The sequence below is a fragment of the Pocillopora damicornis genome, chromosome 4 (genome assembly GCF_964200805.1).
Source record: "Pocillopora damicornis chromosome 4, jaPocDami1.2, whole genome shotgun sequence".
NCBI classification, from domain to species: Eukaryota; Metazoa; Cnidaria; class Anthozoa; order Scleractinia; family Pocilloporidae; genus Pocillopora; species Pocillopora damicornis.
This window is the reverse complement of record NC_142673.1, coordinates 14,148,475-14,256,112: the sequence shown is the minus strand read 5'-3', so window position 1 is coordinate 14,256,112 and position 107,638 is coordinate 14,148,475. Positions and strand designations below refer to the sequence as shown.

General features: G+C 37.6%; 6 protein-coding genes and 2 long non-coding RNA genes across 28 annotated transcripts in view; 6 read left to right on the top strand and 2 right to left on the bottom strand.

Moving 5' to 3' along the window:
* LOC113670998 (uncharacterized) overlaps window positions 1-2,430 on the bottom strand; it is a 33,028-nt gene extending 30,598 nt beyond the window's left edge. For 12 of the 13 annotated variants that reach the window (XR_016185938.1, XR_016185942.1, XR_016185946.1 and 9 more), the window contains exon 1: window positions 1-2,387. This exon is cut by the window's left edge and continues 174 nt beyond it. Coding sequence is in view for 4 of the 13 variants with exons in the window: in XM_089204334.1 (XP_089060460.1) it covers window positions 1-293 (293 nt within the window). In the remaining 9 variants the exon portion in view is untranslated. The other variant, XM_089204333.1, reaches the window with a different exon arrangement.
* Window positions 2,431-2,685: 255 nt separating this feature from the next.
* LOC149046916 (uncharacterized) lies at window positions 2,686-7,109 on the top strand. Of its 2 annotated transcripts, XR_016185976.1 has the most exons (3): window positions 2,686-2,893; window positions 3,196-4,969; window positions 5,426-7,109. It is a non-coding gene; the product is annotated as an uncharacterized LOC149046916 (long non-coding RNA). The 2 variants fall into 2 exon arrangements; XR_016185975.1 differs by having other exon boundaries at window positions 2,686-4,969.
* A 4,491-nt stretch (window positions 7,110-11,600) lies between these two features.
* LOC113670995 (ZP domain-containing protein) lies at window positions 11,601-17,034 on the top strand. Of its 2 annotated transcripts, none has more exons than XR_016185947.1 (6): window positions 11,601-13,262; window positions 13,383-13,736; window positions 14,064-14,283; window positions 14,518-14,670; window positions 14,902-15,368; window positions 15,481-17,034. XR_016185947.1 is itself a non-coding variant. In XM_089204349.1 (6 exons), exons 1-6 carry the CDS (start codon window positions 13,190-13,192, stop codon window positions 15,723-15,725), a joined length of 1,176 nt encoding a protein of 391 aa, XP_089060475.1. In that variant the 5' UTR covers window positions 11,609-13,189; the 3' UTR covers window positions 15,726-17,034. The 2 variants fall into 2 exon arrangements, 1 of the variants encoding a protein (XP_089060475.1); XM_089204349.1 differs by having other exon boundaries at window positions 11,609-13,262; window positions 14,902-15,032.
* A 1,194-nt stretch (window positions 17,035-18,228) lies between these two features.
* Window positions 18,229-38,454, top strand: LOC149046915 (uncharacterized). 2 transcript variants are annotated; one of them, XM_089204315.1, is made up of 29 exons: window positions 18,229-18,430; window positions 20,241-20,509; window positions 20,918-21,197; window positions 21,536-21,822; window positions 21,967-22,119; window positions 22,478-22,521; window positions 22,862-22,962; window positions 23,248-23,572; window positions 24,181-24,255; window positions 24,838-24,882; window positions 25,341-25,388; window positions 25,534-25,914; window positions 26,637-26,684; window positions 26,987-27,031; window positions 27,171-27,548; window positions 28,174-28,206; window positions 28,618-28,659; window positions 29,076-29,444; window positions 30,286-30,318; window positions 30,674-30,709; window positions 31,282-31,635; window positions 31,966-32,061; window positions 32,824-33,027; window positions 33,608-33,730; window positions 34,158-34,505; window positions 34,686-34,911; window positions 35,387-35,539; window positions 37,029-37,168; window positions 37,639-38,454. In XM_089204315.1, the coding sequence occupies exons 1-29, from the start codon at window positions 18,302-18,304 to the stop codon at window positions 37,869-37,871; spliced, it is 4,998 nt and encodes a 1,665-aa protein (XP_089060441.1). In that variant the 5' UTR covers window positions 18,229-18,301; the 3' UTR covers window positions 37,872-38,454. The 2 variants fall into 2 exon arrangements, with proteins under 2 accessions (XP_089060441.1, XP_089060442.1); XM_089204316.1 differs by lacking the exon at window positions 18,229-18,430 and adding an exon at window positions 19,788-19,974.
* An 11,412-nt stretch (window positions 38,455-49,866) lies between these two features.
* LOC149046914 (ZP domain-containing protein-like) lies at window positions 49,867-55,022 on the top strand. Of its 2 annotated transcripts, XM_089204352.1 has the most exons (7): window positions 49,867-50,131; window positions 50,513-50,609; window positions 51,643-51,996; window positions 52,328-52,547; window positions 52,798-52,950; window positions 53,182-53,312; window positions 53,766-55,022. In XM_089204352.1, exons 3-7 carry the CDS (start codon window positions 51,678-51,680, stop codon window positions 53,972-53,974), a joined length of 1,032 nt encoding a protein of 343 aa, XP_089060478.1. In that variant the 5' UTR covers window positions 49,867-50,131; window positions 50,513-50,609; window positions 51,643-51,677; the 3' UTR covers window positions 53,975-55,022. The 2 variants fall into 2 exon arrangements, with proteins under 2 accessions (XP_089060478.1, XP_089060477.1); XM_089204351.1 differs by lacking the exons at window positions 49,867-50,131; window positions 50,513-50,609 and adding an exon at window positions 51,099-51,529.
* Window positions 55,023-56,203: 1,181 nt separating this feature from the next.
* LOC113670970 (uncharacterized) lies at window positions 56,204-76,738 on the top strand. 5 transcript variants are annotated; one of them, XM_089204321.1, is made up of 27 exons: window positions 56,267-56,435; window positions 57,327-57,451; window positions 58,488-58,646; window positions 60,405-60,673; window positions 61,083-61,362; window positions 61,710-61,996; window positions 62,140-62,292; window positions 62,670-62,713; window positions 63,061-63,161; window positions 63,454-63,778; window positions 64,387-64,461; window positions 66,076-66,120; window positions 66,278-66,367; window positions 66,635-67,003; window positions 67,639-67,671; window positions 68,127-68,162; window positions 69,177-69,209; window positions 69,554-69,589; window positions 70,896-71,249; window positions 71,568-71,666; window positions 72,377-72,580; window positions 73,121-73,243; window positions 73,648-73,995; window positions 74,176-74,401; window positions 74,909-75,061; window positions 75,231-75,370; window positions 75,853-76,738. In XM_089204321.1, exons 3-27 carry the CDS (start codon window positions 58,518-58,520, stop codon window positions 76,083-76,085), a joined length of 4,185 nt encoding a protein of 1,394 aa, XP_089060447.1. In that variant the 5' UTR covers window positions 56,267-56,435; window positions 57,327-57,451; window positions 58,488-58,517; the 3' UTR covers window positions 76,086-76,738. The 5 variants fall into 5 exon arrangements, with proteins under 5 accessions (XP_089060445.1, XP_089060448.1, XP_089060447.1 ...); XM_089204318.1 differs by having other exon boundaries at window positions 56,758-58,646; XM_089204323.1 differs by having other exon boundaries at window positions 56,268-56,435; window positions 56,758-58,646; window positions 66,320-66,367.
* Window positions 76,739-84,222: 7,484 nt separating this feature from the next.
* On the top strand, window positions 84,223-105,161 carry LOC113670996 (uncharacterized). Its single transcript, XM_089204314.1, has 29 exons — window positions 84,223-84,390; window positions 86,927-87,195; window positions 87,604-87,883; window positions 88,213-88,499; window positions 88,644-88,796; window positions 89,163-89,206; window positions 89,548-89,648; window positions 89,932-90,256; window positions 90,846-90,920; window positions 93,125-93,169; window positions 93,387-93,434; window positions 93,583-93,963; window positions 94,652-94,699; window positions 94,958-95,002; window positions 95,127-95,504; window positions 96,013-96,045; window positions 96,401-96,442; window positions 96,896-97,264; window positions 98,072-98,104; window positions 98,446-98,481; window positions 99,134-99,487; window positions 99,821-99,916; window positions 100,641-100,844; window positions 101,404-101,526; window positions 101,798-102,145; window positions 102,328-102,553; window positions 103,058-103,210; window positions 103,802-103,941; window positions 104,431-105,161. The coding sequence occupies exons 1-29, from the start codon at window positions 84,262-84,264 to the stop codon at window positions 104,661-104,663; spliced, it is 4,998 nt and encodes a 1,665-aa protein (XP_089060440.1). The 5' UTR covers window positions 84,223-84,261; the 3' UTR covers window positions 104,664-105,161.
* On the bottom strand, window positions 86,476-87,662 carry LOC149046913 (uncharacterized). The gene is made up of 2 exons (XR_016185977.1): window positions 87,311-87,662; window positions 86,476-87,178 (listed from the first exon to the last, which is right to left on the bottom strand). It is a non-coding gene; the product is annotated as an uncharacterized LOC149046913 (long non-coding RNA).
* Window positions 105,162-107,638: the final 2,477 nt, after the last annotated feature.

Genomic DNA, 107,638 nt, shown 5'->3' with positions numbered 1-107,638 from the left:
GCGTAAAGAGGGACGACTACGGACAACAATACTGTTGCCAAAAGGTGCCAAGATTTTCGTCGGCCGAGTTTCTTTGAAAGAAAAGGTAGCTCAACCCTATCAGCAAGGTAACCAGAAATTGATGCGAAGAACGCATCAACTAATTGCGCAACGAAAAATATAACTCCAACATCTGCAGCTGACAGTTCCACTACTTCCATCAAAAACAGGAGAGCAAATGAAGCATTATGATGCCGGCAGAGGTCTATGAATATATTTCCTACTGCGCAAAATATTCGTTCTCTTCTTCGCATCTTAACATGCAACGAGCTGTACGCAATCCACCCGAAAACGGTGCAGTTTGGTTGGATACAGATTAAGTCACGTAGTTATTTCGAATCTTGTACCAAATGACTTAACCATGTCCATAAAAGCATCCCTTGATTATAAATTCCTACGTAATTGGCCTCTTGGAACGTCTAGGAATGTGTTAATTCGAACAAAAACCTTCCAAAAAAATTATACGAAAAAAAAACTTGCACTCGACCTTGAACTCTTAGACAACACTGTTTTAAAAACATGCCCACCGGCAAGCAATGTATTCTTTGCAGATCATACATGCACGTTTATGATATGTTGACCTGAATCCACTCCCGGAAATTTGCGCTGAAAATTAAAATTTTATCTTAAATGTGGTTGTGTGCACAGAAAATTGGTACCTATTACTCGTTCGAAGCTTTCCGAAAGCTTTTGATCAAGGCAAAAAGATTATCTGAACAAAGTTGTGAATTGGCTTTTAAATGTATAGTTAGAAAGTTCATTTGTATTTTTTGCAGTCACATACATGCAAAATGGATAAAGTAAAAATTCGTATTCCAAAAATTTGCTTCTTCTATGGCCACAACGATTATCCCGAGGAGTGAAATTCGGATAAGGTATTATTAATTTGCCCACTAACCAACATAATAACGGAGGTGCAAAGGAAAGAAGATCATTCTGAATGAATTGTGCTGCGCATATAGGTTAGATTAGTACGATTGGTCCCATGTAGATGCTCCAGCATTTTTTGAATATCAACTGCAAAAGTCTCGCTCATTTACTGGCTAAGAAATTCTGAAGGACAGAAATTCAAAGTGCCAGAGGGCTCTGGAATTGAAAGTTGTCGACACATCTTACATGGTAGGAAAAAAATGGATCATGATTCAATAGTTATGGAGTCAAGTGTTTTTTTTTCTTCCATCATGATTAAAAATATATATTCATATCACGTTCACTGAAGTAGTTTGATGACTGCACAAGTACAATACATATTACCTCAATCGATGTTTTGCCTGTATAATGAAGCACAACGAGCTGAAATGCATAAATCGCAAGAGTCCAGAGTTTCTTAAAAGTATTGACCATACAGTATTATTTTTCTTGGCATGTTTCCCAGTCTGGCAAGTGCGGAAGGAGAACACTCAGTAAACCTTTTTTCGGGACGCTTACAACTTTCTCTGCAATCAAGTCAGATATTATCCAACTCTGTTTGAGAAATATAAGTCTCGATTGGTATACCCTCCGGCAATTTATATGTACTTTCTGGTTCATTCCTCTGTGATAATTATTAGTATGCTTCAGTTTTGAAAATCCGTACTCTTCTTTAAAATTGCTGCTGAAAATAAAGTAAGTCCATATTCTGCAAAGGAGATTTGTTCAATCAAAAGCCGTTGGCAATAGTCCTCGTCTCTTAAAACCGCCCGTGGTTAAAACGTACCGTATAGTTCATTTGAAGATGCTAAAAGAAAAATTCCAACGAGAGGAAACCAGACTCTTGGATCTACTCAAGCTTTGAATCCATTTATTTCACTCGTACTGGAAGCTTTATCAAAGATATCTTAATAACCAGCTCCTGAAAAGTCTTGAAAACAAGGCATAATCAATTCACGTTTTAATTAATCGGTCTGTTTGTGGCTGCATAATATTGTATCGTGATAGAGGTATTAACTCATAAGGCGCCTTTGTTTTAAACCTTGCTCACAAAAATAAACCAGTAATTTTTAACATTTAGAAAAATCTACATATAGAAAAATCAACATATAGAGAAAGATCATTTTCGGCTTCACTAAAAAATTAAATGATTAAATGTTTCCTAAATGAATGAATTTTAGCACACTAATTATACACTGTGTTTATCAGTACGAGGGAAAGGAATAGAAAAGGACAAGAAGATTTAAATTGTTCTCACACCGGTATCAGAGCACTTTCCATACGGATTACTATACCGTGGAATGTTTGAAGGCCACCGGTTTGGCTTGCTAAACCTTTCCTGAACTTTTCCACTCTAGCATAATTGTTCGAAATGAAATACCTACGATTCAAAGTCTGTTAGCCGAAATTGCGTGCGTAATCTTCAACGCGCGTCATATAAACTGCCTGATAATGGTTTTAGACTCCCTAGCCTTGTTGACGTCTTGCCATAAAAAGATCTATTGATTAATTGCTTCTTAGTAGAGAAAAAAAACATCAAATAACCCGACTTTTGCACAGTCATGGCGTTGGAGACATCATAAAAGTAAAATTAAGTACGCTTCTAACATGCCATCCAGATAACGTCGTTAGTCTAAGAAGACTAAGGGTATGAGTGGAAAAATAGGCGGTAAGTTCCTAAGCCAGGACAACAAAAAAATCAACACGCGTCATATAAACTGAATGATAATGGTTTTAGACTCCCTAGCCTTGTTGACGTCTTGCCATAAAAAGATCTATTGATTAATTGCTTCTTAGTAGAGAAAAAAAACATCAAATAACCCGACTTTTGCACAGTCATGGCGTTTGAGACATCATAAAAGTAAAATTAAGTACGCTTCTAACATGCCATCCAGATAACGTCGTTAGTCTAGGAAGACTAAGGGTATGAGTGGAAAAATAGGCGGTAAGTTCTTAAGCCAGGACAACAAAAAAATCATCATTAAATTGTGAGTTTAAAAGTAAATTTTAAAATCCGTTTGAAAAAGAAAGTGAGGGAAATTAAGGGCGATTCATTCCTTAGCAAATAGCAGTGTTTCTGTGAGGAATAGCAGTAAATAGCTGGTCATAGAATCTTGTGCATGGCGCGAACATGTAATGATAATAGCCAGCCGGAAGATAAGTAGAAGGCAAAAAAAATCAAAGAATACTTTAATTAAGCCCAACAAACAAGAGTAAGGTTTACTTATACAAGCCTGGATCTCTCAGCCAGTCTTCGATTCCTCGTAGACGTTTGGTCTCAGATTAACAAGTTTCCAGTGGAACAGGAGGACCAAGCAGTTTGAGGTTATCTTCCGCAGCTGATGGCTCATTTCTGGTGCGCGCGAGCGTCCGAATCGATGGAAAGTACAAGTTCTTCACGCAGGCGTTGATTACATCAGTATGTGAAAACTCCAGATAATCTGCGAACAGCTTTGCAAATACTTCTATGAACAATTTGAATCATGGGGGAACTTTCATATATCATTTTGTTCATGTAATCGAATTGCTAGTTAAAACTTCATTGCTCGAATGATAGGTCCCTTAGAATGGTCGAGCACTCGCTTCTAAGTGGTAAAGGAAGAACTATACAAACAGGGAGTTCTATTTTGCACGCATGTTTGAGCTCTAAAAGTGTGCAAAAAAGACTGCACAAGTCATTAGCCAACAAAGCCCCACGTACAGTTCTCGTTTTGCCGTGCTGGCTCTTTCAATCAAACTTACGACAAGGACTTGTTCCTCATTACAAGACGCTCCATCTTGTCAGGTGAATAGTAACAATCAAAAAGACAGCACGAATTTTGGAACGGTAAGAGAAAAGTGTTTACTGTGAGGAGCAATTACCTCCTCACAGTAAATACTTTTACTGTAAATTCAATAAATCTTTTATTTGTCGAATATACTGTAGATGTATATTTGAGAAATATAAGATTTTTCGAATATATATCTACAGGTAAGAAAATTCTGTCAATAAATAGTGACTTTTGGAGAGTAGCACGCCAGCTTTGACGAAAATCGTCAATGCTTAATTATAGGGTTGTAAACTTGGTTAATATCTAAAGTACTCAGACAGCGTACCTTTCGAAAAACAGGGGACTTATTTGTTTGCCATTCCCCGCTGAATGTTTGACGGCCGGTCTTTGACGAAACTTTTAGGCTTCTCATTGAGACTACAGGCTTTTGTTTGTTTTTAATATATTTTTCTTGCGTGAATATGCAAGTATTAGACTTTTTGCTAAGCATTAGGTTGTTTAAATGAAAGTGCGAACATTCTGTCTGAACGATGTTTACATCAAGTCTAGTTCTTTTAGAACTAGACTGCATAAACGCGTAACTGTATCTTCATCTTTCAGTTGCAGGAGATTTGAATTACACCCGAAAATGAGACAGCGGCAACGGATACTGAACACAATGGGAAATGTTTTCAACGACATCTTTCGCCACATCCTCTCCTCATTTGAAATGTTCTTCTTCAAGAAAGTCATTAAACTTTTAGCCTCCAAACAGGAATGATCATGCTTGCAGAATAGATATATGATAGAATACCGAGACCATACGAACGAGAGCGAGCCGATGGTTTCTAATAACAATGGAGAAGAAAAGCTATCACATCTATGTAAGAAAAGGAAACAAAGGAATATAGACGTACCTCCACCAAATACCACAAAACCCGGTTTCTCAAATTTAGGACTTAAATATGACGGAAGTAAAGTTAAGAAAAACGAACTCATCATGGACGAAGAGTCAAGACCAAATGGAGACGACTCCTCTAGATAACGTGAGGCGTAGGGTATTGAACCAAGACATAGTCACAATGACAAACTGTTATTAAACTGTTGTTAAGGAAGAGGCGCTGGATTCAGTTGACGATGTCAAGAGCTCATCAACTCTAGCCCATCATACCAATGTACCCTTCCGTTCTATTTCATCATCGTTCGAAGCAACTGAAATAAAACACGCCAAGTCACTAAAGGCGTGGATGAAAGATTCAAAATTGTATAAGGTAAGCTGTTTCAGTTTTCGTCTTATTGAGTTATTTGTGCAAGATTTCTGTTCGCACTTACCTGACAATGAGCATAAAGGGAGAAGCCTAAACCCCATCATACTATCCTTGGGTAGTCTTGCTAGTGATCGGAAGGGGGAAGGAAGAAGTTGTCTACCCCTTCCCGGAGTACTTACAGGTTATAATATAAGTCCAGTTGTACTTCGAATATGTGAGTAAGAGAGGAACGGGGAAGGCCAAGAAATTCCTTCTGTCAACTACACCTTCTAAGAATCATCTTCCATCAGCTCAGCGAAAAACTTCCTGCTAAGCGTTATTTTCTCGGTTTTCCCTAAAAAGTCTGAAATCAACAAAAATGGTATAACGGGAAACATACCACTGGTAACCCATAGGGACCTCATGTGAGCCTCAACACGCATTTACAAGTAGTTATCTTTTTGTTTGAATACTATTCAGGTTGCTGTCATCTATACTTGTTCAAGACTGCTGCAAACCACAGTTTATCTCATCGAAAGACTAAACTTTCGTAAGGCGAGCATGAAGTATTAGATCTGTGGACAATTTCTCCTGCTGTAAAAGGTTTGGTTAAAGAAGGGGTCTGAAGACAAATTTAAACGAAATTGGAAGGTGGTCGTGATCCTCTTGTATGTTGTCATATCTTTTCCCTCTATACAGAGTAAAGGGAGATAAGCTGACCAAAAAAGGAGGAGAAAGGCAAAACAGGTGTTCCTAAAATAACCAGGGACAGACATTGATCGGACCGTACAGAGAACATCGCCAAAAATTTCATGTACACGAACCACTTATTCAAAGAATTTTAAAATTCAAACCGTTGCTTTCACTGGACATTGCACTTTTCATGCAAATTTGTATTCTGTCGCGCGTTGAATATCATTGTGATTTCTGTTCTTAATCACCAGAAAGCCATTGCATACTTTCCATTGATACTTCTGATTAGTTCCGCCGTTGCCAGTGTAATTTGTTACAAGCTTTACAGGAAATTTGGAAGCATGGTGATATAACAAGAGCATAGTTTATTTTTGTCAAAGAACTCAGCTACCATCGTCTGATCATCAAATTGTTTCGTTCCGCACTGAACCAAAGGCAGTTCTACAGATTTTCTTTTTGCCTGATCAAATGGTCGAATGGATTAGTGTCACGAGTAAGCGGGTTCTAAAGAATTCATCGGTTTCGCTTCTAATAATAAACATCCAAAAATTTCAACATGCTCATTGGCTGAGAACACTTATATTAATCCAAACAGTGCAGAAAGTGGCAATTGAGTGCAAGAAGTTGAAATTGGTGCAGAAAATTGAATTAATTTTAGGTAATCAACTTACGCGCCAGAGGCAATTTTATGAAGTGGCATGTCTATTATGTACGTGATGGCATTGGCTTTTATCACTGAATTGATTCATGAACATAAGGTGGTTGCTTAAGTTAAAAAAAATAAAAGCTTGGTTGAATTAACGAAGCGGCCCACACACTTGGTTCTTATTTGAGTCATAGTAGCAAGAAAGGGTACATAGTAACGTCCTTCTCCTTGTTTATGCGGACCTTTCGATCCAGAGTTCACACCATTCCACAAATCATCGAGCCACTTTGTCTTACTTTACGATACCACAGATCTTTCCATACGCATGAAATTATCTTAATTTTCTTAGAAGTATTAGGGCAAGAAGATTTTAAAAAACTTTCAACTTAACATGAAAGAAAAAAGGCCTTTTTCTAATTATAAACCATTCACCCACAAGCCAACCAGGCAGCGAACATACCAACCGAACAAGCGACTAGCAGGTGAAAAACCAACTTAGTGTCGTAATACTTGAAGCATAAATAATGCGCACATTAAATGTATCTCATGTAATGGTGATTTCACCAAACACTAGATTATCATGAATACTTTTGCAGGAAAGCAGTGGATCGGTTATTTCAATCATAACCATGATTGCTTGACTCTCAAACGGCTGCCTTATGATGGTCGTACAGGAATTTTACCCAAAAGAAAGGTAGAAAAACTAGAAAATTTTTTCCATCGTGAAATAACAGTAAGGTACGAAGTAAGGTAGAAGATTGTAGAAGGTTCACTGTAGTGCATTATAATCATCATCAATAACAGGGTATCGATAAAAATACGAAACGGCTGTTGTTGTTGTTGACTGGTGTTCCCAACAATTGCACAGGTTTCATCTTATAATTATAACTTTAACTGGTTTGAATGCATTTGCCGACTGGTTTCTCAAAAAGCCGACAATTAAAATTAAGAGTAGCGCTAGCCAGTCTTTCTCTCCTTCTTCTGGACTGAGCTAAGATTTTTCAAAGGAAGAGGCGTTCTCAGTTACAAATTTCCGAGCACTTCAAAAGAGGTGGCTTAAACCACTCATCTTCCTTGTGTATCAACAAGTTCGTATTCATGCGAAGTCATGGTGAAGGACGGCGAATGAAAGAGATTTATGCCATACAGATTCTTAGGATTCGCGCGTTTTTGCAATATGTAAGTAAATTATTTGTATGTGGTACCCACGGACCCTTACCTAGCTACGCCTCTGTTCTTGCGCCCATCCTTCTGGTTGCTAAAACTTAGGGTTCTTTTTTTAATTCCGAGATAAGGTTGGTGCTGCATGGTCTTTTTGAGGCACAGGGGTCAAAAATGACGCAAATTTCTGCGTGTGTTTTGCATCAGATTCAGTCAAATACGCATCAAGGAAAACTCTGAATACCTCGGGGAAGTCTGTAAGTTTTACAGTACATGCATTGTTCGCTCCCAAAGTAATCACAAAGCTAGATGGCACGAACTCGTAGCTTATTATCTACGCTACATGTTTAATGGTATTTACAATCAATCAATCTGTTAACTTAACCGTAATAATTTATCTCAAAGTATCGAATCAAACGAAGCAATCAGCAGATTGTACGACAGGTCTTCGTGATGGTGCCTCGCACGTTGACTGCGACTAGAACCTGTCTGGTTCTATTCTTCCAGCCTTCAACGTTGTTCTGCAAAGGTGTATACGTTTGAGGTGGATAATTTGGCTGTAGCTAATTAACAGAAACAAATTTCCACGGATTTACATGTAAATCTTCGTGGGAATGCTACTCAGTGATCTATTTTTTTTTAAATACTACTTTTGATACTGATCTCCTTCATATACGACAGGTCTAATTGCTAGTCTTTTGAATACATTCCATCAACATGTGAAAGAGTTTATGGAATTTTCACTCAAAGATGATACCAGGAAGGCTGATTTATGAGATTATAAAAGAAATGATCCTGTCCACAGTTTATGAAATAGGTCCACTGTTTCTCCTTTTTAGCCTCACAAATGGACGTTGAAGTAGAAGTCAAGTGTTAACCCTTGTGAAATCAAGGATGTCAAAAGAAACATCCTACAATTATGCATTGGGGACACAAAGCTGTAATCTCACTCATTTGTATAGTAGGAGGTTTTCGGTTTAATAATTTACATTGAAAGATTATTTTAAGTTAGTAACTTGTATTGCAAGGGGTTTTTAGTTTGCTTCGTCTTGAATCAAAAATGATCTTGGGAATTTTAACCATCAACCAGCTTCGAAAATTCGCATATTTTATTATCATAAATGTGCGTGGCTCAAGACACCTGAATAAGTTTAAAAACACTTTAAATTGTCAATCAGACGTCTTAAAAGAGGGTCACTGAGCTCGGATGACGAGCGGTTCGCCGTTTACTGTAGGGCAATAAAACGACTGAATTCTCTGAGTTGAAGAGTATTCTGCAGTTAAATTACAACCCATCTCCTTAACATAAATGGTGCTGTCTTGCAAAAAAATTACCACAAAAATAGCAAGTAACTTGAGGAAACTCACATGAAACTACGGAAAAGAAAAGCCGGCAAGCTGTGATAAGGATTATCAAACCCTTTCAAAACTGGTTTACTTGACTCAGTGCTATTACAGTATTCATTAAGCCTTTATCATAGAAGTGGACAATGTTTTCTAACAACCTCCATATTGTTAATAGTCATTCTACTTTTTTTGCCAAATAACTTGTCTAGCTTGTTCCTATAATGTGAGAGAAGACAATAATTTTTTTTTTGCCACACTTACTTAATTCTTCAAATTACCGTAAAGTTATGGAGGGTACCTTGACTTTAAGTTTGTTTTCTAGACATGAGTAAACAGCTCATCCCATAACTTTACTTCAAGTATTATTCTTAATACCACAAATTAAAGGTGACCCTGAGAAATAGTCTACAGGAAAGGGTTTTAAATAATAAGTTCAGGGTTTCTGGACAAAAGTTAACATTGCTAAGGAACTAGAACAGGTGTGAGAGAGTTTCAAGACCACCTACTTTCTCAAACAGCTGTGATCTGCTTGACATCCTAATGCAACCAAGACACAAGCCAGTTTTCAAACAATGACATCTCTTTTGTTTGAGTTTTCAATTAAGGACTATGATTGGATTCTATAAAGAGTGAAGGCTATGTTTATGTCATCGTCTAAACCCTTCTTAGCCAGAGGAATGAAACAAAATTTGACGGAATAATGTGGATATAACCTGACAAACATACAACTTTAGGTTTGGTCATTTTAAAGTGAAGAAAATGAGGCTAACTTAAAATCAGCAAATGCTACCAGCTCACTTCACCTAAAAGTAGGATGGAAGAAACGAAGTAACCATGTAAGACTTACGGTACACTACAAATAATTGACTATAAGTAAATAACTAGTAAACTGCTTTGAATTTATGGTAAATTGATTAGTTAGTTAAATTAGTTAATGTTTCTGCAAGTTATCCTGGTTCCCACAGACCACCTTGTCCATTTCAACCCTTTCCAGCCTGACGTAAGTATGCATATTCTCCATACTGTTCTCTGTACTTATCCTGAGGTGCTGAAAAGGAGAATTTGTTTGATGATAAAGAGCTTCTTTAGTTGGTGATCATTTCCTCAATTCCTGTGACCTTAATGTTTAACTCAGGGAAATATTGTAAGGAGAGTTTGATGCTAGTCACTCTCAGGGGTGAAAGAGTTTATAAATAATACAACAGATTCTACCTTGCGTATGAGGCGGCATCTGTTGCCGATCACTTCCTTGCAACCCCTTAAGTCTTACTGTATATCTTCGATTATTTTCAGCAGTAAAGAATGGAATCTTATTTGAAAGAGCACAATATCTCTGCACGAAAGAAAAAAAAAAGGAATTTTTAATTATCCTGAAAGCTAATATTATTTTCTCAAATAAAAAAAAAATTACAAAATTTTCGAAAAGCGAACTTGAAATGTAATTCTGTAAGAGCACTCTATAACTTGGGGAATTTTTGGTACTTTGCTTGGTTTATTCTGTGGTAGGTCAACAGTAACAGTGATCGTAGGACTTCTATTGAAATCAGAGGTAGTTCAACCAGGGATTTTGGTTCATAAAAGTGGACTGAAATGTGCTGAGAGATGAATAGAAATAGAAGAAAATAGATTAATTAGGAGAGATGCCCCGCTAATTAGAGCGAAACAAGCCGAGGTTAAAAAAAAAAGGGCAAATGGCTAGTTTGGAATTCTTGGAGACCACACAACACCGAAGATCCATCAGACGAAAGAAAATGTCTACCAAACAACAGAGGGAATAATGAGAACAACGAGAATGATCAGTTTCATCCGCGTATCCGTAAGAAACGAAAGAAAGGAACCGTCTACGTTTCGGAAGAAGTAAATTCGGTTTCTCGAGTTTGGAGTATATATTTTACGGATGGAAAGAGGTGACCATCGAAGACAAAACGAGAAAAGAATAAGATTCAACAAAGAACTCTGTTTGCTCTGCTATATCCGAAAGGCTCAGAAAAAGAAAGATGAAGAGAGATATAAAGATAAACGGAACGTTTACAAAAACCTGACATTACTCGTACTCTGTAACGTCACTCTTTTGCAAGAAAATGTATAATGAATTTTTATTGGTTAATCCCTCTTGCCGATTCTTTCGTGAAATTTGATTGGCTAGAATAGGTAATTTATTTTCATAACTAACGAAAAAGGTGGTGATCAGAATGCTCTCATGTAGAACTTTTCAGACAACAGCGATCTAAGTCGAGGTTTTTAGGCAAGTTTGCGCGACTCTTGGGATAGAGACATTTCAAGAGAATAGCAGAAAGCCATACTTATGTTCTTCGAAGGTAACGATGTCTCCGTTTCGTTACCAACTGGCTATGGAAAATCTTTAATATATCAAACAGCGCCAATGATCAATCGCCTCTGTTCTGAAGAAGAAACCGGTCACAATAATTGTTTATTGTGCCGCCTGTTAAAGCTCTCGTGAAAGGCCAGGTGTACTATCTCAATGGAATTGGGCCAAGAGGATTGTCCGCCTTCAACTTTCGGTCTCTTTGCGAACATTGCTACGAAGCTATTAAATTAAAGCTAGTTGTTTATCGCAGCGATTCTTTCGAGTCGCTCTTTCTTCGCGTTTGCAGTGTAACTATCTCTTAAAGAAATCAATAAAAACTTTGAGATTCTGCAGCAAATGATCCAACTTTTTTCAGCTATCGTGGCAATGTTTACTGAGGCAAGCAGAAACCGCGTGGACGTTGAAATCCAGTTTCGTAAGAGTAACGCTGATCGAGTGACGTCACCTTGCGGGGGGAGGGGAGGGTACGGCTATGCGTGCGCTATTTTACTGAATCAACAAAAAAAATAGTCTCGTTTAAAAGGTTTCTTTGCGCCAAGGGGCTGAGCATGTTGATGGTATGATAAGTCTATCGACAGCGAAAGGTGCCCTGGTTGTATGAAGTCGGCATTGGCGTGCTTGCACAGCAGGGACTCCGCATTTTCTGGTTTATTATATTTGCTAAGTTAAAAATGTGATATGTTGAATAATTAATGCCGCGCATTAGACTTGATGACGACACAGTACTTAGAGAAGGTAAGATTTTTGATGATGGAATATGATTAACATCATTTACCCTAGGAAATGGAGACAACATTGAAAAAGCTAACACGAGATGGTAACATACTGGGCGAAACACCTATGTTGACGTTCTTTCACAGAAGCAGTGACCTGTAAAACTTGTCATATGCATGGCTTGTTGTATTCATTTTTACTAAATGTATTTGGTTACTCAGAAAGCCTTGTTTCCTAGAAAGGTTCCCCGTCGTCATACCGCGTTGGCATACTCACTCGGCTGGAGGCCAGCAAGTTCCTGTTCCGTTATAATTGCTTTAAAACGGCCTCGTTTATAACAAGCAATGCCAGATGGTAAACGTTGCTGCAAGGTTAACATTATTTTGCTTTCAGTTTGAGAAGAAAACGTAGTGGAAATGGCTTCTACGCGTAATCGTCTGAAGGCCTGTCTCCTTCTTTCCCTTATTTTTCTAAAGGAAATAACACCTCATATCCTTCTTTGATGTGGGGTGTTTTGTCCTGTAATAAAAACAGTATAATCCACCTAAAAGCTAAGTTTTCAATTGTTATCCTCGGTGATTGGTGCTGTTCTTTCATGTACATGTATTTGTAAAAAGCTTGACGGCCGTCTGCTTTATTTGCATAGTGGCGTGATTGTTCACAGCACTTGTCATTCGACTCACAAAGGATTGTCTTCACGCTCAACGGAGCAGGCTTGTGATTGATAACAAGTTATTGACTCCATTCGTTTGATCACGTTTTTGTTTTTTTGGAATATTTTTTGCTGAAAAGTCTCTACACAAACTTTGTGACACTAAAATTGTTGTCTGTGATTGAAACAGTTTCTTTGTTGGTTTGTTTAGTTTTCCTTCCCCAAATGAAACCAAAGTCCCCTCTCGTGCACTATTCAAAAATATTTTGGTGAGGAAAACATGTCGAAACTCCAGAAAATGATTTGCCTTTTCAGTTCACGGAAAGTTATACCTTTTTTTAAGGTTAAGGTCAGGTTTGTCCTCGCATGTGACCGAAAACTGTAAAAGGAGAGCGTGGCTGAGTCGACAGCCCATTCAAAAACATGGCTACCCTTGCATTGTCTATATGGTGCCACATAGAGGCATAGTTCAGTGGGCAGGAACAATAGCTGTTTTTAATCCAGTACTTAAAAAATCAACTTTGAAATTCAATGAGTAATTAGTTTTCAATTGCGCGCCAACTATTTTAATTGTGAAAGCCACCAGAGCTTAATTACATTTCTCGAAAGGTTCAAAGGTAGGGCAATTGATAGATTGTTAGGCAGTTCAGTTTAAACTTGGTACATCTTGGTGTGATAATCAACGAAAGTTTGGAATGTAAAATGGCATCCAGGATCTTGGCTGTCTTTTTCCTCACTTGTATACAAAAAAGCATGGTACAGGGTGGAAGCAAAGGTACTCGCGCTTATAAATTACTAGCAAGTAAATACAAAGCGCTCGCATTGACAATTCGTCGAAATTTATATTCATTTGGGCCTAAATTCCTAATTTTGCATTTCTTGAACATCACTTTAGAACCTGGCGTAACTGTTACATGCCGTGCCCATGAGATGGAGGTCACATTTGATAAGGGTATATTCACTACACTTGAAGCGGGGAACATGTCCTTGGATGCCCCTGCGTGTTCAGCCTCTGACAGCCCGCAGTTTATTTCCATAAGCACAGCCCTAAATGAATGCGGCACAAAATTCTACGAAACTGAAGACACTATTGTGTTCTCCAATGTTGTTCAGAAAGATGCCGAGCTAGTGAACGGCCAGATTACACGGGAACACGACTTTGAATTCCCGTTTAATTGCAGCTATTCCAAAACGAAGTTTCTCAGCCTGCAATTTGTCCCCGAGGGAAGGCTTGATGTTCCCGGTATAGGTAAGTAGATGCGTAACTAATTGATAGTTTATCACCAATTCTGTTGATTCTGTGGCTTAATCAGTACTTCCAGCATTTCAGAGTCGAATTCAAATGATCAGTTTTACTGCTCTTGTAATCATTAAGCATCCTAGGTAAGTAGCACGCTTTACCTTGATCGCTTTTTAAATGTCAGGGTTTCGTTGCCCTTGGTAAAAAGACGGGGAATTCAGTACTTGCATATTACTCGACCGAAAGATACTTCCATATTATGTGCTAGAAATTTAATTGTCTCTGGGTAAACTAATGCAAATGACTTATCTCTTTGACGATGAAATATCATTTCAGAGGGATTCGGTGACTTCAACTTTACATTTGATGTCTATACAAGTTCTTCCTATTCAACACCCCACTCCGCTTACCCCGTCGAGGTGACACTCAATGAATACATCTACCTGGGGTACAAGGTGGAGTCCAGTGCTAACCTTGGGGTGATGGCCCTAAACTGTTTGGCTACGAAAAGTTCAGTTTATTATTCTTCACCGCAATATCCCATTATAGAAGATGGGTACGTGTCATGTTAAGGAGTTACCTAATTGTTTATTTTTTAAACTTTTAGTCATGCTAGCTCTTCGAACGTAAACGGCATCAATAATCCATCATCCTCAATTTCCTAATTCGGTAGTTTGATAATGATTGTTAATTTCTTCGCATAGTATGATCAAAATAAGATAATTTCATTATTTTGCCAACACAATTTTATTTTTTCGTGACTTACGCAATTTTGTTTTCGCATCAAAAGGTGTGCAATGGACACGACACTGAGTCACGACTACAACTCAAGCAGAAATTGGCAAACATTTGCACTGAGAGCATTCAGGTTCTTTAATGACTATGAGTCGTATTATATCCACTGTGAGCTGTTAGCCTGTCTTGAGGAATCTATATCATCTAGGTAAGTTCAACTGCGGTCGATTAGGCACAGGAAAAGTATTTCAAAATCAAAGTCCAAAGTCAACCAGAATAAGCTCCTTTCATGTCGAGGAGTTTTAGAACAAGATGATAATATTTTCCTGTTTTAAGATAATTTAAGATTTTTATTTAAGATGCTTGTGCATTACCCCAGTTTCAACTCTCAATGATAACAGTGCAAGGAAATAAATATTTATAATTTGATGACTTGAAGGTGCCAACAAGGATGCGTACCGTCAGCTAATAGGAAGAAACGAGGACTGGAAGAGGACACAGCCGGTCCATACATCATCAAAAGAGGGCCAATCAAAATCGTCCAAGAAAAAAGCCAAAACGGAAAAGGAGGTGAATCACTTTCATGTACCAAGTTAAATAGAACTAAAAAAAGGGTGTGTATATAGACAAGAGTAAAGAGAAACGTTCTCCACGTTACGAAGTAAAAGGCAGTCCTAGAACAAAGATTTACAAACTTAAGGAGATACTTAAGAATTCGATAAGAGTGAAAGTATTAAGTTTGACAACAACATTCTTTTCCGAAGCAAGTTGTAAAGTAAATCATACTTAAGTGGTTATAAAACACCAATGAGATTGCAGGGTTCTGAGAGGCTGAGAAATTAAAGGTTATACTCCACTATATACGAATACACTTAGGAGCCTGTAACCTTTGCAAGACCATCTGTGGTAAGCAATAAAAAAGCATACAAGATATTCATTGTCATTTCTTGTGGACGTGAGATCTTAACGCATTATGCAGATTTGTTTACAATACTATTTTTTTTTTTCGTTTTTATAGACACAGGGAAACAATCAGCAGCTGTAATCGGAGGCGTAACTGCCGCTGGCGGAATTGGTCTGGTTGCAGTTATAGCTCTGGCTGTTGTCTTAGTCAAATATCGCGTTTTACGGCTCATGACAAACAAAAACAAGGTCAGAGACATGTACAGTGACACCACCCAAGATGAACAAACGATTCGAAGAAATTTTTACATCCGAGACGATGACACGGTGGAGAGGAATGCCGAGAGTCAAAACTCTTAGCTCAAACATTGTCACTCAAGTCAGAAGCCTATAGAATATTTCTGACCACAAGTCATTTCCAAGTTTTGACTTGTGACAACACTAATCAGTTTGCGCCAAATTTTTGTTGTAAAAGAAGGTTCAGTACACAATGTTCATTTTTTTCTTAGCGGCGTCATTTACGTACAGAAATGAGTATTACCTTGTTATTGACATTTTATCACGGAAGCGCTTATTTACCATTTGATCGAGACCAGATTTTCCTGGCAGTCAATGTTTATCCATTATCTTAAAGAACCTCTATAATACCTAAAATTTAACCCACCAAGGTAAAAGAAAAGAAGAAGAAGGAAACCCAAAGTTTGCATTTATGAAACTAGCGTCGAATTGACAAAAAGCTCGAGAAATGAAATAAAGGTTTGAAAAGGTTATGGCAAAAAAGCAATTCAATGAGTCAATTAGAAATAGCGGAGTTACTACAAGAACCGTGAAATCACAAGGTTGAAAAATATGCAAAGGTGCTTTTTGTGTTTTCTATTTCTGTTTGCAACCCTGAGTCTGCACTCATAAGTTTAGATTGTATGGGAGAGTGCATGGTTGTCGATATTTACGAAGAAGCTTTCAACGCAATTGAAGTCAATTACCATTTAGAAGGTTTCGTGATAAAGTCTTGTGGTCAGGACAATTAGAGAAATATCAGGTCACAAGTCAAGTTTGAAACGCTGTTAAGTGTTGATAAAAATACTTACTGAATCAATAACACAAAGGAAATCAATAATCTTCAAGAATTTTGTTTGTCAAGATCAATCAGCTGTGTACTGATTTCCATGCAAACTCGATGTGGGGGTACTCTACAACTTCGCAGTACTGATCAGGTAACCTCCACTTTCAAGTATTATTGATTATATTGACTTCGGCTTCCTCAATCACATCCAAAAGACTACATTACGAAAATAGCTTCAATGCAACCGAACTTGAAGCGTACTGAAATACGAAATGTTTGACTAAAAAGTGAAATAAATTTACATGAACTTTTGAAGAACGTTTTGTGTTGTACGCTGGGTACAAATGATGTTTCAAATAGATAGTCTAATTCTCCTAAATTAACCAAGGAAATGTGTAAAGTAATGGGCAATACTCTTCAATGTTGTATCAAGTTTAAATGTTGATGTATCATGATGACTTGACATGAAGATATGAAGGTATTAAGGTGAGCAGATATGAAGATATGAAGGTGAACAGTCAAAAATGTAAAGAACGCACATTAAGGTCACTTTGCATAGCAAGGTTAAAATTTATTAAATCAAAAAGCACACAATTTATTTATCTCATTACAACTGCCTGACTATGCGAGTCTATCTTCAGTCTTTTCCTTTCGAAAAGTGGGGTATCAAAAACAGCTCATCAGAATCGTGATAAGTGGAGCGAAAAAAGAAGTTTAAGGTGTGGGGTCACGGTCTGATGGTTTAGACTTACACCTAGTGATTTCATTAGTTTTCTCGATCGAGCTATGCATTGCTAGGGACCCTTTTCCCCTGATTTCTTCCACTCCAATGCCTATCTTTAGATAAAGCGCTGGACATGACTCAATAAAAATGTCTAATTACAACAGGCACTTGTCTCATGTAGATACATTGTCTTACAGTATGCACCAGGTGCAGTTAGTTTTCATATTCCAAAAATATAAATATTAGAGAACAAGTTAGCTATATGTTTTATAGGATTTAAAAATTCTGGAAATATGACGGTCACAAAACCCTTGAGTTATGCTTAGCTGAAATTAAAACGCGCCTTCTGAAGGTAATTAATATGAATTTTCGAACTGTGGCAACAATGTTGTCACACACTAGGCATGTAATTAATGCTCATGCCATGCGAAGAAAAGAAGTGATTGATATGCATCTGCATCAAGCTACCTTTACTGCATTCTCTTTGGTTGTGAAATATATGTCTCATAAGCTTTCCCTTCACTCGTTTGAACTGAAGTAAAATGTGATTTGTAATAGCCGGGTAATTTGTTGTTATGAAAGAAATGACTCGGCTCGGTAGGTACCAGACCTACTCTGAGGTTTCATGCTAAGGTAACCGAATTCATTCAAAGTGTACTGAAGTAGTTAATAAGCCCACGTTTAGAAGGTGATTTCTTAGCTTTTGCCTTAAACTATTTTACTTTGATAACATGACAAAACATTAAATGAATAAACAATTGCATCCCTATTTTATCAAGAAAAGGTAATGTATGTATTGCATGGCTTCGAAGTCTTTGATTACCTTGGATACGCCCGAGTAATCTTGATTGATTGATTAATAAGCCCACGTTTGGTAAGTGATTTCTTAGCTTATGCCTTAAACTACTTTACTTTCATAACATGACAAAACATAAAATGAATAAGCAATTGCATCCCTACTTTATCAAGAAAAGGTAATGTATGTATTGAATGGCTTCGAGGCATTTGATTACCTTGGATACGCCCGAGTAATCTTGATTGACATGATTTAGCTTAAGCTTACGTCTAGCGTGCCAAGTGAAATTGATTTAGCAGTTATATTATATCTTTTTTTCGGAGTGGGTCAATCGAAACGGAAGGCTACCCAAGATGACACCTTATACGTCCACGCACCTTCTTTGCTTACTGGTGTTCGTACAATGGTCATTTTTAGTGGAAGGGTCTCACTTCAGACATGCCGTCTTGAGCTTTGTTCCAGCTGATGCTGATAACAACACGGTATGGCCCTTAATTGCACGCTACCGAGATTATTTTAGAGATTTGTTGTCTACCGTTTTTGCATGTCGAATATAAAACCTTGGTGATACAAGTTGAAGTTCAATTTGATGAACTTGCTTTTACATGAGTAAGGCTCGTTTTTCTCTTCTTCAGATTGTAAATGAGACATTACAAATACATAATTGCAAATGAACGTTTTCTCCGAAGCATTTATTGAGATGAGGTGAAGAAATTTCACCACAAGCATAAATAGACAGCCTGTTCAGAGCAACTGGCTATCGCCCTGTTTCTACCTACTAAGACCTACTAAGACTTTGAGACTTAAAGCTCTAGAAATCTTGTTCTTCAGATTTTTAGAACTCGTGGAAACACTTCACCAAACAGTACTGTAAAAATTTTGTCTGTTAAGAGACCAAACTTTGCATCAAAGCTCATTAAAAAGTAAAGCACATTACAGACAAGCATATCCCTCTTCTCCAAGTGGCGGTAATCACCCTTCTAATCATGGCTCCTCCGTTTACTTCTGAAGAAGGCATGCCCCAGGTCGGAACATTTAACAAGGCTGACTTCAGGTTATCACTGGACAAATTTGGACTTTACATATCTTTGTATTGAAGGAAATTTACTTTCTGCATTGAGTCATATATTGGTATTTGGTTTAAACGGCATTCGAATGCATCGAACCAGCTCGCATACACGTTTGTATTTCGTCATCCCCTGATCTTTTTACGGATCTCAATGCGCTTTGTTAATTAAGATGGATGCTACATATTTCTGAACTACCGTGATCTGCTCTCTGGTTGTTCGTTCACATTCATAGCTTTCTTCACACGCCTACGCAAGGGAATTATCATAAAGCCATCATTTGGCTTAATTTTCAACACCTGTTTGCCATTGAGCGCGAGGAGTTAATCCTGCTCTTTTTCATTGCAACTGCTTGAATTATATAAAAGTGTTTTTGTTTTTACTTTTTTAAGCACGATGTACCCAACCAAGAAGGAATCACGCTATATCTTATCTGACGCAACCAACCGTGGCCATTTCTTGGAAAGACTGCGGTTTTTGTAATTTTTTTTTCATTTTCATAATTTACCTCCAGACGCCAAAGCGTTCTAAACCACATCCTCCCACTTTTGGTTAACATTCCAGTTTTTCCGTCTTAGTGGTTGACTTTCTTTTTTACCGTAGGCACAGTTCAAACTTTCAACGACAAAGAGTCTGGCGAGGGCAATTGTGTGTATATGAAGCACATTTGAAGACTTGTCTTTTGAAAAAAGTCATGTAACCGGAAGGATATTTGAAGAATGAAACCACCACCTTCATCAAAATGCAGCGATGACACAAATTCATCGACACTTTCCGTTTTCAGGAAAGAAAACAATTAACAATTGCTATAGAGTTAAAATAATGACACGTCTTCACAAAATTTGTACAGGGACTAACGGCTATAGAAACCTTTAGGACATGGAGAACGAAATACAAGGTTGCCTTCTTGAACCTAAACTGCTTCACTCACGGGTGTAGTGGCAGTTTAAGTCTGTTTGGTATGGCTATATAGGGGAAATACTGTTCCTTAATTTTATCTTTATGCGTTACGTTCCATCGATATCACGGTTTTATTTGTTTTTTTTTTTTAACTTGACAATGGGCTATGACCATCTAACATGATAAGTCATTATGAAATAACGTTAGCATAAAATAGCTTGCCATTTACGTGTGCACGTGATTCTATCAAATATAATTATACTCGTTACTTAAAGGTCTTAGGGAAGACCGAAACTTGTGTGATATCTTTCTATTTACTTTCCAGGTACGGTTTACCTTCCGTCTGGCTCTTCGAAGGTCATATTATTCATATTACTGTGATGAGAACACGATTAACGTAGGAGGAATTATTGGATCTGGAGATTCTTGGACAGCTAAGTGCAGCGATCCATTCAGTGCAGTGTGTTCACCGAGCTATTATATCGCGGACACTCGTTTTCGTTGTACTGACTTTAGTCGCAATGAAGACTGGTCGATGGGGGAAAATAACTTCACCTACACTTTTCCTTCTGGCAATCTGGAGTGGAATGTGAGGTGGGTCAATATGTGAATTAAGAGAAAACGAAACACATGAGAACTGACTTTTTGAGAATGTTTCACTTTTAAGGCTGCGGAAAGCCTCGAACAAACAAGAGTCGTTTATAATGACCAAAATTATCTTTCAACATTGGGGTGGTTTTTCAAATATTATAACGGCTAAAAGCCGTTACCAAGTTGTTGTTGTGACCCACAATTATCTTCTTCTATCCATCACTTTAATATTCAGTCCCTTGATTGCTCCTCTCTTCAATTTCTGTTATCTATTTGGTAAGTGCGCTGACTAGTGTATAAGGCTTTCACATATTCAGGTTTGTTGATGTGGTGGCCTGTCTTCCCAAATCAAGATAACTTTCAGCAGTCTCAGTGTATTTCAAAAACATCCCTTTCTTGTCTCGTCGACAGATACCAAAGTTGCTGTTGGATTTCCAATCTTGTGCGATATGCTGACTCACAATGGTCGGTATCTACCAAAATAAGTCTCTCTAGACGATCTGATAGCGGCAAAATCAACTCATCCCCAGTCTCCAAGAGCCCAGCTATTGTGCGGTTTCGACAGGGCTGTCAGAAGTCTCTTACAATTCCAGTTGAAGATCCGGATGGCGATTTTGTGAAATGTCGTTGGGCAACTAGCGCCGAGTCCTCCATACCAAGTGATAGTTTTCCTTACGGTGAACTTGATGAGGTATATTTATACAATCTAATTATGTTTTTCCCTTGTTTTATAAAAACATGTGAAAATTTTCAACCTTGTAAATTAGGATGATCAAAACTTAAGACCTAAAAGACTCTTACATTACTTCCATGACAAAAACATGGATAAGGTTTCATAGAGAAAAAAGAAATTTAGTCTGGTTTATTGTTGATGAGTGGCATCAACACGTGAAAGAAAGAAGGATCAACAAGCACACTGTGATTTTCTTGTTAATCCTGGTGAGATCTCAATATGGCACCTTGAAGTAGGATAATCTTAACTTGCTTGATATATCTAAATAAGGTAATCTTTCATACTTCGCTTTGCAGAAAAAATGCATTTTAACTTACAGAGGTGGACTTGGAGCATCGGGCACATACGTAGTAACCTTAACTTTGGAAGACTTTCCAGCTGGAACCACAAACTTCAACAACATCAGACCATTCAGTGCTGTGCCACTGCAGTTTCTTGTCATAATAGGCATTGGGTCTGGTTCATGTCAAGACATACCTGTTTTTACTGCTTCCACACCTCAAAATGGTGAATGCTCAGAGATTCAGATTGGGTCGGCATACAAAGCAGTCATTGAGGTGCGGCTTCCAAACGTCAGTAAACAGTAAGTATTCAAGTTTGCAATTTTAGGGCATCTGAGTTTCCCTTTTACATCCCTGAACTGTTTATACTAAAACATATCCAAAGGCACATTACTTGTCTTTTTTATGTTTGCTGTTAACCTAGACTCTTTTCTCAATGTTCTAAGTATTGTTGAGATAACCACAAGCTCTCCACTTGGAATGCAACTGACACCATTAAGCTCCCATGGAGGCATCTTCTTCAGGAATGTCACGTGGTATCCGAGTCAGAACCAAATTGGGCAGCAGTTGTTCTGCTTTCAAGCTTTGGATTCAGACGGGTAAGATGTTCTCGTATGTTATGTAAAAATTTTGAACCTGGAATCAGGATTTTGATGAACTGAAGTTAGATTTATTTTTTTTTTCAAGTTTTAATCAGAATTAATGGTCACTGTTCACGACAAAGCCTAACATTACTGGTGTTTCACTGGAATGTTAGATGTTCATGTCGGCAGTATTCTTAACTCAAAATGCACCAGAGCAACTCTATGCTAATACAAGATACATGTGCATACACAGTTCTATGCCAAGTTAACTTTAGAACGCGTCGTTATTAATTTATGGGAGTATGAAACAAGTTCATGTTGTATAAATCGACGTGTATTTATATTAATGATTCGTGTCGTTTACAATTTACAGATTACAAAGTGAATGGCGGTGTGTCACGATCCTTGTGGGGCTAAGTAAGTAATTTTGTATCCTCTTGAACATTTCAGTTAATTGAGACATATGGATAAATTGAGCTTTGTTAATTTCTCTTTCCCTCTGTTTAATCCTTAATACTGTTAAGGAGTTGGCAGGTTCATTTGTTTTTGATGCAGACTGGAACCACACAAACAAACACACATGATAGTAAAAATAACGAATAATGATAAATGATAAAAAGGCAATAATAACAATGACATCATAATACACAAATATTGACATAAAAAGCATATCCATTAAGTCAATTAGTTATTCATCTGTGATTGAATTACAATGTATCATTTAGATATTAATTCAATATAAATACACTTTTTTTAGGTAATACGCCTCATGTTATTTTGGGTACACGATGGCCAATAAATCCTATAAGTGAGATTGGAACAGGACTAATATGGTGGAGTATTCATTTTAACAGAGTGGTAATCAACGCTTTTCTTTACCTTTCAAAGAATTACTTGTATGTAGATCCTTTATTAGCATTCTGATAAATTTTCACGCCTTTAAGGGATAGCAATAACGTTAATTAATGACGAGGTAATGTTACTCGGATATAACACCAGATTTCCGTTACCAGGAAATTAAAAAAAAAAATCACAATCATGTTTTGGAAGAACTAGCTTTCAGATCTTAGGAATTCAAAAGGTTAGGGAAACATAATTAATTAGAATATACTTGAATTTACGATTGAGCTTGATTATTTGCAGATAAAGAAGCCTCGTAGCTCAGCATTCATCCGATTGGTTCTGCAGTCAAATGGTTTTACCGTCTTCAAAGTAAATGCCCTCTCTGGTTACGTTATTGTCGACAGTAACCGCACAGTACTTCATTTTGCCACCCCTAAGGCTGCACTGAGCATGACCGGTTCATATGCCATCTTGATAGATCCCGGTGCAGTAGTTGGGCAGGGCTGCTCGTATGATGGTCCACCAACACCTGGTATAACCTCACTCATAGACTGGGCCTTCCACATAGATGGTTTCTGCTCTTTTGGTTATGCTCCGGTTTCTCCAAGTTTTCAAAGGTGTGAGGGTACGTCCGGTTTGTAGTATTAAGTGAACAAGTACCCGGTATCTTTCCCCTACAGTAGTCCGGTATGGGTTATGAGGGTGCCATCATCCATGCTCTAATCTCAACCGATGCAGTAAAAGCCATCTGTTAATAGTATAAACTTTAGTACCAGCCCTGTAAATATATAGGGAGAGTGATTGTTTTCAGCCTAAATGGATTTTATAATAATTATCTTGAAATATTATGTGCATGAAGGGTAAACTGTCGGAATTGACTTAATGAAATATGTGCTACCCGTTTCCAGATGATTGTTTTAGAATGAAATTGGTCGCCATTATGATGCATCATCGTATGACATCCTAGTTTTTAAAGTTGCAAAGCTCAGTCTCCATTCTTTCTTTTAATATTCTACCATCCTTTGGGCAGAAATTCTGATGTCTGCTGTTTGAGTGCGAAAACTAGTTAAAAAACAAACATTCCATGAGACCAAGTAGAGCCTCAAAATAGAAATTATATTAATTCAAATAGAGTAAACCATTTCAATATTTTAAAGGTAAGCATAGACTCAAGTTTAAAGGTTTTTTTTTAACGAGAGTCTATCCATATGAAAATTTCTTTTCTGTTTGCAGATATAGACGAATGCGGCGGACATCATCGGTCAAAACGTTCTCCTTGGTGGTACAATGTGTTTTCCCAAAATTCAGGTAGATATATCCACTGGTGTCATAACTTTTGTGATGCTTCCTCATGCTAATCATAATAATGATGGAAAATGAGGCCTCTCTCGTAACGTTTCGATTATCATTCATTTATGTGGGTCATGAGAAGAAGCAAGCTTATCCTGTCAGTTCTGGGAACATGACCCATCTCAAAATCGTGACTAAGTTGAAGATAAAATCTCACCTATACATGCGCAAAACTAGATCATCATCCTCTTCCAGTAGAACCTAGCATACTGTGGCAGTAGTTTCTAGAGAGCTGATTTCTCGGGAGTCCTCCCCGAGGGGCTAATACTGGTATTTCCTTTACTATTTCCACCACTTCTTCAATTGTGGAAATGGAGCAGGTAAGAAAGATAGGGAAACTGCGGTCGGACTGAAAAAACAGGCACTTAAGAGATTTCGTTACGCACAGATCTAATTAAATTTGACTCATACACGGAAAGGACAAAGTCAGAGAGGCAGATTGACTAAAAGCATACAACTGTTAATAACATCTGTCTCGGCATAATTCCTGGTCGAAGTCAACTTCGAAGCTTTTACATGATTATCATTTTACTTTTACAGGTAGCAAATCTGCCTCATCTGCTACCAATATATCACCTTCTCCAGGTATTTTATTGTTTTGTTTTTCATTTTGTCTTTTTTGTAAACGCTGTTGTTGGATTTCATTATATCATAAATGTATATAAAAATTCTCTTTAAGAAAATGTACATGTGTACAAGCTCATCTGTCCCCCTTTTCCCTCCTCCTTTCCACCTTTCTATCTTTAAAAATACCAGGTTGACGACCATACAGAACAGAACGACCATAGCCATATTCTTCTTTTCTTTTTTTCATAAAAATAAGTATTTGAGTGCGGATTAAAGTTTACTGAATTTCGAATTGTTGTTTATTTTGTCTTTTTTGTAAAAGCTGTTGTTGGATTTCATTATATTATACATGATATAAATTCTCTAAGAACATGTACATGCATCTTCCGGCAGCGTTCAAAACAACCCAAGAGATATTCTATTCAACCATAGGAGTAATAAAAGTCTTTCTTTTTATTTCCCCTTTTTGAATGAAGCAACTTCCATATCTTCAACGGCGTCAGCCATGCTACCGGCTCTTCCAGGTAAGACTAGGAGTTTTAGATTGCTTCTACCGTGAAACCTTATCGACCTCGGTCGAGAGGAAAGTTAAAATTAAAATCATGTACATGAAAATAGAGAAATGAAGATAACATTACATTAATCATGTTTCAATTTTGTCTGTTTCAGGATCCTGTCTTTACAACTTAGGAGGCCATTACGGATATTTCAACAGCCCAAATTACCCATCTAAGTACGACCACCATCTTTATTGTGTTTGGGTTCTTACTGTACCAAATGGCTACTACATATACCTCCGCTTTGATCATTTCCATCTGGAGGGTGGTTCTGGAAGTTGCCCTTTCGACTACGTGCAGATATATGACGGGACGTCTTACCAAAGCCTCACAATAAGACGCTGCTACTATCAAAACTCTTGGTGTGTTTACAGTCACAGCAACGTCCTTTATGTGTATTTTGTGACGGATCATTCTGTATCCTACTCTGGTTTCACTGCTTATTATGAGAGAGTCCATGAAACATATTATATCTGCCCGCATCCAAATGCAAGTAAGGATATGACCAGAAAGGTTTTCCAATAGTAATCGATTTTCATTTAATTCTGCTTGCTATTTATTCCATTTATTTTGCTAGAAAATATTTACAATATTTATAATATCTATAAGTGAATATGTACAATTTTTTCTCTTATTTCTGGCGAGGAAGCTCATTTCGACCCAAGACTTAAAAAGATTTTCCCTCCAAGACTTAAAATACAGTCATCATGTGTAGACTATTATTAACTGAAGATAATTAAGATAAAAAGGACAATAGAGAAAAAAAGCAAAAAAGTGATTCGTCAAAAAAATACACAAACAAACGCACCCAAAGAGCAAGCAAGCACACGCGCTTAGAACGTGTTCCGGAAAAAAAAAAAAAAAAAAAAAAATATATATATATATATATATATATATATATATATATATTTGAAGAGAATCAGGAACAAAGAAATGCTTGTTGATTTTAAAGGCTTTCTCCATTAAATTCTCTTCATCGATAGCATGAAACGGGCTTTTGACTGTACACAGCAAGTGCCACGCAACGAGAACGTTGGTCAGATAAAGACACGGACTACACAAAATCAGGCTTACATAAATAGGTTATGCAGAGCTCTTTTGGAAGAAATTAAGGGGTAAAGGGCTTGCACACCCTTTCTTGTGGATCCTGACTTCGTACCTATACAGTTTTTCAGTAGATGACCTTTAGCCACCATGATTATTTTCTTCCCACAGCTCACCATTTACCGTCAAGTATTTTCACTGGTATATCTCCTACACCAGGTACTTTTTTTTCTTATCCAATTATTTACTTTATCGTTAATATTTCATATTGTTTCAATTTGTGAGTTATCGATTGAAATTATTTTCAACAAGTTTACATGTTGCGGGAATGCAACATAATCTCGTGTACATCCTATTTGCCCTTCAGAGCTAAGGTGTTAGTACTTCCTTTTTCCCCAGATTTAACTAACATACATCCTTTTTTTTTTGTTTATTCCTTTTCAAGTTACATGTACTTAACAAATTAATTAAAAATTACTAACATATCCTATTTTTTGATCATGCCTTTCTTGTCTTCACAGCATCGATATCACCAATTTCAACAACCATGCTACCACCTGCCTCTGGTAAGAATGTATGACATTTTTAGTATTTGGTAAATAATCCTAAATTCCCGGAGATATGTTTAATGTCTAGATAAAAATTGATAGTCGAACTCATGTTGATTTTTTTCATGTTGATTTTTTTCACGCTTGATTTTTTAAGGATCCTGTCTCTACAATCTATATGGACCACATGGAAATTTTAGTAGTCCAAATTACCCACAAAACTACGGCCACAATCTCCATTGCACTTGGCTTATCACGACATCACCAGGTTCTTACATTTTCCTCCGCTTTGATCATTTCCATCTGGAGGGTTATCATGGAAGTTGCCCTTTCGACTACGTACGAATATATGATGGAAATTCTTATCAAAGCCTAACAATGAGACGCTGCGATTATCAAGATTCCTGGTGTGTTTACAGCCACAGCAACGTCCTTTACGTACACTTCCAAACAGACGGTTCAGTTTCCTACCCTGGCTTCACTGCCTTTTATGAAAAAGTCTCTAAGAGATACGCAGTCTGCAAAGTCAATTCGAGTAAGGCTACGTTTAGTCTTGCATTTATCCGCATGTCTGATGGTGACCTTTCAAAAAATTATGCAAAGCAATACCGATAGACACACACGCAAGTAAAACAGGAATAAAGACAGGTAGGCAGGCAGACTGACTGAGAGACAGACAGACAGACAGACGATTCGCTCTGACGAAGAGCAAATACTTGAAATGTCAGCTTTAGAAACTCTTTCCAGTGGCCACTCTACATTATCAACCCATCTGATAAAACCAAACTATCTTGTTATATTTCCCCACCGACGCAGCACCGCAGTTTCTTTAAAAACTCACCCCTTTAAATAAACAGATAGTCAGGAAAGAGATAAGACAACAGACTGGTAAGTAGACATACGGAGAGAAAGATACAGAACGGGAAGAAATCTAGCGTATGAGGTTACTGGTATTTGCCATATGTCTCCCTGTTCAAAAAATTGTGATGACGGTTGTTGTGTCTGACAAAAAATTTTTCAAAATTATGTGATGAGGAGATTACAGTACATTCAGGACAAAAGCATATGTACATATTTTTTTGTAAGTAATAAACAAGCTTTCGAAAAACATTCCGGAAGTGGTAAACGTGGTAACAATACCTTTCTATTTCTTTTCACAGGTATCTCACAGGGCATAACGCCTACTTCAGCCGGTATTTTTTGTTTTATTCTTGTTCTACGACTACAACAACCACTTCTGCAACTACCATGACCGCTACTATCCGCTACTACTATTACTGTTACTAATACTACGACTACTTCTTCTACTAGTTTCACTGCAAAGCAAGGAATTTGTTTTTATAACGAATCAAATGTAAAAATAAAAACCATCGAACAAACAACAGCAAAAGATAACAATCTTTACCAAAGGGGTTAGGGTTGGCGAACACAACTAAACAAAGAATCTGCGAACTAAATATTTTTACCTGCTAGAATCGTCGTGTGGGAAATTTCCCGATTTTTTTCATTCATCTAAAAACATTTAGACTCAGTGATGACGTTACTTTTGATAATGAATTCGATGAATGCGAGATGAGGCCTCACCAATTTTGTTTTCCCCACAGCTCCATGGGCATCCGCTAGCGCAGCTCCTTCATTTGCTTCAGGTTGTATTTCAACCCTTTTCAATCCCATCTACCATCAAATGAATATGTATTTGGAGAAAAAAAAATAGTTTTTGTAATATCAATTTATGGTTTTATAAGGTAAATCGGAATAGACCTCAGTTTCTTTGAATATGTAGACCGTAAGGGATTTTCATTGGCTTAAGAGAATTGATTAAAAGTTTATGCGATTGGTTGGACACTTTTACCAAAATGACTCGTTATATTATTATTATTCAGCAGTTTGCAGAGTTCAACGAACAGTGATGCACAACTGACTTGCTTTAAAGCTTTTTGTGTGATAACGACTTTTAGGGCTTTTAACATCGTCAGGCCAGGTTAAAATTAGTAATGCACCTTATTTTTGATGTTGCCGTCCCTTTTCTCTTTATCAATTTGTTTTCCTCTTTTGCATTCAGAATGCAATTATCACTCACACCTAACAGAGGCAGAAAGAAGGATGGTTTACTATAACGGCTACAACGGATATTTCCAATGTGATAACTTCTTACCGTTTGGATGGTATCGATTTGGCGGTGCGGCTGGAACAGAGATGCCCACGTCCTGCGTAGGAAAAAATCGATGTGGCACCCATGCACCGGGTTGGTTGAATGGCTCGCACCCGCGGGCAGCTGATGGAATTGTCCATGCTACGGTGTGTTTCCATTGGAATTCTGATTGTTGCTTGTGGTCTGCCAACATCCGTGTTCGTAACTGCAGCGGTTTCTACGTGTACGAGCTTGTGCCCCCGCCAGCTTGTTACCTTCGTTATTGTGGTAATGGTGGAGGTAAGACAAACTGGCTTAAAATTAATGTAGAAAAACAACAGAGAGAAAGACAGACAATTGCAAGAGACCCACAAATACCAGGCAGACAGACAAATAGTTCAGAGAAAAACATACAGGCAAACAGCAAAAACATTCAAATGAACAAACAGGGACAAACGAAAAACAGACAAATGGACGGACTGACCACGAACTGACACACAAAAAAGAAAGTAACGCCGTGACAGAACGTAGAATAGAGACAAAAAGGAGGTTTGTAGAGACAGAGAGAATAACGTATAACCCTTTAACTCCATGAGTGATCAAGACATAATTTCTCCTTACATTATCAGTACAATATCAATCAGACAAGTGACAAAAATAAAGAAAAATATCAATTGGGGGATTATAAGTTGATCGAATACCAAATTCTCCAAACTAATATCACAAGAACTGTAAGGCATACAATGTGGAGAATAACTTATGAGATCTTGGGAGTTAAAGGTATAACGAGTGAGTTTATAGGAGATACCCTATATGCATTTATCTCCACACTAGTAAGAAGTCGGCTTGTTACGCAAAGTTTAATAAATCATCCAGCCAATCAATGAATCAATCAATCAGCTTTTTTACCCTTTACGGTGGCTAATTTACGTTTTCAACCCAGTTGTTAACACTAAATTACCAATTAATCCCTCAATTGCTGAATAAATGAGGCTTGCATCTCTCCGAGCACTTAAATCATTGAAGATACCTCGCAGACTTTATTCGTTTATGAGGAAACGCAAGTTACATCTAAATTAAAGGTACTATGATTTTGATAGACATAACGATGTCAATGAATTTTCATTTATTTTGTTTTCAGCTCTTCACTCAACTAGTATCGCACCTACACCCTGTGAGTATCTTTTCCTTTAAAATGAATTTAGCTTCAGATGTTCTGCTCAGATCAATTTTTTGTGATTTCTTCGTAAACAGGAGGAACTGAAATGCACGTGTAAGATTAAACCGAAGACGCTCTACCATTTCTAAAAAATTCTTTATTCCTCTCTGATTAAATTACTGAAGAAATGGTTGTCTTAAGAATATTGGATGAAAGATCCACAAACTATATCTTATGCCTAAGCCTAAAAATGCAACAGGTTTTTTCAGCCTTTCTCAACGTGATTATGCGTTTTTTTTAAAATAATACTTTGTGGTTATGAATTTCAACACTTATTACCGTCATTCTTCTTCATTCTTGCTTTTTAAAGCCCAGTCTTTTGCCGCCGTTACCCCGTCTATTCCTGGTAAGTGACGCGTGATAGAAATCAAAGCATACCCTTCTAACATTTTAAGAGAAGGTGTTAATTTGGATGCTGCATGGTATGAATTTCAATTTTGTTTAAGTGGAACCAGCTGCAAAGCTCTCGGTTTAGATGTAAACGATTCCGCTGACTATTAAATAAATGTAAAAGATGATGTTACTCAGTGAATGACACATCATACTCGGAGAGAAAGAACTCTGAGTGCTCCGAATAGGAGTCGAACCTACGACCTTCCGATCAGCACTTCGGATGCTCGACCATACACTGAGACTTGGGAGACTCGTGATAGGCCGTGAAAAGCCGTTTTGCACAGTCATGATGTAAATAAAGATGGTAAATTAATTTGAAACTTCGCTATATAGGCGAAAGATGAGTCAATGCATTTTTCAGGGCCTCACATCCATGCCTTATCTGATGTGAGGATACTTTGCTAGTACGAACTTTCCAGTCAGCGTGGATACAAATAAATGATCACTGTAAAACATGCACCAAAGAACCATTGAAGTTCAAAGTAGTAGATTTCTGTTTTGGTATATTTAAATTCTCTTTTACAGGAAACTGTTTCAATCATCTCAACCAACCTTGGGGTATTTTTGAGAGTCCAGGCAAACCAGGTTGTTACCCCAACAACAAGTACTGCGCCTGGCTGCTCGAAGCTCCTGTTGGTCAGTACATTGATCTTCTATTCTATTCTTTCCATTTGGAATACGGAGCTTCTTACTGCCCGTGGGATTATGTCGAGATTCTTGACGGTAACTCATTGCACAGTCCTATTCTTGTCAAGGCGTGCGGCCAGTTGGCATGGTGGAGATTGTACAGTAGTGGAAGGTTCCTTATGGTGCTGTTCAAATCAGACAGTATCATCGGGATGCCTGGATTCTCTGCTTATTACCAAGCTTCATATAACAGTAAGAGGAATAAATCAATTTCTTCAAAACGTTTCTTAAATTACAATGTTTAGATGAAAGTTTCATGGCGTAAAGGAAATGTTTTAATGGCTTCAGGTAAAGTCAATTCGAATGAAAACTTTAAAGCAAGTTTAAGACGGTTTTCGAGGTCACTCAAGTCGTACCTTCCAAGTAGTAAATTGTTTTTATGCGCATTTTCGTTATAGGTTTTAAATACTTTAATACATATAACTTACGACTGACTCTTAGAATCGTAAACAACATGGTGCACTTACTGTTAGAAGCTTTTTTCCTTAACATATACAAATTCAAGCTCTTCCTCATACGCAGGATACAACATTTCATTACCAAGTCAAGTGTCAATCACAAGCCCAGTGCAGTGTTCTCCTACGCAGACACAGACTGCCACTCCTGTCGCGTCAAATGGTAAGTGAACAAAACGTGTGCTCTTAACAAACGCAGTCTTTTAATGATTTTCACTTATCTGTCCGGAGTTTACCATATCTTTCTGAAGAACTTTCTCACCCAAACGTAATTTCTTTTTAAACCTTCCGTTTGTCACATAGTGATCATGTTTCGAAAAAATTATGTAAAGAACGCAGCGGTAAATTATCAGCATATATTAACTTTGCCATTGATTTCTAAAATATGCTAAGAAATAACCTAAATCTAAAAGCAATTAACAGTAATACAATACAAGGTAAACGAAAATTGAATGGAGAAAGGACAGCAACAACGTAATGACTGTTAGAATACGTGTTCAAAACGAAAACTCGAGAATAAGCCGACATGGAGACACTAGCAGAAAACCAACAAATTTGGCGTGAAAACTTTTAAAGCTTTAACTCCCAGAAGTGATAATTATGTAATTTCTCTCTATAATATCCATACATCATCCAGCAAATAGGTAATGGGAATACTCAATCTTATCAGGAAGCAGTTATTATATTGATCTAACACCAAAGTCTGTATAGCAAGTAGAGGGGAGAATTAACAACCAGATCATAGTTGTAACTTGTTATAATTGAAGCCGCTGAAAGACCATGCAATAAGTACAAAAATTTACAATTGAAATTTTGAATTAATTATTTATGCTGAAAGAATAAACCGGATACACCAAATACACCAACGGACTAAGTGAGTGAGGATAAAAATAACAGTAGAAGAACTGTCTATTTTTGTTTACAGTGCACGGAATCCAACCGACACCTGCTTCTGCAATGACATCGACTTTCTATGCTGCTTCAAGTGTAAATGTCCAGCCAGATCCTTCCCAGTTCCAGTTTCGTCTACCGGCGCAATGCGAACAAAGTTGTCACAACACGTTAGGAAGTTACACTTGCTCTTGCGTTAGTGGATACCAACTGGCCGCGGACGGGAAATCGTGCTCAGGTAAAATTGATTCTACGAAAATAAGTTTTGAGACTTTTTGTTTTTGATACATTCTTATAGTCTCGCTATAAATTTTCGTAGAACAGAAAAATACAAAAACGCTCTCTTTGACGGGTACCTGATTGAGATAACAGATTGTGTTTTTGATGTTCAGCTTAAATCCCAATTTATCGTTTGACGCGCGCCGGCCGTTTTAAACTTTACAAAGGTTACCGACCGATGAGCCCTTTACACCCATACATCAGAATGCATTTTCTCCATACTGTTCTACACACATTTCTTGATGTGTTGACTAGGAGAATTTGTGTGACTTCTTTAGTTGGTGATCATTTCCTTTATTCTTATTACCTTTACGTATGATTTAGGGATGATAATGTAAGGAACAATATGAAATGTTATTCATTCCTAAGGTTAACGATATAGACCTCAGAATGCCCTAGTTGCTCTCCTCCTCTCGTGCGCGCTTTCCGTTCCCCTTAAGTGCCCATGGTAAGTTTAGCTTACTATTTAAATGTTTGATGTGGCTGTGTGTTTCTCTTCAATTAATTTTTATAACTTATTTTTTTTCCCTTTCTCGCAGACGTTGATGAATGTTTGATCAATAATGGTGGCTGCAGCCACCATTGTTACAATATCCCTGGATCATATTATTGTGGCTGTCCGGAAGGAACCAGTATGGGTGCTAACAATTTGACTTGTGTTGGTAAGGAATGCTAAGCTAAGCTTTTCTGCATATGATCACTGAAGGAAAATTCTGCTTCTGTTAAGAATGGGAATAAACAACGATCACCAAGGAAAGACGACTGACCGTTCCTTTAAGTGTATCATAAGTGTATATTTTTTCGGGGAAAGTATGATTTTTTTATCCAATGCAACAGAAGGCTTGACAAGATTGTTAGCAGCACTAATCAGTCTTAGGACACTTTTTCGGAGCCGGACTTTATTTTGTTACCCCTACTGTCCAAAAGATACACGTATTCGCTCAATTGGAAGGAAAGTAGAAAAATATTGTGGATGCGTGGTAATTTTTTGTGACTCAACTATCTCAAAGTTATTATGGATTAAGCACGAGTAGTTGAGACATTTAAATCCTGCTTAATTTAAGGCTATTGCTTTTAATTTCATCCTAGAACCTGGTGTGTCTGTTAACTGCAGTGACATTATAACGGTTGCCTTAGAAAAGAAGACATTTCCATTTTTTGACGTTGCCCGACTACACTTGAGGTACTCATCATGTAAAGCCACACAGAATGACACCCATCTGCTAATCAGCACTCCTTTGAATGGTTGCGGAACACTGGTCAACGAGACTGAAGATGATCTGATCTTCTGGAATGAAATCCGAACGGAGGTGGTCCTTATCGACAATGTCATAACTAGATCACATGACGTCAAAATTCCATTTTATTGTAGTTATTCGAGAAGGAAATGGGTCAACCTGGGTTTCAAGCCTCAGCATCTACACTTTGGAACAGAAGGTAAATAAACCTTTCCAGCCCTCGTTCTGATCACTGCAAATCATCAACATGTATCTTTAGCTGAGGTACTTTCCTCCTGAGGAAGACGCCATCCTTTCATCACTAGAGTGGAAGGCAGATTTGTTTCAAACTTTAACACGTTTATGTGCTGAATGACTCTTATCTTTTTCCGTTTTCCAGCTGGGTATGGAAACTTTACCTTTAAAATTGACTTTTACAAGAGTTCGTCATTTTCCACACCCTATACTGAGCAGGACTACCCGCTGAGCGTGCCAGTCAATCAGTATTTGTATGTGAGATACAGTGTGGAATCCAGTGCTGATCTGGCGATAATGGCTGTGACATGTAGGGCCACTAAAACTGGAAGCTTGTACTCCTGGCCACAATACTCTATTATACTGAATGGGTATGTATGTTACTCAAACATATTAGTAGGAATGATCTTCCTGGAAAAAATACGCAAGTTTCAGTCAAGTAGTCGTTATTTCATATCACCTAGATTTCTTTCTATAAAGACATCTGTATGCTTAAGGTTCGTAGTCCCCTGTGCTGCGAAAGCTAAATGCAAAGTATGGAGGTGGTCGGTGTTACTGAAGGACAACTTCCAACGTTTTACTGACTCTAACGGATGGACTTGGACCATATAGGTCATCATCACATTATTATTCCGGAGAAAACCTAATAGTACAAAAACAAAATCCTTTTTACATTTCCTTACCAAATATTCAAGCTTTTGAAAAGCTAAAATTACCAAGAAAGTTCTATAAAGAGTTTATCAGTGGCTGCATGAATTAGAAAGAAACAGACCGAGGTTACAATGAGCAAAATATCCCACTGGTGCGCGTGAATTATAACTTACTTCTTACTTTCATTACCTACAGTTGTCCGCGAGACACAACCATGGAATACAACTTTGATCCCCAAAGGAATTACCAGCAGTTTAAAATCAGAGCATTCAGATTCTTTAACGACTACGATCAGGTGTACATTCACTGCGAAGTTTTGGCCTGTCATAAATACTCTTCAAACTCCAGGTGAATTAACAAACTCGTACAGCCATACTAAAAGCATTCTCTTGATTGAGTGTCATTGAGATGAAGTCTGTACTCGAGCCTACTGACCCGTTCAGCCGGGGTTTATCCCAGTTTCCCTATAGCATGAAGCGACTAGAAATAATACTGCTTCCCCGTGGATGTGATGCATCGCAAGGTTACCCCACAGCATTTCATTAGGCCTCCCTGAAAATTCGTGGGTACCCATTTATAATGACTTTTCGAGCGTTAGCCCTTCGTCAGAGCGATGGACGAAGGGCGAATGTTCGAAATGTCAGCTTTTAAACTCTTTACAGCGGCCAATTTACGTTATCAACTCAGTTGATAATACTAAATTACCCTATTATACTCTCCCATCGACGCAGCACCACAGTCTCTTTATAAATTTACCTCCTTTATCCATCTACACTTCTGGGTGGAAAGAGGCAGTGTGAGAGTAAAGTGTCTTGTCTAAGAACACAACACATTGACCCAGCTGGGTCTCGAACCAAGATCTCTCGACCACGAGTCCAGTGCACAAACACAACACATTGACGCGGCCAGGTCTCGCGCCAGGACCTCTCGAACCGGAGTCAGTGCACTGATTATTAGGTCATTATGTCTCCCACATTAGTGTGGTTAACAAACCTGTTGATCCTTTAGCTCCCATGTGTGACCAAGACAGAATTGTTCACTATGGTATCAATACAATGTCAAGCAGACAAGTGATAACAATAAAGAAAAATACCTATGAGGGCATGATTAGTTGATCTACTACCAAATTCTCTAAACAAACATAGTGAGAATAATATGGCAGACAGTAAGGAGAATAAGTAATGGTATCTTGAGAGTGAAGGTAAATCGAAGTGATCACAGGGCCCAATCTGAAAAAGTTACATAATAACGGCCCGTAAATAGAGACACATCACAAGTCAGTTAGAACTGGTTTAGCTCAAGTACTTTATTTTTTCCCTTCGATACTCAACTGGAATTGCTTCGTTAACGTTTGCAATTGGCTACCTTTACTAGTACAAAATGCATATCAAACTGAAGATGCCACAGCCTCTCCCTTACCGACCTACATCATTGCAGGACAACATCAAAACAATCAGTGACACCAACAAATAGCCAAGGAACCTCACCATCACTTAACATTATTCTTTAATGAGACAGGAAATATTGTTATTCATCGCTGCAATCCGGCGATACAATTGAGATCCTTACTATGAAGAGTGACACGAACGATTAATTATTGTTCTATAAAACTCAAATTGAATAGTTTAATTAAGATTATGAAGCAAAAGTAAACATTTTATCGAACTAGACCAATTTGTCCCAGCAACACTGTAGGCAAGAAGATGCCGAATAAACATTTATCACTGACAAACATCACAGCCACCCTTGAGAAATTTGAGTGCAATATCATTTCGTCACTCACAATATAACAAAGGCGTTAGAAGCTAATTCAAATCTTCTTCAACAACCTTGACAGGTGCACCCAAAGTTGTTTAGGCAGTAAGAAGAGAAAGCGGAGGGATGTTACCCGTGACGAAACAGAACATGAAGAGAGTACTACCAAAGTCACTCTTACACGAGGACCACTGATCATTCAACAGGACGAAGAACCAGGAGGCAAGTTCACATATAATGTGAAAAGATAAGGGATTGAAATAGAAAAGGTTTTCTCAAATACTGCAGAGCTTATGTTAAACATGTCAACAACGCTGTCTTGCCTAAATTTCAAATTTTCCTAGTTTGTCACTGGTTCAGAAATAATAATGATGACACAAAACACAACTTAAAAAAGGAAATTCAGGTCCTAATATGTAAGTCGCATTTTCACTTTCTCTATTGTCAAAAAGAAAAATATTAGTATTGAAGGATTTTGAAAATAGGTAAACTAAGGCGATTTTAGATCAAGTTGACAGTTGATTTTAGTTTCTTGCTTATAAATATTAAGTTGTTTCCCTCTCTCTTTTCTTCAACTAATTTCATTAACAGAAATAAGAAAAATGAGATTGAGTTATATTTTCAATTTGAAATGTTTCCCTATCTTCGGTCTTCATTTGAGCTGTGATTCCTCTCCTGCACTCAAATTTCAGAAACTGGTCAAAACAAGCAAACTGCGCTGATAGGTGGCGTAGCAGGCGCTGGAGGATTTGCTCTGGTTGCAGTTGCTGCATTGGCTGTTTTATTTGTCAAGTACCGCATTGCACGACGGTTCATAAACAGAAACAAGGTTGGAGACCTGTACACAACCCAAGATGAACAGCTAAGCAGAAGAAATGCTTACGTTCAGCCTGAAGACATGGTCGAACAAGAAGACTCCTTCTAAATAAAAGCTATTCTTCCGAGTCCAGCTGCTCAAAGGACAGAGAACGCTATCAAACGGATAAAATCACTATCCAGTGGAAAAGTATGTATAAACCGTACTGCGCAATCCACCGGTTAGGAATTTATCCAATAAGAAAGCGTTATCCACCCTTTGAACAACCAAAGCCTGCATTGCTTACTTGCCTCCACATCAAGCAGCAATTACATATGTAGTTCAAGAAATGTCTTACGGCAGTTACGAGTGCTTTCATTGCAACCTCTGATAAAAATAAACATTCTAATCTAACTCCTGAGCAATTTTGCCTAAAATTTACGCAACTCTTTTGTTAGCCTACAATTTTACAGTGTGCAGTCTCTTAAAGACTGCAGGCCTAACTTTGAATAGATCGCTTTCAAATACATATCTAGAGAATGTTTTCAAGAATATGTAATCAAGAATATGTACCTTAATTAATAACCTTTTATTGTTTTTAGCCAAGCTGGTTATCGTTTCTCTTTTTCAAACCTCCCTTTTCATTCGAATTTTTGTGTTTATCAGTTTTAGTCGCTTTGAAATATCGAAAAAATTAAATGAGTGCACTTTATCTCTTGACTCTCGAGTGTAACGAAAAGCTAAACTACGTCAACGAGGAGACAGTATTTCAAAAAATCCCAAAGATGGAAGATCACACTGATCCACCTTGAACAGGTAAGGTCAATAGCTGTTATCCGAAATGCTGTCTCACTGTCCTGAATCCTTCCTATCGTGTCTGTTGTGATTGGAAGTTAGTTGCTGACAGTGTGGATAAAACAATTCTATTTTGACGGTAGACGGCGACATCTCAGACCTTTGACGGTTCAAGATTCAGGATAACGAAGAGAAACGAAGAGACTCAGCCTTTGTTCCTCAGTTGAGTCTACATTTTGGCGAATATTCAGAGAAACCAAATTCAATTCCCAGAAATTCCTAAGAATTGCACCTTTCTTGCATTCCTTTTCTCAGGATTCCAAGTTCTCACAAAACTGGAGTCTTCCTTTTCCAGAAATTCCCAGTAATTCCAAGCTTTTAAAATCAGAGCTTACTTGAATGGTTGGGAATTTTTGAGAATTCCCAGAAAACTTGGAATTCAGTTCGCAAGGGGAATAGGCTCTCTTGTCGGTATCATTAATTTGCTAATCGCTCCTTTTGCCAACAATTGATGAGGTTAGGCTGTCAGGGAAAAGGAACTGAGGATTCAAGTGGGCAGTGACTTTTTCCAAACCTGGAAACTTAAATCATCATGAAAAGCCATAATTGTGCCTGGTAACATTCTTATTCTAGTAAACTAGTTTCATAAGAGGAATACAATATTTTATTACAAAAATTTGATGTATAGGCTGTGTACAAAACTTTAATTTGACCATACTTTTGTAGCCAATACCTATCCCTACACATGATAAAATGGTAGAAGGATCAAAGGAAAAAATGTGCCATACATCTGCAAGATTTCATGTAATTATTTTCATTACATGGATACTAACTGACATTAGGAGATCTAAGAATATTCAAAAGAATATGAACTTTGGTTGTACATGTATTTACCAAGTGCTTAACTTTCCAAATTAGTCACCTAATTGTTACAATCAAGTTCACTCTTTTTAAAGGCTATCTTCAAGTTGATCATCCTGTTACATGTGAAAAATCAAATGTTACTCACATACTCAAATAATTACCTGAATCAAAAGTTATAGTTTTTTAATATAGCCTGCTTCCTTTAATTGTGCTCCAGGTATAGTAAATGCGATTGAAGAGAAATGAAGAAAGTTCTTAAAACATGCTATGTTAAATGAAACTTTGTCATTCAATGTTAACTGTGACCACAACAAAAATGTCTGTGAAGCTACAATAACAATTACCTTTCTGTGTAAACAAACCATAATGAAGCATGATATGAAAAATTTAATCTCACCCAGTTTGAATGTAGAATCAAAAACTAATTAACCTTCTGGTGAAAAGGAAAAGCCTCAATGTGTATTTCCTGCTTCAATCATTCTAAATATCAAAAAACAATCACACCACCACTTTAGTGAAATTTTTTTGGACAATGTGTACTTTTTCTTATAGTTAGCTGCTTTTAGTATCTATCTTTTACCAGCTGAGATCTGAGAAGAATCAAGTCCACATTGGTGATTTAACACATTGTTAGCAAACCCTACAATTTATTAGATTTTATTTGATCAAAAAAATGAAGGACAGTAGAGGAAATTTAGCTGGCACAATTCAAGTTTCCCTTCTTAAGTATTTTGTGATCTTTTTTCTATCATGTGGTAAAGTTCACATTTTCCCTCATTTCACTGTCTTCTGTTTATTTGTTTATTTGCTGTCCTAACAATCTTAACCATTGCTGCCAACAAATGCAAGGAGCATGTAAAATGTATACAGTTATTAGAGACATCATGTAATCAGTGTTATAAATGTAGAGTAATGCTTGAATATGTGATTGCAGTTGAAGTTCAGTGCCTTCAGTAGCTTTTTTGGCCATAAAGATCAACAAAGAACAACAGAAATACCAAAAAATATTTATAGAGACACCTCTGTAATGAGTGAAGCATGTCAAGCATTAAGGTATGATTCTCAATTTGCTTTTCATAAATTGCAAACAGCTTATTTCTAGCAGCTTAGAAAACCTCTGTATCTCTGCTTTCAAAAAAAGGCATTTCCCATGAAAATTTAAACAATAAAGACATATCAAGGTACCAGCAACAGGTTTTTCCATTGTTGTTTCATAAGATCATAATCTCATCAAATTTTTTTACTATTGTAATCACAAGTATATTTTATCATTACAATATGATATTTTAAGACACATATGTAGTCATATGTACGAGAAACACAGCAAATAGATATAACATAATACTCCAGTAAAGTGTTCTTACATATAGTGAAGTTTCAAACTCAATGAAAATAAGTTGTCTTCATGATTCAGATTTTAGTTGAAGAAATGTGTAATACCTCTTTAAAAGGATGAAAAGGGAATGCCATTTATTAATTTTAAAATAGTAAATGCCAAAAACTTAAAGATGTAAATTAAAAAAAAAAAGTAATTAAAATATGGCTTATCTATTTACTGAGATTTTAATCATTAGCTGGTATATGGAGATCTAAAAAAGGCTTTGTGAAAAAAACCAGGGCATTGAAATTAAAGATTCATGAGAAGCATATGACATTAACTTATTTGCTGATGTTCTCACCTGAATTCAATCAAGAAAGAGAACTCTGCAACACTTCTATTTCATCTTCTCACACTTGAATTCGGGTTGGGGAGGAAATTAAAGGAGTGGATATACGTTACATAAAAAGGAAACATATTACAATAAAATGAAGCCGAAGCATATTACCTACATGTCTATCTTATGAATACAGCTATAAAAGGTATTTTTTGTGCTCTTATCTACATATGTAAACCGGATGCAATATAAGGTCGCAAAAGCAGTTTTATTCTAACCTTCCTCCTTGAAGGGTGCCTTGTTTATTAAATTTATCAAGTTGCTTTTGGAGCTACAAAGTAATAAAATAATCAACGGGTTATGCCAGTTGGCCAATTTATCAAGGGTCAACTAAGTATAGTTTCCTAAAATCGTATGGAGAGTTTAAAGTGTGCTTCATTTGTGCTACATATACGGGTTAATCGTTCAGATTGATTTATTGTCTCTTATTCTTCCTAAAGTGGTATCCTTCTTTTATAAAAATGAGGGTAAGAGACGATTTGTAATCGCATTCAAAATTGATTGGCTTGTGTTACTTTTCACCTCTGCCACGAACACAACTTACGTGTAAGTGAGTTTCGAGTCTTTGTTTCCTCGACAACTTTCGGCCACAAATCGTGCATTTGTAATACGATAGATTCTTGTCGATTATTTCTACATAGAGTGAGCTCACATCATTATTTATATCACCATCAGAACATGGATCCAAGGTATCCATCATCCAGAGGTATGCAACCAGTCTCAGAGGTCAGAATGACGTTGTGCACTTCTCTAGAGACTGCAATCGGTAAAGCCAGCGAATTCACTTTGCTAGCCAATGACAAGTCCTATAAGGTCCACGTGATCATGTCCGTGATCGGAAACAAAGAAGACTCGATTTGGCGCTCATCTTTGAATGTACTTTTCATCGGTTGATCGCACGTGTGTTAAGTTATTTCTTTTCTCAACTGTTTTGCTTAATATAACATTTCTAAAGATAGGTTTTATTGTGGCTCAATGGGAAAACGAGAACACCGTGAGTGTTGTAAATGAAAAGAAAGTCGTTGGCGCCGTGGAGTTAAAAGAAGGGACAACAGTTGACACATTGACTGGTACAAACAAAGGTCGAGTGGCCATTTATAAAGCTACGATTTTGAAAGTTTGTGGTGAGTAAAAATTGCGATATTCGTTACGTGATCAAAATCTTATCAAAGAATAGATTTAACGGCTTGAATTAAGCTTACATAACGCTCGGCGCAACTGAAACTAGAATAATTCTGAGAATCGAATCGTGCACTTGCATGCCACAGTTTCTTAAGCTTATGCTTTACAATAAAATAAATATATAAGTAAGGTTTCAAGATTACTTTAGTCACGTTTGGGAACATTCAAGATTCATAATACAAACTGTGATTAAACAAACCCTATTACATAAGAAAGCCCTCCTTGGTAAAAAACAAAATAATATGTTCAGCCCTTTTTAGTAATATCTATGGGAACTCCAATATAAAAGTCATTCAATACAACAGAGATTTCCCAATCCCAGTGCACTTTGTTAAGTTGAGATTTCAATGAATGCCCTTTTTCCTTTATAGCTATCTAAGGCCTTCTCTTAGCTTTTAATATATATTTATATAAATATATATTTTTTCAAATTCAGATGTCATGGAATCCAGATACAAAATGGTCAAGCTTCTTGTAGACAACCCCTTTCAAAGCCAACAAGGAAAGCTGTGAGCCCAGGAAAAAAAAGACAAACAGCAGCTAAGTCTGCAGTTTAGGATAACTTCATTCTAATTTATTGTTACAGATTAAAAATCAATTCTATTTAACTGTAATTAACCCCTTCACTCCCAAGAGTGCTAGGTCGAAATTTGAGAAGACATCTTTGAATTTCAATGTGCAGAATCAACAAAACAAAGAGTAAAACATGAAAGTGCTGCTTGACAGCTTACATTACAGAAGAGTTTTATCCAAATAAGTTACAACCACATAAAATCAAGTCAAAGCCTGTCTCTGGGAGCAAAAGGGTTAAATACCATTTGTATCATCACCCAAAATTAAATGATTCATTTTAAGACTATTTTTAAATAGATGGTATTTATTGCAATATATAATTCAAGATGTTGTCCTTGATGGAAAAGAATCAACAGATTTTATTCACAATCTGTGTCAAACCAAATTTAACGATCGATTAGGACTACTTTACATGAATAGCTGTAATTGAGGATTAGTTCTTAAGAAGTTTTCAAGAAAAGAGAAATAAATCAAATCCCATCCTAATATTACTACATGTTGATGTTAATAAAAATATTTTACACGCAAACCTTAATTAAGCTTGTAAATAAATTTCATTGAACACTTGAATTTTAGATAGGATTTTTTCATTTTTGGTACTTTTTTTTTATATATGAAGCCTCAAGTTTTTGCTTAAAATTCCCAGTAATTCTTAAACATTCCTAGAAATTCCTAGGAATTTTTTAGATTTACAGCTTTTCAGGGAAAGTTATTAGTGCTCTGAGTTGGAATTCCAAGTCCTGTTGGCTAAAATTTGGAATTTCTGGGAGTTTCTGGGTTTTTAGAACCAGAGTTGTTATTGTGAAAATTCAAACCTCTCAAATTCCCAGGAATTCCTAGGAATTTCCAAAATCCATTTTGCAAGGGTAACCATCAACCAGCTGTGAAAAATTTCGCATATTAAAATTTCAACATCTTAATAAGTTTAAAACACCTCAACACTTCAATCAGACATCTTAAAAGAGGGTCACAGAGTTTAGCGTAGGACAATGAAAAGACTGAATTCTCTGAGTTGTAATTTAACTGCAGAATACTCTGCTTCTCCTTGACATAAATGGTGCTGTCTTGCAAAAAAATAATCACAAAAGTAGCAAGTAACTTAAGAGGAAAACTCAAATGGAACTATGGAATAGAAAAGCCAGTTAGCTGTGATAAGGGTAACCAAACCCTTTCAAAACTAGTACTTTTGGTAAATTTAAGTCTTCATATCCAAACAATCAAGCAGAGCAACTGAAGAGTAACTGAAGTATAATTAACAGTGGAAGATGAGGTAACATAAACTGGTCTTGAAGAGGGAGCAGTTTAGTAGCCAACCATAAAGATGTTTACTTGACTCAGTGCTATTACAGGATTCATTGAGCCTTTTGAACAGAAGTGGATAATGTTTTCTAACAACCTCCACATTGTCAAGAGTCATTTATCTTTTTCTTTTGCCAAATAACTTGTCTAGCTTGTTTCTATGATATCAAAGAAGTAAATAACTTTTTTTGTCACATTTACTTAATTCTTCAAATTACCATAAAGTGTATAGAGGTTACCTTACCTTTAAGTTTGTTTAATAAAAATGAATAAACAGCTCATCTCATCACTTTTCTTCAAGTATTATTCTTAATACCACAAATTAAAGGTGACCCTGAGAAATAGTCAACAGGAGAGGGTTTTAAATGATTTTAATTTATGGGTCTCTGACCAAAAGTTAACATTTTTGGAGGAACTAGAACAGGTGTGAGAGAGGTTCAAGACCACCTACTTTCTCAAACAGTTGTGGTATGCTTGATATCCTAATGCAACCAAGACCCAAGCCAGTTTTCAAATAATGACATCTTTGAGTTTTCAATTAAGGACTGATTGGATTCTATGTAAGAGTGAAGGCTATGTTTATGTCATTGTCTAAACCCTTCTCAGCTGAAAGAATGAAACAAAATTTGACTGAATTTTGTGGACATATGCTGACAAATATACTACTTTAGATTTGGTCACTTTGAAGTGGAGACAATGAGACTAACATTACTATTAGAGACTAATCAGCAAATGCCACCAACTCACTTCACCTAAGTGCAGGATGGAAGAAATGAAGTGACCATGTAAGACTTACTGTATGCTAAAAATAATTGACTATAAGTAAATAACTAGTAAACTACTTTGAATTTATGGTCAATTAGTTGGCCTCATTTTTGGTAATGTTTCTGCAAGTTGTCCTGGTTCCCACAGACCTCCTTGTCCATTTCAACCCTTTCCAACCTGACATCAGTATGCATATTCTCCATACTGTTCTCTGTACTTATCCTAAGGTGCTCAAAAGGGGAATTTTTTTTGATGATCAAGAACTTCTTTAGTTGGTGCTCATTTCCTTAATTCCTGTGACCTTAATGTATAATTTAGGGAATATCGTAAGGAGAGCGGTAATGTAAGTCACTCTCAGGAGTTAAAGAGTTCATAAATAATACAGTAGATTCTTCCTTGAGGCTGCATCTGTTGCTGATCACTTCCTTACAACCCTTTTAAGTCTTATTCAAAACATGTCATACTGAAAATATGTTTTGACTTGTATCTCTTCAATTGTTTTCAGCAGTAAAGAATGGAATCTCATTTGAAAGAGCACAATATATCTTCTCACGAAAGAAAAAGAATTGATTTTTGTACAATCCTGAAAGCTAATTTTATTTTCTCAAATAATTTAATCAATAACGTTGAAAAAAATCACAAAATTTTCGAAAAGCGAACTCCAACAACTTGGAGAATTTTTGGTTCTTTGCTTGTTTTATAGCTCCAAATATCTCGAGTTGAATACAGAGTTTCTGCCAGTTTTTCCACGCGAGTACGAAAGCACTCCTTTACATACATAGCATTACAATTCCATCAATGGAAACCAAAAATTAACAATCGTCTCCTCGCGTCGAAAATCGGTTCTAAACAAGCTTTATTCATGAGTTATCCTGCCTCGTACTAACAGAAAGCATAAGGAACATGCTAATGTAAAGTTGACGAGTTTCTTGACCACAACATGGAGATAAAAGATTATTTAGGTGCATTCTGTACCTACACTTTATTTAATTAAAAACAGTTAATATTACGAGCTTGCACGTTGCTAACTGCAAACAAGCCTTCGCTTACCTCAATTACCCCATGGAATTCCACGCTAGCTGTCCACATCAATCTTTAGAATACTGAGAAAACGTTTTGGAAGGTCGTTCTTCTTGAGAATCGTCTTTAGGAGCTCTCGAAGTCTCAGAGATTTACTTCAATGGCTGGTCAATCATCAACCCCTAAGGCTTTGTCTCCATTCGAGTGATATAATTCGTGTATGTAATTGTGAGTGTCTTAACCCATGTTTCCTCGATGACAGCCTCCTGCAAAGTGCTTTTCGGTTTAAACTAAAACCAAAGTGTTCAAATATTCATCACCCTCAAGCACCCTCGAGAGCTAAGAAGAACTCAACAGTAATACAAAAAAATTCCCAAAGCGCGGAAAAACGCGGATGACCAAGTCGTGACTGGTATTCGTTTTGTATCTGATTGGTTTAAAGGGTAGCGCGAGTTTTATGGACCAATCACTGAGTGAAGTTAAGAAAAACCAATGCCATCTTAGATTATTTACGAAGCTCAATTGACAATTACCTGCATTATTTTGGGAGATACGGTATCAACGGTATTTGACCTTCCCACAAGAATAAGTGCTTGGCAAAAAAGTTATTAAACAACTACAGTAGGTCAAAAAGTTGACCATGATTACGGGTTCTCCATTACGTTTCAACTCGTTTCGGGAACAGGGAGAATTCTTTGCATAATTATTTCGCCACATATTTTGGTTATCGTGGGACTTCTATTGAAATCAGAAGTAATTCAACCAGGGATTTTGGTTCATAAAAGTAGACTGAAATGTCCTGAGATGAATAGAAATAATAGAAAATAGCTTAGGATAGATGCCCCGCCAATTAGAGTGAAAACAAGCACAAGGTTAAAAAAGCAGAGAAGGGAAAAATGGCTATTTTAGAATTGTTGGAGACCACTCAACAGACACCAAAGATCCATCAGACGAAAGAAAATGTCTACAAAACAACAGAGGGGAGAGAATGTGGAACTGACAAGAACGAGGACAAACAACGAGAATGATCAGTTTCAACTGCGTATTCGTAAGAAGCGAAAGGAAGGAATCGTCTACGTTTCGGATGAAGTAAATTTCGGTTACTCGAATTTGGAGTACAGTGTATACTGTATATATCTTACGGATGGTAAGAGGTGACCGACGAAGATCTAAGGGATTCTTTGACTTTCTGCGCTCCGGACTCGCCTTTCCCGCCGTTGCGAAGACAAAACAAAAAAAGAATAAGATCCAACAAAGATCTCTGTCATATCTGAAAGACTCAGAAAAAGATAGATGGAGAGCGATGTAATGATAGACATAACGTCTACGAAAACCTGACACTAATCGTATTCTGTGACGTCACTCTTTCGCAGGGAAATGCATAATGAATATTTATTGTTAACCCCTCTTGCCGACTCTTTCGTGAATTCTGATGGGCTAGATTAGATAATTTATTTTCATCTCTAACGAACAAGGTAGGGATCTGAATGCTTTCATGTTCAAATTTTCAGACAACAGCGATTTAAGACGAGGTTTTTAGGCAAGTTTGCACGACTTTTGGGATAGAGACATTTCAAGAAGAACAGTAGAAAGCCAAACATGTGTTTTTCAAAGGTAACGATGTCTTCGTTTCGTTCAGCTTGCTATGGAAATTTTTTAATATATCAAACAGCATCAGTGATCGATCGCCTCTCTTCTCTGGAAGAAACCGGTCATTATAGGTGACCCTCCACGGGTTTTCAAGGAATAAGGTGAACGCACGCATACGGCACGTTCTAACACGCTCGCACGCTGATGGCATGACACGCTTACCGTGCAGATATGCACATAAAAACAATTGATTTTGGAAAGCGTGCATGTTCGTATTCATTGTTCATATCTCTCTACCGCGGTAGAGCTTTGTTTCTATAACACGCTAGATTTTTTTTGTGACACGCTAAGTTCATTTGTTTCCTTAACACGCTAGCTTATCTTGTACAACCCAGCTTACTTTGTTACTTGTGTTTGTCAGCTTCTTAATTGTGAGAATGGTGTTTGTAAAGTATATTACTTACAGAGTATAAGCGAAAATGAATAAGATCTTCTTTTCTTTTCTAAAGTTGTTATAAAAAAGGAAATGTCCACGGCAAATCACGGCCCTTTCCCTCAAGATCTTCACATGGAATTCAGTGAGCACGACGTGTTTCACAAGGTCCAGAGGAGCCCAGTTTGAACACGTGAATTACCTTTTTAAAACCTAAATATTACCTTGGAAAATTTAAGTCCTTATCGGTTCACGTAGTTAATAAGCCTAGTACCGAATCTTTGTGAATCCTTCACCAAAAGATTTGCGACCCGAGGCGGTCGCTGTTCGTCACTCTGTGCAAATCGGCATGTTTTGAAAAACACTGAAATGGCACAATTAGTGTATCATTTCCCGTTGAAAAAAAAATTGTGTCGGTTAATTGAAAAGAGTCTGGCCATTGTCAACAAAACCGCGTTCTAAGTTATTTTGATTTTGGCTAATCTTAGCAAATAAACATCGCTAATTATGAAGAGAGTAAAGAAGGCATAAATCGCAGACTAGAAAATCATTTATCTACCCAAAATGATGCTTTTGCAAACAGGTTAGGTGACGATGGTCAAAGGCATCTATAACGCTTTAAGTTTGGCAAATAGACTGTCAGTTAATAGAAAAAAAAATTATATCAGATATTTAATTATTTTATAAACTCGGTCAAATAGAAAAAAAAGATAAGGTTCCCGTGGTGAGCAGGAATCGGACCCCGCACCGCCAGAGAGTGCAAACGCTACCATTGCATTACACGGACTAACAAGTTTAACAATACAGATAGATAATGCCTCGGAGACTAGCAGAACAGACAAACACGATGGGAACACAGTTTACCCTCAACGAAGTAGCCATTTGCTTTGCATCATACAAGTTCGCTCTTTTTATTTTAAAAAGGTTGTGCTAGCTACCTTCAAAAGTTCATGAACGATTTCAAGCGCAGAGGACTTTGCTCGTTCGGCCCGTGTTTTGCAAGCTGTTTTGAGAAAATGAGAAATTCGAAAATGATGGAAAAAACTAAAATACAGTTTTAAATGATTGATAGCAAGTCGGGATGTTCCTTTATGTTTGGCGATGTAGCGTTCGAAGTTGCACTGGATATGGAATATCGTATCGGCTAGGCGTATCGGTGAACTAAAAAGCCTTACAGCGTAGGATGTACTTCTCGTACAAATCGAAAGAAACTTCAACTTTAAGAGGCGTGTTATAACATTGGCACGGTCACTGTGTTATATCGGGCAAAGTTCAAGCAATATCTTAACGTACTTCTTTGTTTCTACCGGCAAGACAATGGTTGCGAGGTTGAGGTAAGTAACTGACACGCAACTAGCGTGTTAAAAGCTAGTTCTTTTGTTTTGGCGTGCAAACGTGCGAGCGTGCCGTGCGCATGCGTTCACCTTAGTCCCTGAAATCCCGTGGAGGGTCATATATTTATTGTGCTGCCGGTTAAAGCTCTCGTAAAAGGCCAGGAGCACTATCTTAATGGACTTGACCAAGAGGATTGTCTGCCGCTTCAACTTTCGGTCTCTTTGCGAACGGTGCTGCGATGCTATTAAATTAAAGCTAGTTGTTTATTGCAGCGATTCTTTCAATTCGCTCTTTCTTCACGCTTTCAGCGTAACTATCTCTTAAAGAAATCTATAAATACCTTGAGATTCTGCGGCAAATGATCTAACTTTTTTCGACGACCGTGGCACTGTTTACAAATGCAAGTAGAAACCGCGTGTACGTTGAAATCTAGTTTCGTAAGGGCGATGCTGATTGAGTGAAGTCACAGAACATGATTAGACTGATTCAGGTTTTCGTAGACGTTCCCTCGCTTTCGTAACACCTAGCGGGGGGGTGGGAGGGTACGGCTACGCGTAGGCTATTTTATAAATGAAAAGCAAAAGAGAAAATAGTCTTGTTTAAAAGGTTGCTTTGCGCCAAAGGGGCTGAGCATGATAGGCTGAGGAGTCTATCAACAGCGAAAGGTGCCCTGGTTATGTGAAGTCTGCATTGGCGTGCTTGCACAGCAGGGTCTCCGCATTTTCTGGTTCATTCTGTTTGCTTAGTTAAAAATGTGATGTGCTGAATAATTAACGCCGCGTATTAGACTTGATGGCGATATAGAGTACTTAGAGAAGGTAAGATTTTTGAAGATGGAATAACATTTACATCATTTACCCAATAAAATGGAGACAACATTGAAGAAGCTAATACGAGATGGTAACATATTGGGCGAAATACCTATGTTGACATTCTCTCACAAAAGCAGTGACCTGTAAAAATTGTCATATGCATGGCTTGTTGTATTCCTTTTTCCTTAATTTATTCGATTACTCAGAAAGACTTGTTTCCTAGAAAGGTTCCCGGTTATTATGCCGCGTTGGCATACTCACTCGACTGGAGGCCTGCAATTTCCTGTTCCGTCATAATTGCTTTAACAATGGCCTCTATTACTACAAATAATGCCAGATGGTAAAATCCATGAAGATGCTGCAAGGTTAACATTATTTTGCTTTCAGTTGGAGAAGAAAACGCAGTGGAAATGGCTTCTACGCGAAATCGCCTGAGGGCCTGTCACCTTCTTTCCCTTATTTCTCAAGAGGAACCTTGTATAAAGTGAGGCGTTTTGTTCTGTAATAAAAACAGTATAATCCACCTAAAAACTAAGTTTTTACGTATTATCCTCGGTGACTGGTGTTGCTCTTTTATGCACATGCATATTTAAAAAGCTTGATGGCCGTCTGCTTTATTTGCATATTGGCGTGATTGTTCACAGCACTTGTCATTTGACTCACAAAGGATTGTCTTCACGCTCAACGGAGCAGGCTTGTAATTGATAACAAGTTATTGACTCCATTCGTTTGATCATCTTTTTGTTTTATGGAATTTTTATTCTGAAGAGTCTTTACACAAATTTTGTGACACTGAGGTTGTTGTCAGTGATTGCAACAGTTCTCTCTTGGTTTGTTTAGTTTTCCTTCCCCAAATGAAACCAAAGTCCCCTCTCGTGCACTATGCAAAAATATCTCTGTGACGAAAACATGTCGAAGCTCCAAAAAATGATTTAGCCTTTTCAGTTCACGAAAATTTATATATTTTTTAAGATAAAGGCGAGTTCTGTCCTAGCATGTTACCAAAAACTGTAAACTGAGAGCATGGCTGAGTCGACAGTCCATTAAAAAACATGGCTACCCTTGCATTGTCTATATGGTGCCACATAGAGGCATAGTTCAGTAGGCAGGAATAATAGCTGTTTTTAATCCAGTACTTAAAAAATCAACTTTAAAATTTAATGAGTAATTAGTTTTCAGTGGCGCGCTAACTATTTTTATTGTGAAAGGCACCAGAACTTAATTACATTTCTCGAAAGTTTCCAAAGTAGGGCAATTGCTAGATTGTTGGGCGGTTCAGTTTAAACTTGGTACATCTTGGTGTGATAATCAACGAAAGTTTGGAATGTAAAATGGCATCCAGGATCTTGGCTGTCCTTTTCCTTTCTTGTATACAAAAAAGCATGGTACAGGGCGGAAGCAAAGGTACTTGCGCCAACTAGCAAGTGAATACAAAGCGCACGCGATGTCAATTCGTCTAAATTTATATTCATTTCGGCCTAAATTCCTAATTTTACTTTTCTTGAACATCACTGTAGAACCTGGCGTAACTGTTACATGCCGTGCCCATGAGATGGAAGTCACATTTGAGAAGAGAATATTCACCACACTTGAAGCGAGGAATATGTCCTTGGATGCCACTGCGTGTTCAGCCTCTGACAGCCCACAGTTTATTTCCATAAGCACAGCCCTAAATGAATGCGGCACAAAATTCTACGAAACTGGAGACACCATCGTGTTCTCCAATGTTGTTCACAAAGATGCCGAGCTAGTGAACGGCCAGATTACACGGGAACATGATTTTGAATTCCCGTTTAATTGCAGCTATTCCAAAACGAAGTTTCTCAGCCTGCAATTTGTCCCCGAGGGAAGGCTTGATGTCCCCGGTGTAGGTACGTAAATGCATCACCAATTAACAGTTCATCACCATGCAATTCTGTTGATTCTGTGGCTTAATCACTACTTCTAGCATTTCAGAGTCGATTTCAAATTATCAGTTTTACTGCGCTTGTAATCATTAAGCATCCTAGGAAAGTAGTAAGCTTTACCTTGATCGCTTTTTACATGTCAGAGTTTCGTTTCCCTTGGTAAAAAGACGGGGAATGTAGTACTTGAATATGACTCGACAGACAGATACTTCCATATTGTCTGCTAGAAATTTAATCATCTCTGGGTAAACTAATGCAAATGACTTATCTGTTTGACAATAAAATATCATTTCAGAGGGATTCGGTGACTTCAACTTTACATTCGATGTCTACACAAGTTCTTCCTATTCAACGCCCCACTCCGCTTACCCCGTCGAGGTGACACTCAATGAATATATCTACCTGGGGTACAAGGTGGAGTCCAGTGCTAACCTTGGGGTGATGGCTCTTAACTGTTTGGCTACGAAAAGTTCAGTTTATTATTCTTCACCGCAATATCCCATTATACAAGATGGGTATGTGTCATGTTAAGGAGTTACCTAATTGTTTATTTTTTAAACTTTTAGTCTTGCTAGCTCTTCGAACGTAAACGGCATCAATAATCTATCATCCTTGTTCCTTCCTGGACCTCAAATTCCTCTTTCGGTAGTTTGATAATGATTGTTAACTTCTTAGCATAATATGATCAAAATAAGATAATTTCATCATTTTGCCAAAACAATTTTGTTTTTCGTCGCTAACGCAATTTTGTTTTCGTATCAAAAGGTGTGCAATGGACACGACACTGAGTCACGACTACAACTCCAGCAGAAATTGGCAAACATTTGCACTGAGAGCATTCAGGTTCTTCAATGACTATGACTCGTTTTATATCCACTGTGAACTGTTAGCCTGTCTTGAGGAGTCTATATCATCTAGGTAAGTTCAACTGCGGTCGATTATGCACAGGAAAAGTATTTCAAAACCAAAGTCCAAAGTCAACCGGAATAAGCTCCTTTCATGTTGAGGAGGTTTTGGAACAAGATGATAATATTTTGCTTTTTTAAGACAATTTAAGATTTTTATTAAAGATGCATGCGCATTACCCAGTTTTAAATCTCAATGATAACAGTGCAATGAAATAAATATTCGTAATTTGATGACTTGAAGGTGCCAACAGGGATGCGTACCGTCAGCTAATAGGAAGAAACGAGGACTGGAAGAGGACACAGCCGGTCCATACATCATCAAAAGAGGGCCAATCAAAATCGTCCGAGGGAAAAGCCAAAACGAAAATGGAGGTGACTCAGTTTCATGTACCAAGTTAAATAGAACTAAAAAAAAAAGGGTTTGTATATGGACAAGAGTAAAGGGAAATGTTCTCCACGTCATGAAGTAAAAGGCAGTCCTAATACAAAGATTTACAAACTTAAGGAGATACTTAAAAATTCGATAAGTGCGAAAGTATTGAGTTTGACAACAACATTATTTTCCGAAGGAAGTTGTAAAATAAATCATACCTAAGTGGTTATGAAACACCAATTAGATTGCAGGTTTCTCAGAGGCTGAGAAATTAAGGGTTATATTCTATTTTAATTGTACGAATACACTTGGAAGTCTGTACTCCTCGCAAGACCATCAGTGGTAAGCATAAAAAAAGCATAAAAGTCATTCATTGTCATAGCCTGTGGACGTGATATCTTAACACATTAAGCAATTTTGTTTACAACTCTATTTTTTTTTCGTTTTTATAGACACAGGAAAACAATCAGCAGCTGTAATCGGAGGCGCAACTGCCGCTGGCGGAGTTGGTCTGGTTGGAGTCATAGCTCTGGCTGCTGTTTTTATCAAATATCGCATTTTACGGCTCATGACAAACAAAAACAAGGTCAGAGACATGTACAATGACACCACCCAAGACGATGACATAGTGGAGAGGGATGCCGAGAGTCAAAACTCTTAGCTTATACACTACTACTCAAGTCAGAAGCCGATAGAATATTTCTGACTATACATCATTACCAAGTTTTGATTTGTGACAACACTAATCAATTTGCGCCAAATTTCTAATGTGAAGGAAGGTTTAGTACACAGAGTTCGTTTTGTTTTCTTATCGGCGTCATTTACGAAGAGAAATGAGTGTTACCGTATCATTGACATTTTATCCCGGAAGTGCATGTTTAGCATTTATTCGAGACCAGATTTTCTTGGCAATCAATGTGTATCCATTATCTTAAAGAACCTTTATAATAACTAAAATCTAATATACTAAGATAGGAGAAAAGAAGAAGAAGAAGGAAACCCAAAGTTTGCATGTACGAAACTAGCGTCGAATTTACAGAAAGCTCGAGAAATAAAATAAAGATTTGAAAAGGTCATAGAAAAAAATAAATTCAATGAGTCAATTAGAAATAGCGGAATTATTAATAGAATCATGAAATCACTGGGTTGATAAATAATGCAAAGGTAGTTTTCATGTTTTCTATTTCTGTTTGCTGCTCTGACTCTGCACTCGGATTGAAAATAAGTTTAGATTGCATGGGAGAGTGCATGGTTGTCGATATTTATGAAGACGCTTTCAACGCAATAGTAGTCAATTACCATTTAGTAGGTTTCGTGATAAAGTCTTGTTTCCAAGACAATTAGAGAAATATCAGGTCACAAGTCAAGTTTGGAACGCTGTTCGGTGTTTATAAAAATACTCACTGAATCAATAACACAAAGGAAATCAATCATCTACAAGAATGCTGCTTGTCAAGTCGAATCAGCTGTGTCCATTCCGAGATTCGATGTGGAGTACTCTGAATACAGTAATGATCACTCTACAACTTAGCAGCACTGATCGTGTAACCTCCACTTTCAAGCATTATTGATTATATCAGTTTCAGCTTCCTCAATCACATCAAAAAGATTACACTGCGAAAGTAGCTTCAATGCAACTGAACTTGACGCATACTGAAATACGAAATACTTGACTAAAAAAGTGAAATAAATTTAGATGAACTTTTGAAGAATGTTGTGCATTGTACGTTGGGTACATGTGATGTTTTCAAAAAAGAGTCTAATTCTCCTAAATTAACCAAGAAAATGTGCAAAGTGGTAGGCACTACTCTTCAATGTTGTATCAAGTTTAAATGTTAATGTATCATGACGACTTGATATGAAGATATGAGGATGAACAGTCAAAATGCAAACAACGCAGATTGAGGTCACTTTGCATGGCAAGGTCGAAATTTATTAAATCAAAAAGCACTCAAGTTGCATTTCTCATTACAACTGCCTGACTAGGCGAGTTTATCTTTAGTCTTTTCCTTTTCAAAAGTGGGGTATTAAAAACAGCTCATTATAAAATAATTTTAAGGTATGGAGTGTCTGATGGGTTAGATTTACACCTAGTGATTTTATTAGTTTTCTCGATCGAGCTGTGCTCTGCTAGATAAAGCGTTGGACGTGACGTTCGACATGACTTAATAAAAGTGTTTAACCACAGCAGGCGCTCGTCTCAAGTAGATACATTGCCTTGCAGTATAGACCAGGTGCAGTTAGTTCTTCGCATTCCAAAAATATACATTTTGAGGGAAAAAGTTAGCATATGTTTTTTAGGATTTGAAGACTGAAGTATGACAGTCATAAAACTCTTGAGTTATGCCTAGCTGAAATTAAAACGTGCTTCCTGAAGCTAATTAATATGAATTTTCGAGCTGGGGCGACAATGTTCTCACGCACTAAGCATGTAATTAATGCCCACGCCATGAGAAAAAAGAAGTGATTACTTTGCATGTGCGGCAAACAACCTTTATTGCATTCTCTTGGGTTGGGAAATATATTTATCATAAGCTTTCTCTTCACTCATGTTTGAACAGAAGTAAAAAATGAGCTGTATAACCACATAATGTGTTGTTATGAAAGAAATGATTTGGCTCGGTATCTACTCAACCTCCTGTGAGGTTTCATGCCGAAATAACTGAGCTCATTCAAAGTGTGCCGAATTAATTAGATAAGCCTTCGTTTCATAAGTGATTTCTTAGCTTGTACCTTAAACTACTATACTTTAACAAAATGAAAAAACATTAAATGAATAAACAAATGCATCCCTATTTTATCAAGAAAAGGTAATGGTGTATTGAATAGCTTCGAGACTTTTGATTACCTTGGATACGCCCGAGTAATCTTAATCGACATGATTTAACTTAGGCTCATACCTGGCGTGCCTGATGAAATGGATTTAGTTGTTATATAATTTTTCCTTTTTTTTTTTTTTGGAGTGGGTCAGTCGGAACGGAAAGCTACCCAAGATGACTCCTTATACTTTCACGCACCTTCTTTGCTTACTTGTGTTCGTGCAATGGTCGTTTTTAGTAGAAGGGTCTCACTTCAGACATGCCCTCATGAGCTTTGCTCCGACTGATGCTGATAACAACACGGTATGGTCCTTAATTGCACGCTACTGAGCTAATTTCAGAGATTTGTTGTCTACCGTTTTTGCATGTCGTATATAAAACCTTGGTGGTAGAAGTTGAAATTCAATTTGATGAACTTGCCTTTAAATGTGTAAGGCTGGTTTTTTTTCTTCAGTTTGTAAATGAGACATTGCAAACGCATAATTGCAAATGAACGTTTTCTCCGAAGCATTTACAGACTGCTCAGAGCGACTGGCTGTCGCCTTGTTTAGACCTTTTAAGAACTTAAAATTTAAAGCTCTTAAAACACTTCACCAAACAGTACTGTAAACTTTTGTTTCTCAAGAGACCAAACTATGCGTCAAGGCACATTAAAAAGGAAAGCACATTACAGAAAAGCATATTCCTCTTCTCCGTGTGGCGGTAATAACCTTTGAAGAAGGCATGCCTCAGGTCGGAACATTTAACAAAACTGACTTATGGCTAGGTTATCGATAGACAAGTTTGGACTTTACGAATCTTGGTATTGAAGGAAATTTGCTTCCTGCACTGATTCAAACTTCAATGGGCGTATTTTTCTTTTTTGATAAATATCATTAGTATGTTACACTATTGCTATATTTTATGATTTGGTTTTAATGGCATACGAATGCCGGAAACAGTTAGCATATACGTTTGTATTTTGCTATCCCCCGATCTTTTTACGGCTCTCGATGGGCTTTTTTTTTTTATTGAGACGGGTGCTACATATTTCTGAACTACCGTGATCTACTCTCTTGCAGTGAGTCAGTAGACATTTCTACATGTATTTTTAGACTTGTGTTTTGGAAAGAAAAAACCGCTTTTGTACGCCTATGTTAATCAAAATTATTTTCCTAATTTTTGTTTTGTTTTGTTTTGTTTTTTTTTTGCTAGAGTGTCTGTGCGCAACAAGCCTTAGCAGTAATTGCTTTAATTGGTTTTTGTCCATCTGCTGAATCACCTCTTTTGAAGAGTGCGGCACAATTCAGTGACTTGTAAACTTTACAATCTCTTAGCGAGTAAGGAGCAGCATGTTATTGAGATTTAGACTGTTTATTTTTCTATTCCTGCTTTGATTTTTTTTTCACTTTGAAGAGATACTTGGCCAAGATGAAATCGCGTTCGTTCTGCCTTTGACTCAACCAGCTGTGCCCCAAAAATATAAATTTTTTAGGGAACAAGTTAGTTACGTGTTTTCTAGGATTTCAAGACTCTGGAAAATGACGAAAACTCCTGAGTTATGCTTAGTTGAAATTCAAACGTGCTTTCTGAGGCTAATAAATATGACTTTTCAAACTGTGACAACAATGTTCCCACCTACTAGGCATGTAATTAATGCCTACGCCATGAAAAGAAAAGAAGTGATTGCTATGCATGTGCGCCAAACAACCTTTATTGTATTCTCTTGGGTTGCGAAATATATATATCATAAGCTTTCTTCACTCATGTTTGAACAGAAGTAAAATATGAGTTGTAATAACCACCTAATGTGTTGTTATGCAAGAAATGACTTGGCTCGGTAGTTACCAGACCTACTCTGAGGTTTCATGCTAAGGTAACTAAATTCATTCCAAGTGTATTGAAGTAGTTAACCCTTTAGCTCCCATAGGTGACCAAGACAGAATTTCTCCTTACAATTTCAATAAAGTATCAAGCAGACTGGTGATGAGAATGAAAAAATATTTGTTAGAGGATTAAAAGTTGATTCAATACCAAATTCTCCGAACTAACATTACAAGAACGATAAGGCAGACAGTAAGAAGAATTACTAATGAGATCTTAGGAGTTAAAGTGTTAATGAGCCCAAATTTGGTAAATGATTTTGATTGTGCCTTAAACTGCTATACTTTGATAACATGACAAAACATTAAATGAATAAACAATTGCATCCCTACTTTATCAAGAAAAAGTAATGTATGTATTGAATGGCTTCGAGGCCTTTGATTACCTTGGATACGCCTGAGTAATCTTAATTGACATGCTATAACTTAAGCTCATGCCTAGCGTGCCTGGTGAAATTAGTTTAGCAGATATATCACAATTTCTTTTTTGGAGTGGGTCAATCGAAACGGAAGGCTACCCAAGATGACACCTTATACTTTCACGCACCTTCTTTGCTTACTGGTGTTCGTGCAGTGGTTGTTTTTAGTGGAAGGGTCTCACTTCAGACATGCCGTCATGAGCTTTGTTCCGACTGATGCTGATAACAACACGGTATGGTCCTTAATTGTAAGCTACTGAGCTAATTTCAGATATTTGTTTTCTACCGTTTTTGCCTGTAGTATATAAAACCTTGGTGGTACATTGCATTGAGTCCAACTTCAGTGGGCGTATTTTTCTTTTTTGATAAGTATCAGTAGTATGTTGCTCTATTGCTATATTTTGCGATTTGGTTTCAATGGTATTCAAATGCTTCGAACCAGTTCGCATATACGTTTTTATTTTGTCATCCCCTGATCTTTTCACGGCTCTCGATGCGCCTTGTTAATTTAGATGGATGCTTCATACTTCTGAACTACCGTGATCTGCTCTCTTTCACTGAGACAGTATACATGATTGACGCTCTTTCCTAAGTTTCTTGTTATGACCATTGATGAAATTTGGAAGCGATTGACCCTTTGGTGGCTTTGTATTTTTAGACTTGAAAAGAAAAGAAAAAACTGCCTTTGTACGCCATTGTTAATCAAAATTAGTTTTTTTTTTTTTTTTTTGCTAGAGTGTGTGTGCGCAGCAAGTCTTAACAGAAGGTGCTTAAATAGTTTTTTTTTCGTCTGTTGGATCACCTCTCAGTGAAGTGTACGGCACAATTCAGCGATTTTTTAACCTTGCAATCTTTTAGCAGCCTGTTATTGAGCTTCAAATGGTGCATTTTTGTATTCCTGCTTTGATTTCTTTTCTTCACGTTGGAGAGATACTTAGCAAAGAGGAAATCGAGTTCGTTCTTCTTTTGGCTCAGCCAGCTGTGTCTTTGGTTGTTCGTTCATATTCATGAGTTTCTTCACACGCCTACGCAAGAGAATTATCATCCAGCCATGATTTGGCTTAATTTTCAACGGCCGTTTGCCATTAAGGGCGACGGAGTCAATCCTGCTATTTTTCATTGTATCTGCTTGAATTACATAAAAGTGTTTTTTTCTTTTACTTTTTTTAAGCACGTTATACTAAGCAAATAAGGAATCACGTTCTATCTTATTTGACGCAACCAACTGTGGCCATTTCTTGGAAACACTGCGATTTTTGTAATCATTTATTCATATTCACGCCCAAGCGTACTGAACTTCATCCGCCCAATTTTGGTTAACATTCCAGTTTTTTCGTTTTAGCGGTTGACTTTTTTTTTTACCGTAGGCACTGATTTCAAACTTTCTACAGCAAAGAGTCTGACGAGGGCAACTGTGTTTAGTTACTCAGATATGTGTATATGAAGCACATTGAAGGACTGTCTTTTGAGAAAATTCATTTAACCGGAAGGGTATTTGAAGAATGAAACCGCCCCCTTCATCAAAATGCAGCAATGACGCAAATTCACTGACACTTTAAGAAAAGAAAACATATAACAATTGCTATAGAGTTAAAATAATGAGACATCTTCACAAAATTTGTACAGGGTGTAGCGGCTAAAGAAACCTTCAGAACATGGAGAAGGACATACAGGGTTGCCTTCTTGGACCTGAACTGCTTCACCCACGGGTGTAGTGGCAGTTAAGATGTCTGTTTGGCATAGCTATATGAGGGAAATACTGTTCCTTAATTTTTTTTTTATCATTGCGTTCCATCGATATCACTATTTTTTTTTTTTAACTTGGCAATGGGCCATGACCATCTAACATGATGAAGCCATTTTGAAATATAGTTAGGGTAAAATATTTTCCGTTTACGTGTGCATGGGATTCTATCAAATTTAATTGTACTCGTTACTTAAAGGTCTCAGAGAAGACCGAAATTTTGTATATCTTTTTATTTACTTTCCAGGTACGGTTTACCTTCCGTCTGGCTCTTCGAAGGTCATTTAGGTCATATTACTGTGATGAGAACACAATTAACGTAGGAGGAATTATTGGATCTGGAGGTTCTTGGAAAGCTAAGTGCAGCGATCCTTTCAGTGCAGTGTGTTCACTGAACTATTATATAGCGGACACTCGCTTTCGTTGTACTGACTTTAGTCGCAATGAAGACTGGTCAATGGGGGAAAATAACTTCACCTACACTTTTCCGTCTGGAAATCTGGAGTGGGATGTGAGGTGGGTCAATATGTGAATTAAGAGAAAAAGAAACTCGGAAAACTGACTTTTTTAGAATGTTTCACTTTTAAGGCAGCAGAAAGCCTCGAACAAGCAAGAGCCGTTTATAATGACCAAAATTATCTTTCAACATTGGGGTGATCTTTCGAATATGGTAACGGCTGAAGGCCATCACCAAGTAGTAGTTATGACCCGGAATTCTCTTCTTCTTTCCATCGCTTCAATACTCAGTCACTCGATTACTCCTTTCTTCTATTCCAGTTAACTTTTTGGTAAGTTCGCTGACTCGCGTTAAAGACTTTCACATGTTCAGGTTCGTTCATGTGATGCCGCCCGTCTTCCCAAATCAAGTTAACTTTTAGCAGTCTCAGTGTATTTAAAAAATATCCCCTTCTTGCTTTGTCGACAGATACCAAAGTTGCTGTTGGATTTCCAATCTTGTGCGATATGCTAATTCACAATGGTCGGTATCTACCAAAATAAGTCTCTATAGACGATCTGATAGCGGCAAAATCAACTCATCCCCAGTCTCTAAGAGCCCAGCTATTGCACGGTTTCAACAGGGCTGTCAGAGGTCACTTATAATTCCAGTTGAAGATCCAGATGGCGATTTTGTGAAATGTCGTTGGGCAACTAGCGCCGAGTCTTCCATACCAAGTGATAGTTTTCCTTACGGTGAACTTGATGAGGTATATTTATACACTCTTATTATGTTTTTTCCCCTTGTTTTATAAAAATATGAGAAAATTTTAAACCTTGTAAATTAGAACGATCGCCAATAAAAACCCTAAAAGAATCTTCCATTGCTTCCATGACAAAAATATGGAAAAAAAATAACGTTCTATAGGGGAGAAAGAATTTAGTCCTGCTTATTCTTGATGAATGGCATCAACACGTGAAAGAAAGAAGGATGAAAAACTATGCTGCGATTTTCTTGTTAATCCTGGTGAGATCTTAACATGGCACCTAGAGGTAGGATAATCTTAACTTGCCCGATGTATCTAATAAAGGTGTTCTTTCTTACTCCGCTTTGCAGAAAAACTGCATTCTAACTTACAGAGGTGGACTTGGAGCATCGGGCACATATGTAGTAACCTTAACTTTGGAAGACTTTCCAGCTGGAACCACAAACTTCAATAACATCAGACCATTCAGTGCTGTGCCACTGCAGTTTCTTGTCATAATAGGAGCTGGGTCTGGTTCTTGCCAGGACACACCTGTTTTCACTGCTTCCACACCTCAAAATGGTGAATGCTCAGAGATTCAGATTGGGTCGGTATACAAAGCAGTCATTGAGGTGCGGCTTCCAAACGTTAGTAAACAGTAAGTATTCAAGGTTACAAGTTTAGAGCATCTGAGTTTGCCTTTTACATCCATGAACTGTTTATACTAAAACATATCCAAAGATACATTATTTGTCATGTTATGTTCGCTGTTAACCTAGACTCTTTTCTTAATGTTCTTAGTATTGTCGAGATAACCACAAGCTCTCCACTTGGAATGCAACTGACACCATTAAGCTTCAATGGAGGCATCTTCTTCAGGAATGTCACGTGGTATCCGAGTCAGAACCAAATTGGGCAGCAGTTGTTCTGCTTTCAAGCTTTGGATTCAGACGGGTAAGATGGTCTCGTATGTTGTAAAAAAGATTTTGTACCTGGAATTTGGATTGTGATGAACTGAAGTTAGATCTATTTTTTTTTTCAAGTTTTAAAAAGAATTAATGATCACTGTTCACGACAAAGCATAACACTGTTGTTGTTTCATTGGAATGTTAGATGTTCATGTCTGCAGTATTCTTAACTAAAAATGCACCAGAGCAACATTATGCTAATACAACAAACATGTGCTGGAGTACCGGTACGAGCAAAAACAGATATGTGCCAATTCAACTTTAGAGCACGTCGTTAGTAATTTACAGGAGTATGAACAAAATTCATGTTGTGTAAATCGGCGTGTATTTATATTAATGATTCGTGTCACTTACAATTTACAGATTACAAAGTGAATGGCGTTGTATTACGATCCTTGTGGGGCTAAGTAAGTAATTTTATACCCTCTGGAACATTTCAATTTATTGAGACATTAGGATAAATTGAGCTTTGTTAATTTCTCTTTCCCTCTGTTTAATCTTTAATATTGTTAAGGAGTTGGTAGGTTCATTTGTTTTTAATGCTGACTAGAACTACACAAACAAACACACATGATGGTAAAAATAACGATTAATATAATCTATGTTAATAATAAAAAGGCAATGATCACCTAACATCACAATAAACAAAAATTGTCATAAAAGCATATCCATTGAGTCAGTTAGTGATTCATCTACGATTGAATTACGATGTACCATTTAGTTATTGATGCAATATATATACACTTATTTTTAGGTAATACACCTCATGTTATTTTGGGTACACAAAGGCCAATTAGTCCCATAAGTGAGATTGGGACAGGACTAACATGGTGGAGTATTCATTTTAACAGAGTGGTAATTAATCCTCTATTCTTTACCTTTCAAAGAGTTACTTGTATGTAGGCCCTTATTAGTATTTTGATAAATTTCACGCCTTCAAGGGATACCAGTCACGTTAATTAATGACGAGGGAATATTACCCTGATATAACACCAGATTCCCGTTACCAGGAAATAATTAAAAACAAATTTACAATCATCTTTTGGAAGAACTAGCTTTCAGACCTTGGGAATTCAAAAGGTTAGGGAAACATATATAAATAAAGTAGAATATACTTGAATTTACGATTGAGGTTTATTTTTTGCAGATAAAGAAGCCTAGAAGCTCAGCATTCATCCGATTGGTTCTGCAGTCAAATGGTTTTACTGTCTTCAAAGTGAATGCCCTCTCTGGTTACGTTATTATCGACAGTAACCGCACAGTACTGCATTTTGCCACTCCTAAGGCTGCACTGAGCATGAATGGTTCATATGCAATCTTGATAGATCCCGGTGCAGTAGTTGGGCAGGGCTGCTCGAATGATGGTCCACCAACACCTGGTATAACCTCACCCATAGACTGGGCCTTCCCCGTAGATGGTGTCTGCCCTCTTGGGTATGCTCTGGTTTCTCCAAGTTTTCAAAAGTGTGAGGGTACGTCCGGTGTTGTAGTATTTAGTGAACAAGTACCCGATATCTTTGCCTTACATTGGTCCGGTATGGGTTATGAGGGTGCATCAACCATGCTCCAATCTCAACCGATGCAGTAAAAGCCATCTGTTAATAGGACAAACTTTAGAACAAGGCCTTTAAATATATAGTGAGAATGATTGTTTTCGGCCTAAATGGGTTTTGTTAGAATTTTCTTAAAATTCTTACGTGCATGAAGGATACGCTGTTGGAATTGACTTAATGAAATAAGTGCTACCCCTTTCCAGACGACTTTTTAGAATGAAATTGCTCTCCATTATGATGATCATCGTGTGATATCCTAATTTTTAAAGTCGCAAAACTCAGTCTCGATGTTCACTTTTAATATTCCACCATTCTTTGCGCAGAAATTCTGATGTCTGCTGTTTGAGTGTGAAAAATAGATAAAAAACAAACATTTAATGAGATCAAGAAGTGCCTCAAAATAGAAATTATATTAGTTCAAATAGTGTAAACCATTTCAATATTTTAAATGTAAGCATAAACTCAAGTTTAGATGTATTTTTTTTAGAGAGAGTCTATCCATATGAAAATTTCTTTTCTGTTTGCAGATATAGACGAATGCGGCGGACATCATCGATCAAAACGTTCTTATTGGTGGTTCAACGTGTTTTCCCAAAATTCGGGTATATAAATCTACTGGTACCATAATTTTTGTGATGCTTCCTCACGCTAATCATAATAGTAATGGAAAATAAGGCCTCTCGCATAATGTTTCGATTATCATTCATTTATGTGGATCATCAGGAGAAGCGGACTTACCCTGTCAGTTCTAGGAACATGATCTATCTTAAAATCGTGGCTGAGTTGAAAACAAAATTTCATCTGTACATGCGCAAAACTAGATCATCATCCTCTTCCAGTAGAACCTGGCATACTGCTGCAGTGGTTTCTAAGGAGCTGATTTCTCGGAATTCCTCTTTTAGGGGCTGGTGTGAAATGGTTCTCCATTCGTTTGTCTTTGACCTCCTCTTCAAATCCACCAAAGATAGCCCAGAACAAAATTTTTTTGTCATCTTTTCGCTAAGTTTACATGCTCATCTGCTCCCCTTTTCCCTTCTCCTTTCCACCCTTCTACCTTCACAAATACCAAATTGACGAACAGAACGACCATAGTCATATTTTTCTTTTCTTGTTTTCATGAAACCAAGTAGTTGAGTGCGGATTAAAGTTTACTGGTTTTCGGATCGTTAGCACGATGTGCAACTTCTCAATTTTGTATTCTCTCGATGATCTTCACATTCCAAAAATTTGCTATTATTGTACAATCCCCGGCAAAACGACTAAAAATCACACAATTTCAGTTTCATCATTTCCTTTGTTTCAGTTTGGATCTCTCTGAAACTCATTGTCATGGTCAATATAGCTGAAGACTTCGACAGAATTTAGAACCTTGACTTTACAGAGGGTCTCGATGGGGATAACCGATAGCTGTAAAACGGCCTAAAAAAAAGTACCCGTTAGGTGTAAAAATTGACAGATTTTAACCGTTAGTCGTAAACAATGTTCACCGTTAAAAACAAATTTATTGTACAGAAATGAAATGATATTAACCGTACGCGTTAGCTGTAAAATCGCCAAAATTTTAACCATTAGCCGTAAAAGCCATCACCCCTTTAGTGTATCACTAACTCAATAAAATGTTACTCAGAGGTGACAGTCGATGTGTCAAACGCTTTCTTCCCTGAGCAAAGGGGTCATATCGATTAAATGATAATTCCTCCTGGGAACTTCTTGTGGTGTTTATTTCCATTTACAGACGTCTATTCGAGCACAAAAACTACTTTAAATGGTATATATCTTGTTTCTGTCCTTACCATTACCACTAACCCCTACTTATACAACTGCCACTTTCACTAACATCACAACCACCTTGCCGCTATACTGTTATCACTACTATGACCACCTCCAGTACCACTTCTTCTACCACTAATTTTACTAATTTTACTACCACGACCACCACAACTAGCGCTAGTATTTCCTTTACTATTCCCCCCACTTCCTCTGCTGCTGAAGGTAAGACAGATAGAGAAACTGCGGTAAGACTTTCAAAACAGGCACTTAAAAGGATTTAGTTACAAACAGATCTAATTAAATTCGACTTATACATGGGAAGGACATGATCAGAGAGGCAGATTGACAAAAATCACACAACTGAATGTTACTAACATTTGTCTCAGCATAATTCCTGGTCGAAGTAAACTTCCAAGCTTTTACGCGATTATCATTTCCTTCTACAGGTAACAAATCTACCTCGTCTGCTACCAAGATATCACCTTCTCCAGGTATTTCATTATTTTCTTTTTAATTTTGTCTTTTTTGTGAATGCCGTTGTTGGATTTCATTATATTATAAATGTTTTCAAAATTCTCTTTAAGAAATTGTACATACGTCTTCCGGCAGCGTTCAAAAGAGCCCAATATATTTTCTATTCAACCATAGGAGTAATAAAAGTATTTTCTTATATCTCCTTTTTGGATGAAGCAACTGCCACATCTTCAATGGCGTCAGTCATGCTACCGGCTCTTCCAGGTAAGGCTAAGAGTCTTAGATTGCTTCTACCGTGAAACCTTACCGACCTTGGTCGGATGGAAAGTGAAAACTAAAACTAAATTTCGGCTTTTTGCAGAGTTCAACAAACAGCGATGCACAATTGACTTGCTTTAAAGCTTTTTGTGTGATAACGACTTTTAAGGCTTTGAACATCGTTTGGCCATGTTAAAAATTAGTAGTGCACCCTATTTTTGATGTTGTTGTCCCTTTTCTCTTTATCAATGTGTTTTCCTCTTTTGCATTCAGAATGCTATAATTACTCATACCTGACAGAGGTAGAAAGAAGCATGGGTTACTATAACGGCTATTACAGATATCTCCGATGTGACAACTTCTTACCGTTCGGATGGTATCGATTTGGTGGTGCAGCGGGAACAGAGATGCCTACGTCCTGTGTAGGAAAAAATCGATGTGGCACCCATGCACCGGGTTGGTTGAATGGCTCGCACCCGCGAGCAACTGATGGAATTGTCCGTGCTAAAGTGTGTTTCCATTGGAGTTATGATTGTTGCTTGTGGTCTGCCAACATTCGTGTTCGTAACTGTAGTGGTTTCTACGTGTACGAGCTTGGGCCCACGCCATATTGTTACCTTCGTTATTGTGGTAATAGTGGAGGTAAGAAAAATAACAGACAGAAAGAGAGATAGTTGCAAGAGACACACAAATATCAGGCAGACAGACGAATGGTTGAGAGAGAAACGTAAGAACAGAAAACACGTTCAAATGGACAAACAGGGACAAATGGACGGACTGGCCACAGACTGACACACAAAAAGGAACGTAAAGGCAAACAAAGCGTAGGATAGAGACTACAAGGAGGGTTAGAGAATCTAAACGTATAACGAGAGAGTTCATTGGAGATAGCCGATGTGCCTTTATCCGCTCAATACAAGTAAGAAGTAGGATTGTTGCGAAAACATTTCTCTGTTCAAGTGGTAAAGTTATTCGCCTGCATTTAAAAAGGAAGGCTAGAAATCCCAGTCAGTCATTCAACCAATCAATGAATCGGTCAATTAATCCGTCAATACCTGAATAAATTAAGCTTGCATCTCTCCGAGCAGTTAAATCACTGAAGAAACCTCGAAGATTATATTCGTTTATGAGGAAATGTAAGTTACATTTAAATTAAAGGCACTATGCTTGTGGTTGACAAAATGATGCCATCAAAAATATAATTCAATTTTGTTCGATAGAAATGAGATTGTTCCATGCACACATTTTCAATGAATGTTCATTTATTTTGTTTTCAGCTCTTAACTCAACTAATATCACACATACACTTTGTGAGTACCTTTTCCTTTAACATAAATTTAGTTTCAGTTTTTGGCTCTTACTTGGTGTAGAAGACACAGTATACGTCACAATAGAATTTCATCACAACCAGAAATAAGAAAACAATGAAACAATAGTGTGACGTAAGTCCAGTTTTTCTACTCCGATTGATTTTTTTTAATTTCTCTTTAAACAGGAGGAACTGAAATGCATGTGTAAGATTAATTCGAATACCCTCTACTATTTCTAGATTTCTTTATTCCTCCATGATTAAATTACTAAAGAAATATTGGTCTTAAGAAAATTGGATGAACAATCCACGAAATATTTCTCATGTCTAAGCCTAAAAATGCAACAGGTTTGTCAGCCTTTCTCAATGTAATTATGCATTTTTAAGAATAATACTTAGTGGTTATGAAATTCAATACTTAGCACCGTCATTCATATCTATTCTTGCTTTTTAAAGCCCAGTCTATTGCCGCTGTTACCCCGGCTATTCCTGGTAAGTGACGAGTGGTAGAAATCAAAGCATGTCCTTATAACATTTTAAGTGAAGGTCTTAATTTGGATGCAGCATGGTATGAATTTCTATTTAGTTTAATTGGAGCCAGCTACATAGCTCTCGGTTCAGATTTAAACGATTCCGCCGACTAATAAATCAACATAAAAGATGGTGTTACTTAGTGAATGAGACAGCATAATCGGAGAAAAAGAACTCAGAGTGCTCCGAATAGGAGTCGAACGTACTTCGGATGCTCTACCATACATTGAGACCTGGTAGACTCGTGATTGGCTAAGCCGTTTAATAAGGTCGATGGTGCCAGACGTCTTGCATAATGCAAGAATAGGAATGTAGGATGTGATGCTTTTGCGCAATGATGATGTAAATGAAGATGGTAAATTAATTTGAAACTTGGTTATGTAAGTGAAAGATGAGTCAATGCTTCTTTCAGGGCCTTACATCTATGCCTTATATAATATGAGGATCCTTTGCTAGCGTGAACTTTCCAGACAATTATCCAGTCAACGTGAATACAAATAAATGGTCACTGTAAAACATGGACCAAACGCTATCTTCCTAATGAGTTACACTTATCTATCCAGATATTTGCCGTATAGTCGGAACAGTTTGCTCGCCCAAATGTAATTTCTTTTTAAACCTTCAGTTTGTCAAGTAATTATCAAATTTCGAAAAGTAGTAAAGTTATTAGCCTGCATTAAAAGAGGAAGGCTAGAAATCCCAGTCAATCATTTAACCAATCCATGAATCGGTCGATTAATCCGTCAATAGCTGAATAAATTAAGCTTGCATCTCTCCGAGCAGTTAATTCATTGAAGAAACCTTGCAGATTGTATTCGTTTATGAGGAAATGTAAGTTACATTTAAATTAAAGGTACCATGTTTGTGGTTGACAGAATGATGCCATCAAAAATATAATTCAGTTTTTTTCGATAGAATTGAAATTGTTCTATGCACGCACCCTTTTCAATGAATGTTCATTTATTTTGTTTTCAGCTCTTCACTCAACTAATATCGCAACTACACCCTGTGAGTACCTTTTACTTTAACATAGACTAGTTTCAGCTGTTCCACTCCAACTGATTTTTGTGGTTTTCCGTACAGAGGAGGAACTGATATGCATGTGTAAGATTAATTCGAATATGCTCTACTATTTCTAGATGTCTGTATTCTTCAATTATTAAATTACTAAAGAAATAATAGTCTTAAGAAAATTGGATGAACAATCCACGAAATATTTCTCATGTCTAAGCCTGAAAATGCAACAGGTTTGTCAGCCTTTCTCAATGTAATTATGCATTTTTAAGAATACTTAGTGGTTATGAAATTCAATACTTAGCACCGTCATTCATATCTATTCTTGCTTTTTAAAGCCCAGTCTATTGCCGCTGTTACCCCGGCTATTCCTGGTAAGTGACGAGTGGTAGAAATCAAAGCATGTCCTTATAACATTTTAAGTGAAGGTCTTAATTTGGATGCGGCATGGTATGAGTTTCTATGTAGTTTAATAGGAGCCAGCTACATAGCTCTCAGTTCAGATTTAAACGATTCCGCCGACTAATAAATCAACATAAAAGATGGTGTTACTCAGTGAATGAGATAGCATAATCGGCGAAAACGAACTCCGAGCGCTCCGAATAGAAGTCGAACGTACGACCTTCCGATCAGTACTTCGGATGCTCTACCATACATTGAGACTTGGGCGACTCGTGATGGGCTAAGCCGTTTAACTAGGTCGATGGTGGCAAACTTTTTGCATAATACAAGAATAGGAATGCAGGATGTGATGCTTTTGCGCAATGATGATGTAAGTGAAGATGGTAAATTAATTTGAAACTTGGTTATGTAAGTGAAAGATGAGTCAATACTTCTTTCAGGGCCTTAGGGCTGGGTCGCATTACAGACAATTTTCCCGAAAATTGCTTACTCTAGGGACTAAACTCTGTCGACACATCTGTTTTCAATGCGACCCCTCATTTGTGATTTTTCAAAAATTTCAAATTCAGGAAAAAACATTAGAGACGCCGGTGTGCTTGGGTGGGGCTGACCAATTTTTCCAAATCTCGAAAAACCAAAGGAGCACGGCGCTAAAGCTTTCAACAGTTTAAAAGAATGACTCCCAATATAGACGGCAAGGTTACGAACGTGAAAAAGAGCGCGAAATTTCATTATTCACACTGACGTTTTCATTGCGTGCAGTTCGAAGCTACAGCATGGACAGGCGAGATTTTCCCTTTCCTTACGGCCATCAAATGCCAAGAAGTGAGCAATATTTCTTCCTTCAGGACTTGAGCAACACACCCTCAATTTGGCCTGTTGTGAGCGCCGAACAAAGAAAACCAGAGAGTCCTTGCTTCCTTGTTCGGCCGCGTGGCAAGCGTCGTGACTGACCACAATTTCACCGCTCAAATTTCCTTTGTGCGATCGACGCTTGCATTTTCACTTGCTGAAATGCGACCGTATAGGCTCAATCTTATTTTCATATCCGGTCTAATGCAATTTAGTTTTCCAGCCGAAAATTGGTCTATAATGCGACCCAGCCCTTACATCTGCGCCTTATATAATATGAGAATCCTTTACTAGTGTGAACTTTCCAGACAACTATCCAATCAGCGTGAATACAAATAAACGATAGCTGTAAAACATGGACCAAAGAATCCATTTAAATTCAAAGTAGTAGTTTTTGTTTTGATATATTTAAATTCTCTCTTACAGGAAATTGTTCCCATCACCTCAACCAACATAAGGGTTACTTTGAGAGTCCAGGCTATCCAAGTTGTTACCCGAACAACAAGTACTGCGCCTGGCTGCTCGAAGCTCCTGTTGGTCAATACATCGAGCTACGTTTCTATTCTTTCCATTTGGAATACGGATCTTCTAGCTGCCCGTGGGATTATGTCGAAATTTTTGACGGTAACTCACTGCACAGTCCTAGTCTTGTCAAGGCGTGCGGCCAGTTGGCATGGTGGAGATTGTACAGTAGTGGGAGGTTCCTCATGGTGCTGTTCAATTCGGACGGTATCATCGGGATGCCTGGATTTTCTGCTTATTACCGAGCTTCATATTACAGTAAGAGGAATAAATCAATTTATTTAAAACCTTTCTTAAATAACAATATTTAGATGAAAGTAACGTGGTGTAAATGAAATATTTTAAGGGCTCCAGGTAAAGTCAATTTGAATTAAAAATCTAAAGCAAAATGCAAGTTTAGACGGTCGGTCGAGTCGCACCTTCCAAGTACTAAATTGTTTTGTGCTTAAAGAGTTTTAAATACTTTAATAGAAATAACCTACGACTGACTCTTAGAATCATTAACAACATATTTCACTTACTGTGAGCAGTTTTTTTCCTTACCATATACGAATTAAAGCTCTTCCTCATACGCAGGATACAACATTTCATTACCAAGCCAACAAGTGTCAATAACAAGCCCAGTGCAGTGTTTTCCTACGCAGACACAAACTGCCACTCCTGTCACGTCAAATGGTAAGTGAACGAAGCCTGTGCTCTTAACGAACGCCGTTTTTTAATGATTTGCACTTATCTATCCAGAGTCTGCCATATTTTTCTGAACAAATTTCTCGCCCAAACGTAATTTCTTTTTAAACCTTCAGTTTGTCACATAATGATCATGTTTCGAAAAAATTCTGTTACGAACGCACCGGTAAATTATTAGCATACATTTACTTTGCCATTGATTTCTAAAATACGCCAAGAAATAGCTTAAATCTAACAGTAATTTACAGTGATACAATACATGACGAAAATTGAACGGAGAAAGGACAGAAAGAACGTAATGACAGTTAGAATCGGTGCACAAAACGAAAACTCGTGAATAAACCGACATTTGGCGTGAAAACTCCCAGAAGTGATTATTATGTAACTTCTCCCTATAATATCCATACATTATCCAGCAAACAGGTTATGAGAATACTCAAACTTATCAGGTGGAAGTTGTTATCTTAATCTAACACCTAATTCTGTTTAGCAACTAAAGGGGAGTTAACAACCAGACTGGAACTCTAGCTATAACTAAAACAGCTGAAAGATCATGCAACAAGTACAAAAATTTACAATTAAAGTTTTGAATTAATTATTTACGCTAAGAGACTTAATCGGATACACCGAATACATCCACGGACTAAGTGACTGAGGATAGAATTAACAGTAAAAGAGCTGTCTACGCTTGTTTTTAGTGCACGGAATCCAACCGACACGTGCTTCTGCAATGAGAACGACCTTCTATGCTGCTTCAAGTGTAAACGTCCAGCCAGATCCTTCCCAGTTCCGGTTTCATTTACCGGCACAATGCGAACAACGTTGTCACAACACGTTAGGAAGTTACACCTGCTCTTGCGTTAGTGGATACCAACTGGCCGCAAACGGGAAATCGTGCTTAGGTAAAATTTATTCTAAGAAAATAAGTTTTAAGACGTTTTGTTTTTGATACATTCTCATAGTAGAACAAAAACAAAACAAAACAAAACTTTTTTCGACGCGTGTGCGATTGAAATAACAGATCGTTATGTTTTTCGTGTTCAGCTTTAATCCCAATTTGTCATTTGACGCGTGCTAACCGTTTTATACTTCACAAAGGTTCTCGATCAATGAGCCCTCTACACCCATACATCAATGTGCAAATTCTCCATACTCTTCTATCTTCTACAAGGAGAATTTGTGGAACTTCTTTAGTTGGTGATCATTTCCTTTATTCTCATGTCTTTATGTGGAATTCACGGGTGATATTATAGGGAGAAATTAAACGCTATTCATTCTTAGCGTTCACCATATAGACCTCAGAATGCCCAAGTTACTCTCCTCGTCTCGTGCTCGCTTTCCGTTCTCCTTAAGTACCCATGGTAAGGTTATCTTACAATTTTAATGTTTGAGGTGGCTGTGTGTTTCTCTTCAATTTTATAGCTTTTTTCCCTTTTGCGCAGACGTTGATGAATGTTCGATCAATAATGGTGGTTGCAGCCATCATTGTTACAATATCCCTGGATCATTTTATTGCGGCTGTCCGGAAGGAACCAGTATGGGTGCTAACAATTTGACTTGTGTTGGTAAGGAATGCTAAGCTAAACTTTCTGCATATAACTACTGAGGGAAAATTCTACCTATGTTAAGAATGGGAATAAACAACGATCAACAATGAAAGACGACTGACCGTTCCTGTAATGCATGTATATTTTTTCGGGAAAAATAAGATTTTTTTATCCAATGCAACAGCAGGCTTGACAAGATTTCAACTGCACCAATATGTCTTAGGAATTTATTTTGTTATCCCTTCTGTCCAAAATATACACATGTGTTCGCTCATTTGGATGGAAAGCAGGAAAACATTGTGGATGCGTGGTACTTTTTTGTGACTTAACAAACTCAAAGTTATTATTGATTAGGCACGAGTAGTTGGGACACATTAAAATCCTGCTAAATTTAAGGCTATTGCTTGTTAATTTCATCTTAGAACCTGGTGTGTCTGTTAACTGCAGTGACATTATAACGGTTGCCTTAGAAAAGAAGACATTTCCATTTTTTGACGTTGCCCGACTACACTTGAGGTACTCCTCGTGTAAAGCCACACAGAATGACACCCATCTGCTGATCACCACTCCTTTGAACGGTTGCGGAACACTGTTGAACGAGACTGAAGATGATCTTATCTTCTGGAATGAAATTCGAACGGAGGTGATCCTTATCGACAATGTCATAACTAGATCACATGACGTCAAAATTCCATTTTATTGTAGTTATTCGAGAAGGAAATGGGTCAACCTGGGTTTCAAGCCTCAGCATCTACACTTTGGAACAGAAGGTAAATGAAACTTTCCAGCTCTCGTTCTGATCACTCCAAATCAGCAACATGTATCTTTTGCCAAGGGGTGCTTTCCTCCTAAGGAAGATGCCATCCCTTTATCTCTAGAGTGGAATGCAGATTTGTTTTAAAATTTAACACGTTTATGTGCTAAATGACTTTATCTTTTCCGCTTTCCAGCTGGGTATGGAAACTTCACCTTTAAAATTGACTTTTACAAGAGTTCGTCATTTGCCACACCCTATACTGAGCAGGACTACCCTCTGAGCGTGGCTGTCAATCAGTACTTGTATGTGAGATACAGTGTAGAATCCAGTGCTGATCTGGTGATAATGGCTGTGACATGTAGGGCCACTAAAACTGGAAGCTTGTACTCCTGGCCACAATACTCTATTATACTGAACGGGTATGTATGGCACTCGAACATATTAGTGTGAATGGTCTGCCTGGAAAAATACGCAAGTTTCAGTCAATTTAATCAACGATTCACTATTTCATATCATCTAGATTTCTTTCTATATATGACATCTATATGCTTTAAAAGTTTTGTAGTCCCCTGTGCTGCGAATGCTTAAGTTTTGGTGCAAAGTATAGAGGAGGTCGGTGTTACTAAAAAACAACTCCGAATGTTTTACTGATTCTAAGAAGTAATGAACGGGTGGACTTGGACCATATAGTTCATCATCACATCGTGTTTCTGGGGAAAGGTGTTATATCACAAAAACAAAATCCTTTTTACATTTCCTTACCAAATATTAAAGCTTTTGAAAGCTAAAATTACCCAGAGCATTCTTAGGGAAGTTTTTTTTAATGGCAGCATGCATTACAAAGAAACAAACTGAGGTGACAATGAGCAAAATGTTCTACATGTGCGCATGAATTTCAACTTACTTCTTACTTTCACTACCAACAGATGTCCGCAAGATACCAGCATGGAATACAACTTTGATCCCCAAAGGAATTACCAGCAGTTTAAAATCAGAGCGTTCAGGTTCTTTAACGACTACCAGCAGGTGTACATTCACTGCGAAGTTTTGGCCTGTCATAAATACTCTTCAAACTCCAGGTGAGTTACTGGTACAGAAACACTTAGGCAAGGAGATGCCGAATAAACATTTATCACTTACGAATATCAAAACCATCATTGAGAAATTTGAGTGCAATATGATTTCATCACTCACAATATAACAAAGGTGTTCGAAGCTCATTCAAATCTTCCTCAACAACTTTGACAGGTGCACCCAAAGTTGTTTAGGTAGTAAGAAGAGAAAGCGGAGGGATGTTACCCGTGACGAAACAGAACATGAAGAGAGTACTACCAAAGTCACTCTTACACGAGGACCACTGATATTTCAACAGGACGAAGAACCAGCAGGCAAGTTCACATATAATGTGAAAAGATAAGGGCTATTGAAATAGATAAGGTTTTCTCAAATACTGCAAAGCTTGTGTTAAACATGTCATTAACGCTGTCTTGCCTAAATTTCAAATTTACGTAGTTTGTCACTGATTTAAAAATAGTAATGATGATGAGGAAAGCTTTCAAAACACGACTTAAAAAAGGAAATTCAGGTCCTAATATGTAAGTCGCATTTTCACTTTCTCTATTGTCAAAAATAAAAATATGAGTATTGAAGGACTTGGAAAATAGGTAAGCTAAGGCGATTTTAAATCAAGTCAACAGTTGATTTTAGTTTCTTGCTTATAGATATTAAGTTATTTCCTTCTCTATTTTCCACAACTAATTTCAATAACAGAAATAAGGCAAATTAGATTGAGTCATTTTTTAATTTTAAATGCCTTCCTTTCTTCGGTCTTCGCTTGAGCTTTGATTCCTCTCCTGCATTCAAATTTCAGAAACAGGTCAAAACAAGCAAACTGCGCTGATTGGTGGCGTAGCAGGCGCTGGAGGATTTGCTCTGGTTGCAGTTGCTGCATTGGCTGTTTTATTTGTCAAGTACCGCATTGCACGACGGTTCATGAACAGAAACAAGGTTGGAGACCAGTACGCAACCCAAGATGAACAACTGAGCAGAAGAAATGCCTACGTTCAGCCTGAAGATATGGTCGAACAAGAAGACTCCTTCTAAATATAAACTTTTTTCAGGGCTCACTTGCTCAAAGGACAGATAACGCTATCCGACGGACAAATCACTATCCAGTGGAGAAGTGTGTTTAAACCGTACTGCGCTATCCACTTGATAGGGATTTATCCAGTAAGAAAACGTTATCCACCCTTTGAACAACCGAAGCCTGCATTGTTTACTTATTTCCTTATCAAGCAGCAAATACAAATGTAGTTCAAGAAATTTCTTTCGGCAGTTACGAGGTTTGAGTGCTTTCATTGCAACCTCTGATAAAAATAAACCTTCTCATCTAATTCCTGAGCAATTTAGCCTCAGGCTTACGTAACTTTTTTGTTAACCTACACCTTTAAAGCGTGCAGTCTCTCACAGACTGCAGGCCTTACTATGAATAGATCGCTTTTAATTATACACAGAGAGAATGTTTTAAAGAATATGTAAGCTAAAACTGTATAGATCTTTGAGCTGTACCTTAATTTAAGAACCTTTCATTGTTGAAAGGTAACTTTTAGAGAGCAAAAAAAATTGAATAGGGAAAGTTGTTTTTCACAAAGCTGGTTATCATTTCTCATTTTCAAACCTGCCTTTTCATTCGCATTTTTGTGTTCATTAGTTTTAGTCGCTTTAAAATATCGAAAAAATTAAATGAATGCACTTCACATCTTGACTCTCGAATGTAACCAAAAGCCAAAATAAGTCAACACAAGACAATGTTTCAACCACTTTGAAACAATCCCAGAGATTGAAAGAACACACTAATCCGCTTTGAACAGTAAAGGTCAGTAGCTGTTATTCCAAATGCCGTCTTACTACCCCGAATCCTTCCCATTGTGTCTACTGTGAGCGGAAGTTAGCTGCTGAGAGTGTGGATAAAAGAACTCTATTTTGACGATAGAGAGGTAAATCTTAGACCTCTGAAGGTTCAAAATTCAAAATAACAAAGAGAAACGAAGATTCTTAGCCTTTGTTCTTCATTAAAGTCTACATTTTGGCAAATATTTAAAGAAACCAAATTTTATCTAACATCAAAATTTAGCGCGTAAACTGTGCCCCTTAGAGTGCACACATAACAAAAAAATAATAATTTCCATTTTCCTTTTTGCCAGGCACTCGCCTCGCTGTGTGAAATTTAATTTCACGGGTACTCTGTGATTGATATACGTTTTAGTGCACGTGTCACGCAATCGGGTTACACTTCCGCTCCCAAAGGTCTAGTAAGTTTTCAATTAATTTTGGGGTTATAGTCGATATCACTTACCACTATGTCATTCACGTCTTCGAGACCAAAGATGGAATCCTGGATTGAAGCTGTTATGATTCTTTTGCCTTTGATTTTACCTTCGTTTGGTAGTGAAGGTAATGCTCTAAATCAATTCTGAACGTTAGATCACTTTCCTGCGATTTCTAACAAAGCAAATCATTTGAACTTAATTGATGTTAAGGATGTCTCAATGGTACTTTTGGTCGTGAGGACGCAACTGAGCGCTGCTCAATCAGATCAAAATTACTTGTGTTTGACGATCGATGTTTTGGACACCTTTCAACGAAAAGTGAACTCATTGATTCTTCATTTTATCAGAGAGCGACCAAGAGCTGTATATTGCTTTCCTAAATAATACCGAACGTTGATCCCTGATACTGATTAACAATGCTATTGCATTCGAAAATTGTAAACAACAATTATTTGCGCTAACGATGTGTTTACCAGCGTGCTTGTGAGCTCAAATAACCAGGGGTTCCTACGATCAGGGGTTCTTACAATCAGGGGTTCTTACAATCAGGGGCTCTTACAATCAGGGGTTCTTACGATCAGGGGTCTTACAACCAGGGGTTCTTAGGATCAGGGGTTCTTACAATCTGGGGTTCAAATCAACGTGTCTTACATGACGAGTCTGTGCCCAGATGTTGATATTGATCGTAAAATCTTACGATCAGGAGTGTGTGTTGATCGCAAATTCTCACATCCAGTGCGTATCCTCTACTCAGATGTTAAAATTGACTTTACGAGATCATATTCATATTAAACCCGTGCTATGATGTTCATTACGATCGTAAAATCTTACATCTGGGGGTCGGCGCGCAGATGTGGACATCGATCGTGAATTTTCTTTACATCCAGGGGTCTTATATTCAGGGGTTCTTACAATCAGGGGTTTTGCAATCAGGGGTTCTTACAATCAGTGGCCTTACAATCAGGGGTCTTGCAATCAGGGGTTCTTACAATCAGGAGTTCTTACAATCAGGAGTTCTTACAATCAGGAGTTCTTACAATCAGGAGTTCTTACAATCAGGAGTTCTTACAATCAGGGGTTTACATCAGTGTATCTTACATGACACGTCTGTGCCTAGTAATTGATAATGATCGTTGTTCCTTACATTCAGGGGTTCAAATGAACATGTCTTACATGACAGGCCTGTGGGGTTCTTACAATCAGCTGCAAGGGTTCTAACGATCAGGGGTTCTTACAATCAGGGGTTCAAATGAATGTGTATTACATGACGAGTCTGTACCCAGATGTTGATATTGATCGTAAAATCCTACCATCAGAAGTCCGTGTTGATCGTACACTTTTACATTTAGTGCGTATCGTGTGCTCAGGTGTTGATATTGACCTTACAATGTCACATCCATGTTAAACCCGTGTCCTAATGTTTATATCGATTGTAAAATCTGACATCTGGGGTCTGCGCGCAGATGTCGATATCGATCGTGAATGCTTTGTTACATCTAGAGGTCTTAGATTTGTATCTTACATCCAGGGGTTTTTAATTGTACCTCTGAAGAGTAGCTATATAACAATGGCGAGTTATATGAGGGGGTATTTTGTTAAAATTGTACGGTAGTTTTATATAAGGGTCTGTTCCCAGCTACTGATATTGATCCGCTCAAATTGCCAGAACCCCATTTAATTACACGATCAGAGCTCGGACGCGTCTTGAAAAATATGATGACTATTAGTTTCAAAGATTGATTCTTCAGTTTCCAGCATAAGGAAGAAAAATTGTCGTATCGCAAGCATGTTCATCATAACTCGCCTCGAGATGTTGAGGAAAGAGAAAGCGGCTCCACATTTTGCGAGACAAACCATTTCCTGAAGTTCGAATGAGTCGAGTTGAAAGCATGAAAACATAGCGCTGAATAGTACCGCGACCAAACAATGAAATTCACTCCTCACGCAGTTGTATTAACATCATTTTACCTGAGAATAATTACAACTAAAACTCATGAAATAGAGTCACTCGAGCAGTCCTTCTCGCAGAGACCAATAGATTCTACAAGAACAGCCTGTACGAAGTGTCATTTGCGGGCCGGCCATACGCGCGCAAATTGCGTGAATGAATGCTGTACTTCAGCGCGCCTATGTGGAGAGGAGAAACGACAGATCAAAGACTTAAAGACTGATCTCCAGCTTTTGAAATCAAAACACAAAAGGTTAAAGGAGGAACGTGATAGTTTGCTTGAAAACATGCAGTCCAGTAAGCGTACATATTCTCAACGTATCCTCACATGTTTAATTAACAGCGGCAAGGAGAAGTATATTTCTTATCTGAGTGAAAAAGCTGACGCTTGCAAGACCCCTGATTGAAGCCCCCCCTCTAATCGCTCTGACGAAGGGCTAACGCTCGAAATGTCAGCTTTTTTACCCTTTATGGTGGCTAATTTACGTTTTCAACCCAGTTGTTAACACTAAATTACCTGCTATACTCTCCCACCGACGCAGCACCACAGTTTCTTTAGAAACTTACCCCTTTATTCTCATCTGAGTGGCCGAGAGTTAATGAACTGGATAGCAATCAACACAGACGTTAAAAAAATCGAGAATATTTGCCATGGGGCTGTTCTTAGGCCAAACGACGATCTCCAAGAACTAATTCGAAAACACGATTCACAAGAGAAGCTCTCGTCGTTGACACCGGGCTCAAATAGCAGACCCAATGTGGTGAAAGAGCTCTAAGCGAAGAAAGGGGTGACCTTTCCGGGAACTGATCCCTTATGCCCGCCTCCGAGGTATTCGATACCTGTGACTCAGACAACAGAGGAGGAGGACTATTAAATTAATTTGGCTCTGCGTGAAAGTCAACGAAGCACTCCGCGCTATAGTCATGGTGATCAGTTGCCTTCTTCCCATGGAAGATCGATTTCCGAAACTCCAGACTTCAGATTTTCTGAAGACGACATGTCTGCGAATGCCCCTTGTCAAGGACAAAGTAGCACATATACTAGCACTAGCAATTCGTATGAAGAAAATGCGTTGTCAATTTCCTTATACAGTCACAGTGATCAGTTATCTTTTCCCCATGCCAGATCGATTACGCGAGCCCGAGCTCTAGACTTTAATTTTAGTGAAGACTACACGGCTGCAAATGTGCCTTGCCATGGCCCGAGTATTGCCTACGCTAGTACTAGCGATGCGTCAAAGAAAATGCGTTGTCTCTTCTTGCAAGTGCAGCGAATTTGCTGTCTGATAATTCAACGGAGTATTAAATAAGTTGACAGTTATTTTGACTCAGAAAACAGGAGACAGTCGTCTGACATTCAGGCCCTGAGAATTTTAAATCTCAGCCGTTGTTTAAGTTACATGTAATTGCATGTTTGTTCTAAAAGAAATTGTTCTCGAAATCCAAAATAGCAAAGGAAATCACGCGCAATCTAAAAACCCGCTTCATCGAAAACTTAACGCGAAACGGATCCACAGTACTCATGAAATTGATGTAGCTTTCGCAATAAGCGATGTTTTCAGGGGTGAATTTTTCGCACGCTGGTCTAATGATCCTTTTCCAAGTCATTTTCCCCTCAGGTAAGCGGTCTCGGACGGCTCGGCCTATGGCAGAAATAATGGTAATGGCACTAAACTGCAAGGCTACCAATGGTTCAGGTTTTCACTCATGATCAGAATGCAGCATTATTCGGGATGGATGGGTAAAATTCAATGCAGCTTACATGGTTTTAAATAACCAAATACTAAAAAATAGGAACTGTTACAACTTTTTGGATGTTCCAGGAATGGATTACCACATGTGTAAAGCAGTACTTAACCCTTGAACTCCAATTAGTGATCAAGACATGATTTTTCCTCACCATGTCAATACAACATCAAGCCAACAAGAAATAAGAATAAAAAAATATCAACAAGAGGATTATTAGTTGATCCAATACCAAATTCTCTTAATTAAGCTCAGAGTGTATTGATACCTTCCCCTTTTTGGGCTTACCATATGCTCTTACTGAATTCAATAGTACCAAAAAAAATGGAAAACATATGGGTACAGGTATGAGACAAGGGGAGGGTTTCTCCATGACAAGTTATATCTCTTGCACTGCAATGAGGGTTTTATATATTTTACAATCTAATCAAAGAGATTAAGCCTTTTTCAAAACGAATTTTCTCAGCCTACACTTTGTTCCCGAGCGAAGGATTGATGTACCCGGTTTAGATACATAAATAAATCACCAATTAACCGTTTATCACCACTTCTGTTGATTCTGTGGCTTAATCACTACTTCTAGCATTTCAGAATCGAATTCAAATGATCGATTTTACTGCGCTTGTAATCATTAAGCATCCTAGGTAGGTAGCACGCTTTACCTTGATGGCGTACTACATGTTACAGTTTCGTTGCCCGTGGTAAAAAGACAGGGAATGCAGTACTTGCATATGACTTGACCAACGGATACTTTCATATTACCTGCTATAAATTAAAGTATCTCTCGGTAAACTAATGCAAAAGACCTACTAATCAATTTGCGCCAAAGTTTTATGAAGAAGAAAGTTTAGTACACGGCGTTCGTTTTTTTTATCGCGTCATCTACGTAGAGAAATGAGTGTTACTGTATTATTCACATTTTATCTCGGAGGCGCTTATTTAGCATTTATTCAAGACCAGATTTTCTTGGCAACCATTGTTTATCCGTTATCTTAAAGAACCTTCAAACACTTTTGCTATTCATTACGAGAAAATACGCATTCATTTGCGTTAAGGGCGAACAATTGCGTGAAAATACAATCCTTAGAGACAAAAAACCATCATTTGCACGTAAATCAGATTCATCGACGATTTTTGCATTTTAATCAACATTCAATAACAATTTTAGGCATTCTTGGGCGTCATTCGTCATACAAAAGAGGAAAATATACTTTCATTTGCGCTAGCATTCAAGTCATTTACACCATCTTGAAAGTCAATAGAGAAAATACATAATCAATATAGTGCATAAACCATTCATTAACATTTTTACCACACTGTTTGCAATTGAATAGCATTCCTGAACAGCATTAGTATGAAGAAGACAATCATTTATGCGCTTGTATAAAGCTTTCTCTTCAAAAGGTGTAATACCCAAAATTTAATATACCAAGATAGAAGGAAAGAAGAAAAAGAAGGAAACCCAAAGTTTGCATGTACAAATCTAGCGTCGAATTGACAGAAAGCTCGAATGTTTGAAAAAGTTTTAGAAAAAGCAATTCAATGAGTCAATTAAGTAGTGGCGAAACTATTATCAGTACCGTGAAATCACTCGGTTGAAAAATAATGCAAAGGGGGTTTTCATGTTTTCTATTTCTGTTTGCTACCCTGAGTCTACACTCAGCTTGAAAATAAGTTTAGATCGCACAAGAGAGCGCATGGTTGTCGATATTTAGGAAGACACTTTTAAAGTAATGGAAGTCAATTATATTAAGTAGGTTTCGTGATAAAGTCTTGTTTTCAAGACAATTAAAGAAATATCAGGTCACAAGTCAAGTTTGAAACGCTCACTGAATCAGCAACACAAAGGAAATCAATCATCTTCAAGAAAGCTGTTTGTTAAAACCAATCAGCTGTGTTCATTCCCAGACTTGTGAAGTACTCTAAAAAGTGAAATAAATCTAAAGGAACTTTTGAAGGACGTTCTGCATTGTACGTTGGGTGCGTGTGATGTTTTCAATAAAGAGTCTCGTTCTCCTAAATTAACTAAGAAAATTTGCAAAGTAGTTGGCAATACTCTTCAATGTTGTATCAAGTTTAAATGTTTATGTATCATGACGACTTGATATGAAGATGTGGAGGTATGAAGGTGAACAGAAATGAAGATATAAAGGTGAACAGTGAAAAAAATGCAGAGAACGCAGATTAAGATCACTTTGCATAGCAAGGTCAAAATCTATGAAATCAAAAAGCACACAATTTGCATATCTCATTAAAACTGCCTGACTGTGCGAGTTTATCTTAAGTCTTTACCTTTCAAGAAGTGGGGTCTTAAAAACAGCTCATTACGGTCTGATGGTTTAGACTTACAGTTAGTGATTGCATTAGTTTTCTCGATCGAGCTATGAATTGCTAGGGACCCTTTTTCCCCCGATTTCCCCCACTCTAATGCCTATCTTCAGACAAAGCGTTGGACATGACTCAACAAAAATGTTTAATTACAGTAGGCGCTCGTCTCAAGTAGATACACCGGGTGCAGTTGGTTTTTCATATTCCAAAAATATAAATTATAGGGAACAAGTTACCTATATGATTTATAGGATTTCAAGACTCTGGAATATGACGGTCAAAAAAACCTTGAGTTTATGTGCAGCTGAAATTAAAACTTGCTTCCTGAAGCTAATTAATATGAATTTCCGAACTGTGGCAACAATGTTCTCACGCACTAAGCATGTGAGTAATGCCCACGCCATGAGGAGAAAAGAGGTTATTGCTATGCGTGTGCGCCAAACTACCTTTATTGCATTCTCTTGGGTAGTGAAATATATTTATCACGAGCTTTCTCTTCACTCGTGTTTGAACAGAAGCAAAATATGAGTTGTAATAACCACGTAATGTGTTGTTATGCAAGAAATGAATCGGCTCGTTAGTTAACAGACCTACTCTGAGGTTTCATGCTAGGGTAACTTAGTTCATTCAAAGTGTGCTGAAGTAACTAATAGGTCTACGTTTGGTAAGTGATTTCTTAGCTTGTGCCTTAAACTACTATACTTTAATAACATGACAAAACATTAAATGAACATCCCTACTTTCTCGAGAAATGATACTATTTGTAATGAATGGCTTCGAGACCTTTCATTATCTTGGATACGCCCGAGTAATCTTAATTGACATGATTTAACTTAGGCTCATGCATAGCGTGCCTGGTGAAATCGATTTAGCAGTTATATGATAATTTCTTTTGGAGTGGGTCAATTGAAACGAAAGCTTACCCAAGATGACACCTTATACGTTCACGCGCCTTCTTTGCTTACTGGTGTTCGTGCAATGGTCGTTTTTAGTGGAAGGGTCTCACTTCAGACATGCCGTCATGAGCTTTGTTCCGACAGATGCTGATAACAACACGGTATGGCCCTTAATTGCACGCTACTGAGCTAATTTCAGATATTTGTTGTCTACCGTTTTGCATGTCGTATATAAAACCTTGGTGGTACAGGTTGAAGTTCAATTTGATGAACTTGCCTTTACATGTGTGCGGCTCGTTTTTTTCTTCAGTTTGTAAACGAAACATTGCAAATGCATAATTGCCAATGAACCTTTTCTCCGAAGCATTAACTGATGTGCGTTGAATAAATTTCACCACAGCTAAAGCTCTGGAAATAGGAATCGTGAAAAAGCTTCACCAAACAGTACTGTAAGTTTTTGGTTGTTAGGAGACAAAACTGCGATCAAGTAAAGCACGTTACAAACAAGCATATCCCTCTTCTCCATGTAGCGGTATTTACCTTTCTAGTCATGGCTCCTCCGTTTACTGCTAAAGAAGGCATGCCCCAGGTCGGAACATTTAACAAAGCTGACTCCAGGCTATCAATAGAGAATTTTGGGCTTTATGTATCTTGGTATTAAAGGAAATTTGCTTCCTGCATTGAGTCCAACCCTGCTCTTTTTCACTGTATCTGCTTGAATTACATATAAGTGTTTTTTTCTTTTACTTTTACTTTTTTAAGCACGATATACTCAACTAAGAAGGAATCACGCTATATCTTATCTGACGCAACCAACTGTGGCCATTTCTTGGAAAGACTGCGGTTTTTGTAATCATTTATTCAAATTCACAATTTACTTCCAGACGCTGAAGCGTCTTAAACTTCATCCGCTCACTTTTGGTTAACATTCCAGTTTTTTCGTTTTAGCGGTTGAATTTTGTTTTTTACCGTAGGCACTGATTTCAAACTTTCAACAACAAAGAGTCTGACGAGGGTAACTGTGTTTAGTTACTCAAATATGTGTATATGAAGCACAATGAAGGACTGTCAACTTCAATGGGCGTATTTTTCTTTTTTGATAAAATATCAGTAGTATGTTGCATTATTGCTATATTTTGTGATTTGGTTTCAACGGCATTCGAATGCCTCGAACCAGTTCGCATATAAGTTTTTATTTTGTCATCCCCTTTTCTTTTTATGGCTCTTTGCGCTTTGTTAATTAAAATGGATGCTACATATTTCTGAACTACCGTGATCTGCTCTCTTTCACTGAGACAGTTTACATGATTGACGCTCTTAAGTGTTTTCCTATAGCCATTGATGAAATTTTTAAACGATTGAACCTTTGTTGGCTTTGTGTTTTTATACTTGTATCTTGAAAAGAAAAAACTGCTTTTGTATGCCAGGGTTAATCAAAATTAGTTTTCTTGTTTGTTTTTTTTTTTGTTAGTGTGTGTGCGCAGCAAGTCTTAACAATAGTTGCTTAAATAGTTTTTTTTTCATCTGTTGGATCACCTCTCAGTGAAGTGTACGGCACAATTCAGTGACTTTTTAACCTTACAATCTCTTAGCGAGTAGGGAACAGCATGTTATCGAGCTTCAAACTGTGCGTTTTTCTATTCCTACTTCCTCGCTCTTCTTTTGGCTCAGCCAGCTGTTTCTCTGGTTGTTCGTTCATATTCATAAGTTTCTCCACACGTATACGGAAGAGAATTATTATCAAGCCATGATTTGGCTTAATTTTCAACGGCCGTTTGCTATAAAGCGCGACGGAGTTAATCCTGCTCTTTTTCATTGCAACTGCTTGAATTATATAAAAGTTTTTTTTTTACTTTTTTAAGCACGATATACTCAACCAAGAAGGAATCACGCTATATCCTATCTGAAGCAACCAACTGTGGCCATTTCTTAGAAAGACTGCGGTTTTTGTAATTATTTATTCATTTTCATAATTTACCTTCCAGACGCCAAAGCGCCCTAAACCACATCCTCCCACTTTTGGTTAACATTCCAGTTTTTCCACTTAGCGGTTGACTTTCTTTTTTACCGTAGGCATATTTCAAACTTTCCACGACAAAGAGTCTGACGAGGGCAACTGTGTGTATGAAGCACATTTGAAAACCTGTCTTTTGAGAAAAGTCATGTAACCGGAAGGGCATTTGAAGAATGAAAGCGCCCCCTTCATCAAAATGCATCGATGACATAAATTCATTGACACTTTCCGTTTTCAGGAAAGAAAACAATTTACAATTGCTATAGAGTTAAAATAATTAGACGTCTTCACAAAATTTGTACAGGGACTAACGGCTATAGAAACCTTCAGGACTTGGAGAAGAAAATACAACGCTGCCTTCTTGAACCTGAACTGCTTCACCCACGGGTGTAGTGGCAGTAAGAGTCTGTTTGGCATGGCTATATAAGTGAGATACTGTTCCTTAATTAATTTTTCTTTATGCGTTACGTTCCATCGATATCACGGTTTTACTTATTTTGTTTTTTTTTAAACTTGATAATGGGCTTTGACCATCTAGCATGACAAAGTCATTATGAAATATCGTTAGCATAAAATAGCTTGCCATTTACGTGTGCATGTGATTCTATCAAATATAATTATACTCGTTACTTAAAGGTCTTAGAGAAGACCGAAACTTGTATATCTTTCTATTTACTTTCCAGCTACGGTTTACCTTCCGTCTGGCTCTTCGAAGGTCATATTATTCATATTACTGTGATGAGAACACAATTAACTTAGGAGGAATTATTGGATCTGGAGGTTCTTGGACAGCGAAGTGCAGCGATCCATTCAGTGCAGTGTGTTCACCGAGCTATTATATCGCGGACACTCGCTTTCGTTGTACTGACTTTAGTCGCAATGAAGACTGGTCCATGGGGGAAAATAACTTCACCTATACTTTTCCGTCTGGCAATCTGGAGTGGAATGTGAGGTGGGTCAATATGTGAATTAAGAAGAAAAGAAACAAGTGAAAACTGACTTTTTAAGAATATTTCACTTTAAAGGCAACAGAAGGCCTCGAACAAACAAGAGCCGTTTATAATTACCAAAATTATCTTTCAACATTGGGGTGGTTTTCCAAATATTATAACGGCTGAAAGCCGTTACCAAGTAGTTGTTATGAACCGAAATTATCTTCTTCTATCCATCACTTCAATATTCAGTCCCTCGATTACTCCTTTCTTCCATTCCTGTTAACTTTTTGGTAAGTACACTGACTAGTGTATAAGGCTTTCACATATTCAGGTTCGTTGATGTGGTAGCCTGTCTTCCCAAATCAAGATAACTTTCAGCAGTCTCAGTGTATTTCAAAAACATCCCTTTCTTTTCTCGTCGACAGATACCAAAGTTGCTGTTGGATTTCCAATCTTGTGCGATATGCTGACTCACAATGGTCGGTATCCACCAAGATAAGTCTCTCTAGACGATCTGACAGCGGCAAAATCAACTCATCCCCAGTCTCCAAGAGCCCAGCTATTGTACGGTTTCAACAGGGCTGTCACAAGTCTCTTACAATTCCAGTTGAAGATCCGGATGGCGATTTTGTGAAATGTCGTTGGGCAACTAGCGCCGAGTCCTCCATACCAAGTGATAGTTTTCCTTACGGTGAACTTGATGAGGTACATTTATGCCCTCTAATTGTGTTATTTCCCTTGTTTTTTATAAAAACGTGGGAAAATTTTAAACCTTGTATATTAGGACGATCACAACTTAAGACCCTAAAAGATTCTTCCATTACTTCCATGACAAAAATATGGATAACGCTTCATAGAGAAAAAAGAAATTTAGTCTTGTTTATTCTTGATGAATGACATCAACACGTAAAAGAAAGAAGGATCAACAAGCACACTGTGATTTTCTTGTTAATACTAGTGAGATCTCAATATGGCACCTTGAGGTCGGATAATCTTAACTTGCTTGATGTATCTAAATAAGGTGTTCTTTGCAGAAAAACTGCATTTTAACTTACAGAGGTGGACTTGGAGCATCGGGCACATACGTAGTAACCTTAACTTTGGAAGACTTTCCAGCTGGAACCACAAACTTCAACAACATCAGACCATTCAGTGCTGTGCCACTGCAGTTTCTTGTCATAATAGGCGTTGGATCTGGATCTTGTCAAGACATACCTGTTTTTACCGCTTCCACACCTCAAAACGGTGAATGCTCAGAGATTCAGATTGGGTCAGTATACAAAGCAGTCATTGAGGTGCGGCTTCCGAACGTTAGTAAACAGTAAGTAATCCAACATTACAATTTTAGGGCATCTGAGTTTACCTTTTACATCTATGAACTGTTTATATAAAAACATATCCAAAGGCACATTGCTTGTCTTGTTATGTTTGCTGTTAACCTAGACTCTTTTCTCAATGTTCTAAGTATTGTCGAGATAACCACAAGCTCTCCACTTGGAATGCAACTGACACCATTAAGCTCCCATGGAGGCATCTTCTTCAGGAATGTCACGTGGTATCCGAGTCAGAACCAAATTGGGCAGCAGCTGTTCTGCTTTCAAGCTTTGGATTCAGACGGGTAAGATGTTCTCGCATGTTATGTAAAAGTTTTGTACTTGAAATAAGGATTTTGATGAACTGAAGCTAGATTGATGTTTTTCAAGTTTTAATAAGAATTAATGATCACTTTTCACGACAAAGTATAATACTACTGATGTTTCACTGGAGTGTTAGATCTTCATGTCGGCAGTATTCTTAACTAAAAATGCACCAGAGCAACTCTATGCTAATAAAAGATACATGTGCTGGAGTACCGGTACGATCAAAAACAGTTCTGTGCCAAGTTAACTTTAGAGCAAGTCGTCGTCGGGAGTATGCAAAAAGTTCATGTTGTGTAAATCGGCTTGCATTTATATTAATGATTCATGTCATTTACAATTTACAGATTACAAAGTGAATGGCGTTGTGTCACGATCCTTGTGGGGCTAAGTAAGTAATTTTGTATCCTCTGGAACATTTCAGTTCATTGAGACATATGGATAAATTGAGCTTAGTTAATTTCTCTTTCCTTCTGTTTAATCTTTAATACTGTTAAGGAGTTGGCAGGTTCATTTGTTTTTTATGCAGACTAGAACCACACAAACAAATACACATGATAGTAAAAATAGCGAATAATGATAAATGATAAAAAGGCCATAATAACAATGACATCATAATAAACAAAAATTGACATAAAAAGTTTATCCATTAAGTCAATTACTTATTCATCTATGATTGAATTACGATGTACCATTTAGATATTAATTCAATATAAATACGCTTATTTTTAGGTAATACGCCTCATGTTATTTTGGGTACACGAAGGCCAATAAGTCCTATAAGTGAGATTGGAACAGGACTAATATGGTGGAGTATTCATTTTAACAGAGTGGTAATCAACACCCGTTTTTTTACCTTTTAAAGAATTACTTGTATGTAGATCCTTTATTAGCATTTTGATAATTTTCACGCTTTTGAGGGATAGCAATCACATTAATTTATGACGAGGTAATTTTACCCAGATATAACACCAGATTCCCGATACCAGGATATAAAAAAAAATTACAATCACCTTTTCGAAGAACTAACTTTCAGATCTTGGGAATTCAAAAGGTTAGGGAAACATATATGGTTAGAATACACTTAAATTTATGATTAAGCTCGATTATTTGCAGATAAAGAAGCCTCGTAGCCCAGCATTCATCCGATTGGTTCTGCAGTCAAATGGTTTTACCGTCTTCAAAGTGAATGCCCTCTCTGGTTACGTTGTTATCGACAGTAATCGCACAGTACTGCATTTTGCTACTCCTAAGGCTGCACTGAGTATGAACGGTTCATATGCCATCTTGATAGATCCCGGTGCAGTAGTTGGGCAGGGCTGCTCGAATGATGGTCCACCAACACCTGGTATAACCTCACCCATGGACTGGACCTTCCCCGTAGATGGTGTCTGCCCGCTTGGTTATGCTCTGGTTTCTCCAAGTTTTCAAAAGTGTGAGGGTACGTCCGCTGTTGTAGTATTTAGCGAAAAAGTACTCGGTATCTTTTCCCTACATTGGTCCGGTATGGATTATGAGGGTGCATCATCCCTGCTTCAATCTCAACCGATGCAATAAAAGCCATCTGCTGATAGGATAGACTTTAGTACCAAGCCTGTAAATATATAGTGAGAATGATTGCTTTCAACCTAAATAGGTTTTGTTATAATTATTTTGAAATATTATGTGCATGAAGGATAAGCTGTTGGAATTGACTTAATTATTTTCCAGATGATTTTTTAGAATGAAATTGCTCTCCATTATGATGCATCATCGTATGATATTCTAGAGTTTAAAGTCGCAAAGATCAGTCTGCATTCTCACTTTTAATATTATATCATTCTTTGCGCAGAAATTCTGATGTCTGCTGTTTGAGTGTAAAAACTAGTTAAAAACAAACATTCAATGAGATCAAGCAGAGCCTCAAAATAGAAAATTATATTAATTCAAATAGTGTAAACCATTTCAATATTTTAAATTTAAGCATGAACTCAAGTTTTGATTTTTTTTTAACGAGAGTCTATCCATGTCAAAATTTCGTTTGTTTGCAGATATAGACGAATGCGGCGGACATCATCGGTCGAAACGTTCTTATTGGTGGTACAACGTGTTTTCCCAAAATTCAGGTAGATATCTCCACTGGTGCCATAATTTTTTTGTGATGCTTCCTCGTGCTAATCATAATAAGGCCTCCCGGGTAATGTTTCGATTAACAGGATCATATAAATGAATGATAATCGGATCAATATCAGTATCTAGGCAACTGCCTACCTATCCCTCCCCTAACCCAACAACAGTAAATTGATAACAAGTTAGGGTGAATGTTGGGTTAGGGGAGGGGTAGGTGCGTAGTTGCCCAGATACTGATATTGATCCGATTATCATTCAGTTATATGGATCACCAGAAGAAGCAGGCTTACCTTGTCAGTTCTGGGAACATAATCTATCTTAAAATCGTGACTGAGTTGAAAACGAAATCTCACCTATACATGCGCAAAACTAGATCATCATCCTCTTCCAGTGGAACGTGGCATACTATGGCAGCGGTTTCTAAGGAGCTGATTTCTCTGAAGTCCTCTTAGGGGCTGGTGTGAAATGGTTCTCCATCCATTTGTCTTTGACCTCCTCTTCCAATCCTCCAAGATAGCCCTGAGCACACTTTTTTGTCATCTGTTGGCTAATTTTACATGCTTATCTGTTCCCCTTTTCCCTCCTCCCCTCCACCCTTCTACCTTCACAAATACCAGATTGACGAACAGAACGACCATAGTCATATTCTTTTTTTCTTGTTTTCATGAAACTAAGTAGTTAAGTGCGGATTAAAGTTTACTGGTTTTCGGATCGTTAGCAAGATGTGCAACTTAAATGGTCTCAAGTTTGTATTCTCTCGATGATCTTCACAATTTACTGTTATTGTACACTCCCCGGCAAAACAACTAAAAATCACACCATTTCTGTCTAATCATTCCCTTTATTTCAGTTTGGATCTCTTTGAAACTCATTGTCTCTTCATGGTCAATATAGCTAGAGACTTCGACAGAATTTAGAACCTTGACTTTACGGAGGGTCTCAATAGAGTTAACCGATGGCCGTAAAACGGCGAAAAAATTTACCCGTAAGGCATAAAAATTGACAGATTTTAATCGTTAGTCGTAAAAAATGTTCACCGCTAAAAAATGTACAGAAATGGAATGATATTAATCGTACATGTTAGCCGTAAAATCGCCAAAATTTTAACCTTCAGCCGTAAAAGCCATCACCCCATTGAGACCCTCTTTTATTGGAACAGTTTCGTGTCCCGTAATAAAAAGTATTTAAAAAGTGAATTAAAAATTCCTCTCTTTTTCAGCCCATTGTGCTTGTGTTCCTTCGAATTTCAATGTACAATATCGATCCTGTGAAGTACTTTTTCAAGATTTAGCACTGATAGCATATTTTTTTCTCGATTCATACTCAGATTTTAAAGTGTATGATAGTGTAAGCTAATCGTCTGTAGCCCTGAGAAGGACTGTTGTCGGTACTACTGCCTGGTGTTTCGACAATTAACCTGAGCGGACGTCAACATCAGAGTCTCGAACCCCTGGGTTCAAAACCATTTCCTGAACTTTAGTGTGTCACTAATTCAAGAAAATGTTATTTTTATTCAGAGGTGGCAGTCGATGTGACAAACGCTTTTTTTTCTAAGCAAAGGGGTCATAACGGTTAAAAGAACGTTCCTGCTTGGAACTTCTTGTGGTGTTTATTTTCATTGACAGACTATTCGAGCACAACAACTACTTAAAATGGTAGTTATCTTGTTTCTGTTGTTGCTACCCATGCCACTTCCACCACCACTGTCATCATCACTACCGTCTACCTCTAAACCTATCCTCTGACACCACTGCTATCCCTACCATTACCACTAACCCTTACTTATACAACTGCCACTTGCACTACCACTTTCGCCAACATCACAACCACCTTGCGGCTAAACTGTTATCACTACTATTACCACCTCCAGTAACACTTCCTCTGCCACTAGCACTACTACTTTCAACACTAATTTTACTACCACGACCGCCACAACTAGCGCCAGTATTTCCTTTACTATTTTCACTACTTCTTCTATTGTGGAGGTGGAGAAGGTAAGAGAGATAGGGAAACTGCGGTCAGGAACTTAAGGGATTTAGTTACGAAAATATCCTATTAAATTCAACTTATACACGGGAAGGCCATAGCCAGAGAGGCAGATTAACTAAATCACACAACTGTTAGTTACATTTGTCTCACCATAATTTCTGATCGAAGTCAACTTCGAAGCTTTTACGTGATTACCATTTTCTTTTTACAGGTAACAAACCTACCTCATCTGCTACCTATATATCACCTTCTCCAGGTATTTTATTATTTTCTTTCTTTATAATTTTGGCCTTTTTTGTGAATGCTGTTGTTGGATTCCATTATATTATACATGTTTTTAAATCCTCTCAAAGAAAATGTACATTCGTCTTCCGGCAGGGTTCACAACAGCCCAGTAGGTTGTTTATTCTACTATAGGTTGTCTATTCTACCAAAGGAGTAATAAAAGTCTTATATTTCCTTTTTGGTTGAAGCAACTTCTATATCTTCAACGGCGTCAGCAATGCTATCGGCTCTTCCAGGTAAGACAAGGAATTTTAATCATTGTGATTCTACCGTGAAACCTTATCGACCTTGCTCGAATGAAAAGTTAAACTGAAATAATGTACATGAAAATAGAGAAACAAAGATAACGTTACACTAATTATGTTTCAATTCGGTCTGTTTCAGGATCCTGTCTTTACAACTTAGGAGGCCATTACGGATATTTCAGCAGCCCAAATTACCCATTTAACTACGACCACCATCTTAATTGTGTTTGGATTATTACTGTACCAAATGGCTACTACATATACCTCCGCTTTGATCATTTCCATCTGCAAGGTGGCCATGGAAGTTGCCCTTTCGACTACGTGCAGATATATGACGGATCGTTTTTGCAAAGCCTCACAATAAGACGCTGCTATTATCAAAACTCTTGGTGTGTTTACAGTCACAGCAACGTCCTTTATGTGTATTTTGTGACGGATCATTCTGTATCCTACTCTGGTTTCACTGCTTATTATGAAAAAGTTCATCAAACATATAATGTCTGCCCGCATCCAAGTGCAAGTAAGGATATGACCAGAAAGGTTTTCTAATAGTAATCGATTTCCATTAGATTCTGCTTATTATTTATTCGATTTATTTTGCAAGAAAATATTTACAATATTTACAATATCTATATTTGAATAAACACAATTTCTTCTTATTCCTGGCAAGGAAGCTCATTTCGAAAGCCTGGAGCTTATAACTAAGACTTTACGCCCCAAAGACTTAAAACACACTTATCATGGGAGAACTATTATTAACTGAAGATAGTTAAGGTAAAAGGGACATTAGAGAAAACAAGCAAAAAAAGTGATTCTTAAGAAAAGTAAACAAAAATACAAACACACGCACACAAATAGCAAGCAAGCAGACGCGCTTAAAACATTTCGCAAAAAAACAAGATAAATATGTGTGTGTGTATATATATATATATATATATATATATATATATATATATATTTGAAGAGAAACAAGAAAAAAGAAATACTTATAGTCTTGATTTAAAAAGCTTTGTCCACTAAATTCTCTTTATCAATATCATTAGACGGGCTACATAAAATCAGGCAAACATAAATAGGTTAAGCAGAGATCTTTTCAAAGAAATAAAGGGTTAAAGGGCTTGCACACCCTTTCTTGTGGATCCTGACTTCGTACCTATATATTTTTTCAGTTGAGAAACTTAGCCACCATGATTATTTTCTTCCCATAGCTCACCAGTTGCCGTCAAGCGTTTTCACTGGTATATCTCCTACACCAGGTACTTTTTTTCTTATCCAATGTTTTACTTTATCGTTGATTTTTCATATTGTTTGAATGTGTGAGTTATCGATTGAAAGTGTTTTCAGCAAGTTTATAGGAATGCGATGTAATCTCGTGTACACTCTATTTACCCTTCAGAGCTAAGGTGTTAGTACTTTCTTTTTCCCTAGATTCAACTAACACACATCTTTATTTTGGGTTTATCCTTTTCAAGTTGCGTGTATCCTATTTTTGATCATGCCTCTTATCTTCACAGCGTCGATATTACCAATGTCAACAGCCATGCTGCCAGCTGCCTCTGGTAAGACTGCATGACACTTTAGTATTTCTTAGATAATCCTGAATTCCTGATATATGCTTGATGTCAAGATAATAATTGATAGTCTAACTTATGTTGTTGCTTATTTTGATGACTGTTCTTTTAGGATCCTGTCTCTACAATCTATATGGACCACAAGGAAATTTTAGTACTCCAAACTACCCACAAAACTACGGCCACAATGTCCATTGTACTTGGCTTATTACGACATCACCAGGTTCTTACATTTTCCTCCGCTTTGATCATTTCCATCTGGAGGGTAATCATGGAAGTTGCCCTTACGACTACGTACGGATATATGATGGAAATTCTTATCAAAGCCTAACAATGAGACGCTGCGATTATCAAGATTCCTGGTGCATTTACAGCCACAGCAACGTCCTTTATGTACACTTCCAAACAGATGGTTCAGTTTCCTACCCTGGTTTCACTGCCTTTTATGAAAAAGTCTCTAAGAGATACGCAGTCTGCAAAGTCAATTCGAGTAAGACTACTTTTAGTCTTGCATTTATCTGCATGTCTGGTGGTAACCTTTCAAAAAATTATGCAAAGCAATACCGATAGACACACGCTCAAGTAAAACAGAAAGAAAGACAGGTAGGCAGGCAGACTGACTGAGAGACAGACAATTCGCTCTGACGAAGGGCAAACACTTCAAATTGTCAGCTGTATCTCGTTATATTTCTCCACCGACACAGCACCACAGTTTCTTCCAAACCTCACCCCTTTAAATAAACAGATAGTCAGACAAGAGACGAGACAACAGACTGGTAAGCAGACATACGGAGAGACAGATACAGAACGGGAAGAAATCTTTGATGACGGTTGTCGTGTCTGACAAAAAATTTTTCAAAATTATGCGTTGAGGAGATTACAGTACATTTAGTACAATAACATATGTCCATAATTTTGGGTAAGTAACAAACAAGCTTTGGAAAAATATTCCTGAAGTGGCAAACGTGATAACAATACCTTTCCATTTCTTTTTGCAGGTATCTCACAAGGCATAACACCTACTTCAGCTGGTATTTTTCGTTTTATTCTTCTTTTACGACTACAAAAACCACTTCTGCAACTACCATGACCGCTACTACTATTGCTGTTATCAATACTACGACTACTTCTTCTACTAGTTTCACTGCAAAGCAAGGAATTTGTGTTTATAAGGAATTAAATAGAAGAATAAATACCATCAAACAAACAACAGAAAAAAAAAGAATCTGTAAACTAAATATTTTTACCTGTTGGAATCGTCGTGTGTGAAATTTCCCGATTTTTTTCCATTCATCTAAAAACATTTAGACTCAGTGATGACGTAACTCTTGATAATGAATTCGATAAATGCGAGATGAAGCCTCACCAATTTTGTTCTCCCCACAGCTCCATGGGCATCCGCTAGCGCAGTTCCTTCATTTGCTTCAGGTTGTATTTCAACCCTTTCTATCTCATCTACCATCAAATGAATATATATGTATGGAGAAAAAAATAGTTTTTGTAATATCAACTTGGTTTTATTAGGTAATTCGGAATAGAACTCAGTTTCTTTGAATATATGGACTGTAAGGGATTTTCATTGGCTTAAAAGAATCGATTAAAAGCTCATGCGATTGGTTGGACACCTTTACCAAAATGGCTCGCTAGATTATTATTATTATTATTATTATTATTATTATTAAGCTGTTTGCAGAGTTCAACAAACAGCGAGGCACAATTGACTTGCTTTAAAGTTTTTTGTGTGATATCGACTTTGAAGGCTTTTAACATCGTCTAGCCATGTTAAAATTAGTAATGCACCCTATTTTTGATGTTGTTGTCCCTTTTTGACGTTGCTGTCCCTTTTGTCTTTATCAATTTGTTTTCCTCTTTTGCATTCAGAATGCTATTACCACTCATACCTAACAGAGGCAGGAAGAAGGATGAGTTACTATAACGGCTTCAACGGATATCTGCAATGTGATAACTTGTTACCGTTTGGATGGTATCGATTTGGTGGTGCAGCAGGAACAGAGATGCCTACGTCCTGTGTAGGAAAAAATCGATGTGGCACCCATGCACCGGGTTGGTTGAATGGCTCGCACCCGCGAGCAACTGATGGAATTGTCCGTGCTAAAGTGTGTTTCCATTGGAGTTATGATTGTTGCTTGTGGTCTGCCAATATCCGTGTTCGTAACTGCAGCGGTTTCTACGTATACGAGCTTGTGCCCCCGCCAAATTGTCACCTTCGTTATTGTGGTAATGGTGGAGGTAAGACAGACAGGCGTAAAATTAATGTAGAAAAACAACAGACAGAAAGAAAGACAATTGCAAGAGACACACAAATATCAAGCAGACAGACAAATGGTCGAGAGACAAACATACAGAAAAACAGTAAACACATTCAAATGGACAAACAGGGACAAACGAACAAAAGACAAATGGACAGACCGACCACAAAGTGCCACACAAAAAATAAAGTAAAGCCATGAGAGAGCGTACAATAGAGACTAAAAGAAGGGTTGTACAGACAGAACGTATAACTTATAACCCTTTAACTCCTATGAGTGACCAAGACAGAATTTTTCCTTAAAATATCAGTACAATATCAGTCAGACAATGATAAGAATAAAGAAAAATATCAATTAGGGGATTATAGGTTGATCCAATACCAACTTCGAATTCTCCAAGCTAACATCACAAATGAGATCTTGGGAGTTAAAGGGATAACGAGTGAGTTTATAGGAGATACCCTACATGCATTTATCTCAATAGGAGTAAGAGGTTGGATTGTTACGCTAACATTTCACTTTTCAAGTGGTTAAGTTATTAGCCTGCATTAAAAGAAGAGAAAAGCTTGAAATCCCAGTGAATCATTTAATCAATCAATGAATCAATCGGTCAATCCGTCAATAGCTGAATGAATGAAGCTTACATCTCTCCGAACAGTTAAATCATTGAAGAAACCTCGTTTGTATTCGTTTATGAGGAAACGTAAGTTACATTTAAATTAAAGGTACTATTCCTGTGGTTGATGTATAGTGATGCTCAATGAATGTTCATTTATTTTGTTTTCAGCTCTTCACTCAACTAGTATCGCACCTACACCCTGTGAGTATCTTTTACTTTAACATGAATTAAGTTTCAGCTGTTATACTTCGATTGATTTTTGTGATTTCTCCGTACACAGGAGGAACTGAAATGAGTGTGTGGGATTAAACCGAAGACACTCTACCATTTCTAAAACTTTTTATTCCTCCATTAAATTACTGAGGACTTAGTCGTTAAAAGAAAATTGGATGAACAATCCACGAAATATTCCTCATGTCTAAGCCTAAAAGAGCAACAGTTTTGTCAGCCTTCCTCATTGCGATTATGCATTTTTTAAGAATAATACTTGGTGTTTATGAATTTCAACACTTAGCACCGTCACTCTTATTTATTTTTTATAGCGCAGTCTACTGCAGCCGTTACCCCGGCTATTCCTGGTAAGTGACGCGTGGTAGAAATCAAAGTGAAGGTGATAATTTTTTTTAATTTAAGTGAAGGTGTTAATTTGGATGCTGCATGGTATGAATTTCTATGTAGTTTAATTGGAGCCCATTACAAAGCTCTCGATTCAGAATTTAACGATTCCGCTGACTACTAAATCAATGTAAAAGATGTTGTTACTCAACGAATGACACAGTATACTCGGAGAGAAAGAACTCCGAGTGCTCCGATCAGGAGTCAAACGTACGACCTTCCTATTAGTGCTTCGGATGCTCGACCCTACACTGGGACTTGGGAGACTGGTGATGGGCTGAGCCGTTTAACTAGGTCGATGGTGACAAACTTCTTGTATAATGCAAGAATAGGAATGCAAAATGCATGCTTTTGCGCGGTTATGATGTAAATGAAGATAGTAAATTAATTTGAAACTTGGTTATGTAAATGAACGCTGAGTCGATGCTTTTTTCAGGGCCTAACACCTATGCCTTATCTAATGTGAAGATATGCACTTTGCTAGAGCGCACTTTCCAGATAACTATTCAGTGAGCGTGAATAAAAATAAACGATCACTGTAAAACATGGACCAAAAAACCCATTTAAGTCCAAAGTAGTGTTTTTGTTTCACTATATGTAAATTCTCATTTGCAGGAAACTGTTTCCATCATCTCAACCACCCTTATGGTTTATTTGAGAGTCCAGGCAAACCAAGTTGTTACCCGAACAACAAATACTGCGCCTGGCTGCTCGAAGCTCCTGTTGGTCAATACATTGATCTACAATTCTATTCTTTCCATTTGGAATACGGAGCTTCTTACTGCCCGTGGGATTATGTCGAAGTTCTTGACGGTAACTCATTGCACAGTCCTATTCTTGTCAAGGCGTGCGGCCAGTTGGCGTGGTGGAGATTGTACAGTAGTGGAAGGTTCCTTATGGTGCTGTTCAAATCGGACAGTATCATCGGGATGCCTGGATTCTCTGCTTATTACCGAGCTTCATATAACAGTAAGAGGAATAAATCAATTTCTTCAAAACGTTTCTTAAATTACAATGTTTAGATGAAAGTTTCATAGCGTAAATGGAATTTTTTAATGGCTTCAGGTAAAGTCAATTTGAATTAAAATTTTAAAGCAAGTTTAATAAGACGGTTTTCGAGGTTAGTCAAGTCGTACCTTCCAAGTAGTAAATTGTTTTTCACCGCATTTTCGTAATAAGTCTTAAATACTTTAATAGAGAGAACTTACGACTGACTCGTAGAATCGTAAACAATATGGTTCACTTACTGTTAGAAGCCTTTTTTCTTAACATATACAAACTCAAGCTCTTCCTCATACGCAGGATACAACATTTCATTACCAAGCCAAGTGTCAATAACAAGCCCAGTGCAGTGTTCTCCTACGCAGACACAAACTACCACTCCTGTCACGTCAAAAGGTAAGTGAACGAAACGTGTGCTCTTAACAAATGTCATTTTTAATGACTTACACATCTATGCAACTTTCTTACCCAAACATAATTTCCTTTTAAACCTCCAGTTTGTCACATTGTGATCATGTTTCGAAAAAATTCTCTAACGAACGCACCAGTAAATTATCAGCATATTAACTTTGCCATTGATTTCCTAGGTTATTTCAAGAAATAACCTAGATCTAACAATAATTTTCAGTGATACAATACAACGTAAACGAAAATTGAACGGAGAAAGGAGAGCAACAACGTAATGACAGTTAGAATAGGTGTACAAAACGAAAAGTCGTGAATAAACCGACATAGAGACACTCCAGAAAACCCAAAAATTTGGCGTGAAAACTTTGAAACCTTTCACATCCAGAAGTGATTATTATGTAATTTCTCCCCATAATATCCATACATCATCCAGCAAACAGGTAATTAGAATACTAAATCTTATCAGAAAGAAGTTATTATATTGATCTAACACCAAATTCTCTGTAGTAACTAAAAGGGAGAGTTAACAACCAGACTATAGTTATAACTAGTTATAACTGAAACCACTGAAAGACCATACAACAAGTACAAAAATTTATAATTAAAATTTTGAATTATGCTGAAAGACTTAACCGAATATACCAATACATTAACGGACTAAGTGAGGGAGGATAAAAATAACAGTAAAAGAACTGTCTATGCTTGTTTGCAGTGCACGGAATCCAACCGACACCTGCTTCTGCAATGACATCGACCTTCTATGCTGCTTCAAGTGTAAACGTCCAGCCAAATCCTTCCCAGTTCCAGTTTCATTTACCGGCGCAATGCGAACAAAGTTGTCACAACACGTTAGGAAGTTACACCTGCTCTTGCATTAGTGGATACCAACTGGCCGCGGACGGGAAATCGTGCTTAGGTAAAATTGATTCTACAAAAATAAGTTTTGAGACATTTTGTTTTTGATACATTCTCATAGTCTCGCTAAATCGATTTTTTTTTTTTCGTCACGAGCACGATTAAAATAACAGATCGTTGTGTTTTTGATGTTCAGCCTAAATCTCTATTTGTTGTTTGACGTGTGCCGGCCGTTTTATACTTTACAAAGGTTACCGATCAATGAGCCCTTGACACCCATACATCAGAATGCATATTCTCCATACTGTTCTACATACATTTCTTAGTGTGTTGACAAGGAGGATTTGTGTAACTTCATTAGTTGGTGATCATTTCCTTTATTCTCATTGCCTATATGTGTGATTCAGGGGTGATATTGTAAGGAGAATTTAAATCCTATTCATTCTTAGGGTTAACAATATAGACCTCAGAATGCCCTAATTGCTCTCCTTCTCTCGTGCGCGCTTTCCGTTCTCCTTAAGTGCCCATGGTAAGTTTAGCTTGCAATTTTAATGTTTGAGGTGGCTGTGTATTTCTCTTCAATTAATTTTATAACTTGTTTTTTTTTCCCTTTTGCGCAGACGTTGATGAATGTTCGATCAGTAATGGTGGCTGCAGCCATCATTGTTACAATATCCCTGGATCATTTTATTGTGGCTGTCCGGAAGGAACCAGTATGGGTGCTAACAATTTGACTTGTGTTGGTAAGGAATGCTAAGCTAAGCTTTCTGCATATGACTACTGAAGGAAAATTCTGCCTCTGTCTAGGATGGGAATATATAACGATCAACAATGAAAGACGACTGACCGTTCCTGTAATGTATGTATACTGGAAGGAAAGCAGAAAAACATTGTGGATGCGTGGTACTTTTTTGTGACTCAACTATCTCAAAGTTTTTATGGATTAGGCACGAGTAGTTGGAAGACATTTAAATCTTGTTAAATTTAAGGCTGTTGCTTTTTTATTCATCTTAGAACCTGGTGTGTCTGTTAACTGCAGTGACATTATAACGGTTGCCCTAGAAAAGAAGACATTTCCATTTTTTGACGTTGCCCGACTACACTTGAGGTACTCATCATGTAAAGCCACACAGAATGACACCCATTTGCTGATCAACACTCCATTAAATGGTTGCGGAACACTGGTCAACGAGACTGAAGATGATCTTATCTTCTGGAATGAAATCCAAACGGAGGTGATCCTTATCGACAATGTCATAACTAGATCACATGACGTCAAAATTCCATTTTATTGCAGTTATTCGAGAAGGAAATGGGTCAACCTGGGTTTCAAGCCTCAGCATCTACACTTTGGGACAGAAGGTAAATGAAACTTTCCAGCTCTCATTCTGATCACTCCAAATCAGCAACATGTATCTTTAGGTAAGGAGCTTTCCTCCTGAGGATGATCGATGCTATCCTTTCGTCTCTAGAGTGGAAGGCAGATTTGTTTTAAAATTTAACACGTTTACGTGCTAAATGACTTTATATTTTCCGCTTTCCAGCTGGGTATGGAAACTTTACCTTTAAAATTGACTTTTACAAGAGTTCGTCATTTGCCACACCCTATACTGAGCAGGACTACCCTCTGAGCGTGCCAGTCAATCAGTTCTTGTATGTGAGATACAGCGTAGAATCCAGTGCTGATCTGGTGATAATGGCCGTAACATGTCGGGCCACTAAAACTGGAAGCTTGTACTCCTGGCCACAATACTCTATTATACTGAATGGGTATGTATGTTACTCAAACAGATCAGTATGAATGATCTTCCTGGAAAAATACGCAAGTTTCAGTCAAGTAATCAACGAATCGTTTTTTTCATATCACCTACATTTCTTTCTATAAAGACATCTGTATGCTTTTAAAGGTTTGTAGTCCCCTGTGCTGCGAAAGCTAAATTCCTAGTGCAAAGTATGGAGGCGTTCGGTGTTACTGAAGGACAACCTCCGACGTTTTACTGACTCTAATGAGTAATGAACGAATGGACTTGGACTATATAGGCCATCATCACATTATTATTCCAGAGAAAGCGTACTATTACAACCACGAAATCCTTTCGATATTTCCTTACCAAATATTCAAGCTTCTGAAAAGCTAAAATTACCCAGAACGTTCTTTAAAAAGTTTTCTAGTAGCAGCATGAATTAGAAAGAAACAGACTCAGGTGACAATGAACAAAATATCCTACTTGTGTGCGTGAATTATAACTTACTTCTTACTTTCACTACCCACAGTTGTCCGCGAGACACAACCATGGAATACAACTTTGATCCCCAAAGGAATTACCAGCAGTTTAAAATTAGAGCATTCAGATTCTTTAACGACTACGATCAGGTGTACATTCATTGCGAAGTTTTGGCCTGTCATAAATACTCTTCAAACTCCAGGTGAGTTAACAAACTCGTACAACTACACTGAAAGCATTCTTTTGATTAAGTGTCGTCGAGGTGAAGTCTGTACTCGAGCCTACTGACCCGTTCAGCCGAGGCTTATCCCAGTTTCCCTGTAGCATGAAGCGACTAGAAGTATGACTGCTCCCCCGTGGATGTGATGCATTGCAAGGTTACCCCACAGCATTTCATTAGGCCTCCCTGACAATTCGCGGATACCCTTTTATACTGATGTTTCAAGCGTTAGCCCTTCGTTAGAGTGATGGACGGAGGGCCAATCTCCGAAACGTCAGCTTTTAAACTCTTTACAGTGGCCTTACTCTGAATAATGAGACGAACGACTAATTATTACTCTATAAAACTCAGATTGAATAGTTGAATTAAGATTATAAAGCAAAAGTAAACATTTTATCGAACTAGATCGATTTGTCCCATAAACGCTATAGGCAAGGAGATGCCGAATAAACATTTATCACCGAGAAACATAACAATTACCCTTGAGAAATTTGAGTGCAATATGATTTCATCACTCACAATATAAAAAAGGCGTTCGAAGCTCATTCAAATCTTCCTCAATAACTTTGACAGGTGCACCCAAAGTTGTTTGGGAAGTAAGAAGAGAAAGCGGAGGGATGTTACCCGCGACGAAACAGAACATGAAGAGAGTACTACCAAAGTCACTCTGACACGAGGACCACTGATCTTTCAACAGGACGAAGAACCAGCAGGCAAGTTCACATATAGTGTCAAAAGATAAGGGTTTGAGATATACAAGTTTTTTCTCAAATACTGCAGAGCTTGTGTTAAACATGTCAAAAATGCTGTCTTGCCTAAATTTTAAATTTGGGGTAGTTTGTCACTGGTTCAAAACTAATAAAGATGATGAGAAAAACTTTCAAAACACAACTTTACTGAAAAAGGAAATTCAGATCCAAACGTGTAACTGGCATTTTCACTTTCTCTATTGTCAAAAAGGAAAAATACCAGTATTGAAGGATTTTGAAAATAGGTAAACTAAGGCAATTTTATATCAAGTTGGCAGTTGATTTCAGTTTCTTGCTTATAAATATTAAGTTATTTCCCTTTCCCTTTTCTTCAACTAATTTCATTGACAGAAATAAGAAAAATGAGATTGAGTTATTTTTTTCAATTTTAAATTTTTCCCTTTCTTCGGTCCTCACTTGAGATGTGATTCCTCTTCTGCATTCAAATTTCAGACACTGGTAAAAACAAGCAAACTGCGCTGATTGGTGGCGTAGCTGGCGCTGGAGGATTTGCTCTGATTGCAGTTGCTGCATTGGCTGTTTTATTTGTCAAGTACCGCATGGCACGACGGTTCATAAACAGAAACAAGGTTGGAGACCTGTACACAACCCAAGATGAACAGCTAAGCAGAAGAAATGCTTACGTTCAGCCTGAAGACATGGTCGAACAAGAAGACTCCTTCTAAATATAAGCTATTCTTTTGAGCCCAGTTGCTCAAAGGACAGAGAACGTCATCCAACGGATAAATCACTATCCAGTGGAGAAGTGTGTATAAACTGTACAGTGCTATCCACTGGTTAGGGATTTATCCAATAAGAAAGCGTTATCCACCCTTTGAACAACCGAAGCCTGCATTGCTTACTCCTTGCCTCCTTATCAAGCAGCAAACCTCTGAATACAGGCAAACCACTGAACTTTATAGCAACAGTACCGCTCAGATATCTGTTGACTACGGAGACGCACTTCATACGCTCAAACGCAGGGTAGTCAGGTGCGCATACACGATTTTTCTGCGTGCGTGCGCGCACGGTCGAAAAAAGTGCGCAACTCATGTGTCAAAAGGACCTCGTGTTGCAGCGTTTAGATCAACCCTGACGAAGGCACTAGACAAGAGTGTCGAAACGTTGGGTCTATGAATTGTAACTTATTGGTCATTAAATCTTTAAACCAGAGTAGCATCAAACCATGTCTCATATGTCTTTGTTATTCAGTGCTAGAAGTTTCCTTTGTGTTACATTGTTGTGTAAAAGACAGAGAACGTCATCCAACGGATAAATCACTCTCCAGTGGAGAAGTGTGTATAAACTGTATTGTGCTATCCACCGGTTAGAGATTTATCCAATAAGAAAGCGTTATCCACCCTTTGATCAACCGAAGCCTGCATTGCTTACTAGCCTCCTTATCAAGCAGCAAACCTCTGAATACAGGCAAACCACCGAACTTTATAGCAACAGTACCCCTCAGATATCTGTTGACTACGGGGACGCACTTCATACGCTCAAACGCAGGGTAGTCAGGTGCGCATACACGATTTTTCTGCGCGCACGGTGCGCAACTCATGTGTCAAAAGGACCTCGTGTTGCAGCGTTTAGATCAACCCTGACGAAGGCACTAGACAAGAATGTCGAAACGTTGGGTCAATGAATTGTAACTTCTTTGGTTACAATCATTAAATCTGTAAACCAGAGTAGCATCAAGCCATGTCTCATATGTCTTTGTTATTCAGTGCTAGAAGTTTCCTTTGTGTTACATTGTTGTGTAAAAAAAAGAACTTTTTGGCTAAGAATATATGAAAGTCATATATTTGAACTGCGGATAAAGACGTGAATGAAAGTGATCCTCGCAGTAACGTGCACTACTTGGGCAGTAGTGAAAATAAGGCCTGGAAAAAAAAAATTCAGGCCAGTACGGGATTTGAATCCATGACCTCTACGACACCGGTGCAGCGCTCTACCAACTGAGCTAACAAGCCAGCTGGGAGCTGATCATGATGTTGGTTCCAAATAAACCCGTGAAGTGATGCTGCCTGCCCAAGTAGTGCACATTACTGCGAGGATCACTTTCATTCACGTCTTTATCCGCAGTTCAAATATATGAATTTCATATATTCTTAACCATTTATTCATCACTTCACGGGTTTATTTAGAACCGACATCATGACTAACTCCCAGTTGGCTTGTTAGCTCAGTTGGTAGAGCGCTGAACCTGTATCGCAGATCATATCCTAGGTTCAAATCCCGCACAGGCCTGAATTTATTTCATTTCTTATTTTCACTACTGCCCAAGTAGTGCACATTACTGCGAGGATCACTTTCATTCACAAAGAACTTTTTGGTTTGAAAAAGCGACGAGTCGACACCGGAAAATTTACGTAATAAAAAAACACACACGCATCGCTTCGCGGATTTATCGAATAAATAGTGGTAGCAGTAGATTTGCTTGGTCTGAGCTGTTGATGAATCAGAAAGGAAGGAACAACTGCAGAATACCCTGCCGCTTTGGTCCACCTCATTTACATGTGTCGGGAGGCTTTGAAGATGGAGGCATAACACGATGACCGTCATTCTCATTCAACGGTAGCTGTAATGGTAAATGAGTGGCAGGGTACCTAAGAAAAGCCTTATGTACGTAGAAAACCTCGAAGTGGACAACTCGCTAAAATGGGTTCTTTTCATCAAAGTAAGCGGTCAGATAACAAGCGAGAAAATTTTCTTACGGTAACAAAACGTGGCAAGGTCCGTTCTCTTTAAATGTGACAATATTTTAGAACAGTCCACGCAATGAAATGAAGTAAGAATTGCTCCCTCTACAGTTCATTTTGACAGAATTAGGCAAATTAAACATAATCTAATTAATATGTGATCTGTTTAGTTATTATCATGAACAAAACAATTAATCCTTTAAATAAATATTTTAAGATGTCAATATTGCTTTTTCTTTCCTCGAGATTTTAATTTTCCTAGGATTACATACAAATCTTTTTCAAGACACTGGATGCTATCACCAAATTTTCTTTCTCATAATCATCAATCATTTGAACATGTGTGTATTTCAGGCATCTTTAAAATAACTCAAATTTTTGTTAGTTACTGAGAGCAGTTCCATTTATACAGTTCATCATCATTATCATTAGTTTGCCTAACTTTAAACAATACCAAAAAAGTGAATATACAGCATTATAACAATAAGACAAGGATACCTCAACTGATCAATGTGCTTGTGGGAGAGGCCACCTTAATTACTTACAACAGTTCAACCATCTTTCCCATTTCATTTACTCATGCATGACTATCAAGTCTCCAAATAAATGTTCATTTTCAGAAAGGCAAGGTAACCTCACCTTCAGGTTTGAAATGTACAGAGGCTCTACTTATGCGACACCTCACACCTCCTACCCTGTGTATGTGACTCTCAATGAAGACATGTATCTGAGGTATAGTGTGGAATCCAGTGCTGATCTGGTGGTGATGGCTCTTAATTGCAAGGCTACCAATGGTTCAGATTCTCATTCATTGCCAGAATACAAGATCATTCAGGATGGGTGGGTAAAACTCAACACAGCCTACATGATTCTTAATATTAAGCAAATACTAAAATATAATAAGGAACTGTTACAATTTTTTGGATATTTCAGGAATGGATTACCTCATTTGTAATGCA

Bases quoted from the DNA above. Each gene is read 5' to 3' on its own strand.
- LOC113670996 (XM_089204314.1), top strand. From the start codon at position 84,262: ATGACACCTTATACGTTCACGCGCCTTCTTTGCTTACTGGTGTTCGTG. The intron at 95,505-96,012 runs GTAAGACTACTT...TTCTTTTTGCAG, and splicing joins AGTCTGCAAAGTCAATTCGA to GTATCTCACAAGGCATAACA. The intron at 100,845-101,403 runs GTAAAATTGATT...CCTTTTGCGCAG, and splicing joins GGACGGGAAATCGTGCTTAG to ACGTTGATGAATGTTCGATC.
- LOC149046914 (XM_089204351.1), top strand. From the start codon at position 51,457: ATGGCATCCAGGATCTTGGCTGTCCTTTTCCTTTCTTGTATACAAAAA. The intron at 51,997-52,327 runs GTACGTAAATGC...ATATCATTTCAG, and splicing joins GCTTGATGTCCCCGGTGTAG to AGGGATTCGGTGACTTCAAC. The intron at 52,548-52,797 runs GTATGTGTCATG...TCGTATCAAAAG, and splicing joins TATCCCATTATACAAGATGG to GTGTGCAATGGACACGACAC.
- LOC113670995 (XM_089204349.1), top strand. From the start codon at position 13,190: ATGGCATCCAGGATCTTGGCTGTCTTTTTCCTCACTTGTATACAAAAA. The intron at 13,263-13,382 runs GTACTCGCGCTT...ACATCACTTTAG, and splicing joins GGTACAGGGTGGAAGCAAAG to AACCTGGCGTAACTGTTACA. The intron at 15,033-15,480 runs GTGAATCACTTT...TCGTTTTTATAG, and splicing joins AAGCCAAAACGGAAAAGGAG to ACACAGGGAAACAATCAGCA.
- LOC149046915 (XM_089204315.1), top strand. From the start codon at position 18,302: ATGACACCTTATACGTCCACGCACCTTCTTTGCTTACTGGTGTTCGTA. The intron at 21,198-21,535 runs GTATATTTATAC...TTCGCTTTGCAG, and splicing joins CTTACGGTGAACTTGATGAG to AAAAAATGCATTTTAACTTA. The intron at 22,963-23,247 runs GTAATCAACGCT...GATTATTTGCAG, and splicing joins GTATTCATTTTAACAGAGTG to ATAAAGAAGCCTCGTAGCTC.
- LOC113670970 (XM_089204319.1), top strand. From the start codon at position 56,307: ATGACTCCTTATACTTTCACGCACCTTCTTTGCTTACTTGTGTTCGTG. The intron at 66,368-66,634 runs GTAAGGCTAAGA...TTTTGCATTCAG, and splicing joins CATGCTACCGGCTCTTCCAG to AATGCTATAATTACTCATAC. The intron at 72,581-73,120 runs GTAAAATTTATT...CCTTTTGCGCAG, and splicing joins AAACGGGAAATCGTGCTTAG to ACGTTGATGAATGTTCGATC.